A 144,179-nucleotide genomic window follows, 5' to 3' on the forward strand; every position below is an offset into this window, starting at 1 on the left:
GATGTCCCAAACCTGTTTATTATTTCCACTTCCTCTTTCATTCTGACTCTTTAATTTCTCAATTTCAGTCCACTCGCCTTTTGAGCTTTTCAACAACCCCATTTGGGAAAATGAGAGAAAGCTGGAATTAACGCAGGGAACTGGGAATTGGGCAGAAGTATGAGGAGAGGCCACATCAAAGGAAGCTCCCATTCCAACAACAGAGATTCTCAAAACACAAAGGCAGCATGAAAGTTTGAGCTGAATGAACATGGAGATATGTGGGCTGTCATGAGGAAAATGTGACCATGATCACAAATAGTTAAGATCACTGAATCCCTATCGTGCAGAAAGAGGTCATTCAGTGCATCCAGTCTGCACTAGCTCTCTATCCCACTCTACTCCCATAAACCCCACATTTACCGCAGCTAACCCAAACACCAAACCTGCACATTCGGGGACAATTTAGTGTGGCCAATCCACCTCACTTGCATTTTCGGACTGTGGGAGGATCACAGCTTCACTCTAAATTGTGGATTAAGGCTCAAAAAAACCTCTACTCTGAAACAATTTCATGGTTTTTGTTTCCAAAATTAAAATATGGGGAAAGCTGCAGCCACAACTATTTCAGTTTCTCTCTGGAGGAAGTGAATTTAAAACTCTGACCTGGGGGCGCTGTGAGTTGACTGAGGCCTGGGACCAGAAATGTAACAGATTCTGTGCAAGGTGGGGGTGCGACAAGGGCAAAAGGCACATGTCACAGGGGGAAGGCAGGAGAGATTCAATTGCAGAAATGTTATTAGTCCTTCAAGGCTGCAGGGAATGGAGTTAGGGCTGGAAAAGAAACAAATAAACAAAAGATGTGCCTGGAGCCAAGTGTGCAGTGGACCCAGACACAAATTGAAACAAGAAATGTAAACAAATTGGGGCAGAGTTCACAGTCTGAAATTGTTGATCTCAATGATGAGTTCAGAAAGCTGTAAAGCCTGGCTCTTTCTATTCCAGCCAACACACACATGATGGGCCAAGGGTGAATACTGCTGGCCAGCCAACAATACGCACATCACACAAATGAATAAAAAGAAGGCCTTGATCTGCTCTGTAATTTTCTGACAATTTTGTTCTGACATTTGCAGTTTGGTTCTGATGGTTACAACCTTTAAAACTGAACTGGAGTTTAATATCCAAGAGAAATGTAAAATAAATCAGCTTTGCTTCAAACACATCACTGTAGATTGTTACATTTTTCCTGAGGGTTGAACAGCACCTGGAGCTCAAAAACGGCAATCTCAGGGGGAGGCGGTGGTGGGGAGGTGTGGTTTGCGGTTTGGTGGGGAAAATCGTGCGACAGCGACAGAGCTTCAGCTGGGACAAATCCCACGGTCACACTGAGGGTGTCAGATGGCAATTTATCACGTCTCTCTTCACTGATAGGCAATCCACGGCGTGGGTTAATCCTGCTATGTGTAAGAAATATGTCCCAGCTACTATCTTCCATGGCTCACAGCTTCTCGACATGGAACAGAATCTCATTTCCAACTGGGTTTAGTGTCAGGGGATGAACAACGGTGAATGCTGGAAATGTGCTTCAAATCAGAGACTAATGTAAATCAATGATCTGTTCCTGACTGGAAGTGAACCCTCAGGCTCAGGTTTAGGTTTCCTCTACATTGGTAAAGATAAAACAGTATTTCGTAGCCGTACAACACTGAGACCCAGAGCAGTGGGAGCAGGGGTATGAGCAGCCTGCCCCTGCCTCTGCTGTAACCACACAGAATGCACCAGGGTGAAGTGAAAGAAGCGTCTGGGTTAGAAATTACGTTTCACCAACAGTGATAACATGGCGTGTGTTGACAAAATATTAATTTTCATTTTCAATAACGGGTTCGTGATGGCAGTGGAAAGAATTTATTTTTCTGAAGGAGTCTCATCTAAGACTTAATCACTTTCTTGTGATGTCTCCAGGGCATGTCTTTTGTTCCCACTTTGATATCATTTCCCAAACTGACTTCCTTCCTTTCACTTGTCTGATCCAGAGGTAACTGTCAAAAACAAATATTTCACTTTGTGGATAGTTTCATGTGACAATGTCCCAAACTACATCCCTGTACTCCCTTCACCACTGATGCACAGTGGCAACAGACTGTACCATCTGTAAGATGCACTGCAGTGGCTCAGCAAGGCTCCTCCAACAGCACCTTCTAAATCTGCAGTCTTTCCCATCCAGAAGGACAAGGGCAGCAGTCACATGGGAACGCTACCACCTGCTAGACCCCCTCTAGGCCACATACTGTGCTGACCTGGAAATATAACGTGGAGATGCTGGTGTTGGATTGGGGTGGACAAAATCAGAATTCAGGTGACACCAGGTTATAGATCAACAGGTTTATTTGAAATCACAAGCTTTCTGAATACTGCACCTGACTTTATCACTTTCTTATGATGTGTAATCAAGTAGTGTTTCACCTGATGAAGAAGGAACACCCCAAAAGCTTACGATTTCAAATAAACCTGTTGACCTTGAACCTGGTGTTGTGTGACTTCTGACTTTAGCCTGGGAATATATCATTTCCACTTCGTCAAATTCATGAAAGTGTCCCTTAATGGCACTGTGGATCTACTTACAGTATATGGACTACAGCTGGCCCTATCCTCTCCAGGGCGGTTAGCGATGGGCAATAAATCTGGCCCTCCCCAGCGATACCATTGACTCATAAGCAGATAAAATAGTTAGATGAAGGTGGGTGTGTCGGGGAGTATGGAAAATAAAGTAACAAACCACATCAGGATATCAAATAGGTCAACAGGTCAGCAATTGTTCGCATACCAGCATGAATATATGAGATGTCAAATGACACACCAGTAAGTTGGCATGTAACCAAAGAACAGTAGCTAAGCACCAGATTAGAGTAGATTTTAGCTCACTAGGTGCTAAACTGGTACAGAGCAAAGGGTAGTAGTAGCTAGACGTCAGATTAGAGTAGATTAAAGAGCAGACACAGATAAGTGTTCTGATAACCTAGGGAAAGCACCAGGTCAAATTGAGGCCAGCCGGTGGCATTGTTTGAGACAAGTTGCTGTGTGATGTCAATTGTTAACCATATAGTTTCCAACTCGACTGTGAAAATAATTGTAGCGCAATATAACTAGGAGGATAATTAAATCACGTGATCACATAATCATTAATGATGACATAACATAATAGAGTAGGTGATACTAGATGGTACTGAATTAGGTAGTAATAGGTGGTGCCAGAACAATGAGAGCACAGTGTGATTAGAGTAGTAACATCATGGAACATATAAACAAATATTGAAGGCAAGAGTCTTTCTCCTCTCGAAAAGATGTTGTGAAACTTGAAAGTGACCAGAAAAGATTTACAAGGCTGTTTCCAGGATTGAGGCTTTGAGCTATAAGGTGAGTCTGAACAGACTGAAGCTATTTTACCTGGAAGCTGAGGGCCGACCTTATAGACGTTTATAAAATCATGAGGGCATGGGTTGGGTAAAAAGGTGAGGTCTTTTACCCTGGCTGCGGGAGTCCAAAACTAACAAGCATAAGTTTAAGTGATAATGGGAACTGCAGATGCTGGAGAATCCAAGATAATAAAATGTGAGGCTGGATGTACACAGCACGCCCAGCAGCATCTCAGGAGCACAAAACCTGATGTTTCGGGCCTAGACCCTTCATCAGAAAAGGGGGATGGGGTGAGGGTTCTGGAATAAATAGGGAGAGAGGGGGAGGCGGACCGAAGATGGAGAGAACAGAAGATAAGTGGAGAGGAGAGTATAGGTGGGGAGGTAGGGAGGGAATAAGTCAGTCCAGGGAAGACAGACAGGTCAAGGAGGTGGGATGAGGTTAGTAGGTAGGAGATGGAGGTGCGGCTTGGGGTGGGAGGAAGGGATGGGTGAGAGGAAGAACAGGTTAGGGAGGCAGGGACAGGTGGGACTGGTTTTGGGATGCAGTGAGTGGAGGGGAAGAGCTGGGCTGGTTGTGTGGTGCAGTGTGGGGAGGGGACGAACTGGGCTGGTTTTGGGATGCGTTGGGGGAAGGGGAGATTTTGAAGCTGGTGAAGTCCACATTGATACCATTGGGCTGCAGGGTTCCCAAGCAGAATATGAGTTGCTGTTCCTGCAACCTTCGGGTGGCATCATTGTGGCACTGCAGGAGGCCCATGATGGACATGTCATCTGAAGAATGGGAGGGGGAGTGGAAATGGTTTGCAACTGGGAGGTGCAGTTATTTATTGCGAACCGAGTGGAGGTGTTCTGCAAAGCGGTCCCCAAGCCTCCGCTTGGATTCCCCAATGTAGAGGCAGCCACACCGAGTACAGTGGATGCAGTATACCACATTGGCAGATGCGCAGGTGAACCTCTGCTTAATGTGGAAAGTCATCTTGGGGCCTGGGATAGGGGTGAGGGAGGAGATGTGGGGACAGGTGTAGCATTTCCTGCGGTTGCAGGGGAAGGTGCTGGGTGTGGTGGGGTTGGAGGGCAGTGTGCAGCGAACAAGGGAGTCATGGAGAGAGTGGTCTCTCCGGAAAGCAGACAGGGGTGGGGATGGAAAAATGTCTTGGGTGGTGGGGTCGGATTGTAGATGGCGGAAGTGTCGGAGGATGATGTGTTGTATCTGGAGGTTGGTGGGGTAGTGTGTGAGAACGAGGGGGGTCCTCGTTGGGCGGTTGTGGCGGGGGTGGGGTGTGAGGGATTTGTTGCAGGAAATGCGGGAGACGCGGTCAAGGTTGTTCTCGACCACTGTAGGGGGAAAGTTGCGGTCCTGGAAGAACTTGGACATCTGGGATGTGCGGGAGCGGAATGCCTCATCGTGGGAGAAGATGCGGCGGAGGTGGAGGAATTGGGAATAGGGGATGGAATTTTTGCAGGAGGGTGGGTGGGAGGAGGTGTATTCTAGGTAGCTGTGGGAGTCGGTGGGCTTGAAATGGACATCAGTTACGAGCTCGTTGCCTGACATGGAGACTGACAGATCCAGGAAGATGAGGGATGTGCTGGAGATGGCCCAGGTGAACTGAAGGTTGGGGTGGAAGGTGTAGATGAAGTGGATGAACTGTTCGAGCTCCTCTGAGGAGCAAGAGGCGGTGCCGATACAGTCATCAATGTAACGGAGGAAGAGGTGGGGTTTGGGGCCTGTGTAGGTGCGGAAGAGGGACTGTTCCACGTAACCTACAAAGAGGTAGGCATAGTTGGGGCCCATGCGGGTGCCCATGGCCACCCCCTCAGTCTGTACGAAGTGGGAGGAATCAAAAGAGAAGTTGTTGAGGGTGAGGACGAGTTCGGCTAGGCGGATGAGGGTGTTGGTGGAGGAGGACTGGTCGGGCCTGCGGGACAGGAAGAAGCGGAAGGCATTGAAGCCATCTGCATGCGGAATGCAGGTGTATCGGGACTGGACGTCCGTGGTGAAAATGAGGTGTTGGGGGCCAGGGAATTGGACGTCCTGGAGGAGGTGGAGGATGAGAGGGGAAAGATTTAAAAGGGATCTAAGGAGTACCTTATTCACACGGAAGGATTATGGAATGTATTGAATGAGTTGCCAGAGGAAGTGATGGAAGCTGGTACAATCACAATATATAAAAGCTACTTGAATGGGTAGATGAAGGGTACAGGAATAAATGGCAAATGCTGGCATGTGGGACTAAGTTTATTTTGGAATTCTGGACGGCATGGACAAGTTGGACTGAAGTGCCTGTGTCCGTGCTGTATATCTGTATGACTTGATTTTGACAACAACCTTGCTGTTATATGTGACCGAAGATCGGTTTCTGATTGTATCTCACACTGTCCAGAGTCCCAAAGACTATGTTGCCACATGGTGCCTGTGTTCAAGATATCTCTTCCTTCTCCAGAGTGGGGATAGGAATGATTGTGTTGTTGACATGGATAGAAAAGAGGAGCAAGATTCTTCTGAAGCAAGATGTGCAAGTTGGAGGGAAATTAAAGAATAAAACCAAAAAGATATTTATGTCTGGATTAATGCCCGATCCATAAGCAGACAGGAACAGCATCAGCAGGAGTAAAGAGTTAAATACCTGACTGAGATTGGTAGGGGAGACATGGGTTCCAATTAATTGAATGTTGATGTCAGTACTGGGGAATGATGGAGCTGTCCTGATGGACAGGGCCCACCTGAATCAGGCAGGGACCGAAGCCCTTGGAAATGACATAACCAGGGCCTGTGGATAGGACATTAAAATAACATCACGGTGGCAGAGGCTCAGTTGCATGGAAAATTGTGGAAAGTGTGAAAGTGGATGGGCTCAACTCAGACTTAAGTTTCTACAACATGTAATAGGACAGAACGAATGGAAAGGTTCAGGAAGCTAATTTCTGGCAGAGCAGATAAAGGGACAATGGTGAGAAGAAGGTCAGGCAATGTAGCGCCAACCGTGTGGTATTCAAATGCACACAGTGTATGAAGTAAGGTAAGTGAGCTTGTAGCACAAATTGAAATTGACAGGCACAATGTTGTGGGTTTCACAGAGACGTGGCTGCCAGGGCATCGAGGTTGGGAACTAAATATCCAAGAATACACATCCTATAAAAAGATGGACCAATGTGCAGAGGGTGTGATATTGCCTTTTTAATGAAGAAATGAAATTAAATTGAGAACAAGAAAGGAGATGGAGTCACATGGCATAGAATCCATGTGGACAGAGTTAAGGAACCACAAAGCAAAAGACAGCATGATAGATCTTATGCACAGGCCTTCCGGGAGTCTTCAGGATGTGGGGAAGAATGGAAAGGAGAGAGAAAAGGCATGTAAAAATGGCACGATTGCAGTAATTATGGGGGACTTCAATATGCAGGTTGACTAAGAAAATCAGTTCGGCAGTGGGCCTAAAGAAAGGGATTTGTGAAATCTGTATGAGATTTTAATGGAGCAGCTTAAAATCGAGCCCAATAAGGAGAAGGCAGTTTTGGATTTGGAAACGTGTAATGCGGCAGACTTGATTAGAGAGCTCAAGGTGCAGTAACCCCCGAGAAGGCAGTGACCATAATGTGATAGAGTTCACCCTGCAGTTTGATGCGGAGGAGATGGAATGGGATGTAACAGTAGTACAACTGAGTAAGACTAACTAAAAAGACATGAGGGAGGATTTGGCCAGAGTTGAAGGAAGAAGGAGCCAATGAAGACAGGGAAGCAGCAATGACAGAGTTTTCAGGGATATTTCAGGCGGCAATGCAAAATTGTGAGTCCGAATTCAGGAATTGTCTTAAGGTTAGCATTATTGTTGAGTTGACAGTTCGGAAATCAAGCACCATTTTAACACTTATTTCATGGAGCCTAGAGTACAAGAGCTGGGATGTACTGCTGAGGCTGTAACAGCTCTGCGCAGACCGCATTTGGAATATTGTGGCCAGTTTTGGGTCCTGTATTGAGGAAGGATGTGTTGGCGTTGGAGGGGGTCAATTGTAGGTTTACAAGAATGGTCTCAGGATGAAAGGTTTGCCATAAAGGTAGCAGCGAGAACTCGGTCAACATTTGATGGAGTTTAGAAGCATGAGTGGGATGTAGGAGGGATAGAAAGGGAAGCACAAGAGGTGGAAGAGTGGCGTTTTACATGAAGGAAAACATGAGTTTCTTGAGCTTTAACTCAAGAAAATATTTCTAAAAAAATTATCCAGTTAAAATATGGGATGAAGTTAGAAAAAGGAAGGAGGCAATGATCACCTTGATGGGATTGTATTGTTGCCACACCCCCGCTCACACCCCAGTAGTAAGAATGAAATAGAGGAACAAATATGTAGAGAGATCTCAGATATATGTAAGAATAATAAGGTTGTAAAAGTAGGTGATTTTAATTTTTCAAACATTGACTAGTATGTACATAGTGTTAAATGTTTGGAGAGCGAAAAAATTGTCAACATGTTTAATTTTATGTGGACTGGAGGCTTGTCACCAGGGGTGTTCAGCATCTGTTCTGGGCCCTCTTTTGCCTGTCATTCATATGAATGATTTAGATGAGAATATAAAAGGCATGGCTAGTAATTTTGTAGACGATACCAAAATTGGTGGCATAGCAGACACTGAAGAAGTTTTTCTATGATTCCAAAGGGATCTTGATTAAATCAGTCAATGAGCTGACAAATGGCAGATGCAGTTCAATATCGATAAATGCCAGGTATGAGTTCAACAACAAAGATAGAGCTGATATAATTAATGGTAAGGCCTTGGGTAGTATTGTAGAACAGAGGGACACAGGGATTCAGGTATATAATTCTTTGTGGTTTGTGTCACATTCGGACAGGGTGGTTAAAAACGAAATTTGGCACACTTGTTTTCATTGCTCAGTTCTTCGGATGTAGGAGTTGGGATGTTATGTTGAGGATGTTGCCAGATAAGGAAGGCTTGAGTTACAAAGAAAGGCTGGGTAGGCTCGACCTTCTTTAACTGGAGTGTCGGAGCTTGAGAGGCGAACTGATCGAAGTTTATAAAAAATGAGGATATAGATAGGGTTAATACTATTGTCATTTCCCTAAGATGCGGGATTTCAAGACGAGGAGACACATTTTTTAAGGTGAGGGGAGACACATTTTAAAAGTAAATGAGGGGCTTTTTCTCACAAATGTGGTGGTTTGCGTGTAGTATGAACATCCTGAGGAAGTGGGAAATATGGGCACAATTACAACACATAAAAGACATTCGGTTAAGTACATGAATTGGAAAGGTTTGAAGAGATATAGGCCAGGAGCAGGCAGATGGGACTAATTTTGTTTGGGATTATGTTTGGCATGGGCTCATTGGACAGTTTCCATGCTGTATGACTATGCACATATTCGTACTAGAGAAGGAGCAAATTTTGACCTTTTCTTGGATAATAAGGCTGAGCAATTGGCATTATGGAAACACGTAGGAGTTGGAATAAACTATGGAGATGAGGCTCAACATTATCTGGAATTAATAAATAAGGATGGAGACTGTCAAAAGCACAGTGCAGAAGAAAGTATTAAAAGAGAAAAACAAATCAATACAACTTATTTAAAAATCTTGGGCCTAAATACAAGCACCATTTGGGATAATTTGATGAGCTAATAGCACAAAGAGAGATGAATAGGTCTGACCTGGTGAGTATTACTGAAAAAAATGGTCGGAGGAAGATGGAGGTTGTGAAGTTAAATGCGCTTGCGTACTCAGTATTCCGACATGATAGACAACAAGGAGCAGGAGGTGGAGTTGCTCTATTGCTTAATGATGATATCAAGGCTGTATTAGGAAATGATATTGGCATGAGGGGTGAGAATGATAAATCAGTCTGCGTGAAATTGAAAAGTAAGGAAAGAAATATCTTGGTAGGACTAGTTTATGATGATTCGGCTTCTACGTGCCATCATTGACTCCTATCTATTGTGAACTAAAACTTGACTCTGGTGGGACGCAAATGCACAATGTTTGAATAAAACGGTTAATAAGCCCTTAGAAGGCCAACATGTTCTCCATTGCTCCATAACTGCTGAAGTCTAACAGTACAGAAAGTTATCTTTGGCACATTCTCTTTGTGTCTTTCATCAAGTATCTGTTTTATCCCTCAGAAGGAAGGGTCACCAGACCCAAACGCTGATATTTCTTCACAGATGCTGCTAGACCTGCTGAGCTTTCCAGCTTTTTGTATGAGTTTGTCCCTGCTTTCCAGTCCGTGGTTCCTACCTTTGTGTGATCTGGCACTTCAAGTAATCATTGAAACATTCCTAAAATAATCTGATGATTCTTAGTTTAACCATACGCCCAGGCAGTGAATTCCAGAAACCTAGAACTCTCTGGAGGAGAAAGACATCTTCCTTAAATTTTCTCTAAGTCCTCCATCCCTGACTTTTAATCGATATCAATGGTTATTCATCCTTTTCAATTAGATGAAGTTTATTACAATGTCCTATGTCTATCCCTTTATAATGTTGTGCACGTCAATAAGTTCCCCTCAAACTTTCTCTGTTCTCAGAAAAAAGACAACTTCATCCTAGACTGTCTACCTTCACAGAGGAAATGGTCCAGCCCAGGCAATAACCTGGTTAATTTGATGTGTACGCCCCCTAGGACAATTGCATCTTTCTTGCAGCCCAGCATTCAGACCGAACAAAGTTCTCCAAACAAAAGCAGCAATTTCTGGAGAAATGCAGCATGACTGGCATCATCTGTGAACATAATTGACTGGTTTCCAAGTGTACCAGAGAACAGTGTAAAGCTTTGTTTACAAGCAGGATAAGCAGATCATTGCACGAAAGGATGTAGTGATCGAAGGTTGGAAAAAAGCTCAGGCAGAGGCATCCTGGGTACATTGCACAGGGCACGCACGAAGCAGCACCAATGTTAGCAAGATCAGCATGATTTGCTGCCCTGGGTCGGTGAGTCAAGCACGGTCAGTACCTGGATCTGTACAACTACAATATCCTTAAACCTGAAACTAGATTTGAAAGAACATTATTAGTGATTCTTTGAGGCTTAAATTGAAATTTAAAAGTGTAGGATGGTAAGAACAAATGTTAGGGTTAGATCTGCTCTGGGGATGTCATAAGAAGTTGCACGATGTCAGTGCCATCTTGAAAGCAGAGTTAATGTTTCAAGTCCAGCGACTCTCCTTCAGAACTGATAGTACTGATGAAAAGGTGATATAGAAAACGTGCTCACCTAAACAATGTGACCTGTGTGCATATGTCTGAATAGCAATATATTTTGTGGAACTCTTATTTCAACTTCATCTTATCTTTACATTCCTTCCCTAGATGTGGTTGGTGCTTCATTCTCTTCAACTCTTCCTGACTGGAATGTAGCTTTTTCGCGTCTGAATTACCTCCTCAAATATCTACCATTACAAGTCTACCGGCCCCGCTCTTAACTTAATTTTCCACTTCATTTCAGCCAGCCCTAACTTTGTACTGTTATCATTTCCCTCAATTTGCTTTCAAGCGCTCATCATAGCTCAAACCTTCCCTTTCTCAAAGTAAATATAAAATTCAGTGACAATGTGATCACTGCTACCCAGGAGCGTCTTCACTGTGAGGTAAATATTGAATCCTGTGCCATTGCATATTACCAGATATCCTGCTCTCTGGTTGCTTCTGGAAAATATTATTCTAATAAATGGCCCCAATGACACCTCATCAACTCACCATTCAAACTACATTCGTTAATCTGGCATGGCCAATTTATATCAACATTAGAATCACCAAAGATTATTGCTGTACCGTGACTTAAAAGAGAAAGGTGCTTTAAATGGGGCAGCAGTGGAATGACATGGGTACAGAGTCCAACAGTTGGTGAGCACACACACTTTAGCTCAGCGAATGACAATTAATGATGAGTAGAATCGGGGATTGAAATAATCATTTCCCATTTGTGAGACCAGTGTCTTTCCACAAGCCACCACATCCTTGCAGTGCCCTGGTGCTGCTAAACTACTGCATTCTATCAGTTTGAAACACACAAGTCGGATTGTCTGAAATATTTGGAACTGTGTGTTCAGACAAATTTGATTGTCATTGTATACGGTAAAGTACAGGCAACCACACACAGACAAACAACACAGAGAAATGCAGCTTTTAGGTTCACCTTTGCTAGAATCAGATTGTAAAAGCTGAATGTGAAAGTCTTGCTGCAATTGTCTTGGGTGTAATGAACATATAAATGCCCGTTGTCCCAGTTATGATCTCCCTCAGCCAGAGAAGGAATGACTTGCCTTCGAGGTCACATCAGGAACGTCGAGTCAATTCATCACAGGGATGAGAGGACTGTATTCTAGGCACATACAAGTAATATCAGTTTGTGCTCCAGAGAGTTTGGAATAATGAGAGATGAGAGAAATGTCATAATTAATATATTAATCATTCGGTCAAATTCAATTCAGGGACACACAAAGTGATGAACTAAGGGAACACGAATATGGAGAGGCGATACACAACAAGTAGGGCAGTTCTTCTTGAAACTTTGAGATTTCAGGTCCACGATTAGCTTTGGTGAAGATATTTACTGTGCTTAACTAGTCGGCCCTGGAAGTGACTGTAGCCCCACAGTGAGGTTGTTGAGATCGCAGTATAACCGTAACATCCGTAGTTGAGCCTCACTTGGAACACTGTGTGTAATCCGTATCTGCACTGTTCATCACAAATATGCAAACAGTTGGAATGGAGGCAGATGCGGCCTACTGGGATATAAAGTCATTAGAATTGGCACAGGCAGTTTTTATCGGGGTGATGGAAAAGTTGCAGATTATATTCACCAAATATTGGGAAAATCAGAAATGCTGTAACTGACACAGAGCAAATGGAAATGGAAACAAGTGGAGATTTGCCAGATGATGCGAGGTTTGGAGTTTCTAAATAAGATGAAAGTTCCCTCCTTCAAGTGAATCAAAGTCAGAGAGGTCAGAAATTCAAAAGTGTCGGTGAATAATAAAGGAAACATTGGAGCAGAGTTTCATTCAGTCAGAGAACTATTAAAATCTACAAAAAAATCTCAGAAACAAAGGCAGCAGGTGATTCCAGTACATTTTAAAGGGCATATGAGCAAGCGTACAAGGAGTGTATTTAACAAGGGGGAAGAATCTATAGCCAGGGCTGGGTGGGGAAAGCGGTGGGATGTCGAGTTGTGTGGGTCAATAATCAATTTGAATTTGAATGATTTCAGATGTGAAGAAACTTCATTAACGGCTGATTAAAACTGTTTATAAAATATTAATAGCTTTGGAAGGTGTGACTTATTATTTGATGTGAAGCAATACAAATTGTGAAACAACTGAGCATGATTTGAAAAAGTACAGAAAGGAAATTTAGATATCAATAAATTTCGTGAACCCATGCAGTTGAATAGTATCGACTATAAAAATTCTCATGGTTTTGAAACGTATGGCATATGATTTCCTGTGAAGCTTTAGAAATGGAACGAAGCTCTTTTATTAATTGGCAAGTAACATGACACTATCAAAATCAGTAAGTGAACTGTCGCTCGGTGATGGAATTCCTGATTTTATCTTGTACCTTACAGATATAACCGTATTTATTTTGATTTTGCATCCATTCATACTTACTAGTGCCTGCTAAAGAAATCCACCAACTGGGCTCTGCCTTTTTGTATTTTCAAGCCTCTGTTCTTCTCAGCAGCACTTGAATTCAATGAACTCTGACAAAAGTTGAATGCACCAGTCAAACGGTGCAATGAGATAAATCTAATTCCTTTTTGTAAAATTATTGTCATAGATACTGCCAGTTAGCAGCAAACTGAGTAATATGAAACAGTATAATTTTTTTTATCCGAGACTGTATCCAATGCAGGGTCAGCCACATGAGAAAAGTTATTGAGCTGAAACATCACATTTGGTTTTCTCTCCAGAAATGTTTCCACACGCATTATGTGTTGGATATTTGTTGATAACTGAGATACTTCCCACCGAAAAAAAAAATGTTTCTCAATCCACAGAAACCGACACTTTCCAATAAGGTGTCGAATTCGCTCAACATGGCCCTGATTCTTCGCGTACTGTCCCCATGTCAGTAAAAGCTAATCCACGTGAAGCTGGAACTCATACCGGGTATTGCACAGGCCTCTACACTGTCATATAACTATCACACACTGACCGATTGCGCCACTGGTCACATGTTTTCCACATTACGTTCATCGTTTAGAATGTACATAATGAATTTTCCATGACAGGAATACTCACCAAAAAACAGACGGAGATGTGGGAAGGTCACAGTGGGGTGAAACTTTAAACTTTGGTGGCCCAGACCTTTTGGCAGGGTCAGTCACTGAGTCTGTTCCAGGCTGAAATTTCAAAACATAACATGCTTCGGGAATAGTGCAGGAAAATATTGAAAATGCATTTTTCAAAAAGAAATGCAGTTTAACATCGGTTACTTTACAAGTTCCCTCACACAAGGAAGTAACCACTGCTGCAAATGACCATATAATCCCAGTTCTCACGTCCAGAACCAGAGAAGCATCGTGGACTAGTCGCAAAGATGGGGAAATGGGGATGTCAATGAGTGCATGGAGCATCTTTAATTGACATGGACCAAAGGCTACTGGGACATCAGGATTTGGGAAAGCAATTTTAATCTAAAGAAAATAGTATTTTGGCAGCACAGATGTCGGTGGATTCAGGGAGTATGTGTCCTTGAGAATGTTTCAATTATGAAAAAAATGCGACAAATATTCACATGGCAAAGAGAGATTTCTGTGCAGGGAGAAATAGAGGTAATATTTTCACTCTCTGAACTCCCTTATTTCGTTGTCTCTGCACTGGATTAAATTGCAGGAAGGGCTTTTTCGCTCGTTTCATATTATTCAATTTTCTGCAAACGCACACAGGCCATTAAAGTAATGTAAACTTGCGAAAAATAACACGAATCATAGTCGGAACTGCCGATGCTGGAGAATCTGAGATAACACAGTGTAAAGCTGGATGAACACAGCAGGGCAAGCAGCATCAGAGGAGCAGGAAATTGATTTTTTGGGTCGAGATTGGGCTTGAGCTTTCCTCATGTTATGGAGAAAAAAGCAGGAAGATGAAGCTGAGATTTATTAGAACAGTAGTGATCTCATTGAATGGCTGAGCTGGGTCGGGTGAATGGCAGTTCTCTGAGGACAAACGTGTTTTTTTTCTCAGTGAAACTCGTTGCATCACAAAGTCTGGGCCAGTGAACTGAAGCAGTGACAGTGATGAACTTTGCTTGTAGTTCATGCTGTGAATGTTACCATTGCTAACCATGTTCGCATTAACACCATAACTGCAGTGTATAAAACCAAACACTGGAGTGGGCCAGTGGTGCAATGGATAACACACCTCACGACGGATTAGGAAATTGTAGGTTTGACTCCTCCCTGGCTCAAGAGCAGTATAACTAGTTGTTACATTTCCCATGTAATTTTTCTCTCTGCTTTGAAGCCGCAGTGACGTTTGAATTTCTGCAGAAATAAGAACCCTTTCGCTCTTTCCCATCAGTGAATGTCACAAATATCACAGCCTCTTCAGAGAAGGGAAAGCTGAAATTGTCCCAAAAGCTGCTCATGCCTTCCTTTTATTTTCCCGAACCCACTGACCCAATCACTGCAGCTACTGGGAACATCAAGGACACAAGCCCAATCACACGGCTTCAGCTTCAAGAAACTTTAGAATCTCTTTGGGAAGTGGAATCAGAGGAGGATGAAGAGTGAACTGTCTGAATGAACAGAAAGAGTTCAGGCACCATTCCCATCTTTAAGAGGCTGGGGCATTGATTCTCATGTTCTTGGGGACGTGGACTAACCCAAGACATTGAAGGAATTCCCTTCAGAACTGCTTTACGTTTGTTATTGTCCCTGTCAGGGATAATCAATCCTGATTCCCTGACCCGCAATCACACTCAGGCTACGGAGGTGAAAGTACCAAATCCGAACCACTAGGCCACCAGAGCTGAGGGCAGAAGCACGTGAATTGTTTCCTAATGATGCAGCTTTTGATTTCTTTTCTCTTGCAAAATGACCGAATCATTAAGTTTTTTCTTCATACGTCCATCAATTCTGGTTTCCAGCACTTGGCCTGCAACCTTGTATGCTCTGACGTTTCAAGTGTTCATCTCAATATTATTTTCCCAAGATTCAATAAATGGGACTGAAGTTAGAGTAGTGGCAGAGTCCTCAGGACAGACCAACCCCCAGAGAGCAAGGATGACACACACCTAGCTTATATTAGTAAAATTCATATTTCAAAATCAGAGTCTGTTTACTGCAAAGAAGAACATCGTTCCACCGCTCCTCTGTCCGTGTTAGTGCCCCATTGTTTCCTCATCACTCTGCAATTTATACTGCTCCACCTCATTCTTCCTGCCAAACTGGAGCATTCCTCTCATCAGCTGCTTTGCAAATACCTTTCTCAAATACCTGGAAGGACAAACAGGAATGTGGTATTTTAAACACATTTCTGGCTGATGGGGGGAATGACATGGTGGTGTTAACACTGTTGTATCAGAAATAAATTGAAATGACATTTAAAGAGCTCCTTTGGATGTTGGATGCAGCAGGAGGTGAAAATTCTCGCAGACCCCAGAAAGAAATGAACTCAGGCCCACTTGGCAAATCGCCAAACTACAGACCCAACACTGCAGGCATCGGTGTCCTCTGATAGAGGACCTCATGCATTAGAAACTGCATTGCAATAGATGGCTGGATAGCCTGTGCATAATAGAGAAAGACAGTGTAAAAAACTAGGGCCAGTCGGCCCCTATGTTACTGCGGTGTAGCGGTCATTACATTCGCTTCACAGCACTGCTCCCTCATTATCCTAACAAGTTGTGCTTTTCCTATTTTTTGGTAAATGTGAACAGAGTTCGTTTTTATATCACTGTTCTCATCACAAAATCTTGCCTCTTTTAATGCTTTTGTCTTTATCATTATTATATATCGTAAACAGCTGTGGTCCCAGCACCGAACCTTGTGGAACCCCAGTGGTCACTGCCTGCCATTCCAAAAGGGAACCGGTTACCACTACTCTTCGCTTCCTGTCAGACAGCCAATTTTCAATCCAAGTCAGTATTTTTCCCCCAATACCATGTGCCCTAATTTGGTTCACAATCTCCTCTGTGGGACTTGATCAAAGGCTTTCTGAAAGCCCAAGTGCACTACATCGACTGGTTAACCCATTTCTATCTTCATAGATGCATCCTCAAAAAAATCCAGAAGATTAGTCAAGCACGATTTCCCTTTCGTAAATCCATGCTGACTCTGACCTATTCTGTTACTGCTATCCAAATGAGTTGTAATTTCATCTTTTATAATTGACTCCAGCATCTTTCCCACCACTGACGTCAGGCTAACCGGTCTGTAATTTCCTTTTTTCTCTCTTCCTCCTTTCTTGAAAAGTGGGACAACATTTTCCACCCTCCAATCCACAGGAACTGATCCAGAATCTATACAACTTTGGAAAATAATTACCAATGCATCCACAATTTCTAGAGCCACCTCCTTAAGAACCCTGGGATGCAGACCATCAAGTCCAGGGGACTTATCGCCCTTCAGTCCCAACAGTCTATCCCGCACCATTTCCTGCCAAATATAAATACCCTTCAGTTCATCCATTACCGTCGGTCCTTCAGCCACTATTGCATCTGGGAGATTGCTTGTGTCTTCTCTAGTGAGGACAGATCGAAAGTACCTATTCAACTCTTTTGCCATTTCCTTGTTCGCCATAATAAATTCACCCGTTTCTGACTTCAAGGGCCCAATTTTAGTCTTAGCCAGTTTTTTTTCTTTTCACACACCAGAACAGCTTTTACTATTTCATTTTATAAGTAATTCAGACCTTACTATTTGTGACTTCAGCTGCAATTATTTCAAGAACTCGCTGACTACAGTGATGCGTTTGAATATCTCACTCTGTCCTCAAATAAACTGGTACATTTGGTTCCAGGCTGATGTATACTTTATTTAGTTTCCTTCCTCACAGTTAACGTAGTGACGATTTACGTCCTGCTTTGTAAAGATTGTGGATTGTCTTCATGTGTCAGACGTTATCTGGGGGCCATGGCAGTGGTGGATCTACTGGTCATTATCGTCGACCTGATATTGAGACACATTCCCATTGTTTACAACGAACAGTTTCATTTCCTGTGGTCCATCCCCGTGTGTAATATCCACGCCGTCTGCTTTATGCAGCCACTGACTGTTCTGTCTGGTTCACCGTCACTTTCAACTTTGATTGATTTGTGGCCATTTGTTGCCAGAAGCTGAAAAGTAAATATTGCAGTGAGAAAACGGCGGCTGTGGTTCTGGGAACAGTGACTGTGCTGGGCTGTTTAAAGAACATTTTCTGGTATTTTATGCTCACAGCTCGGTATTGGCTGAGGAACCAACCCTAGTTTTGTGTGGTAACAGCCAATGTTTATTTTAATCCTGTCTGGATCACAATCGAGTTCCTCGACCACATTCAAACCCCGGCTCTCCCATTTCTCCTGATTCTGCTGCTCAATGTCAGACACATTTTAGTGACCAGCAGAGCCCGCAGGAGACTCTGGACTCACACCAATGGGGACGGTCAGTGTGACACAGAAATGGAAAATCAAAAAAAATCCAACATTTTACTGTTTGTGATCTCGGCCAATTTCATCCTGTTATGGTCAACATTCATGGTGTATTCTATATGGGGCCGAATGTACGATTTTGGGTATCAGTCTGTGTATCTACATGACTTTGTGCAGGAATTGGGCTTCATGCTGCAGCTCCTCAGTTGCTGCACAAACACCGTGATTTATGCCGTGACCCAGACTAAGTTCAGGCAGCAGCTGAAGAATGTGCTGAAATATCCCTTTACCCAAATTCATCAATCACTCAAATTCACTCATTAATCAATCCATCCAGGATTTTCTCATTTCAGTTCAATGTTTCAGCAATGAAGCAGCCTGTCGCTATGGTAACAGACTGAGGGTAGTGCGGGTTTATCCAACCTTATCCCACAGAGGGTTACAGGGAAACATGTCAATGTTTCTCTCAACTCACAGGCCAAAGAGAAAAGGCCCCATTCCACTGACTGCATCCATAACTTCAATCTGTAATTAACGTTCATTAAAAAGTGCCAAGCAGCTCAGCAAACTATATTGTTGTTTGTCTCTGTGTTGAAGAAGCTCAGCTGGAGAGAGACAGGCTCAGTCCCAGGGGAATGGGAGGCTTTCGGGACTGAGCTCAGGAGTTGGGTTTAAGACACTCTGTCCTTGCATTCACCTCTGGTATTTCTCTGTCTCTTTCTCTCTCTCCTGCCCTTCCCCACTCAGTCTCTCCCTCTCTGATCCACATTTCTCTGTACCGCCCCCGCTCCCCACCCCTCTCTCCATTCCCTTCCTTCTCTCTTTCCACCCACCCTCTACAAACCACTCCCTCCCTCTCTCCCTGCAGCCTGTCTCTCTATCCCTCCTTGAATGTCCACACCCCATTCTCTCACCGTCTGCCTGCGTGAACCCCATCTCCCACTCTGTATTTTTCCCTCTGACCCCATCTCTCCCTAATCCCCTATCACAAACTTTCCCTCTCTCCATCCCCCTCCCCCTCTCCATCTCTTTCCACATCCCGGCAGTACGGTGTCTCAGTGGTTAGCACTACAGCCTCACAGCGCCAGCGACCCGGGTTCGATTCCAGTTTCGGGCGACTGTCTGTGAGGAGTTTGCACATTCTCCCCATGTCTGTGTGGGTTTCCTCCGGATGCTCCGGTTTCCTCCCACAACCCTAAGGTGTGCAGGTTATGTGGATTGGCCATGTTAAGTTGCATATAGTGTTTAGGGGTGTGTGGGTTGTCAGGGAATGGGTCGGAGTGGGATGCTTCAAGGGACGGTGTGGACTTGTTGGGCCGAATGGCCTGTTTCCACACTGTCGGGAATCTAATCTAATCTAATCCCTCTCTGTACCTTTGTCTCTCTCTCCTTCCCCCCTCACTCTCACCTCTCTGCTTCTGTTTCCTTCACTCTGTCTCTGACCCTCTCTCTCTCTCTCTCTCTCTTTCTTGTCCTCCTCTCGCCCTTCAAGTCCCTCATTTATCTCTGGAATCCCTGGCCACTTGTATCTGGCTCCCTGGGCCATGTCCCCCTGCCCCTGTCGCTCTCTCCCTCCTCCTCCTTGTCATTCCCTCCCTGTCACTCCATCGCTCCTTCCCCATCCCTCACTCACACCACTTCCCTCCCCGTCCCTCGCTCCCTCACTTCCTCCCCATCACTCACTGCCCATCCCTCGCTCACTCCCTATCCCTCCCAGTCCGTGTCCGTCACTCACCCCACCCTGTTGCAATCCCTGTCCCTCGCTCCCACCTTGTCCCTCACTCCATCCCTCGGTCCCTCCCATCCCTTGCACCCTTCCTGTCCCTCGATCCTTTGCCGTCCTAAGCTCCCTCACTCCATCCTGCCCTACTTCCCGTCCATCCCTCCCTATCCCTCTCTTCCTCTCCGTTAGTCCCTTCTGGTCCCTCGTACACTCCCTATCCCGTGAACCCTCCTTCACTCCCTCCTTCCCTGTCCCTCGCTCTCCAACTCAACCTCCAGGTCCCTTGCACTCTCCCCATCCCACAACCCTCCCCGTCCCTCACTCGCTCCCTCACAAACTCGCTCCTTCCCTGTCCTTCACTGTCCCTTGCTCTCTCCCAGTCCTGCCCTGTCGCTTGCTCCCTCCCTGTCCCTCGCTCCCTCCATGCCCACTCCCAGTCACTCACTCCTTCACTGTCTCTCCCTCCCTCCCAGTCTATGCCCCTGCACCTCGCTCTTTCCCTGATCTTCCCTCCTTTATTTTTGCTCCCTCCTTGTCCCTCCCCCTCCTTGACCATCCCTGTCCCTCGCTCTGTCCCTGCATCCATTCATATCCTTTGCTGCTTCCACCTCCCTCCCTGTCCCTCTCCCTGTCCCTCCTGATCCCTTGCTCCCTCCCTGGTCCCTCTCTACCTCACTTGCTCCCTTCCCATCCCTCCCTCCATCCCTGTCCCTCATTCTCTCCCTGTCTCTCTGTCCCTCACTCCCTCCCTCTCTCTTCCTAACCATCCCTCGCTCACTCGCTCCCTTTCTCTCTCTCCATCCCTCACTCCCGTCCTCCCTCCCCATCCCTTGCTCACTCGTTTGCTCCCTCCCCATTTTTCCCTCCCTCCCTGCCTCACTGTGACCCAGTCTCTCGATCCATCGCTGTGCCTCACTTCCTCACTCTCACGTCAGCCCTCGCTCACTCCCCAACCCTCACTCCCTCAGCGTCACTCGCCCCGTCCCTGTTCCTCATTCCCTCACCACCCCTCGCTCCCTTTCACTGTCCCTCGCTCTCTCACTGCGTTCCTCACTCCCTCGTGCTGTCCCTCGCTCACTCGCTCTCTCCTCATCACTCGCCCCTCCCCATTCTTCCCTCCCTACCTTCCCGTCCCTTGCTGCATGACCCATTCCAGTCTCTCACTCCCGCGCCGGCCCTTGCTCCCCCATCCCTCACTCCCTCCCTGTCCCTCATTCTCACCCCGTCCCTTGCTCCCTCCCCGTCTTCCCCGTTCCTCAGTCCTTCAATCCCTCACCCTCCCTTACTCCGTTGCTCTGTCCCTCACTCTCTTGCTCCGTTCCTCACTCCCTCGCTCTGTCCTTCGCTCTGCTGCTCCCCTCTGATCCATCGCTAACTCCCTCCCTCTCCATCCCTCGCTCCCACCCCATCCCTCCTTTGCTCCCTGATTCCTTCCCTCCTTGTCCCTCGCTCCATCCCTCCCTGTCCATTGCTCCCTCCCTCCCCCATCCCTCACTCCCTAGTTCCTCTCCCTGTTGCTCCCTCCCTCCCTTTCGGTCCTTTGCTCCCTCCCCATCCCTCGCTCAGTCGCTGCCTCCCAATGCCTCGCTCCCTCCCTCACTCCCTGTCCTTCGCTCACTTCCTCACCCCCTCTTCTGCCTCCCTATACCTTTCTCACTCCCTCCACATGTTTCCGTCACTCCCTCAGTCCATCTCTCCCTCAATCCTTCCTCCCTACTTCCTTCTCCGTTGCACACTCCCTGGCTGTCTCCCTCCCCATCCATCTTTCCCTTTCCCTCGCTTCTCGACCTCGGTCCCTGACTCTCCCATTCCCGTCCCTCTCCGTCCATTGCTCCTTCCATCCCTGTCCCTCGCTCCCTCCCTCCCTGTTCCTGGCTCTGTCCCTTGCTCCCTCACTCCCTCCCCATCACTGGCGTCATAATCCATGCAATGCCCTCTGTCTCTCCCAGTCCCTTGCTTCCTCACTTCAAGTCTCTCCCTCCCTACCCCGTGCTCCCTCACCATCGCTCCCTCACTCCATCCTTTCCCCGTACCTCGCTCCCTCGCACCCTCCCCATCCATCTCTCCCCTCCCTCGATTCCCCTCCCATCCCTTGTTCCTGTCCTTCCCTCCCCATCCCTTGTGGCCTCCCTCCCTCTCTCCTCATCCCTCGCCCTCTGCCTCCCCATCCATCCATCCCTCCCTACCTGGGCCTTGCTGCCTTGCTACCTTCCTGTCCCTCCTTTCCTGTCGCTCCCTCCCTTGTTCACGCCTGTCCTTTGCTCCGTCCATGTCCCACACTCGTTCACTAGCTCCCTCCCCATCCCACGCTCCTTCACTCACTCCTTCCCCATCTCTTGCTCCTTCGGTCCCTCCCAGTGGCTCTCTTGTGGCCCTAATGCCTTGCTGCCACCCCATCCCTCACTTGCTCTCTCACTCCATCTACATCCCTTGCTCCCTCCCCTTCCCTCGCTCTCTCTCCTTGACCCTTGTTCCCTCGTTCCCCATCCTTCCCTCACCCCTCCCTAGCCCTCCCTCCCTGTCCCTCGTGGCATCCCTCCCTCCCTCCCTATCCCTCCCCACTGCCTCCCATTCCTCCGTCCCTACCCGCCCCTTGTTCTCTTGCTCCCTCTCTGTCGCTCCCTTGCTCTCTCTCCCTCGTTCCCTCTTTGTTATTCCCTCGCTCCCTCCCTGTCCCTCTCCCGCCTTCTGTCCCTTGTTCCCTTCCTGTCCCCCTCCCTGTTCCTATCCCTCGCTGCCTGTCCTTGTCTGTGTCCCTCCCTCCCTCACAGTCCCTCACTCCCTGTCCCTCACACTCTAACTATCCCTCCCTCCCTGTCCTTTGATCTCTCCCTGTCCCTCCCCCTCCTTGTCCATCCTCGTCCCTGTCCCTCAGTCCCTCCCTATCCCTCCCTCCATTTCCCTGTCCCTCACACCCTTCCTATCCCTCCATCCCTGTCCTTTTCCCTCGCTCCCTCTCTCACTGTCCCCGTCCCCCTCTCTGTCGCTTGCTCCCTGTTCCTGTCCCTGGCTCCCTCTCACTCCCTCCCAGCCTGTCCCTGTACATTGCTTCCTGTCACTGTCCCTCGCTCCCTTCCAGTCCATCCCTGTCCCTGTCCCACCTCTATTAGCTTCATCCTCTCCTCCTTGCCCTGTCCTTCTTCCCTCCCACTTACCCGCCCCTCCCTCCTCACTGACCAACCCCCATCCCCACTTCCGAGCTACATTTACCTTTACTGGCTCCATCCCCGCCTCCATGACATGTCCGTCTTCTCACCATCTACTTGCACCACTGTCCACCTTCTATCAACGCCTTTCCGCTCCCTCATTTCTGATGAAGTGTCCAGACCCGGAATACCAGCTTTCCTGCTCTTCCGATGCTGTATTCATCCAGCTCCACAACTTGTTATCCCACACCCTGTTACCCCACACCCTGTTATCCCACACCCTGTTATCCCACACCTTGTTATCCCACACCCTGTTACCCCACACCCTGTTATCCCACACCCTGTTATCCCACACCTTGTTACCCCACACCCTGTTATCCCACACCCTGTTATCCCACACCTTGTTATCCCACACCCTGTTATCCCACACCCTGTTGTCCCACACCCTGTTATCCCACACCTTGTTATCCCACACCCTGTTATCCCACACCTTGTTATCTCAGACCCCAGCATTGGCAGTTCCTACTAACCCCAAAGGGTACCATCTCTCTTTTGTGACCTCTCTCTGGACAGGAAGCTTGTGGAGCCCACCACTGGGCTGGGTACTTCCCATCACAGGTTGGTACCTCAGGGTATACAATGCCACATAGACACCGGGAACAACAACCTGATTTATTCAGGAATATTGCTTTTGCTTTTAGTACTGATTTTCACATCTTTTAGTGTGGTCTTATGTTTTGGGGTGGGTGCAATAAAGGAAGACTGTCCCGCAGGAATTGAATTTGTTTATTCTGAAATTTTACTTTGTCCAGACAGTGATGATATTTGTAATATTAATAGAAAGAAATACATTGAAGCTGGAATAACAGAGTTAATCAGTTTATCAGGACCAGAAGGGAACATGTTTATGTGGTATGTCTGTGGGAAAAGATTTCAAACATCAGTGTGAGTGGGAAAGCGCCAACACCCGCACACTGATACACCTGATTCTGAATGTTCCAGTGAGCTAACTGCAGAAATTATACAACATCATCCAGTTATCATTCTGGGAAATAAAAATCCACAGAGCAGAGAAACTGTGCACACATTGTGTTTATGTACAAGGATTCAACAGGTCATCCAATCTGGAGAGATGCCAGGAGATCAGCATCATGGAATAACCATGGAAATGTGTGGATTGTGCGAAGGCATACAGATACCCAGGCCAGCTGGAAGCTCACCGTCACAGTCACTCCAGGGAGAGACCATTCACCTGCTAAATGTGTGGGAAGGGATTTGCTCAGTCACCCAGCCTCGTGTCACACCAGTGGGTTCACACTGACAAGAGGCTTTTTAAATGCTCTGACTGTGGGAAAAGCTTTAGGAGCTCTAAACTTCTAATTCAATATAGACCCGTTCATATGGGGAAGAACTCTTTAAAAACCCTTTAACTCTTAAGAATGAGCTTTCCAACCAAATCCCTTGCAGATTAGGAACTGTTTCTGCTGCTGATATCACTCAAGGGTCAGGAAAATAAAGGTTCAGTCACAAATCTTACAGGAACACTGGTTGTAATCGCCAAGAAAGACTGAACAGCTTAAAATTCAAGAAAACAGGAGGCTGCAAATTAAGCTGATACAAACGGGAAGTTTTGACCCTGTGCAATCCAATCATTGGACCTTAAAGGAAAAGAAAATCAGCTATGAAGAAGAGTGACTCAACCCAAAACTCTGATTTCTCTCCACAGACAATATCAGACCTGTTGACCTTTTCTGGTAATTTCTAATATACAGTTTCTGCAGTCCTTTCAGTTTCTGTTAACTGAATCCGAAGGATTTTTCGTTGCCCCAAGGCATTTTCTAATGTGCATCTCTCTTTCTGTCTGTCTATGTGAGTTAACAATCAGATGGAGATGATGCCGACTGAGTGTCTTCACGAATTTCCAATTGAACCTGTCTCCCCCACACTCTCAGACACCTCATTACTCACTGGTTCATGGAGAAGCTCTGTCAGAAATGAGAACTTCCTTAGATGCGAACTCTCCGTATGCTTCTGACCACTTCCCAGTTCCCTGCATTACTTTCAGCTGTCCCTAATTTGCCCTCACGGGGTTGTTCAAGAGCTCAAAAGGAGAGGGGGCTGAAACTGAGAAATTCAAGAGTCAAAATGAATGAGGAAGAGGAAAATAAATAAACCTGTTTTGTGGATCACAGGGGAGTGAGACTCCAGGATCCGCCTGTTGTAACAGTTCACACAATAACAAGAGACAACATTCTCTTATGAGACTTAAACCCAGGCAGCAGGAGACACAGCCCTGAATATTAACAGATTTAATTCAAACACAGGAGATTTGTTCAGCCAATAATAGCATGCAGTGTAATATAAATGGATGTGAAGTGAGTAGTGAGGGGAAATAATGCCACAAGCTGAAGATGGACAAGTTTTATTGGAACAAGAGAAGACCATTCAGCCCCTCATGCCTGTTCTGTCATTCAATGAGATCAGTGCCTGATCTGTTGCCCGACTTTCAATTTCCAAAACCCACCAGGCCTCTCAATGAGGCTCCTCTGAAACAGACGAGGTACATTCAATATTCACACAATAATATTGAAAAACCTAAAAAAAACTGCAGATGCAGGGGAATCAGAAATAAAAGCAGAAATTGCTGAAGAAATTCAGCAGGCCTGTAAAAATCTATGCATAGAAACCAGAGTTAACCTTTTGGGTCCAGTAACACTTCACGTGACCAGATGCAGCTGACCATTTTCTCTTTTCTATAAAATGCTCTGTACAGTTTTTGGTGCGAGAACAATGAGATTGTCAATAACAACAGAGAAAACTGCAGGTCATGCTCAATCAAAATAAAACCCATTCTGGTTTTTCACTTTTAAATCAATTGTAATACTTTATTCATTATCATTTCAGGAACAGGGTAAGAGACCAGAAAATCAACTCAGTGCCATTGGGTCTGGGAACCATTGTTAATTCTGACCTGGCCTGACCTACATGTGAATCCATACCACATAAACGAGCTTGATTCTTAGCCATCCTCTAGGCAGTTGGAATGGATGATAAGTGCTTGCTGAGCTCTTGATACCTTGTACCCATGAACAAACAAACAAAAAAACAATTACTGCAGTTACTTGAAAGCCAGCTCGTGTTTCATTAAGCTAAAAGACTGGGGGATTTTTGTTTTCCCACATTCAGAGCAGGTGGATGGCCGCTCCCTAATGTGTATTTATCAATGTACAGTGAGGGTTGATGATGCCCTGAACCCAAGCCCAATGTGAGAGCACCTGAACAGTCTCTCTTCATTGTGATCACGTGGCTGGCACATCAGTCCATTTGAACTTTCATAGCATTTGCCACATTGTGCACATTTAAAGGGTCTCTCTTCAGAGCGAACCTGTTGGTGTTTCAACAGGCTGGATGACAGGGACAAATCCTTCCCACACTCGGAGGAGGTGAATGGTCTCGCCCCAGTGTGGACCCATTGGTGTGTCAGCAGGTGGGATGGCTGAATGAATTCCTTGCCACACCCACAGCAGGGAAACAGCCCCTTTCCAATGTGAAACCGCTGTGAATGCCTTCTCACACACAAAGCAGGTGAACAGTTCCTTCCTGGTGTTATTGTGCCGATGTGTTTGCAGTTTGGATGGGTAATTGTAACTCCTCCCACAGAACCCACAGATCCATAGTTTCGTGTTGGTGTGGCATTGCTTCAGTTTCAAAAAAAGTAAGTTGCCCACCTGAAGTCTTGACCACACACGGAATCTGTGCACAGTTTCTCTTCACTGTGAATGGCTCATCTATCTCCACATTCAAAATCTGATGATATTGCGCATACATTAAAGTGAAGCAATTCTGTCAGATCCTGTCTTTTGACTGCACATCCTCAAATTCCAAAACAATGTGGAATTGACCAGAAATAAAAGAACAGGAGCATAAGATGACACAGAAAAATGAAAGGCAGCTTGTGAAATCCAGGCAAATGATCTGGTAATTTACAGGGCTGGCACAGGGGAATAGTGACCATAGAAGCTACTATCTTGTCATTAAATCATCAACTAATTCACTCGTTCATCAGGGATGGGAATTTGTCATCCAATCAGGACCTATGGAATACTCTGACCTTAAAGGGAAAAAGAGAGCACTGGACAGGGTCTAAGAGCAGTCCATGCCTTCAGAGGGAAAGCCTGTAGCCTCTGTGAAGCGACCTGAAGGGGTTCCTCCCTTGGTCTTTTGTTCAGAGCAATTAAATAAAAGCCTGCTTTAAGGGATCATGCAAATCAGCAGCTTGCTAGCTTCTGTGGTGTGAGTGTTCAGTGCTTGCAGCTCGTAAGTGTGAAGTTGTTGTTTCGAGGCCACAAAGGCAGGAGGAGGCGCTGTTCTCATTCTACCAGTTCTGGTTTTGCGATTCAGTTCAGTGTTTTTGATGCTGTCAGGAAAATGCTCCCCAAATGGAAATCTTATCCAATGTGTAACCACAAAGGCATTTTGATGTTGTTATACTGCCTAATATAAAGACCTACAGATGCCGGGTATCTGAAACAAAAAAAAACAGAAACTGCTGAAGAAACTGAACAGGTTTGGCAGTACCTGTGGGGGAACACAGTTTTGAAGAAGTACTGAAACGTTAATTCTGATTCTCTGCCCACAGATGCTGCCAAATCTGCTGAGGTTTTCTAGCAATTTATGCCATTATTTTTAAATGAATGTGTGTTCCAACTATTTGGATGAAACAACCAGTCCCACCATGCACTGAATTTAACCCTTTGGAAATATGTGAACTGTTGGATTCAAATAAACCCAGTAATGAGTCAGGCTTCCTCAGCTCCGCTTGGAGAGATGAGTGAGTGGGTAGTGCCCTGCTGCGGTCATTGCCAAGTGGTTAAGGAGATGGAGTTTGAAACCCATTGGGCTGTCCCTGGGCAGTTTCAAATCCTGCCGACTGTGGTTGAGCCCTGAAGCCAAATCAGAAGGGAGTTTGCTACCCGCCTCCCTGTTTGCAACAGCAATCACAGGAGGGGTGGGGAACAAAGCATTTCACCCATGTCGTCAATGGTGAGAATATGCAACTCAATGCCTGTCGGAGTGGAACCACATTGGAGTTGAGACACACTTAGATATACATTTGATGCTGTGAGCGAAGTGCTGGGGAATGAGCCGAGAATACTCAGGATCTTCAGTTCCACTGCTGCAGACCTTGAAGTCCTTGAGATGTCAGTTTGTGAAGTGACAGGACTGTGTTTGCAAAATACACTCCTGCCTTTGAAGCACATTATTTATTGAGACTGGGGGTAACGGTCACTGTGCATATTCCTGGAATCAGTATCTGGGAGAATCTGGAAAATGTGATACTGGTGTATCTTTACCCAAACTCACTGCTTCTCAATGTCCTGTCTGACAATCCCTGGCCCTGCCTTCCAGGTCAAGATTGGCTTCATGATCCGCCTGCATTTGTTTCAAGCAGCTCATTGAGCTGGGAGCTGGAAGTGAGGCAGGGACTGAAACAGAAAGATGTGACATGAAAGTGTTTATAATTTGCCTTATGCTATGAATTTGGATACAGTAATTGTGAAGTGGAAGGCAGAAAGCTAAAATGTATGGTCCCTTTGAGATTTATGCTTTGTCTGTACTCAGAAACTTAAACAAAAGTCTGTCTGTGAGGAGCAGCTGAATTTGCCAGGACAGGGAACCTCAAAAGGTGAAGCAAATGTACCAAAATCCTCACAGGTCTCAGGCAAAACATGCGTCTTGTTTGCATTTGGCCAATTAATGTAAACGAGGCCCCTCGATACAGGAAGACAATTGGATTTGAATCTGATGGTGTTTACAACCTGAAACCAATCACATGGTAAGAATGTGATGATGTCATAATGGGTAGAGAAGGCGAGTGCATTTGGACAATCGGAAAAAGTCGACTGTCATCTGCCAGAGTTGGCACCATTCAGCTCCCAGAGAAAGCACATCATATTCATCAAAAGTACCACAGCCTTTTAGCTCAAAGTCCTCACTGAAGAGATTATCGAGGTAAAACATTCCTGACAGCAGAAATAATGGAAGAAAAGCTGCGAAGAGAGCGGAGACAACAGAATATTCCAGAAGACAGTCTGCTAATTTGGAGAGATTATTTTATAGTTTATTGCTTCATATGAATTGAGTAAAGATTAGTGGGGCTTGTTTTCACTTAAAAAGCATTCCAGAAAAAAAATAAACCATTTGGGGAGTAGTTAGCATTGGAAGGGTGAATTGTTGGTTTGTTTGTAATTTTGTTAATTTATTTATTGTTTTCTAAGTAAATAAATTTTCTTTATTACTGGTGAAGTGGAGATCAAGGATTTTTTCTTCTATTAAACACCTTTTCATTCGATTACATGGGGAAGGGCGAGCTTCTCTGGATGTTTAGGGGGTAATTATTAGACAAGAACCCCTAGTCCTGTCATAAGAGGTGGGGGCTTGTGTTTTAGTTTAATTATCAGAGGGGTTTGCCCATTCTCTCTCGTAACACTTTATGTCAGTTGTCTTTGAGGGTTGCCTGCCGGGCGCTGTCCTGTCTGATTCCCAGGAGCTGCAGTGATTGGGACAGTGAACCGTCGAAATTGAAATTTGAACATAAGCAGCTTGTGGGTCTATTTCAGCCCAAATGTCCATTTCATGTCCCAGCTCACAGTAACGCTTGTCGTTGCCTGAAGAATTCGCTTGTGATCCAACTAAAGCTGCCTTTGGTAGATCAACTTGTGTGTGGGGACAGAGAGCAGATGTGAGGCGCACGGAACGGGTACAATCCTGAGACCTCTGTTATTCTCGGAGATGTGTCTGGTATCTCCGTCTGTGGATGGAAATCACGAGGAGTTCCCCAAGCGGGTATTAACACAGTTTTACAGCCTCAAACTTCAGTCCCATTTGTGGTCATTTGAGGTTCCAGGGATAAGGTCATTGCCATTTGCCCTCGAAACGTCAACACGCAAGGCTATGGGCCAAATGCTAAAAACTGGGAATAGATTAGATGGAGGTTTGATAATCTGCACTGACACAATGGGCCGAATGGTCGTCTTCCATGCTGTACAAATTCGAGGATGGACAAACTGATCTGCAGTGAAAATAGTCATGAATGAAAATGCAAAACAGTGTCAATGTGAAAATGTACCACACATTCTATCCCTTTCACAGGTTTTCTAGTGGCTAAGATTTGGCCCTCTCCCCTCCCCAGCCCAGCTTTGATTCCTTGTCAGGGAATAGACTCTTGGTTGTGTTATTTTATCGTGGTGACAGCACTTCTAACTGGTCCTTCAGGGGATGGAACGTGAACTGTATAGTTCTATACGTTATTCAGATTAAAATAAAACAAAGAGCTGTGGAAATATGACACAAAAAAGGAGTTAATATGGAAGCTCAGCAGGTCTGGCAGCATCTGTGGAGAGAAAGAGAGTTACCGTATCAGGTCCTGTGACTGTTCTTCAGAACCAGGTTAGTTACGCATTTCTGTATTATAATGCCGGGGAAATTATCGGCTTTGTCTGTCAAATCAGCGTATTAATCAAAATTGCTCGCTATCATCAGCTGACAACTGTCAAGTTTACAGCTCTAAAGGGATTTCATCAGCCCTGACGCTGCTTCCGTTCCCATCAGTGATGAAAGTCTCTGCTTAAATTGTTCCTTTTTCTTTTCCTTGTGTCAATTAGCAGCCATATCGAATGGAAAGTGATTATTTCAGTGTCTACCTCAATTTCTGTCTCCTGTTTTTCTCTCTGTGTATCCACTTCATCCCCTTTCACATTCTCAGTCTCTCCTTCTCCCAATATCGCTCATTTCCTATTCCTGCTCTGTGCAAAGTCAGGAATTTGAAGATAATTTGAGAGCGGACGTGCTGGAAGGCTTTTTCCTCCTGGCTGGAGTGTTCAGAACAGCGCTCACATTCCCTAGTTATTGTGTCTGTCACTTAGGACGAAATGACAGGACATTTCATCTTTTAAAAGATTGTGAATCTTTAGAATTCTAAATAAAATTCTGAATCTGCCAGGCAAACAAAAAGTCCACCACAATGATAGGATTATAGTGATGTATTTCCTGTTGGTGTAAACTGAATGGTGACAGCAGAGAATGAGGGCGATCAGCTCGTTCTGTCTGTGCCATTGCCACAAAATTCCCCGCTAAATCTGCAGATTATCCCGTCTCACCTCGTTATTCCTGCCAAACTGGGTATTAAGGGATGAGAAGAGAAGAAAAGGTGAAGCAGACGTGCTTGTGGAACAGTGGAACGGAACTTCATGATGAATCCAGCAGGAAAAGAGGAGACACTATAGCAGCCTCCTGACGATAAATGCATTTTCTTTGCCGGTAAAATTCACCGGTTCACTCAGCGCAAGCATTGAACTGAATCAATGACCGTGATTATTTTTGTTGTTTGTTCATCTTGTGCCCATCAGACTATTACTGCTCATGCCCCTGTCAGCGCCACAACCCTGCCACATGTAAGCATTGTGCTTAAATGGGCCCAGAGTCACAATGGATAACGTCTGACTATGAATCAGGTGATTGTAAGTTTGACTCCTACTTAACTTGTGTCATTCACAAGTCCTTTACACTCCCAAATTAATCTTCCTCATTACCCTGGAAATTGAGATTCGTTTTGAATTCCTACCTGCAGGAAGGAGAATCCTCTCTGTGTCTCACATCAGAAAATGTGACCATTAGAGGAGGGGAAGCTGAAGCCATCACCCAAGCATCAGTTCAATTTCCCACACCCATTGACCCAATCACTGCATTTCCCAGGAATAGGAATGAAACCAGTCTCTGCTTTGTGACTCTTTGGGAAGCGCAATTAGAGGAGAATCAAGGTGTTTTTTTTTCCAATCAGCAGAGACAGCAGACGAAGCTTCCCCTTCTTTAAGAGGCTGGGACATTGACTCTGATGTTCTCAGGCACATTAAGTGACATGAGAAACTGAAAGGATTCCCATCAGAGACTGCTCTGTGTTTGATTTTGTTCCTGTCAAGAACAATAAACCCTGATTCCCTGACCGGAAACTGAGCCCGGGCCACAGCAATGAGAGCGCTAAGCCACAAGTACTAGATCACCAGGAATGACAGTGGAAAAACATGCTTATGTTCTTACTGACACAGCTTTTGGCCTTTTCTTGTTCACTGAAGATAAGCTTCTCCTTCAAAATAATCGAGTTACTGAGTTTGTACAGAATGGAAAGAGGCCTGACATCCCAGTTTCCAGCACTTAGCCTGTAGCCCTGTGTGCTCTGATGTTTTAAGCGTTCATCTCAAACATATTTTCCCTGTGATGGTTTAATCTCAAGCGACACAAAAAATGGGACTGAAGCCTGAGATGGTAAAACCGTGTCCACGCCCACTCAGGAGACTGCACCTCATTCTCACTCACAGAGAGAAACACACAGACACATTGACCCACGAGTGATAGCGACTTCAGGAGAGAACAACCCCCAGAAAGCAAATATTTCACACATCTAGCTTAGATTGCCCTAATTTATACTTCAAAACCATTGTCTGGTTACAGCAAAGAAAGAAAAAAAATCGACCCCTCCGCTGTCCATATTACTCCCCAATTGTTTCCCCGTAACTCTGCAGTTTATTCTGCCGAACTGGAACATTGCTCACATCAGCTGCTTTCCGTCCTTCAGAAAGATCGTTCTCAAGTACCTGATAGGACAAACAGAAATGTGGTGTTTCAAATGCATTTCTGGCTGGGTGAGGAAATGACGTGGTGGTGTTAATACTATTTAATGAGAAGTAATTTCAAACGACTTTAAAGACCTCCTTCGGATGTTGCTTGCAGAATGTGATGAAAATTCTCTCACTCCCCAGTAAGAATGCAACTCAAGAGCACTCGGTGAACCACTAAACTGCAAAGTCATTCATTGGAAACTGCAATGCAATAGGTTACGGAATAGCCTGTGCATCATACACGAAGACATTGTGACAAATCCGATACAGAGCCGAGGCTATCATGTGCAGAAGAATGGGAGGTTGTAATGCCAAATCAAACAGTGTCCATGGTGATATGAACAGAGCTCTACTCTGGTCGTCTAGTGATGAGGATTCAGTGCCTTCACTGGCATGGCCTTTTAATGTTTAACATTTACATCAATAAATACAAAATACTGACGAATCTTTAGAAACAGAATTATGCCACGGACTAGTTAGAATCACTTCACTGCATATCACAGGTTCATATCAGCAAAGCCAGATGCAATTGTCTGAAGTGCAAATGGATGAAAACAATCCATTGTGGGGACGTCAGGGCAAGTGATGGTTTGTGAGAGCTGACCGTAGGTCTAATGCAGCCAGGCCCAATGTAGGTTCTGAGGGCAGGAAAGCTGATGCTTCAGGTTCCAGAATGGAAACATTAGCTTTCCTGCTCGCCTGATGCTGTTTGGCCTGTTGTGTTCATCCAACTCTGCACCTTGTTATCTCAGATTCCCAGCATCGGCAGTTCCTACTATCTTGGGATTCTGAAGGCTGGTTTTCACTCTTTACCCTGATATATCATCACTCTGGATCGATCACCCACTATGACTCTCCTTTGCGTGCTGTCCTTTGCACGTCTCACATTGGTTCAGAGCCCAGAGGGCATCCATACATGTTAACTTGGCAAATTTCACTCAGCTCAGCCTAACAGTCTCGTATTAAGACCATAAACTTTAGAAGTAGAAAGGAACCATCCAAACGATTCAGCCTGCTCCACCATTTACTGATATTGTGTCTGATATGATAATCCTGAACTGCACTTTCTTGCCTTTCCTCATAACCCGTGATACCTTCACTGAATAAAAATCTGTCGAACTCACCGTTGAATACACTTAATGACCAAGATGTGACAACTCTCTGCTGTAAAGAATTCCATGGATTCACGACCATCTGAGAGAATAAATGTTTCCCCACCTGTCTTAAATGTGCAAGACCCCATTCTGATATTAGGCACTCTGGTGCAAGATTGCCCAGAAGGAAAACCATTTTTTGTGTCCAACATATGAAATCTCCAAGGAACCGGTAAGCTTTAATAAGGACGACGTGTTGTTATTGTAGTACTGTGTCTGAGCACGTGGAGTCATAGAACATAGAACAGTACAGCACAGAACAGGCCCTTCAGCCCACAATGTTGTGCCGATCATTGATCCTCATGTATGCACCCTCAAATTTCTGTGACCATATGCATGTCCAGCAGTCTCTTAAATGACCCCAATGACCTTGCTTCCACAAGTGCTGCTGGCAACGCATTCCATGCTCTCACAATTCTCTGCGTAAAGAACCCGCCTCTGACATCCCCTCTATACTTTCCACCAACCAGCTTAAAACTATGACTCCTCATTGGGTTTCATGACTTCCTCCTCTTTGGTTTCATGCCTGATGTAAAACTTTCACTGACACTTACAGAGCCATCCCCTTTTTGTCTTTTAATGTCAGGAATTTGTGTTCATTTTAAGAGTTTTGACAGGAGCAATAAAATCTTCATTCCTATTTCAGAATCAAACCGAGAACACAGCAGTTGTAATGGTGAATCCCAAAAAGGAAGGTGCGCACAATAGTTGCAACTTTTTGTCTTGACACTGCTTTTGGCCTTTCGTTTCATTTGCAAAATGTTTGAGATTTGGGAAGTCAGCCAGTGATGGGATCTCATTTGTTTCTCTGCTGTATTGCGGTTGGGTGTGGAAGCCTCAGAGTGTGGAAGGCAGTGTGTGGTGGGATCTTGCTCTGTTGCTGGGTGAACGTGTCGGATTCCAGAAATATTCAGCCCTTCGAGCCTGCTCCACCATTCATCGTGATCCTGGCTGATCATCCAACTCAAGAACTTTATCCTACTTTCTCCCCATCACCTTTAACCCCATTCACCCCACGTGCTGTATCTGGTCGCCTCTTGAACACATTCAATGTTTTGCCACCAACTCCTTCCTGTGGTAATGAATCCCACATCCTCAACACTATATGGGTGAAGAAATGTCTCCGCACCTCCATCCTAAATGGCCTACCCCGAACCCTCAGACTGTGACCGCTGGCTCTGGACACACTCACCATCGGGAACATCTTCCCTGCATCTACCCTGTCCAGTCTTATCAGAATTTTATGTGTCTATGCGATCCCTCCTCGTTTATCTGAACTCTATGGAAAACAATCCTAACCTGTTCAATCTCTCCCCATATGCCAGTCCTGCCATCCCTGGAACTAGCCTGGTAAACCCTCGCTGAACTCCCTCGAGAGCAAGAGCATCCTTCCTCAGAAAAGGAGACCAAAACTGCACACAGTATTCTGGGTGTAGCCTCACCAAGGCCCTGTCTAACCCTGTACTCAAAACCTCTCACAATGAAGGACAACGTACCGTTTGCCTTCTTTACCACCTGCTGCAGCTGCATGTTTACCTTCAGCATCTGGTGCACAGGGGCACCCAGGTCCCACTGCACACTCCCCCCTCCCAATTTACAGCCATTCAGGTAGTAATCTGCCTTTTGTTTTTGCTTCCAAACTGAATAACCTCACTTTTACCCAAATTAGACTGCATCTGGATGTGCGTTTGCTCGCTGAGCTGGAAGGTTAGTTTTCAGACGTTTCGTCAACCTCAACCTGAGCTACAAATCTTCTCAGAACTCGCTAGACTGCATCTGCCATAAATTTGCGCACCCACACAAACTGTCCAAATATTCTGCATCCATCTCTGCATCCTCATCACAGCTCACCCTCTCATCCAAATGGGTTCGTCTGCAAACTTTGAGGTGTTCCACTGTTCTGGAGTGAGGTGGGATCTTGCTGTCGGGGGGGACAGGTTGTCAGATTGTGAAATGTAGCCAGGGTTGGGATCTTGCTGTGCTTTTGATGCTTTTTGTACAGTTTTATTCAAATTTTATTTCAGTCTCCGTCTTTATCACACCCGCCATCCCTGAGGAGATTTAATCCAGGAGCTGAAACTCGGGACGGTACAGAGACAGAGAAAGAATCAAATTGTTCTGCCATGACGAATCCTCAGACGGGAGCTGGAACCAGAGAGAGAGATTGATAGAGAGCGACAATAAACCATTCCATCTTCTTGTGGTTCATTTCCAAACTCGTGCTCACGAGGGAAACTAACTGTGGGGTTCCGGCTGTCTCAGGGGTTTGTACCACATCGGGATGAGCTCTGGGCTGGGGACTGGTGTGGCAGAAAGGCAAAGGGGGGTTGCTGAACAGTCCGATCCCATCGTCTCCCTCTCTCTCCATATTCCCAGCCGCCGGCCGCTCCCACATTCTTCACATCAACCCCCCCATTCACTCTCCCCACACGCCATTCACTCTCCCCATCGCTCCCCCCGTTCACTCTCCCCCTCCCGCCTCATTCACCCTCCCCTCCTCACCCCATTCACTCTCCCCACACCCCGTTCATTCTCCCCCTCCATTCCCCCCGCTCACTACCCCCTCCCTTCACCCCCGCTCACTCTCCCCCTCCTGCTCATTCTCCTCTTCCCTTCCCCCAATCACTCCCCCACTACTTCCCACCCCGCTCACTCTCGCCCTCCCTTCCCTCCGCTCACTCTCCCCCTCCCTTTCCCCCGCTCACTATCCCCCTCCCTTCCTCTCGCTCACTCTCCCACTTCCTTCCCCCCCCCGCTCACTCTCCCCTTCACTTCCCCCCGGCTCACTCTCCCGCTTATCTTTCTTTGTCAGTCCTACACTAACTTTCTCTCTCTTTATCCCTCTGTCTCTCTCCCTGGGGGTGTCACTCTGCCTGCCTGTGTCTTTCTATCACTGTCCCTTTCTCTGGGAGCAGGGTTTGGACTCAATGTCGGAATTGCGGGTGCTGAATAGTTATTGGAGTGCCTTCCTCACTCTCTCCCTCTCTCCCGGTGGCTTTTCTCTCCACAGTCAATGCCCCTTTTTATCCTCTCAAATTCTCTTTCTGTCTGCCTGCCTGCCTTTCTCTCTCCCTCCCTCTCCAGCTGTCAGTCTCCCTCTCTCCCTGCCTCCCTCTTTCTGTTCCTCTCCCTCTGTCGGTCCCTGTCCCTCTGTCCTATCCCTGTCTCCCTCTCTTTCTGTTTGTTCCTGGCTCTGTCTGTCCCTCTGCCTCTGTCAGGCCCAAACCTGTGTTGGGGGGAGGGGGAGAGCAACATTTGTGAGGGCACAAAGTGGGGGCGGGGGCAGTTCCAAAATAGGGATGGAGGGCACACTTAAGGGGCAATATCTGCAGTGAATAAAAACCGGAAGAACGGCGGATGCTGTAAATCAGGAACAGAAACAAAGTTACTGGAAAAGCCCACAGGTCTGGCAGCATCTGTGAAGGAGAAAACAGAGGTAACGTTTCGGGTGCTTCCTCAGAACTGGGTCCCGGGACCCGAAACGTTTTCCTTCTCAGATGCTGCCAGGCCGGTTGGGCTTTTCCAGCAACTTTGTTATTGTTCGGTATTTGGAGGGAACGGAAATGTGGGAAATGCAATATTCGGAGCGCAATTTTGGCAGGTGGGGGCTAAATATTTGTGCGGGGGCAGTGCAGTATCTAAGGGGGCAATAGAGTTTTGGTGGGCACAAAATGTGTAGATGGGGTACAATACTGTGAAGGGGTGGCAACATTTGAAGATGCACCTCGGAGGGTCGCGAGAGGGGCAAAACCAGGAGTCAATGAAACGTGTTGAGGGAAATATCGGGGGAAATGGAGGAGGGGAGAATGTGAAATGAAAAGAGTATCGGGGCTCAAAACTGGAATACACAAAAATCTAAACGTCACGTTTTGGGGTGGGAGGTGGGGAAAGAGAGAGGCAGAGAAAAATGCAGAAAAAAAATGCAGAGAGAAAAGACAAATAAAAGTGGAGGGAAAAGACATGGGAATGGAAGGGACAAAGCGTGAGGGAGGGGCCCAAAAGAGAAGTTGCCAGTGAGAGAGGGGGAGAATGAAATAAAGAGTTGACTCTGTGAGAGACAGAGACACAGGCAAGAGTAAGAGACAGAGAGAGAAAGAGCGAAAGGGAGACAAGAGGAGAGACTTTGAGAGAAAGAGACAGGAATTCAAAGAGAAAGAAAAAGAGAGTGAGATACACGGACACATACACACACACACACACACAAACACACACACACACACACACACACACACACACACACACACACACACACACTCGCCTCAGACCTGAAATACACACAGAGACAAAGCTGGAGGTTCAAACCAGCTGCAAAACACTTTTATTCAGACATGGGAACAGAATCTTCTACAACCAGGGAACACAGATTTATCCCACAGCGAAACATAGTATTTTCACACAAACCAACACGAGGTGTGAATGGTGTTGAACGTGATCAGTAAAGTCCGTGAGTTTACTTTTAATGAGCTTCTGGGAATGAACGTAAATCCACTTCAGCGACGTACATCAAATGGTGACATGGATCTGTTGTACGAGTGGACATTTGTTCATTGCACAAATTATCCCTAGTTTATTTCTCTCGGTCTGTGTATATTTGTGACTGTGTATGAATATGTCCGTGTGTCTCTGTAACTGTGTGCATGAGTGTGAGTTAGTGTTTATGAGTGTGCATTAGTGTCTGTCTCTCTGTTTGTGTGTGTCTCTGTGCCTGTGTCTCGGTGCAGTGGGGTCTCTCTTGTCTTGGTGGTGAATCCATTGAAATGTGTTTTACCTCCTCTCCTCTTTCATTCTGTCTCTACCTCTTTTGTTTAAAGTGATACACCTGTCCTGTTAATGTGTGTCTCCATATGTGTGTCTCTGTGTGTATGTATCTGTATTTCAATCTCTGGCTGCAGGGGTACTCCCTGGAGGGATGTTTGAATGAGTGAATCATGAATGAATTAAAAAGTTAGGAATTAAAAACTCATTTTCTCGCTCCCTCTTGTATTTAAAGTGATACTTTATCGTCGGCCTCCCGACGACTCTACACAAACCGCTGATTTTTTTGTTCCTTGGAAGGCATCGCAGTGTTTTAACATCTCCGGACACACAGTTGCTTCGCTCTTGAAACAATGTCTTTGGAGACACAGAGAAGTTTTGTCCAATAGATGTTGTCCCTGAGATATTAGCAGAACGAGACATGAACAAGCCCACTGCTGATCTCACTCCCTTCACATTTGATTTCTTTTCCAGCTTAGGATCTGGGAGAGTAGATTCCAAAACATGACAAATTGCAGAAAGTGTAATAAGATTCCCCATGCCTCCTCACAAAACGGTTTACTCGAAGGTACCTGAGTACATTCGCAAAGCGAATACTCTATTAAATGTATATAATGTCAGGAAAATGCCCAAAGGCAAACCATTTCCACATTTGCAGGGGGAACACAACATTTCTGAACATGAACATATTTACTCTGACGAGCATCAGTACATTTTCAATCCTCTCTGTACCAGCACATTTTGTGTGTGTGTTGCTGTTGCTGTGATCGAGCCCCTCTCTCTTTCTCTCTGATTGAACCCCTGATGCTTTTCACCCTTCACCATCCCCTGTGCAGTGGCAGGGGAGGCCAGCAGATAGTGGCGTGTTACCACTTTAACATAAGGGACAAGTCAGTGGTGAGACAGGGGAGCCTTTCTCTTTCCTTCTCTCTTACCCTGCGCTCGCACATTCTCTCTCTCCCCTCTCTGTCCCTCCCTCCTTCTCTATGTCCCTTTCGCTCCTTCTTTCTCACCCCCTCCGTTTATCTCCAACCATCTCCCCCCTCGAACAATCTCTCACCATCTCTCCCATTTCTTCCTTCCTCTCTCTCTCTACATTTTCTCTCTTGCTCTCTCTCTCTGGCCCACCATTCGGAAAGCTCATGTTTGATGTGATTCTGTTTGAATGCCACCTCCCTGCCAGAAAGAAGGTGTCTAAAATCTAAAACGACAAGCAAATTGAGACTATGAACAAAGACAGCGAACATTAGAAGATATAGAGTGTCAGTGAGAAGCTAATTGTTGAGAATGTGATGCTTGCGAGTCCTGTCCACTTCCCTTCCATCACTTCATTGAACATTGGGAGATAACTGATTGGCTGCCAATCAACTCAATTTTTTTTCTGCCTTTTGCGCTCAGGAAATTGCTGGGCAATTGCCCGTATTTCTGGGTAGATGCCAGTGCTGTGAATATACTGGCACAGATTGGCTTGGGTCCATGCCAGTTCTGGAACATGACCCTTCAGTGTTATTGCTGAAAGTCTGTCAGTGCCTACAGCTTTTGTAATGTCCAGTTCCTTCAGCTGTTTCCCGATATTCCATGGAGGGAGTCAATTAGTTCAAGATTGACATCAGGGACATTGACGTTCTCAGGAGGGGCAACAATAAGAAGATACAAAAGGCATACCTGTGTGATATGGCTGTACTGCATGCAAAACAAAACTTCTCACTGTATCTCGGTACATGTGACAGTAATAACTCAAACCAAATCGAACCGAGGGGTCATCAGCTCGACACTTCTTATTGAAGATGGAAGCAAACAGTTCTGCCGTGTCAGTGGAACGATGCCCTGTGTTCCCTCAGCATTGACTCTGGGAATATTTACGGAGATGTATCTTCCTGTTATGGCTCGAGTTGCCCACCTCCATTCACAGCTCCCCTCGGCAGGTCTGCACAGCTCAGACCTGATCTGCTGTTTAGGTGGTCCCTTAGCTGTGTCAATCACAAGCTGCTTTCACTGTTTGTCCTTCAGTTACGCCTATGTTTAATAGCACCAGATTGACACACTCAGTCCTGGCCCATGGCAATGGCATGTGGGCCCACACCTAGATGTTTCCCACAGCAGTGTCCATTGTTCCCAACACACACAGGGATGACCTTCAGCCCCACCACAACACTGTTCCCCTGAAAAATGCCAGGGATCCTACACCCACTTTGTTCCCCTCCCACTGACCTGCTGCACCCCCACTACACTAATCCTTTAACAACAGGCGTGGCCTTCACCCATACGATGGTCCCGAGCACCATCCTATTCCCCAATCCACACTGTTCCCCCAGCCATGGGAGGTGAGAGAGGATGAGATGAAGTGAGCCATGGGGGCTGTCAAAAACCAGAAAGAGACGGAGGTTGGAAAGTCGAGAGTGTGAAGGAGAATGTGGGAGAGAGGGTCTGCAAATAAAAGAGGGGAGTAAAAAGAATGAGGAGAGAGAGGGACATGATGAGATTTGGAGGGAGATATGGAGGGAGATGTAACGGAGGTAGAGATGAATTCTGTCGAGGCCGGGTCAGAATGGGTGACACACAGGTGACTGCAAGGACAGACGGACTTAAACCCATATCCTGTGCTTGTCCCCAGTCCCCTCCCCTTCCCTGAGGACAGGACATGGGGCCGGGTCTGTCTCTCCCCACTCAGCTTCTTCAGCACAAAGACAGACGACAACATTTTTGCTCTGCAGCCTGGCTCCTGTTTATTTAATTACACAGTGAAGTAGTAGTTACAGTCAGTGGAATGGTGCCTTTTCTCTTTGGCCTGTGAGTTGAGAGAAACATTGACATGTTTCCCTGTAACCCCCTGTGGGATAAGGTTGGATAAACCAGCACTACCCTCAGTCTGTTACCATAGCGACAGGCTGCTTAATTGCTGAAACATTGAACTGAAATGAGAAAATCCTGGATGGATTGATTAATGAGTGAATTTGATTGATTGATGAATTTGGGTAAAGGGATATTTCAGCACATTCTTCAGCTGCTGCCTGAACTGAGTCTGGGTCACGGCATAAATCGCGGTGTTTGTGCAGCAACTGAGGAGCTGCAGCATGAAGCCCAATTCCTGCACAAAGCGAGCTAGATGCACAGACTGATACCCAAACCACCACATCCGGAACCATATGGAATACACCATTAACATTGACCATAACAGGATGAAATTGGCCGAGATCGCAAACAGTAAAATGATGGATTTTTTTCGATTTCTCATTTCTGTGTCACACTGACCGTCCCCATTGGTGTGAGCCCGGAGTCTCCTGCGGGCTCTGCTGGTCACTAAAATGTGTCTGATGGTGAAAACATTGAGCAGCAGAATCAGGAGAAATGGGAGAGTCGGGGTTAGAATGTGGTGGAGGAACTCGATTGTGACCCAGACACGAGATGATTCAACATCGTCTGTTACATCACAAAACCAGGGGTCGTTCTTTAGCCGATAGCGAGCTTTGAACATAAAGTACCAGAAAATGTTCTTTAAACAGCTCAGCACAGTCACTGTTCCCAGAACCACAGCCGCCGTTTTCTCACTGCAATATTTACTTTTCAGCTTCTGGCAACAAATGGCCACAAATCGATCAAAGGTGAAAGTGACGGTGAAACAGACAGAACAGTCAGTGGCTGCATAAAGCAGGACGGCGTGGATATTACACACGGGGATGGAATACAGGAATAAAAACTGTTCCAGATAAACAGTGGGAATGTGTCTCAATATCAGGTCGAGGATAATGACCAGTAGATCCGCCACTGCCATGGCCCCCAGGTAACGTCTGACATATGGAGACAATCGACAATCTTTATAAAGCAGGACGTAGATCGTCACTACGTTAACTGTGAGGAAGGAAAATAAATAAAATATATATCAGCCTGGAGGCAAAGTTACCAGTTTGATTGAGGACCCAGTGGCATTTTCAAATTTATCGCTGATTTACTGAAAAGAAAAGCTGAAACAACCCGTAGTAATGTCTCAATTTGTTTTATTTTACAAAAAAGCTAACATAAAATACAAGAAACTCTCCCTCCTGAAAGACACAAACACACATCCAGAAGGACAGATGGCTTCTAGAACATTCCCACAGACTCGATCACTCGAGAGCAGGCACAGGTCATTTCCTTACAGTTCCTGATATAGAGGGTGAAGACGTTGCTCTCCTGAAGGATTCTCTCCCAGTTCCCTGAAGACAAACGGAGGATGGAAATTTCAGTCTTTTGGTCCACATTGTGGTCAATTTTTGTTTGTGAAGAAACATGAACACAGGGAAAATGTATTCACCCCATTAACCGCCTGAGGGGAAATTGAAACAGAGTCTCCTTCTCTCTGGAATGGGATCTTTTCCCTCGGGATCTTATCTTTTATTCAATTAACTAGCATCCAACTGTTCACAAATAATGTCGGATACAGAATGTTCCGGGGAATGTCGGTTACAGAATGTTCCGGGGAATGTCGGATACAGAATGTGATGGAGTCATAAAAGATCCACATCACAAAGGCCCTTCTGTCCTTCAGTTTTGGTGAGACCCACTCAGCCTCGCGGTGGAAATCTCTCCCCAAACTCAACACAACTGGCAAACACAAATTAAAGGCATTGCCAGATCAGCTGAAGTGGTCAGTTATCTCACATTCTCAATCCACCTCACAGAATCAGCCCAGACACCACAAACCCAGATGGAATATCTGTTCAGCATGGAGCACTGTGCAGACCAGGCTAGTGTCCTGCTCAATACAACCCAGCAATCTGTCCAGAGTGGGACACTGTGCAGGCCTCACCAGCCAAATAGATATCAGTCCAGCACGGGGAGCTGTGCAGACCACACCAGTGCATTAATATATAAATCCGGACCAGGTATCTCTCCAGCACGGGGGGGTGGGGGGGCAGTGAGGTGAACACCACTGAACTGATCTGCAAACCTGGAGCAGTTACCCTCCCAGCGTGTAGATCTGTACAGACCACCCCAGTGCAGTGCTCGGTAACGCTGTGTTAAATCACCTCCCAGCCTGGGGAAACTTGCAGCCCATGCTGGAAGTGACAGGATGTGAGGCTCCCATCCATTTACAGCTCCATATCTCCAATGTGCCATGACAAGGGGTGCCATGGGTGTGAAAATCACTGCCAGAGAGAGATGGTGGGGAATCAGTTTAAATACGAACAAATGGGATGGGTTGGATATACAGACAGAGAGGGGGAGATTGAGAGACTGTGTCATGGAAGGATGTGTTCACAACTTTAGAATGCTGACATGTAGACATACTCCCCAACACTGAAGACACTGCATTGATCCAACATTGTCGACTGATTCAATCCGGACACCTCACCACTTCCCCCTCACCTACACCATCACTAACAGCAGGGCCATGCGCATTCACGTTCATTCCCTTCCTCCCTTTCCCTCATTCCAGGAGGAACAGCCTGGAATAGGACAGAAAAGGCCAAGCAGGGCGGTGGTGTTCCCCACATCAGTTCCCGAACCCACCTTCCCCCGCCGCATGGGGAGGGCCCTGGAATGAGCTGGAGAGAACCAGGACGACCTGTGTGGAGATTCCAAAATATACACATCCCACCGACTGAGTAAGGAGTAATGTTCAGTGAAGAGTAATTCTCACTTTAACCCCACTGTCAGTTCCATTCCCACCTGGCATAGCTTAGAAACCATGCCCCTGATGCCATCTCCCTTTTATATCGAGACGGTACAAATGGAATCCCCACGGTCTCGGTGGGCAGGAGGGTGGGCTCACAACACATCGTCTCCACCAGCTCCCAGGAAGGGAGCACGGAGTCTCCCTCCTACACCTCCTCCTTCAGACAGCTCAGATACTGAAACTAACCTGTAATATTTACTTGTCTCCCAACATCTTCAATAATCAAGCATTGAAAATCTCACAGAGTCACAGTCCCCATGGAACAACTGAAATACTGACACACTCACTGGAGAGAGCAAATACTGCTGTACTCGCATGGAGTGACTCAAATAAGGAAATGCTGTCCATGGAATAACAGAAATCCTGACACACACCAGATGGAATGAATGAAATATTGACAAACCACAGAGACAGAGACATTCTGATAGGCTCCCCTTATTTGTGTAAGTATCGGTGTATTTGTGTGTGTATCTGTGTGTCTCTGTGTGGGGCAGGTCTGACAGTCTCTGAGATAATGGGAACTGCAGATGCTGGAGAATCCAAGATAATAAAGTGTGGAGCTGGATGAACACAGCAGACCAAGCAGCATCTCAGGAGCACAAAAGCTGACGTTTCGGGCCTAGACCCTTCATCAGAGACGGGGATGGGGAGAGGGTTCTGGAATAAATAGGGAGAGAGGGGGAGGCGGACCGAAGATGGAGAGAAAAGAAGATAGGTGGAGAGGAGAGTATAGGTGGGGAGGTAGGGAGGGGATAGGTCAGTCCAGGGAAGATGGCCAGGTCAAGAAGGTGGGATGAGGTTAGTAGTTCGGAGATGGAGGTGCGGCTTGAGGTGGGAGGAAGGGATGGGTGAGAGAAGAACAGGTTAGGGACGCAGAGACAGGTTGGACTGGTTTTGGGATGCAGTCGGGGGACGGGACGAACTGGGCTGGTTGTGTGATGCAGTGGCGGGAGGGGACGAACTGGGCTGGTTTTGGGATGCGGTGGGGGAAGGGGAGATTTTGAAGCTGGTGAAGTCCACATTGATACCATTGGGCTGCAGGGTTCCCAAGCGGAATATGAGTTGCTGTTCCTGCAACCTGCGGGTGGCATCATTGTGGCACTGCAGGAGGCCCATGATGGACATGTCATCTAAACAATGGGAGGGGGAGTGGAAATCGTTTGCGACTGGGAGGTGCAGTTGTTTGTTGCGAACCGAGCCGGAGGTGTTCTGCAAAGCGGTCACCAAGCCTCCGCTTGGTTTCCCCAATGTAGAGGAAGCCACACTGGGTACAGCGGATGCAGTATACCACATTGGCAGATGTGCAGGTGAACCTCTGCTGAATATGGAAAGTCATCTTGGGGCCTGGGATGGGGGTGAGGGAGGAGGTGTGGGGGCAAGTGTAGCATTTCCTGCAGTTGCAGGGGAAGGTGCCGGGTGTGGTGGGGTTGGTGGGGAGTGTGGAGTGAACAAGGGAGTCACGGAGAGAGTGGTCTCTCCGGAAAGCAGACAAGGGTGGGGATGGAAAAATGCTTTGGGTGGTGGGGTCGGATTGTAGATGGTGGAAGTGTCAGAGGATGATGTGGTGTATCCGGAGGTTGGTGGGGTGGGGGGTGAGAACGAGGGGGATCCTCGTTGGGCAGTTGTGGCGGGGGCGGGGTGTGAGGGATGTGTTGCGGGAAATGCGGGAGACGCGGTCAAGGGCGTTCTCGACCACTGTGGGGGGAAAGTTGTGGTCCTTGAAGAACTTGGACATCTGGGATGTGCGGGAGTGGAATGCCTTATTGTGGGAGCAGATGCAGCGGAGGCGGAGGAATTGTGAATAGGGGATGGAATTTTTGCAGGAGGGTGGGTGGGATGAGGTGTATTCTAGGTAGCTGTGGGAGTCGGGGGGATTGAAATGGACATCAGTTACAAGCTGGTTGCCTGAGATGGAGACTGAGAGTTCCAGGAAGGTGAGGGATGTGCTGGAGATGGCCCAGGTAAACTGAAGGTCGGGGTGGAAGGTGTAGGTGAAGTGGATGAACTGTTCGAGCTCCTCTGAGGAGCAAGAGGTGGCGCCGATACAGTCATCAATGTAACGGAGGAAGAGGTGGGGTTTGGGGCCTGTGTAGGTGCGGAAGAGGGATTGTTCCACGTAACCTACAAAGAGGCAGGCATAGCTGGGTCCCATGCGGGTGCCCATGGTCACCCTCTTTGTCTGTAGGAAGCGGGAGGAATCGAAAGAGAAGTTGTTGAGGGTGAGGACGAGTTCGGCGAGGCGGATGAGGGTGTTGGTGGAGGGGGACTGGTGGGGCCTGCAGGACAGGAAGAAGCGGAGGGCCTTGAGGCCATCTACATGCGGAATACAAGTGTATAGGGACTGGACATCCATGATGAAAATGAGGTGTTGGGGGCCAGGGAATTGTAAGTTCTGAAGGAGGTGGAGGGCGTGGGTGGTGTCACGGATGTAGGTACGGAGCTCCTGGACAAAAGGGGAGAAAATGGAGTCCAGATGGGTGGAGATGAGTTCGATGGGGTAGGAACAGGCTGAGACAATGGGTCGACCAGGGCAGGCAGGTTTGTGGATTTTGGGAAGGAGACAGAAATGGCCCATGTGGGGTTGGGGAATAATAAGTTTGGAGGCTGTGGGTGGGAGGTCCCCTGAGGTGATGAGGTCATGAATGGTGTTGGAGATGATGGTTTGGTGCTCGGTGGTGGGGTCATGATGAAGGGGGCAGTAGCACGAGGTGTTGGAGAGTTGGCGTTTGGCCTTGGCGATCTAGAGGTCAGTGTGCCACACTACCACTGCGCTACCTTTGTCTGCGGGTTTGATGGTGAGGTTGGGGTTGGAGCGGAGGGAACGGAGGGCTGCCCGTTCTGTAGGGGAGAGGTTGGAGTATGTGAGAAGGGTGGAGAGGTTGAGGCGGTTAATGTCTCGACGGCAGTTGGAGATGAAGAGGTCAAGGGAGTGTAGGAGGCCTGGGGGTGGTGTCCAGGAGGAGGACTTGTGTTGGAAGCGGGTGAAGGGAATCAGTGGAGGGAGGGTTAGGTTCCCGGTTGAAGAAGTAAGCATGGAGGCGAAGGCGGCGGAAAAACTGCTCTATGTCCAAATGATCCACAAACCTGCCTGCCCTGGTCGACCCATTGTCTCAGCCTGTTCCTACCCCATCAAACTCATCTCTACCTATCTGGACTCCATTTTCTCCCGTTTGGTCCAGGAACTCCCTACCTACGTCCGTGACACCACCCGCGCCCTCCACCTCCTCCAGAACTTCCAATTCCCTGGCACCAAACACCTCATTTTCACCATGGATGTCCAGTCCCCATACACCTGTATTCCGCATGCAGATGGCTTCAAGGTTCTCCGCTTCTTCCTGTCCTGCAGGCCCAACCAGTCCCCCTCCACCGACACCCTCATCCGCCTCGCCGAACTCGTCCTCACCCTCAACAATTTCTCTTTCGATTCCTCCCACTTCCTACAGACAAACGGGGTGGCCATGGGCACCCGCATGGGCCCCAGCTATGCCTGCCTCTTTGTAGGTTACGTGGAACAGTCCCTCTTCCGCACCTACACAGGCCCCAAACCCCACCTCTTCCTCCGGTGTTACATTGATGACTGCATCAGTGCCACCTCTTGCTCCCCAGAGGAGCTCGAACAGTTCATCCACTTCACCTACACCTTCCACCCCAACCTTCAGTTCACCTGGGCCATCTCCAGCACATCCCTCACCTTCCTGGAACTCTCAGTCTCCATCTCAGGCAACCAGCTTGTAACTGATGTCCATTTCAAGCCCACCGACTCCAACAGCTACCTAGAATACACCTCCAACCACCCGCCCTCCTGCAAAAATTCCATCCGCTATTCCCAATTCCTCCGCCTCCGCCGCATCTGGTCCCACGATGAGGCATTCCACTCCCGCACATCCCAGATGTCCAAGTTCTTCAAGGACCGCAACTTTCCCCCCACAGTGGTCGAGAACGCCCTTGACCGCGTCTCCTGCATTTCCCTCAACACATCCCTCACACCCCACCCCAGACACAACCGCCCAAAAAGGATCCCCCTCGTTCTCTCACACCACCCCACCAACCTCCGGATACAACGCATCATCCTCCAACACTTCCGCCATCTGCAATCCAACCCCACCACCCAAGACATTTTTCCATCCCCACCCTTGTCTGCTTTCCGGAGAGACCACTCTCTCCATGACTCCCTTTTTCGCTCCACACTGCCCTCCAACCCCACCACACCCCGCACCTTCACCTGCAACCGCAGGAAATGCTACACTTGCCCCCACACCTCCTCCCTCAACCCTATCCCAGGCCCCAAGATGACTTTCCATATTAAGCAGAGGTTCACTTGCACATCTGCCAATGTGGTATACTGTATCCATTGTACTTGGTGTGGCTTCCTCTACATTGGGGAAACCAAGCGGAGGCTTGGTGACCGCTTTGCAGAACACCTCCGCTCGGTTCGCAGTAAACAACTGGACCTCCCAGTCGCCAACCATTTCAACTCCCCCTCCCATTCTTTAGATGACATGTCCATCATGGGCCTCCTGCAGTACTACAACGATGCCACCCAAAGGTTGCAGGAACAGCAACTCACATTCCGCTTGGGAACCCTGCAGCCCAATGGTATCAATGTGGATTTCAACAGCTTCAAAATCTCCCCTCCCCCCAACTGCATCCCAAAACCAGCCCAGTTCGTCCCGTCCCGCCAATGCATCGCACAACCAGCTCAGCTCTTCCCCGCTCCCCACTGCATCCCAAAACCAGACCAGCCTGTCTCTGCCTCCCCAACAGGTTCTTCCTCTCACCCATCCCTTCCTCCCACCTCAAGCCGCACCTCCGTCTCCGACCTACTAATCTCATCCCACTTCGTTGACCTGTCCATCTTCCCTGGACTGACCTATCCCCTCCCTACCTCCCCACCTATACTCTCCTCTCCACCTATCTTCTTTTCTCTCCATCTTCGTTCCGCCTCCCCCTCTCTCCCTATTTATTCCAGAACCCTCACCCCATCCCCCTCTCTGATGAAGGGTCTAGGCCCGAAACACCAGCTCCTGTGCTCCCGAGATGCTGCTTGGCCTGCTGTGTTCATCCAGCCTCACATTTTATTATCTCTGACAGTCTCTGTGCTGTTTGATGTGCTGCAATGCCTCCCTCTGCTGGTCTCCACACGCCACTGCACAGGCAGCAAGAGGGGATGGGAACCATCAGGGATTTGTTCAGAGAGGGTCTGGGACGGCAGCAGCTCACAACACCATCCAAACTGATTTCTTCCCCATGTACTTATCTAAATGTCTTTTAAATGTTGTAACTGTACTCACTTCCACCATTTCATCTGGAATTTTATTCCATACACGAACCACTCTCTGTATAATAATTGCCCCTCATGTCTCTTTTAAAATGTTTGATCCTCAAAATTTGAAACATCCCCACAGCCTTGAAATCCTCCATCCCCAAGAAAAGATAACCGACATTCAATTTATTTGTGCACCTCATCATTTAAAAGCCTCAATCAGGTCACCCCTCATCCTCCTGTGCACAAGTCAGTAAAGTCCCAGCCTATCCAGCCTCTGAAAACACTCTGAAGTGGTGATGTATCCGGATTGAATCAGGCGACAGTGTTGGACCCATGCAGTGTTCTCGGTGTAAGGGAGTATGTCTACATGTCAGCATTCTGAAACTTGCGAACACATCCTTCCGTGGCACTGTCTCTCTATCTCCCACTCTCTATCTATATATCCAACCCATCCCATTTGTTCATATTTAAACAGATTCCAGACCATCTCTCTCTGGCACCCATGGCACCCCTTGTCCTGGCACAGGCAGCACAGTGGCTCAGTGATTAGCACTGCAGCCTCACAGCACCAGGGACCTGGGTTCAATTCCAGCCTCGGGCAACTGTCTGTGTGGAGTTTGCACGTTCTCCACGTGTCTGCATGGGTTTCCTCCGGGTGCTTCGGTTTCCTCCCACAGTCCAAAGATGTGTAGGCTCGTTGGAATGGCCATGCTAAATTGCCCGTAGTGTTCAGGAGGGTGTGGGCTATAGGGGGATGGGTCAGGGTGGGATGCTTCAAGGGGTGGTGTGGACTTGTTGTGCCAAAGGGCCTGTTTCCACACCGTAGGGAATCTAACCTAATCCTTATATCTCAAACCATCCATTCCCACCGACACCCTGGTAAATCTCTGCTGTTCCCTCTCCAGATTAATATTATCCTTACAATAACAGTGCGACCAGAACTGGACACAGTACTTCAGAAGATGCCTCACCTACATCCTGCACAACATGAAAATGACATCCCAACTCCCAAACTCAAAGGTCTGAGCAAAGAAGGTAACGAATTAAATGCCTCCTTAACCAGCCTGTCTGTATGTGACTCAGACTTCGAAGGATTATACCTGATGGCCGAGTCTCTGTTCTGCAACACTACCAAAGGCCCTAATTTAAATTGTAGAAGTCCTGCCCTTGTTTGTTTTGCCAAAAGCAATGTCTTGCATTTATGCAAATCAAACACAATCTGCCACACCACAGCCCAGTGAGTGATATTCCCACCCCGCCACACAACCCTGACATGTTTTGAAAGACCCTCCCAGCTCCAGAAGGCCTACAAACTCCGGTCTTTATTTTCACAAAGACTCCCTCCATCCCATTCTCTCAGTTCCTCTGTTTCCAGCACATATGTTCAGATGAGGCGAACTTCAACAAGAGAGTCTCCGACATGTCCACCTTCCTCCTCAACCAAGGATTCCCCAGCTCCTTTGTTGACAGGGCGCTCAACCAGGTCCAATCCATCTCCCACACTTCTGCCCTCACTTCTTCCCCTTCCTCCCGCAACAGCGATAGGGTTCCCCTTAGCCTCACCAACCATCCCAACAGCATCCACATCCAGAAGATCATCAGACGCCATTTCTGCCACTTTCAGTGAGATGCCACCACCAGACCACCTCTCCCTTGATAACAAAGTGTGAAGCTGGATGAACACAGTAGGCCAAGCAGCATCACAGGCCTGCCTTCCGCAGGGACCGTTCTCTCTGGGACACCATGGTACACACTTCCTTCACCCCCAACAATTCCCCACAGCCCTACGGCCCGTCCCCTGTAACCGGTGAAGGTGCAACACCTGCACATTTACCCCCTCCCTCCCCAGTATCGCCAAACATACCTCCCAGGTGAAGCAACACTTCACCTGAACTTCCCAGAATCTAGGCTACTGCATTCGCTGCACACAATGTGGTCTCCTCTGCATTGGGAAATGAAGTGAAGACTTGGTGAACGCGAGGTAGAACATCTATGCTCGGCTTGTAAAAAAAGTCTCTGAGCTGCCTGTTGCCTGCCACTTTAATGCACCACCCTGCTCCTGGCCAACATCTCTGTCTCTGGCTTGCTGCAGTGTTACAGTGAAGCCCAAAGCAAGCTGGAGGAACAACACCTCATTTTCCACTTGGGGACTCTGCAGCCCTCCGGACTCAATATTGAGTTCAATAATTTTAGGGCCTAAACTCTCCCATGTCCCAGCACCTCACCCCACACACCAGGCCTTGTTACCACACAGCCTGCCATTACACACTCCCTGTTGTTAGTCACTAACAGTCCCTATTAGCAACTACTCACCCTTCCAGTCTGATCGTTATAAACTCCTTTGTCTGTCCAACTTCTTTCTCTCTCTTTGGGCCCTAGCATCTCGGTTACTCTCTACCCCATCCACCTCCCTATTCTCAGCATATGAACTGACATTTTCTCAGCCACCATCAATTCTGAGGAAGGGTCACTGAACCCCAAACATTGACTCTGTTTTTTTTCCTTCAAAGATGCTGCCAGATCTGCTGAGCTTTTCCAGCAACTTTGTTTTTGATTCGAGAATATAATTTGTTGCTGTGTCACATTTAAGGCTTTTAGGAGGAGGGCAGTCACACCTTAGAGGTGGGAAATAGTGATCTGCAATATGATCTTTTGGGGTTGGAAATTATGCTCTTTTGTCGTGTCTGGTGTTCAGTAATGTCTACTCGAGATTCTTCATAGTGCAGAACATGTCTGCAGAATTTCTTTCCCTCACATTGCAGTCTCCAGATATAGTAGGAACTGCTGCTGCTGGAGAATCTGAGATAACAGAGTATCGAGCCGGATGAACACAGCAGGCCAAGCACCATCAGAGGAGCAGGAAAGCTGACATTTTGGGTCTGGACCATTCTTCAGAAATGGGGGATGGCAAGGGGATTCTGGAATAAATAGAGAGAGAGAGGGGGAGGTGGATGGAAGATGGATAAACGAACAGATAGGTGGAGAGGAGACAGACAGGTCAAGGAGGCTGGGATGGAGCCAGTAAATGTGAGTGTAGGTGGGGAGTTAGGGTGGAGGTTGGTCAGTCAAGGGAAGACGGACAGGTCAAGGAGACAGGGATGAGACTGGTTGGTAGGAGGTAGGGGCGGGGGTTGAGGTGGGAGGAGTGGATCAGTGGGAGAAAGGATGGACAGGTCAGGGAGGCAGGGACAAGCTGGGCTGGTTTTGGGATGCAGGTGGGGGTCGGGAGATTTTGAAGTTTGTGAAGTCCACATTGATACCATTAGGCTGCAGGGTTCACAAGCAAAATATGAGGTCCTGTTCCTGCAGCCTTCGGGTGGTATCGTTGTGGCATTGGATGAGGTCCAGAATGGACATGTCATCCAGGGTGTGGAGCGTAGATGTTCCACAAAGCAGTCTCGAAGGCTCCGCTTGTTTTCCCCAATGAAGAGGAGGCCACATTAGGAACAGGGGATACAATATACATCAGCAGATGTGCAGGTGAACATCTGTTTGATGTGGAAAGGTTTCCTGCGGCCTGGGATGGAGGGTACGGAGTGGTGTGGTCGGGGCAGGTTCCGCACTTCTCGCAGTTGCAGGGAAAAGAGCCGGGTGACGTGGAGCTGGAGGGGAGTGTGGAGCGGACAAGAGATTCATGGAGAAAGTGGTCCCTCCGGAAAGCAGGGAAGAGTGGCGAGGGAAAAATGTCTTTGGTGGTGGGGTCAGATTGCAGAAGGCGCAGGTGCTGGAGGATGATCTGTTGGATCCGGAGGTTGGTGGGGGTGGTCGGGGCAGGTGGGGTACCTCAGGCCGAGAAGATTCTGTTTTGGTTTTATTGAGGGGAGGGGGTGTGAGGGATGAGTTGCGGAAAACATGAGAGATGCGTTCGAGGGTATTTTCAAACACTGTGGAGGGGGTGTTGCAACCCTTGAAAAACGAAGACATCTGGGATGACTGGTAGTGGAATTCCTCATCTCAGGAACAGATGCAGAGGAGGCGGAGGAATTGGGAATAGAGGATGACATTTTTGCAGGAAGGTGGGTGGGAAGAAGTGTATTCTAGGTAGCTGTGGGAGTTGGTAGGCTTGAAATGGATATTGGTTTCCAGGTGGTTTCCAGAGATGGAAACACAGAGGCCCAGGAAGGAGAGAGATGTATCACAAATGGTCCGGAGAAACTTAAGGATGGGATGGATGGCGTTGGTGAAGTGGATGAACTGTTTGCGCTCCTTGTGGGAGCACGAGGCGGCACCAATACAGTTATCAATATAACGGAGGAAGAGGTGGGGTTTAAGGCAGCGTAGCTTCGGAAAAGGGATTGTTCAAAGTAACCTACAAAGAGGCAGGCATAACTTGGGCCCATGCGGGTCCTACGGCCAACCCCTTTGTCTGTAGGAAGTGGAAGGACTTGAAGGAGAAGTTATTAATGATGAAGACGAGTTCAGCTGAGCGGACAAGGGTGTCAGTGAAGGGGGACCGGTCGGGCCTGGGGGACAGGAAGAAGCAGAGGTCCTTTAGGTCATCTGTATGGCCATTACAAGTATACAGGGATTGGAGGTCCATGGTGACGATGAGGTGTTAGGGACCAGGAAATTGAAAGTTCTGGAGGAGTTGGAGGGCGTGGGTGGAATCATGGACATGGGTGGGGAGTTAACCAGCAGTCTCGAGGGTCCAATTGGCCGACGGCAGCTCGTATCCTGTTTGTTGTTGTCTCACTCCACCCTTCAAAGCTGTTACAGAGGAAAAGGATGTCCCCATTCAAACAGTCATGGTTGCTCTCATAGAGACACTGAGATATACAGCATGGAAACAGACCCTTCGGTCCAACTCATCCACACCATCCAGATATCCGAAATAAATCTGGGTCCATTTGCCAGCATTTGGTCCATTCCTCTCTAAACCATTCCGAAACATATACCCATCCTGATGCCATTTAAATGTTGTAATTGTACCAGCCTCCACCACTTCCTCTGGCAGCTCATTCCATAAACACACCACCCTCTGCATGAAAATGTTGCCCCTTAAGTCCCTTTTAAACCTTCCCCCTCTCCCCTTAAAGCTGTGACCTCTCGTTTTGGACTCCCCCACCCTGGGGAAAAGACCTTGGCTGTTTACAGTTGGCTGTGTCCCTTATGACTTTGCAAATGTCTGTAAGGTCACTCGTCAACGAAATTTTATTTTATTGTGTACCAATACTGACAATTTTTCCACACAACACCCACAGCCAAAAATGAAATTAACATTAAGCTCATCTATATTTGTGATGTTCTTAAAGGGACAGATGTTAACCAGACTGATAGGAAACCTCCCCTTCTCCTCGATACATTTCCGGTGAAAATTGAACACCTGATTGAGAGGGCAGACTAGATTTATTGCTGCATCTAAAAGACAGCATTTCTGACCTTACAGCATTCTACTCAAATGTCAGTCTATATTCTGTGCTTGTTTTTTAAACACTCAAGGATCAGAATCATTGACAGTACAACCTCTACCTGATGATCTGACAACAAATGGCCCTAATGGTGTGTTGCTGAGCTCAGATACTTCTCGACAACCAGCTACGCACCACAGGAGAGGCCCTGCAACCTTTCCCAGCTGCTTCACAGCGAGTCCTGGTTCACCAACAAGAAATGCAGAGTATAGATAATTATTTAGTTTCAGGTTGGAAAGCAGCGACTAATGGAATTCCTCAAGAAATGTTGTGAGTTCATCAACAGTTTACAATCCAGATTAATGATGTTGATGAAGGGCTGATAGGATTGGAGCTCAATGTGCTAGTACAACATTATAGTCACCCAATAAGATGACAAGTGGAGGGAGGCGATCTACACTGGTGTGTAGACAGTGGGTGTTTGGGAGCAAACTTCCGGCAATGCAAATAAAACAGTACAGTGTGGGTTATGGGACATTTGTGTTTTGGGGAAAGGATAAAACAGCAATAAATTATATGACTGGAGAAGTAACACAGAGATCGGTGCTACTGAGTGATTTGTGTGTCCTGGTACAGAAATCATACAAAGTTAGTCTGAAGATGTCGCAAGTGATTTGGAAAGTAAATGGAATAGTGCTGTTTCTTGAAAAGGGTGCTGGGTATGATGTTAGGCATGTTTCCCTGCTTCTGTACAGGGCGTTGCTGAGAATCCATCTCATGTTCTGTCTGTAGGTATGATGCCCAAAACTGAAAAAAATCACAATGGCCTTTGACACTTTTCAAAGATGGTTCTCTATACACTGTCCTGTGATGAAGGCATTATGTTATGGAGGATTAACAGTTTAGTTCTGAGAACCAAAAATATTCTTGACTATATAAGAACTTGAGGAGAGTGTAAATGGTGAATACCTGACGGATAATTTGTCTTGATTGGGAGAATACAACTGGGGAAATAATTTTAAAAATAAAACAGATTCTGAGGAAGGTTCACTTAACCTGAAACATTAATTCTAATTTCTCTTCATAGATGCTGCCAGACTGCTGACCTTTTCCACTATTTTCTCTATTTCTTTATGAGTAAGACACAATCATTTTAATATAGATGTTGTGAAGACATCAAGGCTTGTTATTTTTAAATTATGCAGGCACATATAAACATGTCTTTAAATCAAGTAGGCCCTTTCGTTGCTCAGGAAATGACTCTGTGTATGTCAGCAGCAATGATGCATCAACATGGAGCAGGGAATGTGATGGAAACAAATAGCTCGGGCAATGTTCAAGAGGACCTCACATGTTCATGTTTGGGGGTTGGATAGCATTATTGCGTGATTCAACTCAGAGAGGGGAAAAGAAACGCAACGTGCCTGAAAAGCAACAGCGTATCTCTCCCTCTCTATTTCCTTGTTCCTCATCGCATCAATGTATGAGAGCTGAAAGCGCACCAATCATCTTTACCACTCATGGAGGATTCATGATGAGGATTAATTGGAATCTCCCACTGCCTGTAGCAAAGGGAATTCAGCCAAATCTAATAGTTCCAGGAAATAATCCCATTGCCAACAACTTGTGCGAGCAGAATAAATTTGGAAGCAGAATAACATTTGGGACAATCTCTCACATTTTTCCTTTTATCATGAGTTCAACTGTTACGTGGACAAAGTTCTTTCAAATTAATATTTCAGCTTGTCACAAATATACGTATGTGTGTGTGTGTGTGTGTGTGCGCGCGCGCGCGCGCGCGTGCGTGTGTGTGTTTCTTCTTTGCATCATAGTTTGAGTAAAATTGGTTTGGTCATAAATGTGTCATTTTAGCAGATTAAAGAAAACTGTCTGACTCTTTCCTTACACTGACCCTGACCCAGTCTGAGACCTATATTATAAGCCAGGCCAAGGAACCATAGACCAGTGAGCCTGACATGAGTGCTGGGGAAAGTGTTGTGGGTGGGGGGATTCTGAGCTATCGGATTTACATGCATTTGGAAAGGCAAGAAGTGAATAGGGACAGTAAACGTTGCTTTTTGCAGTGTAAATCATGTCTCACTAACTTGATTATTTTGAAGAGGTGATAAAGAAGGTTGATGAAGGCAGTGCGGCAGACATTTTCCAAATCGGCTTCAGAAAGGTGTTGCATAACGTTCTGAATGGGAGACAGATTAGTAATGGGTAATCACATGGGATCCAGGGGGAGCTAGTCAAATGACTTCAAACTTGGCTTGAAGGCAGAGGATTGTTTTACAGACCGGAGACAAGTGACCAGCGGTGTGCCACAATTATCAGTGCTGAGTTGCCTGCTTTCCATCATTAATATAAAGGGTTTGGATGTGAATATCAGAGACATGATTAGTAAGTTTACAGATGATATTAAAAAGTGGTGCGGTGGACAGTGGTGAAGTTTATCTCAGAGTGCAAAGCGACATTGATCAGACGAGCCAATGGGCCAAGGTGTGGCTGATGGAGTTTAATTTAGATAAATGAGAGGTTTTGCGTTTGGTAGAGTAGAGCAGGACAGGACTTTGGGCCCCACACCTCAGGAAGAACATACTCGCCCTGGAGCGTGTCCAGCGGAGATTCACACGGATGATCCCTGGAATGGTAGGTTTAACGTATGATGAACGGCTAAGGATCCTGGGATTGTACTCATTAGAGTTTAGAAGGTTGAGGGGAGACCCAATAGAAACTTACAAAATAATGGATGGTTAAGAAGGGGTGGACGCTAGGAAGTTGTTTCTGTTAGGCGGGAGACTAGGAGAGACTAAGTTGTTTCTGTTAGGCAGGAGGAGAGCGAGAGCCAGACAGAGAGAGCGCCAGGGGGCTGCCGGGAAGGTAACGTTTTTTATTCCCACTTTAAAAAGCTTACCTCGAGCGGGGGCCGTCTTCATCTATCTGGGCAGAAAAAAGAGTGGAAGGGCGATAGTCACTGGAGATTCAATTGTAAGGGGAATAGATAGGCGGTTCTGCGGTTGAAAACGGGACTCCTGAATGGTATGTTGCCTCCCAGGTGCATGGGCCAGGGATGTCTCCGATCGGCTGCAGAACATTCTGAAGAGGAAGGGCGAACAGCCAGTTGTCGTGGTGCGTATAGGCACCAACGATATAGGCAGAAAACGGGATGAGGTCCTACAAGCAGAATTTAGGGAGTGAGGAGCCAAGTTAAAAAGTAGGACCTCAAAGGTAGTAATCTCAGGATTGCTACCAGTGCCACGTGCTAGTCAGTGCAGAAATGAAAGAATAGCTAGGATGGATGCGTGGCTTGAGAGATGCTGTAGGAGGGAGGGGTTCAGATTTTTGGGACTTTGGAACCGGTTCTGGGGAACGTGGGACAATTACAAATTGGATGGTCTACACCTGAGCTGGACTGGAACCAATGTCTTTGGGGGTACTTTTGCTAATGCTGTGGGGGAGGGTTTAAACTGATGTGGCAGGGGGATGGGAACCAAATATTGGACAGAAAAGAGGTAGAAATGAAAGCCAGTAGGGAACTAGTTAATGGAGTCAGTGTGGCTAAAGGGAATATTAGTCGAGAAGCAGATGATGAACACAAAGGGACAGGTGGTCTGAGATGCATTTGTTTTAATGCGAGAAGTGTAGTTGATAAGGCAGATGAGCTTAGGGCTTGGATCAGTACCTGAAAGTATGATGTTATTGCTATTACTGAGGCTTGGTTGAGGGAAGAGTATGATTGGCAACTAGTTGTCCCAGGATATCAATGCTTCAGTGGGGTTAGAGAGGGAGGTAAAAGAGGTGGAGGAGTTGCAGTACTTGTCAAAGATGATAACACAGCCGTACTGAAGGAGGGGCCCATGGAGGACTCAAGCAATGAAGCAATATGGGTAGAACTCAGAAATAGGAGGGAGGCAGTAACAATGTTGGGGCTGTACTACAGGTCTCCCAACATCGAGCGTGAGATAGAGGTACAAATATGTAAACAGATAATGGAAACGTGTTGGAGAAACAGGGTGGTGGTGATGGGAGATTTTAATTTTCCCAACATTGACTGGGATTCACTCAGTGTTCGGGTTCAAGATGGAGCAGAATTTGTAAGGTGTATCCAGGAAGGTTTTCTAAAGCAGTACGTATGTAGTCCAACTCGGGAAGGTGCCATACCGGACCTGGTGCTGGGGAATGAACCTGGCCAGGTGGTTGATATTACAGTGGGGGACTACATTGGAAATAGCGACCACAATTCTGTAAGTTTTACACTACTCATGGACAAGGATGGGAGTGGTCCTAAAGGAAGAGTACTAAACTGGGGGAAGGCTGACTATACCAAGATTCGGCAATATCTGAGGAATGTAGATTGGGAGAAACTGTTTGAAGGGAAATCCACATTTGATATGTGGAGGCTTTTAAGGAGAGGTTGATTAATGTGCAGGAGAGACATGTTCCTGTGAAAATGAGGAATAGAAATGGCAAGATGAAGGAACCATGGATGACAGTTGAAATTGTGAGACTAACGAAGAGCAAAAAGGAAGCATACATGAGGTCAAGGCGACTGAAGACAGACGAAGCTTTGCAAGAATATCGGGAATGCAGAGCGAAACTGAAATGAAGGATTAAGAGGGCTAAGAGAGGACATGAGATATTGCTGGCAAACATGGTTAAGGAAAATCCCAAAGCCTTTTATTCATAAATAAAGAGCAAGAGGGTAACTAGAGAAAGGATTAGCCCACTTAAGGACAAAGAAGGAAAGTTACGTGCTGATTCAGTGAAAATGGGTGACATTCTTAATGAGTATTTTGCATCAGTATTCACCAAGGAGAGGGACATGACAGATGTTGAGGTTAGGGATAGATGTTTGCTTACTCTCGGTCGAGTTGACATAAGAAAGGAGGAAGTGTTGGGTATCCTAAAAGTCATTAAGGTGGACAAGTCCCCTGGCCTGGATGGTATCTATCCCAGGTTGCTGAGGAAAGCGAGAGAGGAAATAGCCGGGGCCTTAACAGATATCTTTGCAGCATCCTTAGACACGGGTGAGGTCCCGGAGGACTTGAGACGTGGTAATGTTGTCCCCTTGTTTAAGAAGGGCAGCAAGGATAATCCAGGTAATTATCGACCGGTGAGCCTGACTTCAGTGGTAGGGAAGCTACTGGAGAAGATTCTGAGGGATAGGATCTATTCCCATTTGGAAGAAAATGGGCATATCAGTGACAGGCAACATGGTTTTGTGCAGGGAACGTCATGTCTTACTAACTGAATAGTATTCTTTGAGGACGTGACAAAGTTGATTGATGAGGGAAAGGCAGTAGATATCATCTACATGGACTTCAGTCAGGTGTTTGATAAGGTTCCCCATGGCAGGCTGATGGAGAATGTGAAGTCACATGGGGTCCAGGGTGTGCTAGCTAGATGGATAAAAAACAGGCTAGGCAACAGGAGACAGAGAGTTGTAGTGGAAGGGAGTTTCTCAAATTGGAGACCTGCGACCAGTAGTGTTCCACAGGGATCTGTGCTGGGACCACTGTTGTTTGTGATATATGTAAATGATTTGGAGGAAGGTGTAGGTAGTCTGATCAGCAAGTTTTCAGATGACACTAAGGTTGGTGGAGTAGCAGATAGTGAAGGGAACTGTCAAAGATTACAGCAGAATATAGATAGATTGGAGAGTTGGGCAGATAAATGACAGATGGAGTTCAATCCGGGCAAATGCGAGGTGATGCATTTTGGAAGATCGAATTCAAGTGTGAACTATACAGTAAATGGAAAAGTCCGAGGGAAAATTGATGAACAGAGAGACCTGGGTTTCAGGTCCATTGTTCCCTGAAGGTGACAACGCAGGTCAGTAGGGTGGTCAAGAAGGCAAATGGCATGCTTTCCTTCATTGGATGGGGTATTGAGTACAAGAGTTGGCAGGTCATGTTGCAGTTGTATAGGACTTTGGTTTGGCCACATTTGGAGTACTGTGTACAGCTCTGTTCGCCATATTACCAAAAGGATGTAGATGCTTTGGAGAGGGTGCAGAGTAGGTTCACCAGGATGTTGCCTGGTATGGAGAATGCTGTGAAGAGAGGTTGAATAGATTAGGATTATTTTCATTAGAAAGACAGAGATTGAGGGGGGACCTGATTGAGGTCTACAAAATCATGAGGGGTATAGACAGGGTGGATAGCAAAAAGCTTTTTCCCAGAGTGGGAGATTCAATTATGAAGGGTCATGAGTTCAAAGTGAGAGGAGGAAGGTTTAAGGGAGATATGCGTGGAAAGTTCTTTACACAGAGGGTGGTGGGTGCTTGGAACGCGTTGCCAGTGGAGGTGGTAGATGCAGACAAGTTAGCATCCTTTAAGATATATTTGGACAGGTATATGGATGGGCAGGGAGAAAATGGACCCAGATCGTTAGAAAATAGATGACAGGTTAGACAGAGGATCTTCTGGATGTGAGTTTGCTCGCTGAGCTGGAAGGTTAGTTTTCAGACGTTTCATCACAATTCTAGGTAACATCATCAGTGAGCCTCTGGTGAAGCGCTGGTGTTATGTCCCACTTTCTATTGATCTGTTTAGGTTTCTTTGGGTTGGTGATGTCATTTCCTGTGTTGGTGATGTCATTTCCTGTTCTTTTTCTCAGAGGATGGTAGTTTGGCTCCAAATCAATGTGTTTGTTGATGGAGTTCCGGTTGGAATGTCATGCTTCGAGGAATTCTCGTGCGTGTCTCTGTTTGGCTTGTCCCAGGATGGATGTGTTGTCCCAATCAAACAGGACAAATAGGCAGGCAATCAAATGGACAAACAGGCAGAAATCTAGCCACCAGGATACATGAACATCAACTAGCCACAAAACAACATGACCCACTATCACTCGTATCCTTACATACAGATGAGGAAGGGCACCACTTTGATTGGGACAACACATCCATCCTAGGACAAGCCAAACAGAGACACGCACGAGAATTCCTAGAAGCATGGCATTCCATCAACAAACACATTGATTTGGAGCCCATCTACCATCCTCTGAGAAAAAGAACAGGAAATGACATCACCAACCCAAGGAAACCTAAACAGATAAATATAAAGCGGGCCATAACACCAGCGCTTCATCGGAGGCTCACTGATGATGTTACCTCAAATGGTGACGAAATGTCTGAAAACTAACCTTCCAGCTCAGCGAGCAAACTCACATCCAGAAACTCAACTTGAGCTACAAATCTTCTCAAAACTCACTGACAGAGGATCTTGATTGGCGTAGGCTTGGAGGGCCGAAGGGCCTGTTCCTGTGCTGTAATTTTCTTCGCTCTTTGTTCTTTGCCCGTGGCACTGCCTTAAAATTAGAGGCGATAAATTTAAAACTGAAATGAGACGAACTTTCTTCCGCCAGAGAGTGGTGGGCTTGTGGAATTCATTGCAACGGAGTGCAGTGGAGGCCAGGACGTTGGATGCCTTCAAGGCAGAGATCGACAAATTCTTGATCTCACAAGGAATCAAGGGCTACAGGGAGAGTGCAGGGAAGTGGAGTTGAAATGCCCATCAGCCATGATTTAAAAGGCAGAGTGGACTTGATGGGCCGAATGGCCTTACTTACACTCCTATGTCTTATCGTCTTATGGTCTTATACAGTTATTGCTGGGGCGCTGGGGAAAGTTGCTGCATAAAGAGACCTTGGGTGCACACACATAGTTCCTTGAAAGTGGAGGAGCATGTGAGACAGGGTAGGGAAGGACACATTTGTCATGATTGCCCTAATCAGTCAGAGCATTGGGTATAGGGGTTGGGATGGCATGTTGCTCCTGTACAGGACATTGATGAGGCCACTTTAAGAATACTGCGCACATATCGGTTGGCTCTGCTAAAGGAAGAAAGTTGTTATTTTTGAGAGGGTGCAGAAAAAAGATTGACAAGGATGTTCCTCGACTGGAGGGTTTGAACTGTAGGGAGAGGCCGAAGAGTTTGAAAGGTTTTCCCCTGGAGTGTCAGAGGCTGAGGGGTGACATGACAGAGGTTTATAAAATTTCAATTCCATGAATATTCTGAAGAACCAAGGTCCATTTCTCAGGGGGAGGGGAGGCCAAAAGTCAAGAGCTAAGTTCAAAGCTGAGAGGGGAACAACTTAGAAGGGAACTTACAAAGATCAAAGAACAAAGAAAATTCGGCCCTCCAAGCCTGGTCAAGCCCAGGCAGGTGTGACTAGGATAGTTTGGGATTATGTTTGACATGGACTGGTTGGACTGACGAGCTGACTGACCCTGTAACTCTTTCACTCGCTCTATTCCCACCTCCATGTATTCGCTGGGACGTACCAGAGCAAAGTACCAAACTTCAGGCAGCACAAATGACATTGAACATATTGCAGCTCAAAACTGGGCATTCATGTGGTGGTGTAAACCACAGCAGCAGCAGAAGCAGAATTGTGTTCAACCACAATCTGTATCTTTTTGTCCCAGAGAATCCCTCAGTCTATGGTTACCATGAAGCTGATCAATGTTCAGTGACGAGCGCAGGCAAACACGCTGGGGTCAGAACCATCTGAACCAAAAACTGATGCCAGCCCATTATAAATGCCAGATTTGGCTGCTTGCATTCCAAACTGCAGAACTAACACATTACAGACAGGGCAAAGTGATTGCAAGACCAACAGACCAGAAGTCCTGCCACAACCAGTCATAAACGGTGATTGATAGTTAAACAACACACTGGAGGAGAGGGCTCCACAAATATCCCCAACCGAAACAACGGAACAGCCCTCCACATCAGTACAAAAGTCAAGGATGTAGTATCTGCGCCATCCTCAGCCAGAAGTATTGAGTGGATGACTTAGCTCACCCTCGTCATGATCTCCTACAAAATCACAGATGCCAGTCTTCAACAAATTCAATTCACTGCACATGATACCAAGAAAAAGATGATAAACTAAAGACACGAAGAAGATAACTGGCCCTGTCATGATCCCCTACAAAATCACAGATGCCAGTCTAAAACAAATTCAATTCACTGTACATGATACCAAGAAAAAGATGATAAACTAAAGACACGAAGAAGATAACTGGCCCTGTCGCCATTCCTGCAATGGGACTGAAGGCTTGTGCTGCACAACAAGCCGTGCCCCTGGGGAAGCTGTTTCATTCCAGCCACAACTGTGACACCTACCTGGCAATGTGGACAATTACTCAGCTGTGCCCAGTCCCTTAAGAGGAGAATAGTTACAATCTGACCAACTGACACACCCTCAGTCTCATCAAGATCGTCGAATTGTTGGAAGTTGTTTTTGACAGAGCTGTCAGGCAGCTTAGAAATAACCTGCTCAGTGTGGTTTCTGATGGGTCCCCATGTGGAGATGGTGCTGTTGTGGATATATCATTAGATTACTAATCCAGACCAGGCCTATGGTTTGGCAGCCAAGGAATGTTCAGACAATTTACAAAATACCAAAATTTCAAATCTGGTGTCAGTAAAAGTGGGCCTTGAAACCAATATCAATTGTAAACACCAATGTGCTTCAACAATGTACTGTCAGGATGCAAATCTACTGTGCTTTCCCGGTATGTCCTAAAAGTGACTCCAGACCCGTGTTGAACTCTTCAATGGTCTCTGAGACAGGACAGGCTGCAACATTACCTGCCATTTTTTATACTCAATGCCCAGGCCAATGAAGGTCGGCATGCCATATGCCTTGTTGACTACCTTTTTCACCTGCGTAGCCACTTTCAGTGACCTGTGTACCTGGACACCCAGATCCCACTGCCTATGAGTGCTCTTCAGGGTTCTGCCATTTACTGGATATTTTCCAGCTGGATTAGACCTTCCAAAATGCATTCTCACATGTTTCCAGATTGAACTCCATCTGCCATCTCTCTGCCCAAGTCACCAACCTATCGATATTCAGCTTTGTCCTTTGCTGGTCCTCATCGCTGTCTGCAATTCCAACAACCTTTGTGTCATCACCAAACTTACTAATCAGACCAGTTACATTCTCCTCCAAATCATCTACAAATATAACAGATAACAAAGGTCCCAACACTGATTCCTGAGGAACGCCACACTTTTGATCTCAATATGACCCAAACTATCTCCACACCCTTCCCCAGACTCATCATCCACCACGTCCTTCTCTATGGTAAATACTGACACAAAGTGCTCATTTAATACCTCGCCATATTCCTCTGGCTCCACATATAAATTTCCTTCCCTGTCCTTGAGTGGGCCATCCCTCTGCCTGGCTACCCTCTTGGTCTTTGTATGTATATATGGGATTTTCCTTAATCTTGTTGGTCAATGACTTTTCATGACCCCTTTATAGCCGCCCTGGCTCCTCGTTTAAATTTCTTTCATCTTTCCTTATATTCCACCTCTGCTTCGTATATTCCCAGCCTCCTGGCCTTAATAAATTCTTCCTTTTTCTTTTTAATTAGGCTCACAATATCTCCCATTATCCAAGGTTTCCTAAACTTGCTGTACTTTTCCTCATCCTTACAGTAACGTACTTGTCCTGAGTTCCCAGCAACTTACACTTGAAAGCCTCCCACATACCATATATGAATTTGCCCTCAAACATCTGTCCCAATCTACATTCTTCAGTTCCTGCCTAATATTGTTATAATTAGCCTTTCCCCAATTTAACACCTTCATTCGATAACTACAACTATCATTATCCATCAGGACCCGAAGCTTACTGAATTGTGATCACAGTCTTTGAGCTATTCCCTTATTGAGACATCAACCACCTGGGCGGGTTCATTCCCCAATACTAGGTCCAGTACGGCCCCCTTCCAAGATGGACTGTCTACATCGTGATTTAAAAAGCCCTCCTGGATGGTCTTTACAAACTCTGTCCCATCCGAGCCCCAAGCACCAAGTGAGTCCCAGTCAACGTATGGGAAGTTAAAATCACCCACAACAACAAACTTGTTACTTTTACATTTTGCCAAAGTCTGGCTACAAACCTGTTCTTCTATCTCCTGCTGACTGTATGGAGGCCTATAGTAAACCCCAAACATTGTGACTGCACCCTTCCTGTTCCTGAGTTCTACCCATATTGCCTCGCTGTGTGAGCCATCCGAGGTGTCCTCCCATGGTACAGCTGCGATATTCACCTTAGCAAGTAGTGCAACTCCCCCACCCATTATCTACCTGCCTCAATCCTGCCTGAAACACCTGTATCCTAGAACGTTAAGCGATCAATCCTGTCCCTCCCTTAACCAAGTCTCTGTAATAGCAACAACATCGTAGCTCTAAGTACTAATCCAAGTTCCAAGTTCTTCTGCCCTACCTGTCCTACACTTCTTGCATTGAAACAGGTGAACTTCAGTCTACTAGATCCGCTTTGATCAGCAACCATTCCCAGACTGTTCTTTCTCTGAGTCTTACTGGCCCTATTCTCCAGTTCCCTTTCAGTCCATTCACTTTGCATTGATTCCCACACCCCTGCCAAGCTAATTTCAATCCTCCTGAGTGACACCAGCAAACCTCCCAGCCAGAATATACACCTAACATTTTCAAATCCCGAAACATCAGCTTTCCTGAACCTCTGATGCTGCCTGGCCTGTTGTGATCATCCAACTCTCCACCTTGTTATCTCAGATTCCAGCATCGGCTGTTCCTACTATCTCTGAGGAAGTTCTGGAATGAAACCAGTTCACTTGATGACCATTGTCAGTACTGCCCTCTCCCTGGTGCATACATGGCGCACTCTCTCAGTGTTGAAAATGCCTTCCTCTCCTTAGTTGATTTTCCTGGCTGATAAACCGTTATATCTCTGCGCGGTCACAATGAACTGAAATTTTAATGTGCCCACATTGAATAGAAGCAGTTGACATTGTAATTGCACAATTTTCTGTACCACAGTCACAGTAACAGCAACACCACTATTGCTGCTGGAGTTGACAGGGGATGTTGGGGATGAGATGGCCTTGTGGAATTATTTCTAGACTATTAATCCAAAGACCAAGGTAATGACCCACACCACAATTCAAATCCCGCCGTGGCAGATTGTGGAATTTGAATTCATTGAAATACCTGGAATGATGAAACTATGACGCCATCATTGATCATTGGGGAAAAAAAAACACCTGGCACACTAATGGCCTTCAGGGAAGGAAATCTGCTGTCCTTACCTGGCCTGGCCTACATGTGACTCCAGAAAAACAGCAATGTGGTTGACTCTCAACTGCCATTTGGAATGACCAAACCAGCCACTCAGTTATATCAATCACCACAAAGTCTCACAGAAATGACACAGGACAGACCTATTGACAGCAATATACAGCATGTGTACGGTAGACATGCAAGAAAAAAGCTCATAAACACCTTCTCAAGGGCAACGAGGAAAGGGAAGTAAATGCTGGCCCAGCCAGTCACACCCACAAACCATTAATGCATAAAGAAGATGCCCACATTCAGGAAAGACAGACTGAGGTGACACAGCTTACTTTAAGCAGGGACTTAGAAGTATATCTACATGGGCATAATATTCAGGAATATGGGAAAAGGCAAACAAAAGTAATTAATTTCACATTTTATTTCCATCCCACCTGATCATCAACAATCCCTTTTTTTGCTAATATTTTTCTCTCGCTGTCTCTTTCTCAATTTATTCAACTCATTTCTTCCCCCTTCAAAACAAATATCCCTGTCACCACCATAAATCACAATATTTGCCAGCAGATTTCAGTTCTGATGTTTGTTCAGTCGACTTGAAATGTTAACTTCGCTTTTATTTCATCAGAGCCTGCCAAACTGTTCACTTTCCTCAGCACTTTGATTTATTTTTGTTTCAGATCTCTAACATATTTCTTTCTTTGGTTTTACTTTTTTTTAAATAAATTTCACGGGATGACGAAATCATGGTCATCAAATGCTTCTTTTGCCAATCATTAATTACCTTTAGCTGTGACCATTCTACACGACAGTTTGAAGCCAGAAACATTTTGTGGGTCTGAATTCACCCTTAATCCAGCCCGGGTAGTAACGTTAGATTTCTTTACCAGAGGAGATCAGTGAAATGAGATAGGTTTTTTTGACAAATTGCTGCTGGTTTTATGGTTGCTATTAGTGAATTTGGCCTTGGTTACAATTCTTATCATTAGAATGAAAGTCCTACCACCAATTGTGGTAGGATTTGAAACAGTATCTATCATGTAATAACCAGTGTCTCTGCATTACCTGCTGAGTGATTTAACTACTCTAACATGGTGTCCCTATCGCTAGTTACTTTGAAAACAAGAACAAGGGTGTGATCAAATTATTTGTAACTTGGAAGACTGGTCAGAAGACAGCTGGAACCATAAAGTCTTAATTTTACCAAGGCATAGATAACGTTTTATCCAGCCACAGCGCAGAGGCAGAGGGGGAGAGTGCAGATATTATGGAGCTGGTGTTTGACAAATTTGTTGATGGATACAATAGTAAAACATAAATCAAAAAACGCCCTCAATGTTGTGAACAAGCCTTGTTCTCAGATGCTTGTGAAGGATGAGTCGAAAATTCATGGACAATAAAGCGAGGTTTTAATTGAAACTGAAGATAGTTGTTGGCAGCTTTTCCAAATACAGGTAACAGAAACGGCAACAAAGTTGTATATGCCTTTCAGCAGTAGTGACAGGACAGAGATAGAAAGGCTTACCAGGAACACCAACAACAGCGAGAATGGGATAGTAACCAGCCTGAATAATCATCAGTACACCTAGTATTCGAAGTGGTAAAGTTGACCAAGATGCGGTAAGATAATAAAGACCCGAGGATAAACCCCTGCCCATTGTTGTAACATTCCAGTCTATTGTTCTCAGATTCTGATCCATTGTTGTAACATTCCAATCTATTGCTCTCAGATTCTGATCCATTGTTGTAACATTCCAGTCTATTGCTCTCAGATTCTGATCCATTGTTGTAACATTCCAGTCTATTGTTCTCAGATTCTGATCCATTGTTGTAACATTCCAGTCTATTGTTCTCAGATTCTGATCCATTGTTGTAACATTCCAGTCTATTGTCCTCAGATTCTGATCTCTCCACCCCCTCTCTCTGCAGCTGCCGATCCCTGTTAGTGCTGTCGCTGATGCTCCCGCTTATACTATGGGATAAGTCATTGAATAGAGCGCCTTAGTTATAGGAGAGGGAAAGCTTCCTGTGACGCAGTTAGAATCCATAGAGACTGACATCAATCATAGTCACTGAACAAATAGTTCCAGTTAACCCCTTTCAATACACCTTCAGTGAACCTTTGGTTCACAATTGAAACTGGGCTGGATCGGATGTTAACATCATTGGCTATTTGTCGTATATTCCATCACCAATTGCTCTAAAGATGTAGTGGTGAGGGAGAATGATGGATGTTTTCATTTTGCAGGTTAAGTGGCTCTGCCTTGCTGTCCACGTGCAATGCTGTAACCACCTGCATCAATACACTACCTGCCCACAAAAAAAATGTCATTACTGTGCTGATTGTACAAAAAAAATGCTGAGCAAAATTGGGTTGGCCTTGCAGAGAAAGTGTGGATTTTTCACTGCTGTAATAAAACAACATTGTATTGTTGAAGATACAAAGTTCTTCATTGCAGTTTATGTGCTTCAAAGCAGTAACATTTACATTTCTTGATTCAATTGACCAAAACTAAAATCAAATGTGGTGTGTACAATGATGCTGTTCATTAAAGCCCATGGACTAAAGAGCCAGGGACAGAATGAATGTGACATTGGTTCGGAGACAGAGAGGAATGGGGGCAGTGGCTGTAGAGACTGGAGAGGAGGACAGTGATATCGCAATGTCACCAGTATTTAGCTAGCACTTATTCTGACAGATGGAATGAAATGTAATGCAGAGCAAGAAAACAGATTATATTTGAGAGATGGAATGCCAAACAACAATCTGAACACACCATGATAATTTTAAATGTAATAGGAAACTATATTTTTTGTAAACACTGTTTAATCATGGTGTATGCAGAATGATAAAATTGTTCATATACGCACAGGATATTCAGAAATAAAAGCCGACAAAGATTTCAAAATAACAAGGTTTCGAGCTGGATGAACACAACAGGCCAAGCAGCATCTTAGGAGCAGAAAAGCTGACATTTTGGGACTTCAAAATGTTAGGTGTATCGGGATTTTACAGGATAATTATAGTAGAGATATAGTTCACCCCCAGCTGGTGCAGAGATGATGGGCTGAGTGACCTCCATCTTTGCTGTAATTATTCTGAGATTTGTATGAAAAGTTTTCAGAGCCTGAGGGGAAACACTTTCAGTGAAGGGCACGGATTGTGCCGTCATGAATAATCTATTTCTGTTATCTCATGAAGTGCAGCTGCCTTGGAAATTTATTTTCAATCAAAATCGATTTCCTGAAATTGCTGCATTGAGGACGACATTCACAGAATGTTTTTAATAAAGAAACAGACACTGGTGTAATACACCTGTAGCCAGTCCAATGGCTCTCTCAGAATCAGGGATGGACGATATTGTCCAAATATAACCAAGTTCAACATCTGGACCTATCATCAAGAAAAGCAACATTCCGGAGATTCAGGAAACCTGAAAGAGAAGTTAGTGGAGAAATGCAATATATGAGGCAACATCTGGAGACAGATTTTGAGTTAACAGATCTGGTCTGTTATGAATCTGTTCTGAAAAAGTCATATTGCAGATGCTGCTAGACATGATAATTTTTATTCCAGCATTTCTTTTCTTTCTTTTGGACTGTCACAATTTGTCTGATCTGAATCAGAACAGTGAAGCCGCCATTTGAGTTGACCTTCAAGTATTTGTGAAAGGTCATTAAAGGAGACATTGCAAAGTTTCTTTAATAATGTTCCCAAGTATCGATGGCATGTTACATTGAGATAAATTGCCATGAAAAGTTTGAACTCAGTGGCACTGATATCGCACAATCAGTCTTCTTATTGGAAACGATGAGGATCCTGAACTCAATGTCATACCATGCTCCTGATGTCGCTGGGGTTACACTCAAACAGAAAAGTCTTTCCTTTCTGAGACTTTGGGCTCAACTTTGAAAACATAACAAACCTTGATATTTTTAATAGGACACACTCAACCATGGGTTTTAACAGGCACTAGCAAAGGCTGAGTTTATTTGTCGTCACCAATAGCTCTGGAGAAAGTAACAGCAAGCTACCTTCCTGAAACACTTCCAATCCAAATGCTGCAGCCGTGCACACAGAGCTGTTTGTTAGGGATTCCAGGATTTTTTTTTCAATACATTACAGTCAAGGAACAGCAATTTAGTGCCTATCCAGGATGACAAGTGGCTTGAATGACAACTTTCAGAGATTGATTTTCCCATTGTCCAGTCGAGGACATTACCAGTGCAGGATTGTCTCCAATTTACATTGATCACATTTTTGTTCAGGGTCCTTGATGCCACAATGAGTGAAGTAACATGGTTGGCATGGTAAGTTACTCTGATCTCACTTCAACTGATGTTGGAATGCACTGCTTAGGAGGGTGATTGAGGCAGGTAACATCCCAAACTTTCAAAGCATTTGGATCAGCACCTGGTGGTGCAGTCTCAATGGGCCTTTTCTCAATTAAATGATTCTATGCGGGAGCAGCCATGAAAGGTCTGATATATTCCAAAGTACGAGCCAATGGCACTTGTTTGTCTGTTCCATCAACTGTGTTCAGAAAGTTTTTCAAAATAGCATCACTCACACAGTATGAGCACTTACTCAGCGTTGGACAGCCCAGCTGTCTCTGAAAACATCCAGGATTTTTCACATGGTCAGTGCAAGATTATTCCAGCTGTTTATCGCCATTATTTTAACAAAACCAATAAAATGGATACAGCTTTCTCTTCATTAGAATAAAGTATTTTAGCTGTTATGGTGTCATTCCTCAAAAGAAGAATAAACTCCTTCTTCCCATGTACACACTTTGAGAATGTATTTGTTTTCCTGCCAGTTCTTAATCCCCACTCCCCTCCAATGCTGTTTCCATGATCTGGTTCCATGTTTGTGCCACTCGAATATGCATTTCCAAAGAGAATGTTTCTGTTTGAACCAGGATTGTGAATGCTCACAAACAATCAGGCCATATTGACAGGGGGCTAAAATATTACTGATCCAACTGTACTGAAACCGATTCCTCAGCACCGTTTCACAGTCCTCAGTTCGTGCAAAAGTCTATGTCGTTAATCCAAAATGTGGCACCATTCAGGTTTAGATGATGAATGGCTAACAAGAATAGTTCTTCAACGTTGTCCGGCAGGAGTTATCTCCAACAGGAGGAAATCCAAAAGCACCACCTTGATATTCAATGAGACAATCAACTTCCAGTGACAAATATCCTGTGTGTAACTATTCATCAGAAATTCATCAAATCATAGAGTCAGAAAGTTGTGAAGAATGGAAAGAGGCGTCAGCTCACTTCATCCATACCAATTACATATCCCCAATAAATCTTGTCCCATTTGCTAACTTTTGACGTGTATCCTTCTAAACATTTCCTAATCATATATCCATCTTTTCAAACGTTGTAATTGTACCAAACTCCATTACTTCCACTTGCAGCTCATTCCAAACACTCACCTCCCTCTGTGAGAAAAAGTTACCCCTCATGTTCCTTCTAAATCTTTTCCAGCTCACCTTAAACATGCACTCTCTAATTTTGGACTCCCCCACCCCGCTGAAAACACCTTGTCTAGATACCCTATCTATTCTCCTCCTGATTTTATAAATCTCAGTAACGTCACCCCTCAGCCTCCGAATCTCCAGGCAAAAGCCTATTCAGTTTCTCCCTGCAGCTCAAACTTTCCAACCCTGGCAACATTCTTATAAATCTTTTCTGAACCTTTTCAAGTTTCACAACATCCTTCCGATAGCAGGGAGACGAGAATTGCATGCAATATTCCAAAAGTGGCCTAACCAGTGTACAGCCGCAACAGGACCTCCCAACAACTACACGCAATGCACTGGCCAAGAAAGGCAAGTTGTACCAAATGCAACAGGAGTAGACTCCCAACTTTAAGGGCATTTAAATGGTCATTGGATAAACATGTGGATGATAATGGAATAGTGTAGTTTAGATGGACTTCAGATTGTTTCACATTTCAGCTCAACAACGAGGGCCGAAGGGCCTGTACTGCACTGTAATATTCCATGTTCTATGTTAAATGCTTTCTTTACTATCCTATCTATCTCTGAATCCACTTTCAAGGAACCAAGCACCTGCACACCAGGACTCATTGCTCAGCAATACTCCCCAGGGCCTTACCATTGAGAGTACAAATTCTGCCCTAATTTGATTTCCAAAATGCAACACCTCAGATTCATTCAAATTAAAGCTACCTACCATTCCTTGGTCCATTGTCCCATATGATCAAGATCCCATTGTATTCTGAAGTAACCTTTTTCAGTGTCCACTACATTTCCCATTTGGTGAACTTCGAGCTGCAAGTTTTCAAGGTCAAATAACGCCGGTCCAGCTACACTAAAATCCCAAACAAATTAAAAAGAAAGTCTGATTTACCAGAAAAAAATATTGATCTATAGAGCTAATTGCTGTCTTTGATGCTGTGGGATATATTTGCAAAATGCAGTTCATGCATAATGTGAAAGAAAAAGACAAATCACAGCTCACATCACAGATAATTAAAGATAACGCAGCATTTTTTGAAGCAGCTGGAGGAGCACTCAAAATGCCATGCCTGGTGGGTGTCGACTTCAAGGTAAGTGTGATTAATGTAGTTTTGTTTTTTTGATTGGAATAGACATGTTGAGCTGAAGGTCCTGTTTTTATGCTGAATGGCTCTCTCACCTTAATTTTTGAAAACAGAAAAAGCAGTCTCACAATTTCCATAACATGTCAGCTTTTGTGCTCCTGAGATGCTGTTTGGCCTGATGTGTTCATCCAGCTTCACACTTTGTTATCTTGGATTCTCCAGCATCTGCAGTTCCCATTATCTCTGATCACAATTTCCATATGTTGTGAGCATCAAGTGATGAGGATTACAATCTCCAAGACCACACAGCATCCTGGCTTGAATCTATATCATTGTCCATTCACTGACACTTCTTCAGAATCCTGAACATCTCCATGAAACATATGTTAGTGTCCCTGGGTTTCACCATCATATTCTGAATGGAAATTAGACAGAGGCAATAAATGCTGGTCTTGCCAACAAAAGTCATCTCAACAGTACAAATAAAAGTAATCTATACTATTAAAGACATATATTCAGCCCAATCTGTTTACTAAAGCAGTTTTATTGAGATTTTAGCTTTGTTCTATGTCTCTGATCTTTCTGAAAAACCATGAAGCTTTCCTGAGCATTTTCATAGTGTCGTTTAAAAACCGTATTTGGAAGTTCTACCCATCGTTCTGAAAGGCAGAGCCTTCGTGGCCATGTGAAAACTTGGATCAGGAGTAAGTGATTAGAAAAATCAAACCAAGTCCGCCATGCGGTGAGCTCTTGAATGATGTGGCCTCAAATAAACGTTCCTCTCCACCCCTTATAACATTGGTATGTTATTCTTAGTCAAGAATCTGTCTGCCTCTCCCTTAAGAATATTCAATGATTTATCCTCCATCTCTCTCTGGAAAGACTTCCATAAGCACACAATCCTTTGAAAGGGTAAAAGAAATCAGTCACCATTGTCTAACTGAGATATTCTCCAGTTTATAGTCCATCCACTGGTGGTAATCTCTTGCACAAATAGAAATAACGTTTCAGCATTCAACTTGAAAAGACTGCTCGGAATATTTTGCATTTAAACAAGATCATGTTTCATTCGCCGAAAGTTCAATAAATCCAGGGACAGTCTGGTCATGATTTCCTCTGAAGATAAATACTTCTCAAAGGAATCACTTCAGTCAATCATCTCTGGATGGCTTTGGATTTCATCATGCACACAGACTAATACAGTCTCACCATTACCCTGGAAAAGTGTCCAAAAACTGCCCTCTTCAGCCTTGAAACTGCTCGACCATGTCCTGCAGCAAACCAGGTACTCCAGCCACATCACCTTTCTTAGTACATGCCTACGGAACCAGATCATCCCCGATGGACTACAGTCCACATTCAAGCCTTCCCAATTTGGCCCCAAACGTGACAATGTCTACATCCAGAACATTAAGACTCTTCAGAAGTGTTTCTCCCTACGACTCCTGAAACACACACTCGCAGCAATGTGACGGCAACTCCATGCACTGCAATCCAGCCCAACTCAGCTCACAGCCTCCCTCTCTCAGACATGCAAAGGAACTCTCCTGTTTTTTATTCTTTGTGGCATCCAGAACCTGAACTCACAATTCTACTCAGCTTTAGTGGGCACAAAAAACCATAAGTACAGTGAACTTACTGGTGCCTACCATCCAAAACGGGCAACCTACATCTCCCAAAACCCCAACCCTGCCCAGGAACTCCCCCACAATGTGCCCGCCAACATTGGCCATGTGGCCACTCTCAGAGCAACCAGGGATGACGTCACATCCTCCGCCGTCGGATACACGGTTTCCGGGACAGCGAATGCCACCGCCGCCATTTCCGAATCCAACACCACAGACACTGAGGATACTCCTACCGTCACTGCTGCTGCCGCCTCCTCCTACGCCGCTCCTCCCACCACCAACGCAAACGGTGCTCCACCCACCACCGATGCAACTCCGCCCATGCCAATGCAACTCTGCCCACTGCCGACGCAACTCCACACACAACCATCTCCAACGTCACTCCACTCACAGGCAGCAGCTCCAGAGGAGACAGAAACACTGAGCCCTGTCGAGTCTTCACCATCCCCACAGACCTCCCCCGTACTTAGGGCAAACGATCAGTCCCCAGTAAAGGGCTCACCCTTGTCCCCCTCCACCCACACATCAATCAATTAGGTCACGCTTGGACATTGAGTAGTTTTTCCGCTGCCACTGCCTCCATGCTTACTTCTCTAACCGTGAGCCTAACCCTCCCTCTGCTGATCCCTTCATTCACCTCCAATGCACCCCCTCCTCCTGGGCACCATCCCAAGGTCCCCTACCCTCCCTCGACCTCTTCATCGCCAACTGCCATCGTGACATCAAACGCCTCAACCTCTCCATCCCTCACACTCACTCCAACCTCTTCCCTGCAGAACGTGCAGCCCTCTGCTCCAATACCAACCTCACCATAAAACCCATGGACAAGGGAGGCGAAGTTGTAGTATGGCACACTGACCTCTACATCGCTGAACTTACACGCCAACTCTCCAACACCACCTCCTACTGACCCCTTAATCATGACCCCACGCCCAACCACCAAACCATCATCGCCCAAACCATCCACAACCTCATCACCTCAGGTGACCTCCCACCCACAGCCTCCAACCTCATCATTCCCCAACCCTGCAACGGCCGCTTCTATCTCCTTCCCAAAATCCACAAACCTGCCTGCCCTGCTCGACCCATTATCTCTGCCTGCTCCTGCCCCACCGAACGTATCTCCATCTAACTGGAATTCATTTTATCACCCTTAGCCGAGGAACTCCCTACCTACGTCTGTGACACCACCCACGCTCTCCGTCTCCTACAAAACTTACAATTCCCCAATCCCCAACACCTCATCTTTACCATGGACATCCAGTCCCTATACACCCGCATTCCCCATACAGATGGCCGAACGGCCATCCGCTTCTTTCTATCCCGCAGACCCAACCAGTGACCCTCCGCTGACACCCTCATCCGCCTTGCCAAACTCATCCTCACCCTCAACAACTTCTCTTTCAATTCCTCCCACTACCTACAGACAAAGGGGGTGGCCATGGGTACCTGCAAGGACCCAAGCTGTGCCTGCCTCTTTGCAGGTTATGTGGAACAATCTCTCTTCCATACTTACAAAGGCCCTAAACTCTACCTCTTCCTCCATTACAAAGATGACTATATCGACGCCACCTCATGCATCCACGAGGAGCTCAAACAGTTCATATACTTCACTGACACCTTCCATCCCACGTTTAAGTTCACCTGGACCATCTCTAATGCCTCTCCCTCCTTCCTGAATCTCTCTGTCTCCATCTCCGGCACGCACCCAGAAACCAATATCGATTTGAAGTCCACTGGCTCCCACAGCTACCTGGGATACACATCCTCCCACCCACCTTCCTACAAAAATGCCATCCCCTCTTCCCAATTCCGCCGCATCTGCTCCCAGGATGAGGAATTCCACCCCCTGTGCATCTCAGATGTCCTCGTTTTTCAAGGACCGCAACCTCCCCCCACTCAGTGGTCAAAAACTCCCTCAACCGTGTCTCCCACATTTTGCACAACTCATCCCTCACACCCCGTCCCCACCCTTATCTGCTTTCCGGATGGACTACTCTCTCTGTGACTCTCTTGTCTGTTCCACACGCTCCTCGAGCCCCACCACACGCGGCACTTTTCCCTGGAACTGCAGAACGTGCTCCAGCTGCCCCCCCCTCACCTCGATCCCAGGCTGCACATCTGCTAATGTGGTAGACTGCATCCGCTGTTCCCGTTGTGGCTCTGCTACATCGGAGAAACCAAGCGGAGGGTTGGGGACAGCTTTGCAGATCACCCATGCTCGGTTCACACTCAACAACTTCACCTCCCATTCTGCAAATGACATGTCCATCGTGGGCCCCCTGAAGGTTGCAGGAACAGCAACTCATATTCTGCTTGGGAACCCTGCAGCTCAATGGTATCAATGTGGATTTCACAAGCTTCAAAATCTCCCCTTCCCCACTGCATCCCAAAACCAGACCAGCTTGTCCCCACCTCCCTAACCTGTTCTTCCACTCACCCGTCCCCTCCTCCCACCTCAAGCTACACCCCCATTTCTTAACTACTAACCTCATCCTGACCGCTTGACCAGTCCATCCTTCCCGACTGACCTATCCCCTACCTGCCCCCCCACCTACACTCACCTTAACAGGCTCCATCCCTGCCTCCTCCCCACGTATCTTCTTCTCCGCAGTAGCAGCTACGCACTGATGATGACTTCTCGACTGGAGACGAAACGTTTGCAATTCTTTTGCCAAACTCGGCGAACAAACCAACAGCCAACTACCTTCTCCTCTCTCTATCTTCAGTCCGCCTCCCCCTTCTGACGGAGTAAACACAGTTGACGTTTCGGGTCCGGTGATCCTACTTCGAAATGGGCCCCGCCCTTGTCCTCTGATTGGTTGGAGAAGCATTTCCGGTGCCTTTTCTGTCCCGCCTCTTGCTTGCTATTGGTCGTTCGATGTCAAACCGGCGGATTCAGCTATGGAGCATGCGTACTGGGAGGGATATCCGGAATGAAACGTTCCTCCATGAGAGCCACAAGCGGTGAGTACAGGTTAAAGGGGCGGGCAGCTTCGGTGCTGTATTCCAGTAAGAGGGCTGCGTGATTGCTCAGTTTAGGTCTCAGGTCTCAAACAGGGGTCTTCTGGTGCGCGTGTAGGTTGCAGAGAGCCTCAGGCTTCCTCCCTGAAACAGGCCTAGACTGTCCTGTGAGAGGGAAAGTCCTGTCAGCTTTTACCCTGTCAAGCCACTTCAGAATGTGATTACAGCAATGAGAGGTGTTCTCAGTAAAGCAGAACTGCAATGTGCACTCACTGGTCTTTCCACTGTGTCCTGTGTTAGCCCCCTCGCTGAGTTTTTAAAAATAATTTTTGGCTTGAATCTGAGAGTTGAACGGTGACGTCTGGACTGTGAGCAGCAGTTCTGCTAAAAAAAAATACAAAATCAATTATTGGTTTCTGAGGCCAGGCCTGGAAGTTAATTGCAGGTTGTTCCTTATTCAAAAACTGTGTCAACTCTTTTGGCCATTAATAAGGTCAGCGTCTGAGAACTGGTGCCAGCAAGTTTGGGAGAGCATGTGGTCAAACAGAAGGACTTTAAAACTGGGCCAAATGCACATCTTTGACGCTGAGCTGGCTGCTGGTGTGACAGAGGCTCAGAGAAAGACCACAGAGTGGAGGGAGAGCGCTGAACAGGGTGGGACCGTGCGGTTTGGATATTGGGGTTATTCTTCGCCCATCACCCCACCACAAAATCCAGCCAGTTGTTTCTCTCATTGTCACTCTTCCCCAACACTACCCACTTCTGTACCTCCAGCCCCTATCCCACCCCTCGCTTCCCCGAGTATCAGCAAACTTCCAAAGATATTTCTGACATACTATGTTCCTTTTCTCAGGGCATTCAACAACTTGAAAACTGGATTGAAAATGAGAGACAGAGCAGCCACTGCAGAAGCTTCCAAAATCACTCTGCACCTTCTTGAACTGCTGCAATCTGCATAGTGAAGCAGCTCCCATGTTGCAAATTGATAAGGAGTTATAGGATCGTCATCCAGTGGTGATAAGGCCGTGCTGTTTTTTGTGTCTGTTGTCATCATTTTGTTCTTATTCCACCTTCAACAGAATAGAAACATAGAAAATAGGAACAGGTGCAGGCCATTGTAGCTTTCGATCCTTCTCCGCTAGTCACTTTGCTCACGACTGATCATTCTACTCAGCCTCTTCCCACTTTAGAGCCAGACCCTTTGATCCCTTAAGCCCCAACAACTACACATATCATCATCTTCTTGGAAACATCCAGCGTTCGGCCTTAACTGCTTTCTGTGGCAGCAAATTTCACAGGGTCACCAGTCCCCGTATTTTTTTTTTGTTTCCTCATTTCAATCCTTTAACAGCCTAGTCCATGCCCCTAAGCTCCGACTCCCTGGTCATTGACAACATCCTTCCTGTATTTACCTAGAATTTTATTGGTTTCTGTGAAATCTTTCCTTGTTCTTCTAAACTCCAGTGAATGTCATCCTAACCAATCCATCCTATCCTTATATGTAAGTCTTGCCATCCCAGGAATCAGTTTGATCAACTGTTGTGAACAGCCTCCATAGCCAGAAGTTCCTTCCTCAGATAAAAATTCCAAATTTACACATAGCATCCCAGGTGTGGTCTCATTAAGATCCTGTACAATTTCAGTAAGACATCCCTGCTCCAGTACTCAAATGCTCTAACTCTGCAGGTCAAAATACCATTTGCCTTCTTCACCCCCTGCTACACCTGTATCCTTACTGTCAGTGAATTGTGTGTTCCTAGTTTTGTAATCCAACTGGATAATCTCAAACTGAGACACATTCCTCATTTAAATAACTAATTGATTGTATGAATACCTGGGATCCACCATGGGCCACAGTTACACACTGGTCACTGGTTGGTATACAAGAAGTGACTGTTTATTCTGACTGTTTCTGTGTGCCAAACAGTTCTGTATCCCTGTGAATACCCAATCTCTCATGCTTTAAATTGACGTGCTAATCTCTTCTGTTGAATACTTTTTGAATGCCTTCTCAAAGCCAACATAAGCAACATCCACTGCCTTTTCAACTCTAAATGGCGCATTCTTGAAACATTCCGGCAGTTTTGTCCAACATGATTTCCCTTTCTTAAATCCATACCTACTCTAACTCTGTCCCTGTTTTCCAGTGTTAGGCTAAGGTTTATAGTTCTCAGGCTTCTCCCACATCCCTTCTAAAACAAAGGGATAATATCAGCCACTCTCCAGTCATCTCACACCCACCCATATTTATAGATGATACGAATATTTCTGCAATTTCCTCCCTTACTTCCCACAATGTCCTGGAATACACTAGATCAGGTACTGGAGATTTATCCACCTTTATATTTTCTGAGACATTTTGCACTTCATCTCATCTAATATGAACTACTTTCAAAATATCAAAAATTTATTTCTGAGTTCTTTAGCCTCCTTCGTTACAACTTGTCCATGTCGACCAGGCTTCCCAAACTGAACGAGTCCCACTTGCTTGAGTTGGGTCCATATCCCTCTCAGCCTTTCCTATTCACGTACCTGTACAAATGTCTTTTAAATATTGGAAGTATACCTGCATCTTTCACTTCCTTTGGCAGTTCATTCCACATAGAAACGACCCTCTGTTTGAAACAGCTCCCCCTTCCTGCCCTTTAAATCTTTCTCCTCTCCCTTTAAAAAATACCCTCTAGTTTTGAACTCCCCTATCCAAGGGAGAAGACCCTTGCTGTTCACATTATACCCCTCACGATTTTATAAACCTCTCGAAAGTCACTGCTCAACCTCCTATTTTCCAGTGAAGTCCCAGTCTCTCCTCATAACTCATACCCTCCAGTACTGGCAACCTATAGATTGTAAGTGTAGCATGAAGCCACCCAGAGTAGAAAGTTAACCCAGCCACGAGAAGCATCACCTAACCTCCACCTCTTTGGCCCTACGTCAAATAGTCTGGCAATAAGAACCGTCAAGATTCAGACATGGAGAGTGAACATTTCAGCTGGCTTTCTCCAGCCCCGCTAGTCCTGAAATCACCATCCCAAATGAAAAGGGACCTTCCATTCACCTTATCAGTACTCTTCATGATTTTATAAACATATAAATCACCCCTCCATTCTTAGACTGCAGTGGAAAAATGCCTCAACCGATCATGCCTCTCCTCATGATTCTCAACCTCCATTCCTGGCAACTTCCTGCTAAATCTTTGCTGAATCCTCCCCAGGTTGATGATATCCTTCGAAGAACAGGAGATCTGAAGTGGACACATTACTCCTGAAGAGGCCTCACTGATGTTCTGCACGATTTCAACATAACATCCTAACTCCTGTACTCAAAAGGTCTGAGCAGTGAAGGCAAGCAGGCTAAACACCGACTTAACCACCCTTTCTACATGTGACGCCAACCTCACTGAATTAAGGGCCTGAACCCTGAGGTCTCTCTGTTCGACAACACTAACCCCAAGGCCCTACTTTTAATTGTACGAGTACAGATAATGTTTGTTTTACCAAAATGAAATACCTCGCCTTTATCCAAATTAAACGCCACCTGCCATTCATCAGCCTCTTAACCCTATAAATCAAGATCTCCTTGTAATCTTGGACAGCCTACTTCGCTGTCCACTATCCTGCCTATTTTGGTGTCATCTGCAAACTTACTGACCATGTCTCTACTATTCTCATCTAAATCGCTTTTTTATATAAAGTCAAACAAAATTGGAGCGAGCACTGATCCCTGTGGAACACTTCTGGGAACAGGCCTCAGGTCTGATAAACAACCCTCCACCACCAGTCCCTGTGTCCGGTCACGAAGCCATATTTGTATCCAGTTGACAAGCTCCCCCCGAGTCCCATACGATCTAACTTCCTACTTAGTCCACCTTGTGGAACCTTGTCAAAGGCTTTACTCTTGTCAAAATAAACTACATCAACCACTCCGCCCGCAATCATCTTCTTTGCTCCTTCTCCAAAAAACTCAATGAACTAATCATTCCTTGACTCTCCAAATACATAAATCCTACCTTTCACAATTACCTTCAACTACGCACCCAAAACTGAAGTCAGGCTCACAGGTCTGTATTTCCCAGGCTTCTGCTTATATCCCTTAAACGAAGGCACAATTTTAGTCACTCTCCAGTCATCTGGCACCTCACCCGTAATTATAGATGACACAAATATTTCTGCAAAGGGGCCCCATGTTTTCTCTTTAACTTCCCACAACATGGTTTGATGCACTAGAGCAGGACCTGGAGGTTTAAAGTCAGAGTGTAATACAGAATGGAAACAGGCCCTTCGGCCCAAACTGGTCTGTGCTGACTATGGTGCCCACTCAGCAATTTCTAACTGCCTGCATTTGGTCCATGTCCACCTCTAAACACTTTCCATCCATGTACCTACCCAAATGTGTTTTAAACGTTTCTATTGTGCCTGTCTCAACCACTTTCTCTGGCAACCCATTCCCAATATGCACCACTGTCTGTGTGAAGAAGTTGCCCCTCACGTCCTTCTGAAATCTTCCCCCTCTCAATCTATACACTCCAGGTTTCCATTCCCAATCCCTGGGAAAAAGGCTATATGCATTCATCCTATCTATGCCCCTCATGATTTTAATTCACCTCAGTAAGGTCAGCCCTCATTCTCCTCCATTCCAAGGAATGAAGTCCAATCCTGGCCAACCTCTCCTTAGAACTTGCATACTATTCCTAGCAACATCCTTGTAACTCCTCTTTGCACATTTTCCAGTTTAACTATGCCTTTCCTGTAACAGGGTGACCAAAACTGTACACCACACTGCAAGTGTGGCCTCACCAATGACCTGCACATCTTTAACATAACATCCCAACTCTTATATGCAATGCATCGACCGAAGAAGGCCAGCATGCTAAATGCCTTCTTCACCACCCTGTCTACCTGTGATGGTGCTTTCCACCAACTATGTACTTGTGCTTCTTGGTCTCTCTGCTCCACAATATTCCTCAGAACCTTACCATTCACTGTTTAACTCCTACCTTGGCTTAACTTTCCAAAGGCCAACACCTCACGCTTAGCTGTATTGAATTTCATTTGGCAATCCTCAGCCCACTTCCCCATCTGATCACAATCCGCCTGTAATTTTTGATACCTCAGCGATTCCTCTTAAGTTTGCAGATGATACAAAATTACTAATCATGCCATATACGTTCACATCCAGATCATTTATGTTCGGGACAAATAACAAAGATCCCAGTATTGACCCCCGTGGCACACCATTAGCCACAGGCCTCCAGTCCGAGAACCAACCTTCAGCCATCACGCTTTGCTTCCTACCATCGACCCAATTTCGAATCCCATGAGCTAGCTCTCCCTGGATCCCACACAACCGAACCTTCATGACTAGGCTGCCGTATGGGACCTTGTTAAGGGCCTTACTAGAGTCCATATAGACAGCATTCGCTGCCCTAACCTCATCAATCCTCTTGCTTACCTCCTCAAAAAACTTGAACAGATTTGTCAGACATGATTCCTGTGCACAAATCCATGCTGACTATCCCTCATCATATCTTGAATATCCCAGCTTTGGTTGATGGACTCCCTGAATATCATCTTCAATACCTTGTCTACCACTGGTTCACTGGCCTGTAGTTCCCTGGCTGGTCTTTGCTACCTTTCTTAACCAATGGGGCAATATTAGCCACCCTCCAGTCTTCTGGAATTTCAGTCATGAGAAAAGATGAAGGGAAAAATCTCTGCAACGGTCTCTGCAATTTCTTCCCCAGCCTCCCACAGTGTCCAAAGATGGACTTCTTCAGATCCAGTGGACTTATCAACCTTAACGTGCTTTAAGGCTGCAAACGCCACCTCAATGGTCCAAAACATCCCCACTTGCTTCCCTTGTTTCCTTAGCAGCCATGATTCTCTGCTTAGTAAACACTGAGGAGAAATATTCATTAAAAATCTCCCCCATCTCCGTGAACTGTTTTCAAACCAAAATATTTCTACCCCTGACTTGTCCCCCCTCCATTTCTTTCTCAACAGTAAAACCTGATGCAATATATTCCATTCAAATCTCTCTCCTCCCCTGATGCTAAACACAGAGTTGACCTCTTTTATCTTTATGGAGCCCTGCTTGCTCTCTCGGTGCTCTCTTGCTCTTAATGCACTTGCAGAAACTCTTGGAATTATTCTTAAGCTTATCAACCAAGGCAATTTCATGTTGCCTTTTTGCCATCCTGATCTCCTGTTTAAGAATGCCCCTGACACTGTTTACACTTTCAAGAGATTCATTTGAGCCGAGTTTTTATTTATATCTACTAATTTATATATTTTTTATTCGTGACTAAAACCTGAGTATCTTTTTTCACCCATTGTTCTCTAATCCTACCAGCCTTACCTTTCACTCTAACAGGGACATAATGACTCTGAATTGTCACATTTTTGAAAGCCCCCCCACTTATCAGACATCCTTATACCTGCCGTCTACTCATGTCAACTTTTGAAAATTATAAAAACAGAAGCTGCTGGCAAAGCTTAGCAGGTCTGGCAGCATCTGTGAAGGACAAATCAGAGTTAATGTTGTGGGTCTGTTAATCCTTCCTCAGAAGTGTTGAAAGTTCTTTTCTTACAGCATTAAAATTTGCCTTACTCCTGTTAAAGCTTTTTCTTTTTCTGGAAGGCATATCCTGTTCCATAATTGTTTTAAAACTGACAGTAATTCCGTCACAAGACTCAAAGTTTCCCTGTACTGTCACTTCAGTCACTTGCTACGCCTTTTCCTTTCATAGGAACATCGATTTTATGGATAAAGAGAAAATTCTTTAACGCATTTCAGAAAATACTCACCATCTAAACCTTTAACACTATGGCAGCCCCAGTAAATGTTTGGAAACTGAAAATTACCAACTATTATAACCTTATTCTTACACATATCTGAGATCTCTCTGCGTATTTGTTCCTCAATTTCCCTCTGACTATTAGGAAGCATATGGTACCATCCCATCAGATGATTGTTCCTTTCTTATATCTTATTTCTAATTTCAACATATGTTTTCATGGGATGATTTTTCAGAAACATCTCTTCTAGTGATAGCAGCAATGTTTTCCTTATTTAAAAAAATTCCTGCAATTGGCCCATATTCACTCTAAACCATTCAAATTCATGTCCTTATCTGAATGTTTTTCAAACATCATAACTACCCACATCCATCACTTCCTCTGGCAGTTCATTCCACACACTGAACACTCTATAAAACGAAAAGATGCCCGTCATGCCTTTTCTAAAATCTTTCTCCTCTCATTTTAAAAATATGCCCCTGGTTTTGAAATCCCCCACCTGAGAGAGAAGACCTTTGTTATTCCTTATCTGTGTGTCTCATTATTTTATTAAACCTACATAAGGTCATCCCTCAACCTCTTACCTTCCCGTGAAAGAAGTTCCCGCCAATTCAGCGTATTTTTATAACTCACCCCTTCCATTCCTGGCAATATCCTGGTAAGTTTTTCCAAACCCTCTCCAGTTTAACAATATTCTTCCCACAACAGGATGACCAGAGCAGCACACAGTCCTCCAGAAGAGGACTCGCCATCATCACTTCCCAACTCCTGAGCAATGAAGACAAGTGCGCTAAATGCCTTCCGAACCACCCTGTCTACCTGTGATGCAAATTTCAAAGAATGATGTACCTGAAACCCGAGGTTTTTTCCTGATCTGCAACACTACCCAGAGCCCAACCATTAATTGTGCAAGTCCTGCCCTTGTGGAGTGTTGCGTTTTGATAGAACAAACATTTATCCAAATAAAATTCAATCTCCCATTCCTCAGCCCATTGCCCCAATTGATCAAGATCTCTCTGAAATCCAGAAAGCCACTAGGCCATCTCCCTTATTATGACAACAAATAATCATCAATGAAAAGATGTTCAGCTTCATTTGTACAAGGAAGGGGTCCGACCAAATCTCGAATACCACATGCAGGTTTTGGTCTTCTGTTCGTTTATTCAAAGTGGCTCAGAGGAGGTTTACAAGATTGAAACCTGGAATCAGTGGGTTGTCTGAGGAAGATGGATTGGGCAGGAAAGAGGGAAAAGGATTTGTCAGGAGCTGCTGATTAAAACAGGAAACTGATGTGAGCCAGGATATAGGGTGCATTGAAGTAGAGTCTGTTTGGGTTCAGCTGGGAAACACCAATGGACAGAAAATGACCTTAGTGCTGCATATGGACCCCAAGCTGCAGTAATATTAGGGAAGGCATTAGGGTGGAATTGAGAGATATAAGGCATAAAGGTATGGCTTTAATTACAGGTGACTGCAACCTACTTATAAATTGCCCAAATCACAACTGTTGCAGTACAGTGCAGGAGGGATCCTTAGTGTCTATATGGTACAATTTTATGAATCAACATGTTGAAGAAGCAGATGGGTTTTGTACAATGAGGATGGAATAACTGACAATCGAGTTGAGTACGGGCCCTTAAGGATGAGTGACCACAATAGTATAGAATTCTTCACCAAAGCTGAAGGGTGATATTGTTGTTTCTGAGACTTGGGTCATGTAATTAAATGAAAGAAGTTAAAATGGTATGAGGCACCAGCCAGTTGTGATAAAGGGTGAATCAGTGTTTAAAAACCAATAAAATCCTAGGTAAATACAGGAAGGATGTTGTCAATGACCAGGGAGTCGGAGCTTAGGCGCATGGGCTAGGCTGTTAAGGATTGAAATGAGGAAATAAAAAAAAATAGTCTGTGACCCTGTGAAATTTGCTGCCACAGAAAGCAGTTAAGGCCGAACACTGGATGTTTCCAAGAAGATGATGATATGTATAGTTGTCAGGGCTTAAGGGATCAAAGGGTCTGGCTCTAAAGTGGGAAGAGGCTGAACAGAATGATCAACAATGATCAAAGTGACTAGCGGAGAAGGATCAAAAGCTACAAAGGCCTGCGCCTGTTTCTATTCTGTTGAAGGTGGAATAAGAACAAAATGATGACAACAGACACAAAAAACAGCACGGCCTTATCACCACTGGATGACGATCCTATAACTCCTTACCAATTTGCAACATGGGAGCTGCTTCACTATGCAGATTGCAGCAGTTCAAGAAGGTGCAGAGTGATTTTGGAAGCTTCTGCAGTGGCTGCTCTGTCTCTTCCTTTCAATCCAGTTTTCAAGTTGTTAAATGCCCTGAGAAAAGGAACATAGTATGTCAGAAATATCTTTGGAAGTTTGCTGATACTGGGGGAAGCAAGGGCTGGGATAGGGGCTGGAGGTACAGAAGTGGGTAAAGTCGGGGAAGAGTGGCAATGAGAGAAACAACTGGCTGGATTTTGTGGTGGGGTGATGGGCGAAGAATAACCCCAATATCCAAACCACACGGTCCCACCCTGTTCAGCTCTCTCCCTCCACTCTGTGGTCTTTCTCTGAGCCTCTGTCACACCAGCAGCCAGCTCAGCGTCAAAGATGTGCATTTGGCCCAGTTTTAAAGTCTTTCTGTTTGACCACATTCTCTCCCAGACTTGCTGGCACCAGTTCTCAGATGCTGACCTTATTAATGGCCAAAAGAGTTGACACAGTTTTTGAATAAGAAACATCCTGCAATTAACTTCCAGGCCTGGCCTCAGGAACCAATAATTGATTTTGTACTTTTTTTTGCACAACTGCTGCTCACAGCCCAGACGTCACCGTTCAACTCTCAGATTTAAACTAAAATGATTTTTTAAAAACTCAGCGAGGGGGCTAACACAGGACACAGTGGAAAGACCTCTAACCAGTGAGTGCACATTGGAGTACTGCTTTACTGAGAACACCTCTCATCGCTGTAATCACATTCTGAAGTGGCTTGACAGGGTAAAAGCTGACAGGACCTTCCCTCTCACAGGACAGTCTAGGCCTGTTTCAGGGAGGGAGCCTGAGGCTCTCTGCAACCGACACGCAGCACCAGAAAACCCCTGTTTGGGACCTGAGACCTAAACTGAGCAATCATGCAGCCCTCTTGCTGGAATACAACACCGAAGCTGCCCTCCCCTTTAACCTGGACTCACCGCTTGTGGCTCTCATGGAGGAACGTTTCATTCCGGATATCGCACCCACCACGCATGCTCACAATCACAATGAGCTGTGCGCATGCTCCATAGCAGAATACGCCGGTTTGACATCGAACGACCAATAGCAAGCAAGAGGCGGGACAGAAAAGGCACTGGAAATGCTTCTCCTCCAACCAATCAGAGGACAAGGGCAGGGCCCAGTTCGAAGTAGTTACCAGACCGGAAACGTAAACTCTGTTTACTCCGTCACAGAAGCTGCCGGCCCCGCTGGGCTTTGTTTTTGGTCACGTCATTCGTGCGTCGGGTGGGCGGGGTTATTCTTCCACCAATCAGGGGGAGACAATGGGAACTGCGGATGCTGGAGAGTGTGAGATAACAAGCTGTGGAGCTGGATGGACACAGCAGGACAAGCAGCATCACAGGGGCACAAAAGCTGGTGTTTCGGGCCTAGACCCTTCATCAGAAAAGGGGGATGGGGAGAGGGTTCTGGAATAAATAGGGAGAGAGGGGGAGGCGGACTGAAGATGGATAGAGGAGAAGGTAGTTGGCTGTTGGTTTGTTCCCCGAGTTTGGCAAATGAATTGCAAACGTTTCGTCTCCAGTCGAGAAGACATCATCAGTGCGTAGCTGCTGCTGCGCAGGAGAAGATAGGTGGAGAGGAGGCAGGCAGGTCAAAGAGGCGGGGATGGAGCCAGTAAAGGTGAGTGTAGGTGGGGAGGTAGGGAGGGGATAGGTCAGTCGGGAAGGAGGGACTGGTCAAGCGGTCAGGATGAGGTTAGTAGGTATGAGATGGGGATGTGGTTTGAGGTGGGAGGAGGGGACAGGTGAGAGGAAGAACTGGTTAGGGAGGCGGGGACGAGCTGGGCTGGTTTTGGGATGCAGTGGGGAAGGGGAGATTTTGAAGCTTGTGAAATCCACATTGATACCATTGGGCTGCAGTGTTTCCATGCGGAATATGAGTTGCTGTTCCTGCAACCTTCAGGTGGCATCGTTGTGGCACTGCAAGAGGCCCAGGATGGACATGTCATTTGCAGAATGGGAGGTGGAGTTGTTGAGTGTGAACCGAGCATGGGTGATCTGCAAAGTTGTCCCCAAGCCTCTGCTTGGTTTCTCCGATGTAGCGGAGCCATTAACGGGAACAGCGGATGCAGTATACCACGTTAGCAGATGTACGGCTTGGGATCGAGGTGAGCAGGAAGGTGTAGGGGCAGGTGGAGCACTTTCTGCGGTTGCAGGGAAAAGTGCCGGGTGTGGTGGAGCTGGAGGAGAGTGTGGAGCGGATAAGAGAGTCACGGAGAGAGCAGTCTATCCGGAAAGCAGATAAGGGTGGGGACGGGGTGTGAGGGATGAGTTGTGCAAAATGTGGGAGACACGGTCGAGGGAGTTCTCGACCACTGAGTCGGGGAGGTTGCGGTCCTTGAAAAACGAGGACATCTGAGATGTACAGGGGTTGGAATTCCTCATTCTCAGAGCAGATGTGGCAGAATTGGGAATAGGGGATGGCATTTTTGCAGGAAGGTGGGTGGGAGGAGGTGTATTCCAGATAGCTGTGGGAGTCAGTGAGCTTGAAATGGATATTGGTTTCTCGGTGGTTGCCGGCGATGGAGACAGAGAGGCCCAGGAAGGAGGGAGTGGCATTAGAGATGGTCCAGGTGAACCTAAGGGTGTGGTGGAAGGTGTCAGTGAAGAGGATGAACTGTTTGAGCTCCTCGTGGATGCATGAGGTGGCATCGATGTAGTCATCACTGTAATGGAGGAAGAGGTGGAGTTTAGGGCCCGTGTAAGTATGGAAGAGGGATTGTTCCACATAACCTACAAAGAGGCAGGCACAGCTTGGGTCCATGCAGGTACAGTTTTGGTCCTTGCAGGTACCCATGGCCACGCCCCTTGTGTGTAGGTAGTGGAAGGAATTGAACGAGAAGTTGAGGGTGAGGACGGTTTCAGCAAGGCGGATGAGGGTGTCAGCGGAGGGGAACTGGTTGGGACTGCGGAATAGGAAGAAGCCGATGGCCTTTCGGCCATCTGTATGGGGAGTGCGGGTGTATAGGGACTGGACGTCCATGGCAACAATGAGGTGTTGGGGACTGGGGAATTGTAAGTTTTGTAGGACATGGAGAGTGTGGGTGATGTCACAGACATAGGTAGGGAGTTCCTGGGCTAAGGGTGATAAAATGAATTCCAGGTAGGTGGAGATACGTTCGGTGGGGCAGGAGCAGGCAGAGATAATGGGTCAACCAGGGCAGGCAGGTTTGTGGATTTTGGGAAGGAGATAGAAGCAGCCCTTGCAGGGTTGGGGAATGATGAGGTTGGAGGCTGTGTGTGGGAGGTCACCTGAGGTGATGAGGTTGTGGATGGTTTGGGACATGATTGTTTGGTGGTCGGGTGTGGGGTCATGATTAAGGGGACAGTAGGAGGTGGTGTTGGAGAGTTGGCGTGTAACCTCAGCGATGTAGAGGTCAGTGCGCCATACTACAACTGCGCCTCCCTTGTCCATGCGTTTTATGGTGAGTTTGGGATTGGAGTGGAGGGCTGCACGTTCTGCAGGGAAGAGGTTGGAGTGAGTGTGAGGGATGGAGAGGTTGAGGCGTTTGATGTCACGATGGCAGTTGGCGATGAAGAGATCAAGGGAGGGTAGAGGACCTTCGGATGGTGCCCAGGAGGAGGGGGTGCATAGGAGCTGAATGAAGACATCAGTAGAGGGAGGGTTAGGCTCACGGTTAGAGAAGTAAGCATGGAGGCAGAGGCGGCAGAAAAACTACTCAACATCCAAGCGTGACCGGTACTGATTGATGTGTGGGTGGAGGGGGACAAAGGTGAGCTCCTTACTGAGGACTGACCGTTTGTCCTCAGTAAGGGGGAGGTCTGTGGGGATGGTGAAGACTCGACAGGGCTCAGTGTTTCTGTCTCCTCTGGAGCTGCTGGCTGTGGAGGCTGTGGGCGGAGTGACATCGCAGATGGTTGTGGGTGGAGTTGCGTCGGCTGTGGGCAGAGTTGCATTGGCATGGGCGGAGTTGCATCGGTGGTGGGTGGAGCGCCATTTGCGTTGGTGGTGGGCGGAGCGGCGTAGGAGGAGGCAGCAGTGGTGACGGTCGGAGTGTTGGACTCGGAAGTGGCGGCGGTGGCATTCGCTGTCCCGGAAACGGTGTATCCTGCAGCGGAGGATGTGACGTCATCCCTGGTTGCTACAAGAGTGGCCACATGGCCAATGTTGGCGGGCACATTGTGGGGCAGTTCTTAGGTAGGGTTGGGGTTTTGGGAGGTGGAGGAAGCCCGTTTTGGGTTGTAGGCACCAGGAGGTTTACTGTACTTACGGTTTTTTGTGCCACTAAAGCTGAGTAGAATTGTGAGTTCAGGTTCTGGATGCCACAAAGAATAAAAAACAGGAGAGGTCCTTTGCATGTCTGAGAGAGGGAGGCTGTGAGCTGGGGTAGGCTGGATTGCAGTGCCTGGAGTTGTCGTCACATTCCTGCGAGTGTGTGTTTCAGGAGTCGCAGGGAAAGATGCTTCTGAAGTGTCTTCATGTTCTGGATGTAGACATTGTCACGCTTGGGGACAAATTGGGAAGGCTTGAATGTGGACTGTAGTCCCATGGGGATGATCTACTTCCGTAGGCTGGTACTAAGGAAGGTAATGTGGCTTTAGTACCTGATTTGCTGCAGGACATGGTCAAGCAGTCTCAAGGCCGAAGAGGGCAGTTTCTGGACACATTTTCAGGGTAATTGTGAGACTGCATTAGGCTGTGTGCATGATGAAATCAGAAGCCATCCAGAGATGATTGACTGAAGTGATTCCTGTGAGAATTATTTATCTTCAGAGGAAATCATGACCAGACCGACCCTGGATTTATTGGACTTTAGGCAAATGACACATGACCTTGTTTAAACACAAAATATTCCGAGCAGTCTTTTCAAGTTGAATGCTGAAACAATATTTCCATTTGTCAAGAGATTACCACCAGTGGATGGACTGTAAACTGGAGAATATCTCAGGTAGACAATGGCGACTTATTTCTTTTACCCTTTCAAAGGATTGTGTGTTCATGGAAGTCTTTCCAGAGAGAGATGGAGGATAAATCATTGAATATTCTTAACGGAGAGTCAGACAGATTCTTGACTAAGAATAACACACCAATGTTATAAGGGGTGGAGAGGAACATTTATTTGAGGCCACATCATTCAAGAGCTCACCACATGGCTGGCATGGTTTGATTTTTCTAATCACTTACTCCTGATCCAAGTTTTCAAATGGCCACGAAGGCTCTGCCTTTCAGAACGATGGGTAGAACTTCCAAATACGATTTTTAAACGACACTATGAAAATACTCAGGAAAGTTTCATGGTTTTTCAGCAAGATCAGAGACATAGAACAAAGTTAAAATCTCAATAAAACGACTTTAGTAAACAGATTGGGCTGAATATATGTCTTTAATAGTACAGATTACTTTTACTTGTACTGTTGAGATGACTTTTGTTGGCAAGACCAGCATTTATTGCCTCTGTCTAATTTCCATTCAGAATGTGTTAGTGTCCCTGGGTTTCACCAACATATGTTTCATGGAGATGTTCGGGATTCTGAAGAAGTGTCAGTGAATGGACAATGATATAGATTCAAGCCAGGATGCTGTGTGGTCTTGGAGATTGTAATCCTCATCACTTGACGCTCACAATATATGGAAATTGTGATCAGAGATAATGGGAATTGCAGATGCTGGAGAATCCAAGATAACAAAGTGTGAAGCTGGATGAACACATCAGGCCAAACAGCATCTCAGGAGCACAAAAGCTGACATGGAAATTGTGAGACTGCTTTTTCTGTTTTCAAAAATTAAGGTCAGAGATCCATTCAGCATAAAAACAGGACCTTCAGCTCAACATGTCTATTGCAATCAAAAAAACAAAACTACATTAATCACACTTATCTTGAAGTCTACAGCCACTGAGTATGGCATTTTGAGTGCTCTTCCAGCTGCTTCAAAAAATGCTGCGTTATCTTTAATTATCTGTGATGTGAGCTGTGATTTGTCTTTTTCTTTCATATTATGCATGAACTGCATTTTGCAAATATATCCCACAATATCAATGACAGCAATTAGCTCTATAAATCAATATTTTTTTCTGGAAAATCAGACTTTCTTTTTAATTCGTTTGGGATTTTAGTGTAGCTGGACCGGCATTAATTGACCTTGAAAACTTCCAGCTAGAAGTTCACCAAATTGGAAATGTAGTGGACACTGAAAAAGGTTACAGGGTTGGAGGGGGCGGGAGCAAGAGCAAGGGAAGGGGAGCGATGGACATGGGGGAGGTTCAGAGAGCGTAGAGGGAGGGATGAGAAGCAAGTAAGTGAGGAACCGGGAGTGAGGGATGGGAAGCGAGGGATAGGGAGCGAGGGACAGGGAGACGGAGGGAGTGAGGGACGGGGAGGGAATGATCAACCAACGGGAGGGAGGGACCAAGGCTGGGGAGGGAGGGAGCGATGGACAGGGAGGGACAGAGAGACGGGCAAGGAGGAGGGAGCACAAGACAAGGTGAAGGAGGGAGGAACTGGGCAGTGGGATGTCGGATGGTGAGGTGGGAGGGAGGGAGTGTTGGGGAGGGAGGGAGCGAGCGAGGGAGTGAGGAACGGGGAGGGAGGGTGCGAGGGACTGGGGACCGGAGAGCGCACGGGATGGACCACAAGTCAATTCTCCAGACAATGGACCGAGGAATGGTAGGTAGTTTAATTTGAGTAAATCTGAGGTGTTGCATTTTGGAAATCAAATTAGGGCAGAACTTGTACTCTAAATGGTAAGGCCCTGGGGAGTATTGCTGAGCAATGAGTCCTGGTGTGCAGGCGCTTGGTTCCTTGAAAGTGGATTCAGAGATAGATAGGATAGTAAAGAAAGCATTTAACATAGAACATAGAATATTACAGTGTAGTATAGGCCGTTAGGCCCTCGATGTTGTGCCAAAATGTGAAACAATCTGAAGTCCATCTAAACTACACTATTCCATTATCATCCACATGTTTATCCAATGACCATTTAAATGCCCTTAAAGTTGGGAGCCTACTCCTGTTGCATTTGGTACAACTTGCCTTTATTGGCCAGTGCATTGCATGTAGTTGTTGGGAGGTCCTGTTGCGGCTGTACACTGGTTAGGCCACTTTTGGAATATTGCATGCAATTCTCGTCTCCCTGCTATCGGAAGGATTTTGTGAAACTTGAAAAGGTTCAGAAAAGATTTATAAGAATGTTGGACGGTTTGAGCTGCAGGGAGAAACTGAATAGGCTTTTGACTGGAGATTCGGAGGCTGAAGGGTGACCTTACTGAGATTTATAAAGTCAGGAGGAGAATAGATAGAGACTAAGGGCATGACAATTGGTCAGATTGCAATTATGCTCCTCTTAGGAAACTGCTCATAGCTGCTAAATTGTCCACATTGCCAGGTAGGTGTCAGAGCTGGAGCTGGAACGAAACAGCTTCCCCAGGGGCACAGCTTGTTGTGCAGCACAAGCCTTCAGTCCTATTTTAGGAATGGCATCAGGGCCAGTTATCTTTTTCATATCTGATTTTTGGACGGTGAGGTGAATCATCAACTCGATACTTCTGGCTGAAGATGGTGCGGACACTACATCTTTGAGGTTGCACTGATGTGCAGGGCTGTTCCATTAGTTAGAATGGGGATATTTCTGGAACCCTCTCCTCTCGGGAGCTGTTTAACTGACCATGCAGATGGCCAAAAAGCTCTCCACTTCATCCTCTCCCGAGGGCCGACCTGTTGCCCTCCACTGATACCCTTGTCCACCGAACCAAACTCGGCCTTACCCTTAACAACTTCTTCAACTCCTCACACATCCTACGGACGAAAGGGGTGGCCAGAGGGACCCGCATGGGCCCAAGATATACCTGTCTCTTTGTAGGTTCCGTGGAACAGTACCTCTTCCACAGCTACACTGCAAAATCCGATGCCTCTTCCTGCATTTCATCGATAACTGTATCAGTGCTGCCTTGTGCTCCCACAAGGAGACTGAACAGTTCATCCACTTTACTCACACCTTCCAACTCAAACTTAAGTTCACCTGAACCATCTCTGACCCCTCTCTCTCCTTCGTGGACCTCTCTGTCTCCATCTCTGTTAACCATCTGGAAACTAATATCTATTTAAAGCCCACCGATTCCCCCAGCTACTTCGACGACACCTCCTCTCACTTACCTTCCTGCAAGAATGTGACTCCCTATTCCCAATTCCTTCACCTCTGCCGCATTTGCCCCCAAGAAGAAGCATTCCACTGCCAGACATCCCAGATGTCCTCGTTTTTCAAGAGTAGTAATTTTCCCCCAACAGTAGTCAAAACACCCTCAACTGCATCTCTTGCGTTTCCCGCACCTTGGCCCTCACACTCCATCCCTGCAATAAAAACAAAGACAGAATTCCCATTGTCCTCACGTATCACCAGATCAACCTGCAGATTCAATGCATCATTCTCCACCATTTCCACCGGCTGCAATCTGACTCCACTACCAAGGATATATTAACCACCCCCACCCTTATCCTACTTTTGGAGGGATCAGTCTCTCCATGACTCACTTGTTCGCTCAACACTCTCTACCAGTCGCACCACACCCAGCACTTTTGCCTGAAAGCGCAGAAGGTGCTACACCTGCCCCTACACCTCCCACCTCACCCCCATCCCAGGCCCCAAGAAAACCTTCCACATTAAACTGATGCTCACCTTCACATCCACTAATGTGATATACTGTATCTGCTGTTCCTGATGTGGCCTCCTGGACATTGGAGAAACCAAGCGGAGGTTCAGAGACAGCTTTGTGGAGCATGTACGCTCGGTTCATGACAAACAACAACACCTCCCAGTTGCGAATCACATCAACTCCCTCTCCCACTCCTTGGACGACATGTCCATCCTGGGCCTCCTCCAGTGCCACAACGAAAACTGGAGGAACAGCACCCCGGGAATCCTACTACGCACTGGTATCAATGTGGACTGTGCAAGATTCAGAATCACCCCACCCCAACGTCATCCCAAAACCAGGCCTCCCACTCACCTCCTTGACCTGTCCTTTTTCCTCCCACTCACTCACCCCTCCCTCCTCACTGACCAACCCTCATCACATCTCCCTACCTATACTCACCTTTCCTGGCTTCATCCTAGCATCCTTGGCCTGTCCAAATTCTCTCCACCAGTCTGCTCCACTATCTACCTTCCATCCGCCGCCCCCCCCTATTTATTTCAGTATCCGCTTCCCCTCCCCCATTTCTGAAGAAGAATCCAGACCTGAAAGGTCAGCTTTCCTGCTCCTCCAATGCTGCCTGGCCTCCTGTGTTCCTACAGCTCCACACCTTGTTCTCTCAGAATCCAGCATCGGCAGCTCCTACTGCCCCCATCACCATTTATGACTGGCTCTAGCAGGATAGTTGGGTCTGTTGATCTTGCAACCATTTCACCCTCTCTGTAATGCATTAGTTCTGCTGTTTGGAATGCAAGCAGCCAGATCTGGCATTTATAATGGACTGGCATCAGTTTCAGGTACACATGGTTCTGACCCCGGCGTGTTTGCCTGCACTTGTCACTGAACCATTGACCAGCTTCATGGGAACCATAGACTGAGGGATTATCCGGGACAAAGAGTCACAGATTCTGGTGGAATACAATTCTGCTTCTGCTGCTGCTGCTGTGGTTTACATCACCACATAAATGCCCAGTTTTGAGCTGCAATAAGTGCAATGTAATGTCCCCCGGTTCAGACTGAGTTCCCATCGCCCTGGTACGCAGTGACCTACTCTGATTTCTGATGTGGTAACACTTCCATTTTAATATTCTCATTCATCTGAGGGTCTTTCCATGGTGTCACGCGTCCAATTTGTCACATTCCTCAAAACCCTTTAACATATTTGTGAGGGGTAGGTCATGCCTTACAAACCTTATCGAGTTTTTTGAGGATGTGACTAGTAAGGTTGATGAGGGTCGAGCTGTGGATGTGGTGTATATGGACTTCAGTAAGGCATTTGATAAGGTTCCCCATGGAAGGCTCATTCAGAAGGTCAGGAGGAATGGGATACAGGGGAACTTAGCTGCTTGGATACAGAATTGGCTGGCCAACAGAAGACAGCGAGTGGTAGTAGAAGGAAAATATTCTGCCTGGAAGTCAGTGGTGAGTGGGGTTCCACAGGGCTCTGTCCTTGGGCCTCTACTGTTTGTAATTTTTATTAATGACTTGGACGAGGGAATTGAAGGATGGGTCAGCAAGTTTGCCGACGACACAAAGGTCGGAGGTGTCGTTGACAGTGTAGAGGGCTGTTGTAGGCTGCAGCGGGACATTGACAGGATGCAGAGATGGGCTGAGAGGTGGCAGATGGAGTTCAACCTGGATAAATGCGAGGTGATGCATTTTGGAAGGTCGAATTTGAAAGCTGAGTACAGGATTAAGGATAGGATTCTTGGCAGCGTGGAGGAACAGAGGGATCTTGGTGTGCAGATACATAGATCCCTTAAAATGGCCACCCAAGTGGACAGGGTTGTTAAGAAAGCATATGGTGTTTTGGCTTTCATTAACAGGGGGATTGAGTTTAAGAGTCGTGAGATCTTGTTGCAGCTCTATAAAACTTTGGTTAGACCGCACTTGGAATACTGCGTCCAGTTCTGGGCGCCCTATTATAGGAAAGATGTGGATGCTTTGGAGAGGGTTCAGAGGAGGTTTACCAGGATGCTGCCTGGACTGGAGGGCTTATCTTATGAAGAGAGGTTGACTGAGCTCGGTCTCTTTTCATTGGAGAAAAGGAGGAGGAGAGGGGACCTAATTGAGGTATACAAGATAATGAGAGGCATAGATAGAGTCGATAGCCAGAGACTATTTCCCAGGGCAGAAATGGCTAGCACGAGGGGTCATAGTTTTAAGCTGGTTGGTGGAAAGTATAGAGGGGATGTCAGAGGCAGGTTCTTTACGCAGAGAGTTGTGAGAGCATGGAATGCGTTGCCAGCAGCAGTTGTGGAAGCAAGGTCATTGGGGTCATTTAAGAGACTGCTGGACATGCATATGGTCACAGAAATTTGAGGGTGCATCCATGAGGATCAATGGTCGGCACAACATTGTGGGCTGAAGGGCCTGTTCTGTGCTGTACTGTTCTATGTTCTATGTTCTATGTTCTATATTCACGTGAGCCTTTTCCCTTCCAGTATCTTCGGGTGGCAGGGTGGCTCAGTGGTTAGCACTGCTGCTTCACAGCACCCGGGATGTCGGTTTGAATCCACCCTCAGGCGACTGTCTGTGTGGAGTTTGCATGTTCTCCCCGTGTCTGTGCCGGTTTCCTCCAAGTGGTCTGGTTTCCACCCACAGAATAAAGATGTGCAGGCTAGGTGAATTGGCCATGCCAAATTGCCCATAGTGTTGAGGGATGTGTAGATTAGCTGGGCAATAGGGGGTTGGGTCTGGATAGGATGCTCTGAGGGTCAGTGTGGACTTGTTAGGCTGGAGGACTTGTTTCCACACTGTAGGAAGGTTTTTAAAGAGAATGTTTCTCTCCCTGACCATGATTAAGAGCTCTGCAGTGTCAGTGATGCCAGCGTTATGTCGTTTGGAACCAATGCATTTGTGCACTTTGCACTGCCACTCACCTCTTAGTGAATGGTGGTCCATGTTGGACAGGGTGTTTGAGTAACATTGACACATGTTTTTAGAATTTATTCGAAAACACAAATTGCTGAAGAAACTCAGCAGGTCTGGCAGTGTCCACAGAGTGAAATCAAAGTCAAGCTGTTGGATCCAGTGATGCCTTTTTAAAGCTCTCAGTTTCTCGAGCATTTTTTCTTCTTGTTTCAGATTTCCAACATGCACAGTTCTTTGTTTTGTTGAAAATTCAATGAGCGCTGATTAATTTCTGGAGAAACTCAGCAGGCCTGGATGCATCAGTGGAGACAGAGAAACAGAGCTAAGGTTTCAAGTCCAGCGATATCCTTCTTCAGAACTGAAAACTATTGGAAAATTATCTTTTGAATATCTTGAAAGAAGTGGAGGAGCGGTGACAGAAAACATAGGGTGTGGGGGTGCAGTGCAAAATACAAATGAGCTTTTAATTAATGAGATTTCAACAATCTTACCTATCTGCACACACACACAGATTAAACAGTATATAAAATCATTTCTCCTCCAATCCATTTCAAACTATCGTGTTTAGTTGACATTGTCACTCTCCATTCCTTCAGCCAAAGTTATTCAGTTTCTTTCTCTGCGTTTTGTTTTATTCCGTCTATGAAGAAGAAATTACCTACTGGGCGATATCACATTAGTCCTGTCCAGTCTGCACAGCCACTGTCCCCTCTTCCTTACTGTTCCTTAATCATTCACATAGATATTGTCTCTGACCCTTTACTCCCAATAAACTATTGGGAAATAAGAGGCACAGCCCATTCACACTCTCCTGCCTATTACACAGGAAGACAAGGAGTCTAATCAGCACATCGAGCTGTTAAACAGGTACCGGGGTCATCCAATCAGGTCCTGAAACCTTTTCCGTGGGACCAGGAGTCGGCCATTCCGACCCTCAAGCCACATAAACAGAAACAGAAGGATGTCATTGATGGTCCAACATGACAAACCAATGAAGCAGAGAATGCACAGACAGACTGCTCCATGTGGTTTCTCCTGGTGCCATTGCTAATGGTACACACATGTGACTTTAACGTCAGAACAAAAACAAAGTCACTGGAAAAACTCAGCATCTCTGGCAGCATCTGTGAAGGAGAAAACAGAGTTAATGTTTAGGGTCCGGTGACCATTCCTCAGAACGGTTACTTTAATGTCACTTGCTGATGGTTAGGAGGGACAGTGGATGATAAGGGAATAGTGTAGGTTAGATGGGCTTCAGTTTGGTTTCACAGGTTGGTGCAACATCGAGGACTGAAGGCTCTGAACCGCACTGTAATGTTCTGTGAATGATATCAGATTGCATGGATCAGTTATAGCAGTAGCTGGAGGCAAAGAGGAATTTACATAAACGAGGGAATGTGATGAATATCTGTAGCTCAGGTTGAGGTTCTGGATGTGAGTTTGCTCGCTGAGCTGGAAGGTTAGTTTTTCAGATATTTTGTCACCATTCTAGGTAACATCATCAGTGAGCCTCCGACGAAGCGCTGGTGTTATGTCCCGCTTTCTATTTATGAATATCTGTTCCAGGGGTAGAAAAACTGCAGATACAGTGAGGTTGATGGGTTACTTGTAGGAAATGTAGGATGGGTAGACAGGCAATGCAGGAATCTCCTGTAGCCATCTCCATCTCAAACGATTATGCTGTTTTGGGGAATTCGGGCGTGACAGACTCTCGGAGGAATATAGCACTCAGAGCCAAGTTTCTGGTAGCCATACTGTCTCTACTGTAATGAGGGTTACATCAGGTTCCAAGTGATTGATTTCAGGGAACTGTCAAGGCAGAAACACAGGCAGACGTTTCTGCAGCCAACTGCAAGACAGCAGGATAGTGTGTTGCCTACAGTGTGAGGGTTAAGGATGTCTTGGACAGGGTATATAATATTCTCAATGGCTCGACAGACAAACAGGAGATTGTTGTACACTTTGGAACTAACAACATAGGACGAGAAAATGGATGAGATTTTGAGGGTAGAACATGGGAAATTAGGGAAGGATGTATGAAAGTTGGTTGGTGAGTACAGTAATAACTGGATTACTTCTGGTGCCACGAACTAGTGAGGTTTGGAATAGAGAAGATTGAGCAGATGGACTCGGGGCTGAGGAGTTGATATGGGGGAAAGGATACACATTTCTGGATATTTGGAATCTCTTCCGGGTTGAAGTGAACTTTACAAGGAGGATGGATTGTAGTTGAATGGGAAGTGGCCTAATATTCTAGCAGTGAGAATTGTTATAGCCATCCAGGAGGATTTAAACTGGCAAGATGATGAGGGTGGGATGCAGGGTTGGTGCAGATGGATATGCTGGAGGGATCAAGCGACATTGTGAGAAAAGGGAGCAGTCCGAGTCTGGTGCAGGAGTTTTTTTTAAAAAAAGCAAGTCAAATAGGCAAGGCAGGCTGGAGCAAAGCAGAGAATGAGGTTGGTCTGATAAGTTAAAGTGCATTTATATCAATGCACGTGGTCTGACAGTATTGCAGGTTAACTCAGGGCAAGGTTAGTGACATGAGACTGGGATAACATAGCTATCAGAAATGTGGCTCCTGGATGGACAGTCATGGCAGCTTAATGTTCAAACGGATAGCTGCTATCAGACAGGTAGAAAAGGTTGCAAAGGAGGTGGGGAAGAAGGGCGATGGCATTTTTGATTTGGGATAACATTCTGGCTGTACTTAGGGAGGATATTCCTATGAGTGTGATCAATGAAGTTATTTGGGTGCAATTGAGAAATAAGAAAGTGTTGACCACATTGTTGGAATTGTACTCCCCACCACAAAAATAAACAGTCAGTGGTTCAATTGAGAAGCAAATTTGTAAGGATATGACAGTTGTCTGTAAAAATAATAAGGTGGCCACGGTAGGAGATTTTAACTTTCCAAAAATAGACTGAGCCTGCCATAGTGTGAAAGAATTGGATAGAAAGAGGGTTTTTTGTGTATGTTCATGAAATTTTTTTTGTTCAGCATATGGAGGTACTTCCAAGAGAAGGTTAAAGAAAGAATTAGACGTACTCTTGGAGAATAAGGCAGGGAAAGTAACTGAGTTGTCAGTGGGGTAGCACTCTGGGGCAAAAAAAATCCATAATTTTATTCATTTTAAAATAAGTATGAAAAATAATTGACCTGATCTAAATGCTAAAGTTCTAAACTTCAGCAAGGTCATTTTGAACGATATTAGCCGTGAACTTTCAAAAGTTGGTCTGAGTGATATTCGCAAGTAAAGGGATGGCTTGCAATGGGAAATCGTCACAAATTTATAACGAAATTCCAGAGACAGTACACTTGGTTAGGATGAAAGGCAAGGCTGATAGGTGCAGGGAATGCTGGATGACTCGAGAAATTGAGGTTCGGATCAAGAAAAAGAAGGAGGCATGTATCAGGTATTGACAGCGGGGATTGCATGAATCCCTACAGGAGGCAAAGGACAGTTGGAGTATACTTAAGAAGGGAATCATGAGGGCAAAAAGTGGTCATGAGAGAGTTTCAGTAAATAGGGTTAAGGAGAAGTCAAAGGATTTATGCAAATACATTTTGGAGAAAAGAGTATATAAGGAGAGAATGGGGCCCCTTAAAAATCAGCAAGGTTGCCTCTGTGTGGAACCGCAGGAGATGAGTGAGTTACTAAAATGAACAATTTGTATCTGTGCTTTCTGTTCAAAGCATATGAACCTGAGGGAACTCGGGAATAAACAGTAAGAAGTGTCCACGTTACGGAGGTAGTGGTGCTTGACCCTTAAAATGCATAAAGATGAATAAATCATGAGGATCTGATCAAGTATATCCTCGGCATTTATGGGAACCTAAGGAACTGACTTATGGGCCCCTTGCTGAGATATTTGTATCATCGATAGCCACTGATGAGGTGATGGAAGGCTGAAAGTTGGCTGACAAGGTCCTACTATTTAAGAAAGGTGATCAGGGAAAGCTAGGGAACTGCAGACTGGTGAGGATGACATCAGTGATGGGCACATTGTTGGAGGGGATTTTCAGGACAGGATTTACATGTATTTGGAAAGGGAAGGGCTGATTGAGGACAGTCAACATGGCTTTGCGCCTGGGAAATTGTGTCTCAATAACTTGATTAAATTTGAAGAAATGACGAGAAGGGTTGCTGGAGGCAGAGTGTTAGATGTTGTCTATATCAGTTTCAGTCAAACATTCAACAAGGTTCCACATGGTGGACTGGTTAGCAATGTCACATCACATGGAATACAGGGAGAATGAACAATTTGAATAAAAATTGGCTCAAAAGAAGAAGACAAAGCACAGTGACAGAGTGCTTTTCAAAATGCAAACCTGTGACCAATGGTGTGCTACAAGGACCAGTGCTGGGCCATTGTTTTTGTCATTCTCGAATGATTTCACTTTTAAAACAGGACGTATAGTTGGTAAGTTTGCAGATGACACTAAAATTGGTGATGTAATGAACAATGAAGCAAGTTATCTCAGAGTAAAATTTGATTTGAATTTCCCACAGTTCCTCATTTTCACTATTCACCGTGTTCCCTGCTATTTCTGCAAGTGTTTCTGTTCCTCCCTTCATGGAAACAGAACATCACATTCACTACACCAGGCAGGGCTGGCATTTGTCATGTCGTGAATATATTGGAGGTCGGCACTCTGGCACATGATGGATAAGTCACCCACTGCTGCAAAGAAATTTCTAGAATGAGATAACAATGTGAAGAGCTGGATGAAGTGCCCAGACCCGAAACATCAGCTTCCCTGCTTCTCTGATGCTGCCTGGCCAACTGTGTTCATCCAGCTCTATACCTAATCTCATATTCCAGCATCGGCAGTTCCTACTATCTCTGAGTAAGTTCTAGAATGAAACCAGTTCCCTTGATGCCCTTTGTCAGTACTGCCCTCTCCCTGATGCATACATCGTGTACTCTCTCAGTGTTGGAAATGCCTTCCTCTCCTGAGTTTATTTTCCTGGCTGATAAACGTCATATCTCTACACAGTCGCAGTGGCCTGAAATATTAATGAGTCTGCTCTTAATAGAAGCTGTTGATAATATAATTGCACAATTTTCTGTACCACAGTCGTGATAGCAGCAACACCACTATTGCTGCTGGAGGTGACTGGGGATGTTGGGGATGAGATGACCTTGTGGTATTCTTTCTAGTCTATTAATCCAAGGATCCAGGTAATGACCCACACCCTGATTCAAATCCCACCACAGCAAATTGTGGAATTTGAATTCAATGAACTACATGGAATGATGAAACTATTAAGCCATCATTGATCATTGGGAAAAACCCACCTGGCCTTCAAGGGAGGAAATCTGCCACCCTCAACTGGTCTGGCCTACATGTGACTCAAGACCAACAGCAATGTGGTTACCTCTCAACTGCCTTTTGGAATGGCCAAGCCAGCCACTCACTTGTATCAATCACCACAAAGTCTCAAAGAAATGACACAGGACAGACCTATTTACCAGCAATGTACAGCACGTGCTCTATAGTGATTCAAGAAAGCAGCTCACAGATATCTTTTCAAGGGCAACGAGGAAAGGGAAATAAATGCTGGCGCAGCCAGTCACACCCACATCCCATTAATGAATAAGTGAAAATGACCACACTTAGGGAAGACAGACTGAGGGGACATTAATTATTTCAGACAGGGACTTCGAAGTATATCTACATGGGCACGACATTCAGGAATATGGGAAAAGGTGAAAAATAAATGTAATTTATTTCACATTTTATTTCCATCCCACCTGATCATCAACAATCCCTTTCTTTGTTTCTTGTTTTCCTCTAGCTCTATCTTTCAGCATTTATTCAACTCATTCCTTCTCCCCTTCAAAACAAACATCCCTGTCAACAAAATAAATCACAATAGTTACCAACTGATTTCAGTTCTGATGTCTGTTCAGTGAACTTGAAATGCTAACTCTGTTTACATTTCATCAAAGCCTGTCAAACCTGTTCATTTCTGTCAGCACTTTGGTTCTTTTTGTTTCAGATCTCTGACATCTTTCTTTCTTTGATTTCAACGTTTTTTTTTCATGGGATGTCAGAATCACTGGCAAGAGCAGCGTATGTTAACCATCGTTAATTACCTTTAACTGTGACCATTCCACAAGGCAGTTTGGAGCCAAACACATTGTTGTGGGTTTGAATTCAGACCAAAATTTCTTTATCAGAGGAGATCAGTGGAATGAGATCGGTTTTTTAGTCAAAATGCTGGTGATTTTATGGTTGTTATTACTGAAATTCACTTTCCTTACAATTCTTATCATTAGAATTTAAGTTCTACCACCAACTGTGGTGTGATTTGAAACAGTATCTTTAGAATAATAACCTGTGTCTCTGGAATTACCTGCTGAGTGACTTAACTGCTCTGACATGATGTTCTTATCGTTAATTACTTCAGAAACAAGAACAAAGGGTGTGATCAAATTATTTATAACTTAGAAGACTGGTCAGAAAAGAGCTGGAACTATAAAGTCTGAATTTTACCACGTCATAGATAATGGTTTATTCAGTAACAGTACAGAGGCAGAGGGGGAGAGTGGGGGTTTTATGGAGCTGGTGTTGGACAGGTTTGGCGATGGAGACAATAGCGAAACATAAATCAATAAAGGCCTTCAATGATGCGAACAATTCTTGTTCTCAGATGCTTGTGAAGGATGAGTCTGAAATTCATGGACAATGAAGTGAGGTTTTAATTAAACTGAAGATAATAGATTCCATCTTTTCCAAATGTAGGCAACAGAAACAACAATAAAGTTGAATATACTTTATGGAAGTAATGACTGGACAGAGATAGAGAGACTTACCAGGAACACCAATAATAGCAAGAATGGGATAGTAACCAGCCTGAATAACCCACAGTAGACCTAGTATCCGATATGGTAATGTTGTCCTATAGTTGGTAAGAAAGTAAAGACCCGAGGATAAACTCCTGTCCATTGTTGTAACATCCCAGTCTATTGTTGTCAGATCCTGATCCATTGTTGTAACATTCCAGTCTATTGTTCTCAGATTCTGATCCATTGTTGTAACATTCCAGTCTATTGTTCTCAGATTCTGATCCATTGTTCTAACATCCCAGTCTATTTTTCTCAGATTCTGATCCATTGTTGTCACATTCCAGTCTATTGTTCTCATATTCTGATCCATTGTTGTAACATTCCAGTCTATTGTTCTCAGATTCTGATCCATTGTTGTAACATTCCAGTCCATTGTTCTCAGATTCTGATCCATTGTTCTAACATCCCAGTCTATTTTTCTCAGATTCTGATCCAAGGTTGTAACATTCCCGTCTATTGTTCTCAGATTCTGATCCATTGTTGTAACATTCCAGTCCATTGTTCTCAGATTCTGATCTGTCCGCCCCCTCTCTCTGCAGCTGCTGATCCCTGTTAGTGCTGTCGCTGATGTCTCACTTATACTATGGGATAACACACTGAATGGAGCCCCTGAGTAATAGGAGAGGGAAAGCCTCCTGTGACACAGTTCGAATCCATGGAGACTGACATCAATCACAGTCACCGAACAAACAGTTCTAGTTAACCCCTTTCAATACACCTTCAGTGAGCCTTCAGTTCACAATTAAAACTGGACTGGATTGCATGTTAATATCGTTGGCGATAGGTCTTATATACCATGAGCAATTGCTCTAACGACGTCTGTCGTGAGGGAGAATGATGGATGTTTTCATTTTTTAGGCTAAATGGCTCTGCCCTGTTGTCCATGTGCAATGCTGTAACCACCTGCACCAACACCCTCCCCCTCCAAAAAAAAAACACAATCAAAATGTTATTACTGTGCTGATTACTCTGACACAGCCAACAACAACAAAAAAAATTGCTGGGCATAGTCAGGCTGATCTTGCAGAGTAAGTGTGGTTTTCTCGCTGCTGTAGTAAAACAACAATGTATCTTCAACATGCAAAGTTCTTCATTGCAAGTTATGTGCTTTAAAGCAGTAACACTTACATTTCTTGATTCAATTGACCAAAACTAAAATCAAATGCAGCGTGTACAATGATGTTGTTCATTAAAGAGCATGGACTAAATAGTCAGGGACAGAATGAATGTGACAATGGTTCAGAGACAGAGAGGAATGGGGGCAGTGGCTGTAGAGACTGGAGAGGAGGACAGTGATATCCCAATGTCACCAGTATTTAACTAGCACTTATTCTGACAGACAGAATGAAATGCAAAGCAGAGCAAGTCAATACATTATACTTGGGAGACGGAGTGCCAAACAACAATATGATCATAGTACGATAACTTTAAATGTGATGGAGGAAATTATGTATTATGTGTACACTTTTTAATCATGGGGTATGCCCAGGATATTCAAAATTAAGAGCAGATCAAGATTTCAAAATGTTAGGTGTATCGCGAGATGACATAATAATAATATTAGGAATATAGTTCATCCCCAGCCGGTACAGAGATGATGGGCTGAGTGACCACAGCTTTGCTGTAAATATTCTGAGATTTGTATGAAAAGTTTTCAGAGCCTGAGGGGAGATGCTTTCAGTGAAGGGCACGGATTGTGCCGTCATGAGTAATCTATTTCTCTTGTCTCATGAAGTGCAGCTGCCTCTAAAATTACTTTTAATCAAAATTGATATCCAGATATTCATGCATTTAGGATGATATTCGCAATTTTTTTGGAACTTAAAAGAAGAAACAGACACTGGGGCATGATGAGTGTAATCGGCACAATGACACTAACGGAAACAGAAATGGATGATACTGTCAAAATCTCACCAAGCTGGGCCCCTCCAGAAAAGCAAAATGCTGGAGATTATGGAAATTTGAAACAGAAACAGAAATTGGTGGAGAAACACCACAGATGAGGCAACATCTGGAGACAGGTTTTGAGTTAACATATCTAGTCTGTTATGAAACTGTTCTGAAAAAGTCATATTACAGATGCTGCTGGACTGGATAAGTTACATTCCAGAATTTCTTTTCTTTCTTTTGGACTGTCACAATTTGTCTGATCTGGACCAGAACAACAAAGCTGCCATTTGAGTTGGCCTTCAAGTATTTGTCAATGATCATTAAAGGAGACATTGCAAAGTTTCTATATTAAAGATCCCTAATATTGATGCCATGTCGCATTGAGACAAATTGCCAAGAATGGTTTGACCTCAGTGGCACTGATATCGCATGATCAGTCCTCTGATTGAAAATGATGAGGATCCTTACCTCAATGTCATGCCATGCTTCTGATGTTGCTGGGCTTACACTCATTTGGCAAAGTCTTACCTTCCAAGACTTTAGACTCAACTTTGAAACCATAAAGTATCTTGATATTCTTAATAAGACACACTCATCCATGGATTTTAGCAGGCACGAGCAAAGGCTATGTTTATTTTTCATCACCAGTGGCTCTGGAGAACGTAACATGAAGCTGCCTTCCTGAAACGCTTCCAATCCAAGTGGTGCAGAAGTACACACAGAGCTGTTTATAAGTGGTTCCAAGATTGTGCAGGATTGTCTCCAATTTGCATTGATCACATTTTTGCTTTGGGTCCATGATGCCATAATGAGTGAAGTAGCATGGTCGGCATGGGAAGTTACTCTGATCTCACTTCAAATGATATTGGAACACCTGCTGAAACAATAAAGAGCGAAAGTACAGAACACTGTGCTCACTGTCCTCACAAAATTCCGAAGAATTTTCAGTATGGACTTCCAATTCTGTCAGGAGATATTTGTCCGATTGTGATGAGGCTATTTGGTGTCTGAAATGCACTGCTTAGGAGGATGGCTGAGGCAGGTAACATGCCAAACTATAAAAAGCATTTGGATCAGCACCAGGCGGTGCAGTCTCAATGAGTCTTTTCTCAATTGTCTGATTCGATGTGGTAGCAGCCATTGAAAGGTCTGATATATTCCGAAGTACTAGCCAATGGCACTTGTTTGTCTGTTCCATCAACTGTGTTCAGAAAGTTTTTCAAAACCGCATCTCTCATAAAGTATCAGCACTTACTCAACCTGGGACAGCCCAGCTATCTCGGAAAACATCCAGCTTTTTTCAAATGGTCAGTGCCAGATTATTCCAGCTTTTTATCACCATTATTTTAATGAAACCAATAAAATGGATACAGCTTTCCCTTCATTAGAATAATGTATTTTAGCTGTTATAGTGTCATTCCTCAAAAGAACAATAAACTCCTTCTTCCCTTGTGCATATTTTGATGATGTATTCGTTTTCCTGCCAGTTCTTAACCTCCACTCCCTTCCGGTGCTGTTTCCATGATCCGGTTCCATGTTTGTGTCACTCGAATATGCATTGCCAAAGAAAATGTTTCTGTTTGAGCCAGGATTGTGAATGCTCACAAACTAATAGACCATATTGACAGGAGATTACAACATCTGCATCCCAACTGTACTGAAACGAGTCCTCAGCACCATTTCATGGTCCTCAGTTACTGCAGTCGTCTATGTCGTTATTCCAAAAGATGTGGCACCATTCAGGTTTAGCTGATGAATGGCTAACAAGAACAGTTCTTCAATGTTGCCGGGCAGGAATTATCTCCAACAGGAGGCAATCCAAAAGCCCTCCCTTGATATTCAATGAGATAATCAACTTCCAGCAACAAATATCCTGCATGTAACTATTCATCAGAAATTCACCAAATCATAGAGTCATAAAGTTGTGAAGAACGGAAACACAGGCTTCAGTTTCACTTCGTCCGTGCCAACTACATATCCCAAATAAATCTTGTCCGATTTGCCAGCATTTGGCCCATATCCCTCTAAACCCTTCCGAATCACATACCCATCCTTTCATATCTTGTAATTGTACCAAAATCTAGCACTTCCCCTTGCAACTCATTCCACACACACACACCAGCCTCTGTGTGAAAAAGTTACACCTGAGGTCCCTTCTAAATATTTTCCAGCTCACCTTAAACCCACACCGTCTAATTTTGGACTCCCCGACCCCAGTGAAAACACCTTGTCTGGATGCCCTATCTATTCCCCTCCTGAATTTACAAACATCAGTGAGGTCACCCCTCAGCCTCCGAATCTCCAGGTAAATGTTCATTCAGTTTCACCTTACAGCTAAAAACTTCCAACGCTGGCAACACCCTTAAAAATCTTTTCTGAACCCTTTCAAGTTTCACAACATCCTTCCGATAGCAGGGAGAGAGAATAGCATGCAATATTCCAAAAGTGGCCTAACCAGTGTACAGCTGCAACAGGACCTCCCAACTACGATACACAATGTACTGACCAATAAAGGGAAGTGCACCAAATTCTTTCTTTACTATCCTAGCTGCCTCTGAATCCACTTTCAAGGAACTATGCGCCCACTAACAGGACACATTTTCCAGCAATACTCCCCAAGGGCTTACCATTTAGAGTATAAGTCCTGCCCTGATTTGAATTCCAAAACACAGCACATCACATTTATTCAAATTAAACTCTATCTACCACTTCTTGGCCCAGTGGCCCATCTGATCAAGATCCCATTGTACTCTGAAGTAACCTTTTTCAGTGTCCACGACATTTCCAATTTGGTGAAATTCGGGCTGGAAGGTTTCAAGGTCAATTAGGGCTGATCTAGCTACATTAAAATCCCAAATGGATTCAAAAGAAAGTCTGATTTTCCCGAAGATTATAAAGTAATGTAGACATTTGTAATGATCTATCGAGCTAATCTTTGTCTTTGATGTTGTGGGATATATTTGCAAAACGCAGTTCATGCATTAAAAAAAAACAAAATCTCAGGTCACAGATAATTCAAGATAACTCAGCATTTGAGAAGCAGCTGGAGGAGCATTCAAAATGCCAGAGCCTAGTGGCTGTAGGCTTCAAGGTAAGTGTGATTAATTTAGTTTTGTTTGTTTGACTGGAATTGGCATGCTGAGCTGAAGGTCCTGTTTGTTTACTGAATGACTCTCTGATCTTAATTTTTGAAAACAGAAAATGCAGTGTTACAATTTCCATATGTTGTGAGCATCAAATGTTGAGGATTACGCTGTCCAAGGCCACACAGCATCCTGGTTTGGATATTTATCATTGTCCATTCACTGTCACTTGCTCAGAATCCTGTACTTCTCCATGAAACATATCTGTTAGTGCCCCTGGGTTTCACCATCATATTCTGAATGGGAATTAGACAGAGGCAATAAATGCTGGTCTTGTCAATGAAACTCACCTCACCAGAACAAATAAAACTTCTATCCACCTCCCTCTCTCTCCCTATTTATTTGAGCCCCCTTTCCCTCCCCCATTTCTGATGAAGGGCCTAGGCCCCAAACGTTGGCCTTCCTGCTCCTCTGATGCTGCTTGTCCTGCTGTGTCCATCCAGCTCCACACCTTGTTATCTCAGATCCTCCAACATCTGCAGTTCCTACTATCTCTGTTGGAAAAGCTCCGAGATCATGGGAACTGCATTAAAATTGCCCGAAACACCAGCTTTTGTGCCCCTGAGATGCTGCTTGTCCTGCTGTGTCCATCCAGCCCCACACTTTGTTTTGCTGGAAAAGCTCAGCCTGTCTGCAGCATCTGTGAAGGATCAGGCAGAGTTTAACGTTTCGGGCCCGGTGATCCTCCCTCAGAATTGTGGCCTCGTCCTCTAATTGGTTTGAGAACAAGCATGTCCGGTGCCTTCTTCCTGTTCCGCCTCTTGCTTGCTATTGGTCATTCAACGTCGTTCAGCCACCGAGCATGCGTACTGGGAAGGATATCCGGAATGAAATGGTCCTCCATGAGAGCCACAAGCAGTGAGTACAGGTTAAAGGGGAGGGCAGCTTCATACTCTATTACTTTTCTCACAGCATTCAACAACTTGAAAATTGGATTGAAAATGATAGACAAAGCAGCCACTCCAGAAGCTTTCAAAATTGCGCTGCACCTTCTTGATCTGCTGCAATCCACATGGTGAAGTAGCTCCCATGTTGCTGTTTGGTAAGGAGTTACAGGATTTTCATCCAGTGGTGATAAGGTTGTGCTGATATTTGTGTCAGTTGTAATCATTTTGTTCTTATTCCACCTTCACCATATTAGAAACATAGAAAATAGGAACAGGCGCAGGCCATTGTAGCTTTCGATCCTTCTCTGATAGCCACTTTGATCATGGCTGATCATTCTACTCATATTCTTCCCACTTGAGATTCATACCCTTTGATCCCTTAAGCCCTCACAACTATATATATCATCATCATCATTATCAGTATCAGTGTTTGGCCTTAACTGATTTCTGTGGCAGCAAATTTCACAGGGTCCCCAGTCTCTTTTTTTTTTGAAAAGGTTTCCTCATTTCAGTCCTTAACAGCTTAGCCCATGCCCCTCAGCTCTGACTACCTGGTCACTGACAACATCCTTCCTGTATTTAGGCTTGTTAGAATTTTATTGGCTTCTGTGAAATCTTTCCTCATTCTTCTAAACTCAGGCAGCACGGTGGCTCAGTGGTTAGCACGGCAGCCTCACAGCACCAGGGACCCAGGTTCGATTCCAGCCTCGGGCAACTGTCTGTGTGGAACTTAGAACATAGAACATAGAACAGTACAGCACAGAACAGGCCCTTCAGCCCACAATGTTTTGCCGACCATTGATCCTCATGTATGCACCCTCAAATATCTGTGACCATATGCATGTCCAGCAGTCTCTTAAATGACCCCAATGACCTTGCTTCCACAACTGCTGCTGGCAATGCATTCCATGCTCTCACAACTCTCTGTGTAAAGAACCCACCTCTGACATCCCCTCTATACTTTCCTCCAACCAGCTTAAAACTATGACCCCTCGTGCTAGCCATTTCTGCCCTGGGAAATAGTCTCTGGCTATCAACTCTATCTATGCCTCTCATTATCTTGTATACCTCAATTAGGTCCCTCTCCTCCTCCTTTTCTCCAATGAAAAGAGACCGAGCTCAGTCAACCTCTCTTCATAAGATAAACCCTCCAGTCCAGGCAGCATCCTGGTAAACCTCCTCTGAACCCTCTCCAAAGCATCCACATCTTTCCTATAATAGGGCGACCAGAACTGGACACAGTATTCCAAGTGCGGTCTAACCAAAGTTTTATAGAGCTGCAACAAGATCTCACGACTCTTAAACTCAATCCCCCTGTTAATGAAAGCCAAAACACCATCTGCTTTCTTAACAACCCTGTCCACTTGGGCGGCCATTTTAAGGGATCTATGTATCTGCACACCAAGATCCCTCTGTTCCTCCACACTGCCAAGAATCCTATCCTTAATCCTGTACTCAGCTTTCAAATTCGACCTTCCAAAATGCATCACCTCGCATTTATCCAGGTTGAACTCCATCTGCCACCTCTCAGCCCATCTCTGCATCCTGTCAATGTCCCGCTGCAGCCTACAACAGCCCTTTATACTGTCAACGACACCTCCGACCTTTGTGTCGTCTGCAAACTTGCTGACGCATCCTTCAATCCCCTCATCCAAGTCATTAATAAAAATTACAAACAGTAGAGGCCCAAGGACAGAGCCCTGTGGAACCCCACTCACCACTGACTTCCAGGCAGAATATTTTCCTTCTACTACCACTCGCTGTCTTCTGTTGGCCAGCCAATTCTGTATCCAAGCAGCTAAGTTCCCCTGTATCCCATTCCTCCTGACCTTCTGAATGAGCCTACCATGGGGAACCTTATCAAATGCCTTACTGAAGTCCATATACACCACATCCACAGCTCGACCCTCATCAACTTTTCTAGTCACATCCTCAAAAAACTTGATAAGGTTTGTGAGGCATGACCTACCCCTCACAAAGCCGTGCTGACTGTATTCGATCAAGCCATGCTCTTCCAGACGGTCATAAATCCTATCCCTCAGAATCCTTTCTAACACCTTGCAGACGACAGACGTGAGACTTACTGGTCTGTAATTGCCGGGGATTTCCCTATTTCCTTTCTTGAAGAGAGGAATTACATTTGCCTCTCTCCAGTCCTCAGGTGCAACTCCAGTGGAGAGCGAGGATGCAAAGATCTTCGCAAGTGGCGAAGCAATTGCATTTCTCGCTTCCCAAAGCAGCCGAGGACAAATCTGGTCCGGGCCTGGTGACTTGTCAATCTTAATGTTTGACAAAATTTTCAGCACATCAGCTTCCTCTATCTCTATCCATTCCAGCATGCACACCTGCTCTTCAAAGGTTTCATTCACACAAAGTTTGTTTCTTTCGTAAAGACAGAAGCAAAAACTCATTTAGGGCTTCCCCTACCTCCTCAGACTCCACACACAAGTTCCCTATGCTATCCCTGATCAGCCCTACTCTTTCTTTGACCATTCTCTTATTCCTCACATAAGTGTAAAATGCCTTTGTGTTTTCCCGGATTCCTTCTGCCAAGCCTTTCTCGTGCCCCCTCCTGGCTCTCCTCAGACCATTTTTGAGCTCCTTCCTTGCCTGCGTGTAATCCTCTCTAGCTGAACTTGACCCTAGCTTCCTCCACCTTATGTAAGCTACCTTCTTCCTTTTCACAAGAAGCTCCACCGCTCTCATCATCCAAGGTTCCTTTATCTTACCTCTTCTTGCCTGTCTCAGAGGGACATATTTACTCATCACTCGCAACAACTGTTCCTTAAACAGTCTCCACGTCTACAGTTCCCTTACCATGGAACAATTGCTCCCAGTCCATGCTTCCTAACTCATGCCTAATCGCATCATAGTTTCCTCTTCCCCAATTAAATATCCTCCCATTTTGCCTAATCCTCTCCTTCTCCATAGCTATGTAGAATGTGAGGCAGTTATGGTCACTATCACCAAAATGCTGAACCCACCACAAGATCTGATACCTGCCCCGGCTCGTTTCCGAGCACCAAGTCTAGAATGGCCTCTCCCCTCGTCGGCCTGTCAACGTACTGCGTTAGGAAACTCTCCTGAACACACCTTACAAAAACAGCTCCATTCAAATCTTCTGCTCGAAGGAGGTTCCAATTAATATTAGGAAAATTAAAGTCACCCATTCCAACAACCCTACTGCGTCCACACTTTTCCAAAATCTGTCGACCTATGCTTTCTTCAATCTCCCTGCTGCTATTGGGGGGCCTGTAGTAAACCCCTAACAAGGTGACTGCTCCCTTGCTGTTCCAAATTTCCACCCATACTGACTCAGTAGGCAGATCTTCCTCGACAATGGAAGCTTCTGTAGCTGTGATACCCTCTCTGATTAGTAGTGCTACACCCCCTCCTCTTTTTCCCCCCTCCCTATTCTTTTTAAATGTTCTAAACCCTGGAACATCCAGCAACCATTCCTGCCCATGAGAAACCCATGTCTCTGTTATGGCCACAACATCATAGCACCAGGTACTGATCCATGCTCTAAGTTCATCACTTTTATTCCTGATACTCCTTGCATTAAAGCAAACACACTTTAACCGATCCCTTGGTTCCTTCCCACTAGCTGGTCTACCTCTTGCTACTGCCTCACCTGCATCAACGCTCACCTCTGGTATACAGCTCAGGTTCCCACCCCCCTGCCATACTAGTTTAAACCCTCTCGAACTACTCGAGCAAACCTTCCACCCAGGACATTGGTCCCCTTCCAGTTCAGATGCAACCCGTCCTTCTTGTACAGGTCCCACCTTCCCCAGAAGGCATCCCAATTATCTACATATCTGAAGCCCTCCCTCCTACACCAGCTGCGTAGCCACGTGTTAAGCTGCGCCCGCTCCCTGTTCCTCACCTCGCTATCTCATGGCACCAGTAGTAAGCTAGAGAACACTACTCTGTTCGTCCTGCTTTGCAGCTTCCATCCTAACTCCCTGAAATCACTTTTTATATCCTCAACCCTATTTCTGGCTATATCATTTGTGCCAATATGTAACACGATTTCTGGCTGTTTATCGTCCCCTTTTAGAACCTTATACACCAGATCGGAGACGTCCCAGACCCTGGCACCAGGGAGGCAACATACCTTCCGGGAATCCCGATCCTGACCACAAAATCTCCTATCAATTCCCCTAACTATCGAGTCCCCTACCATGAGTACTTTTCTATTATGCCCCCTTCCCTTCTTTGCCACAGTGTCAGGCTCAGTGCCAGAGAACTGACTACTATGGCTTTCCTCTGGTAGGTCATTCCCCCCCAGCAGTATCCAAAACGGTATACTTATTGCTGAGGGGAATGCCCACAGGGGATCTCTGCACTGTCTGTCTGTCCCCTTTCCTCCCCCTAACTGTAACCCATCTATCCTTGTCCTGAGCCTTAGGAGTGACCAACTCCCGGTAACTCCTCTCAATTACCCCCTCTGCCTCCCGAATGATCCGTAGTTCATCCAGCTCCAGCTCCATTTCCCTAACACGGTTTTCAAGGAGCTGTAGTTGGGTGCACTTCCCGCAGATGTAGCCAGCGGAGACGTGTGCCACGTCTCCCAACTGCCACATTCTGCAGGAGGAGCAAGCAACTGCCCTAGCATCCATACCCCACATTTGTTTACACATTCTCCCCGTGTCTGCGTGTGTTTCCTCTGGGTGCTCCGGTTTCCTCCCACAGTCCAAAGATGTATAGGCTAGGTGGATTGGCCATGCTAAATTGCCCGCAGTGTTCAGGGTATGTGGTTTGGAGGGGGATGGGTCTGTGTGCGATGCTTCAAGGGGTGGTGTGGACTTGTTGGGCTGAAGGGCCTGTTTCCACACTGTAGGGAATCTAAACTAATCTAAACTCCAGTGAATTTCATCCTAACCAATCAGTGCTGTCCTTACACGTAAGCCTTGCCATTCCAGGAATCAGTCTCATCAACTGTGTGAATAGCGTCCATAGCCAGAACATCCTTCCTCAGATAAGAATTCCAAATTTGCACGTACCACCTCAGGTGTGGTCTCACTAAGATCCTGTACAATTTCAGTAAGACATCCCTGCTCCTGTACTCAAATGCTCTAACTCTGCAGATCAAAATACCATTTGCCTTCTTCACCCCCTGCTACACCTGCATGCTTACTGTCAGTGACCTGTGTTTTCCTAGTTTTGTAATCCAACTGGATAGTCTTGAACTTATCCACATTATATTTCATCTGCCTTGCATTTTCGCCCCACTCACTCAACTCCAAGTCACACTGAAGCATATTTGCATCCTCCTCACAGATCACTGTCCTAAACCTGCAAGCTTGCAGATACAATATTCGAGTTTTCTCATTTACATAACTAATAGATGATGTGAGTACCTGGCGTCCATCACTGACCCCTGCAGTACGACACTGGTCACTGGCTGGCACACAAGAAATGACTGGCACACAGACGCAATCAGTTCTGTATCCCCCTGAATACCCAATCTCACATGCTCTAACTTTACTTGCTAATCTCTTCTGTGGGACCTTCTGAACGCCTTCTCAAAGCGCACATTAGCCACATCCACTGGCTTTTCAACTCCAAATGTTGCATTCTTGAAACATTCCAGCAGTTTTGTCCAGCATGATTTCCCTTTCATAAATCCATACTGACTCTACTTCTGTCACTTTTATCCAGTGTTACGTTAAGGTCTATAGTTCTCAGGCTTTTCCCTACATCCCTTCGAAAACAAAGGCAGAAGATGAGCCATTTCTGGCCATCTGGCACCCCACACGTATTTATAGATGATACCAACATTTTTGCAATTTCTTCCCTTACTTCCCATAATGTCTTGGGATACATTAGATCAGGTGCTGGAGATTTATCCATCTTCATATTTCCAAGATATTTAACACTTCCTCTCCTGCAACATGAAATGTTTCCAAAATATCAAAAATTATTTGAGTTCTTTAGCCTCCTTTGTTCCAACTTGTCTATGCCGACCAGTTTCCCAAACTGAACGAGTCCCGCTTGCTTGTGTTGGGTCCATATCCCTCTAAACCTTTCCTATTCATGTACCTGTTCAAGTGTCTTTTTAAATATTGGAAGTGTACCTACATCTGCCACTTCCTTTGGCAGTTCATTCCACATAGAAACAACCTTCTGTTTGAAACAGCTCCCCCTTGTTTACCTTTAAATCTTTCTCCTCTCCATTTAAAAATATACCCTCCAGATTTGGACTCCCCTCTACAAGGGAGAAGACATTTGTTGTACACTTTATACCCCTCATGATTTTATAAACCTCTCTAAAGTCATCCGTCAACCTCCTATTTTCCAGTGAAGTCCCAGTCTCTCCTCATAACTCATACCCTCCAATACTGGTAACCTATAGACTGTCAGTGTAGCATGAAGCCACCCAGAGTAGAAAGCTAATCCAGCCACGAGAAGCATAACCCAGTCTCCATCTCTTTGGCCCTTCGTCAAATAGTCTGGCAAAAGCAACTGTCCAATTTCATACATGGAGAGTGAACGTTTCAGCTGGTTTTCTCCAGCCCCTGAGTCTTGAAATACCTCACCTGCATGAAAAGGGATCTTCCATTCACCTTATCTGTACTCTTCATGATTTTATAAACATATAAGTCCATGCCTCCAATTCTTAGACTGCAGTGGAAAAATATCCCAAACCGATCAAGCCTCTCCTTACGACTCAAAGCCTCCATTCCTGGCAACATCCTGGTAAATCTTTTCTGAACCCTCCCCAGCTTGATGATGTTCTTCGTATAACAGGAGATCTGAAGTAGCCACCCTTTCTACATGTGACACCAACCTCAAAGAATTAAGGGCCTGAACCCTGAGGTCTCTCTGTTCGACAGCACTAACCCCAAGGCCCTACGTTTAATTGTACAAGTACTGATCTTGTTTGTTTTACCAAAATGAAATACCTCGCCTTTATCCAAATTAAACACCACCTGCCATTCCTCAGCCTCTTAACCCTATAAATCAAGATCTCTTTGTAATCTTGGACAGCCTACTTCGCTGTCCACTATCCTGCCTATTTTGGTGTCATCTGCAAACGTGCTAACCATGTCTCCACTATTCTCATCTAAATCACTTTTTTATATAAAGTCAAACAAAATTGGAGCGAGCACTGACCCCTGTGGAACACCTCTGGTAACAGGCCTCCGAACTGAAAAACAACCCTCCACCACCAGTCCCTGTGTCCTGTCACTAAGCCATATAAACGACTTACACCACTCTGCCTCAATTATCTTCTTTGTTACTTCTCCAAAAAAAATCAATCAACTAATCATTCCGACCTCTCCAAACACATAAATCCTACATTTCACGATTACCTTCAACTACATATCCAAAACCGAAGTCAGACTCTCAGCTCGATAGTTCCCAGGCTTCTCCTTACATCCCTTAAATGAAGGCACAATTTTAGCTACTCTCCAGTCATCTGGCACCTCACCCGTAATTATAGATGATACAAATATTTCTGCAAGGGGGCCCCATGTTTTCTCTTTAACTTCCCACAACATGATTTGATGCACGAGAGCAGGACCTGGAGGTTTAAAGTCAGAGTGTAATACAGCATGGAAACAGGCCCTTCGGCCCAAACTGGTCCGTCCTGACTGTGGTGCGCACTTAGCAATTTCTAATTGCCTGCATTTGGTCTCTGTCCCCCTCCAAACACTTTCCATCCGTGTACCTACCCAAATGTGTTTTAAACGTTGTCTGTGTGCCTGTCTCAACCACTTTCTCTGGCAACCCATTCCAAATATGCACCACTGTCTGTGTGAAGAAGTTGCTCCTCACATCCTCCTTAAATCTGTCCTCTCTCACCTTAAATCTGTACACTCCACTTTTCCATTCCCCATCCCTGGGAAAAAGACTACGTGCATTCATCCTATCTATGCCCCTCATGATTTTATTGACCTCAGTAAGTTCACCGCTCATTCTCCTCCATTCCAAGGAATAAAGCCCAATCCTGGCCAACCTCTCCTCAGAACTCAGGCCTACTATTCCGGGCTCTTTGCACATTTTCCAGTTTAACTATGCCTTTCCTGTAACAGGGTGACCAAAACTGTACACCACACTGCAAGTGTGGCCTCACCAATGACTTGTACATCTTTAATGTCCCAACTCCTATATGCACTGCTTCGACTGAAGAACACCAGCATGCTAAATGCTTTGCTCACCACCCTGTCTATCTGTGATGCTGCTTTCAACCAACTATGTACTTGTACTCCTCAGTGTCTCTGTCCCACAATACTCCTCAGAACATACCATTCACTGTATGACTCTGACCTCGGTTGAACTTTCCAAAGGCCAACACCTCACACTTAGCTGTATTGAATTTCATTTGGCAATCCTCAGCCCACTTCCCCATCTGATCACAATTCCCCTGTAATTTTTGATAACTTTCACTGCTATCAGTGATACCTCTTAATGTTGTATCATCCGCAAACTTACTAATCATGCTGTGTACATTCACATCCAGATCGTTTATGTAAGTGAAAAATGACAAAGGTCCCAGTACTGACCCCTGTGGCACACCATGAGCCACAGGACTCCAGTCCAAGAACCAACCTTCGGCCATCACGCTCTGCTTCCTACCATCGATCCCATGAGTAGCTCTCCCTGGATCCCGCACAACCGAACCTTCATGACTAGCCTGCTGTACGGGGCCTTGTTAAAGGCCTTACTAAAGTCCACATAGACAGCATTCTCTGCCTTACTCTCATCAATCCTCTTGCTTACCTCTTCGAAAAGCATGAATAATTTGTCAGACATGATTCTTGTGCACAAAGCCATGATGCCGATCCCAAATCAGACCTTGAATATCCAAACATTTGTGCATCCACTCCCTGAATATCATCTTCAATACCTTGTCTACCACTGGTTCACTGGCCTGCAGTTCCCCATCTGGTCTTTGCTACCTTTCTTAAATAATGAGACAACATTAGTCACCCTCCAGTCTTCCGGAATTTCAGCAGTGGCAAAAGATGAAGCAAAAATCTCTGCAATTTCTTCCCCAGCCTCCCGCAGTGTCTGAAGCTGGATTTCATCAGGTCCAGTGGATTTATCAACCTTAATGTGATTTAAGGCTGTAAACACCTCCGCGATGGTCCAGAACATTCCCACTTGCTTCCCTTTTTATCCTTAGCATCCATGATTCTCTACTTAGTAAACACTGAGAAGAAATTCATTAAAAATCTCCCCCATTTCTGTGAACTGTTTTCAAACCAAAATATTTCTCCTCCTGGTTTGTCTAGCCTCCATTTCTTTCTCAACAGTAAAAACTGATGCAATATATTCCTTTACGATCCCTCTCTGCTCCTCTGGTTCAACACAAAGTTGACCTTTTTCATCTTTATGGAGCCCTGCTTGCTCTCTCGGTGCTCTCTTCCTTTAAATGCACTTGTAAAAACTCTGAATTATTCTTAAGCTTATCTACCACGGCAGTTTCATGTTGCTTTTTTGCCGTCCTGATCTCCTGTTTAAGAATTCCCCTAACACTATTTACACTGTTCAAGATATTCATTTGAGCCAAGTTGTTTTCATCTAATAATTTATTATTATTATTTTTATTCTTGACTAAAACCTGAGTATCTTTTTCACCGTTGCTCTCTAATCCCACCAGCCATACCTGTCACTTGAACAGGGACATAATGACTCTGAATTATCACACTTTTGAAAGCCTCCCACTTATCAGACATCCTTATGCCTGCAGTCTACTCCTGATAACTTTTGAAAGTTACAAAAACAGAAGTTGCTGGAAAAGCTTACCAGGTCTGGCAGCATCTGTGAGGAAAAATCAGTTAACATTTCGGGTCCGTTGATCCTTCCTCAGAACTTTTGAAAGTCCTTGTCTTATAACATTAAAAATTGCCTTCCTCCAATTGAAAACTTTTAATTTTTCTGGAAGAGATATCCTTTTCCACAACTGTTGTAAAACTGATAGAATTACTATCACAAGATTCAAAGTTTCTCTGTTCTGTCACTTCAGTCACTTGCTCTGCCTTATTAACCAAGAAAAGCTTTTTATTTTCTTAGGAACATTGATTTATTGGTAAAGAAAATTTTCTTGAACGCATTTCACAAATTACTCACCATCCAAACTGTTAACACTCTGTTAGTCCAGGTAAATGTTTGGAAACTGAAGATCACCAACTATTATAATCTTATTATTCTTACACCTATCTGAGATCTCTCTGCACATTTGTTCCTCAATTTCCCTCTGACTATTAGGAAGCCTATGGTACAATCCCATTAGATGATCGTTCCTTTTTATTTCTAATTTCAACATATGTTTTCATTGAATGGTGTTTCTAAAATATCTGTTCTGGTGATAGCAGCAATGTTTTCCTTATTAATGAAAGCTACTCCCTCACCTGTTTTGCCTCCCTTTCGATCTTTCCTCTGAAATCTGGAACATTATTACAGGCAAAATATCTTGCAGGAGGTGGATGATGTGGAAAAATTCTTCCTACCAAAATGAATGGAGCACAATATTTGTTAAATGGAATTCTGAAGTGCAGAAGAATTAAAATTAAGACATTGAGTTTCAGAGTTAGTGTGCAGATATAGAATGTTATCAGAGGGTCATACAGCATGGAAACAGGCCCATCGGTACAACTAGTTCATGCCGACCATGTTCCCAAACTAAACTAGTCCCATCTTCCTGCGTTTGGCCCATATTTGCTCTCATCCTTTCAAATTCATGTATTATCTGAATGTTTTTTAAACATTGTAATTGTAACCCACATCCACCACTTCCTCTGGCAGTTCATCCCACACACTGAGCACTCTGTGTAAAACAAAAAAGTTGTCCGTCATGTCCATTTTAAATCTTTCACCCCTCATCTTAAAAAAAAATTCCCCTGGTTTTGAAACCCCCCCCCCCACCTGGGGAAAAGACCTTTACTATTCCTTATCTGTGTGTCTCATTATTTTATTAACCTACATAAGTCCATTTCTCAACCACTTAGCTTCCAGTGAAAGAAGTCCCAGCCTATCCAGCGTATTTTTATAACTCAAACCCCTTCATTCCCAGCAATATCCTGGTAATTTTGTCCAAACCCACTCCAGTTTAATAATAATCTTCCCATAACAGGACGACCAGAGCAGCGCACAGTCCGACAGAAGAGGACTCGCCAACATCACTTCCCAACTCCTGTACTCAAAGGCCTGAGCGATGAAGACAAGTGTGCTAAATGCCTTCCGAACCACCCTGTCTACCTGTGATGCAAATTTCAAAGAATGATGTACCTGAAACCCCAGTTTGTTTTCTGATCTGCAACACTACCCAGAGCCCAACCATTAATTGTGTAAGTCCTGCCCTTGTGAAGTATTGCGTTTTATCCAAATAAAATTCAATCTCCCATTCCTCAGCCCATTGCCCCAATTGATCAAGATCTCTCTGAAATCCAGAAAGCCACTAGGCCATCTCCCTTATTATGACAACAAATAATCATCAATGAAAAGATGTTCAGCTTCATTTGTACAAGGAAGGGGTCCGACCAAATCTCGAATACCACATGCAGGTTTTGGTCTTCTGTTCGTTTATTCAAAGTGGCTCAGAGGAGGTTTACAAGATTGAAACCTGGAATCAGTGGGTTGTCTGAGGAAGATGGATTGGGCAGGAAAGAGGGAAAAGGATTTGTCAGGAGCTGCTGATTAAAACAGGAAACTGATGTGAGCCAGGTTATAGGGTGTATTGAAGTAGAGTCTGTTTGGGTTGAGCTGAGAAACACCAATGGACAGAAAACGACCTTAGTGCTGCATATGGAACCCAAGCTGCAGTAATATTAGGGAAGGCATTAGGGTGGAATTGAGAGATATAAGGCATAAAGGTATGGCTTTAATTACAGGTGACTGCAACCTACTTATAAATTGTCCAAATCACAACTGTAGCAGTACAGTGCAGGAAGGATCCTTAGTGTCTATATGGTACAATTTTATGAATCAACATGTTGAAGAAGCAGATGGGTGTTGTATAATGAGGATGGAATAATTGACAATCGGGTTGAGTACGGGCCCTTAAGGATGAGGGACCACAATAGGATAGAATTCTTCACAAAGCTGGAGAGTGATGAATGTTGTTTCTGAGACTTGGGTCCTATAATGAAATGAAAGAAGTTAAAACGGTATGAGGCACAAGCTAGTTGTGATAAATGGTGAATCAGTGTTTAAATGGATGATGGGAAATGGGTAATGGCAAACATTGAAAAAGGGTGTGGACAAGCTGTGGAAGTTACTCATCGCAGCCTGGCATAAGAACAAAATGGGAAACATGATCAAACCACAGCACAGAAAGGGAAATGAACACGTATTAAATTTAAGGAAGCAGCATACACAATTAGGCCAATAAAACAACTGACAACATGACTGGGAGCAGTTGAGATTTCTGCAAAGGGAAACAACGGGATTTAATCAGAGTGAGAAAACAGAACATGAACGCATGCTGCACGGACCATACACCCAATAAAATTTTGTTTTATATTCATTCACAGGATGTGGACTTTGGTGGCTTGGCCAGAATTTATTGCCCATCTGTGATTGCCCAGAGGGCTATCAAGTGTCAGCTGCATTGCTGTACGGCTGGAGTCACACACAGACCAAACCAGGTAAGGATAACAGATCCTTTCCCTGAAGGATATTTATGAGCCAGATGGCTTTTTCCTGACGGTCAACAACGGTTTCATGATCATCATTAAACTCTTAATTGAAGATTGGTAATGAAAGACTGGTCAAGAAGAATATCGGGTCTCCTGACAAGCAGAAACAGGGAATTTATAATGGGGTACAAAGTGATAGCGGAACAATTAAATATGACTGAGGTTTTCAATAAGGAGGGTACAAATAACCTCCCAAAATTAAGGGGATCACAGGGTCTAATGGGAAGGTGGAATCAGAATTAGTAGGAAAATGATATTGGGACAACTAATGGGATAACGGGCAGATAAATCCCCAGACACTGATAACCTTCATCTCAAAGTACCTTAGGAAGTGGCTATAGAAATAGCAGATTCACAAGTGGTTTTCCTCCAAATTCTATTTACTCAGTTTTTATGGATTGGAGGATCGCTACTGGAACCCCAATATGTAAGAAGGGAGTCAGAAAGAAAACAGGGAATTTGCATAAAATTGTTGGTTGGAAAAATATGTTAGGGTCAGCTATAAAAGATGGAATAACAGAGTACTTGGAAGATAGTGTCAAGATCAGACAGAGTCAGCAGAGCCTTTTTCCGTGCTGTAGACTCTGTGTTGGGTGTGAATTCCCTCCACGCCACTCACCATCCTGACTTGGAAATGTATTGCTGTACCTTCAGTGTTGCTGGATCAAAATCCTTTATTCTCTCCCTAACAGCATTATGCGTCCACCTACCGCTCATGGACTACAGTGGTTCATGGAGACAAATCACTGCCACTTTCTTAATGACAGTTAAACACAGCCAGCAATGCCCACAGGATGTGTTTTTAAAAAGACTATCAAGGCCAAGTGCGAATGTGGAATTGAAGCTGAAATAGATCAACTTTGACCTTTTTGAGGCTTGAGAGGCAGAATGGACAACTGATTCCGAATTTCTGATCTCTTCTCCTATTAAAATGCATCATCTCACCAGGAATGATGTATTCCCTGTAACTTAGAAGGATGACAGCTGATGTGATTAAAACTTTTCAAATGTTAATTGAAGCTGGTCGGGGTGTAGAGAGGAACTAATCCACTGGGTGAGTGAAGTGGGAGCTCAAACACCCTCCTCACCCGCAGTCATCAGACAAGACCTGAGCTTCTTTGTCCTGCGGTTTATTCAAACGTAGGAATGAGGAACAAGTGTGGGTCACTCGGCCCCTCGAGCCTGCTCTGCGACTCAATAAAATCACTGATTTAATTTCAACCTCGGTTCTATGTACCTGCATATCGCAGAATATCTTTCATTGTCTTGGTCAGCAAGAATCTGTCTCTGCCTTTTAAAAAAAATAGATGCTACATCCACTGCCTTTTGCCGAAGGGAGTCACAAAGATTCTCAGCCCTCTGAGAGAAAAGAAATGTTCCTCACTATTTCAAATGGACTCACCCTTACCTTTAAACAATGACCCTCAGTTCTAGATCCTTCCATAAGAGGGACCATGTTTTCACCATGCATCTGGTCAGGTCCCCTCAGGATCTTTCATGTTTCAATTTAGTATCCTCTTTCTTTTCTAAACTCCAGACAATACAGACCTAGCTTGTATTTTCCTCCAGATGTTCCTTTAAGGCAATCCACTCATTCCAGGTATTAGTCCATTGAATCTGCCCTGAAATGTTTCATAACAACCTTCTCTAAGTCGGGTGACCAGAACTGAACACAGTACTCCAAATACAAATCCCACCAGTGCAAAAGGGGGAATTAATTATCGAAAGGAGGACCATGAATTCCCACCTGCTTGCAGGAATGCATTTTCAGCAAGCTTCGGTCATTTACACGTATCCAGTTACAGACTGACACAGGTCATGGTCAGATAGTTGTACGGTTTGTATTGTTACACCGACAGCATTGTTGTGGTCTCACTCAAACCTCCCACTCTGGCTCTGCACAAATAATGATTGGCTCTGTAGCCAGTTCCCACAGCCTGATTTGTTCTGTATTTTTCATCTTCTGTCCTTTCAAAGATATCAAATGATCCAAGTGGAATAGCTCAGCAGGTCTGACAACATCTGTGAAGGAAAGAACAGAGTTAATGTTTTGAGTTCAGTGACCCTTCCACTGAACTTGAGAAAGGATCATCAGACCTGAAACATTAACCTGTTTTTTTCATTCACAGATGTTGCCAGATCTGCTGAGCTTTACCAGCAAATTATTTTTCATTCCTGATTCACAGCATCTGCAGTTTTTAATGATCCAGGTGACAATCTAGCAGCTTTCATTCTACTTTTAACTGTTGTAAATTTATTTTTCCAGGGAATTGGAAATGGAGCATTTACTGACAGGCTGCTCAACTCAAACACTGGATCAAGAACTGTCAGGAACACTTAATTCTCAGGAGCTTTGAATATGGAAGGAACAAGTGTCATTCACAGTGAAGAGAAACCATACATGTGGCCTGTGTGGACAAGCCTTCAGTCAATTGTCTGGCCTGTCAGTAGGTAAATGCAGTCAAAACAGGGTGACAACCATAACATCAAACAGCTCTTACTTTGTAATATCATAGTGATGGATCTCAGTTTGAGTTAATCAAGGGCCACTCATCTCCTCTCCTCCCTACATTCTTAGTGCAAACATGGACCAAACAGCTGAATTCCAAATGTGAGAGGGACTATCCACTATCCTGAGGCTCCATTTGACAGAGCATTGTTTTAAGGAATCATGACAAAGCTAAGTTCAATAGGAACCAGAGAATATTATTCTTCCTTGGATAGCTGGTTTTTGAAAAGATTGCATCTTCAGACCTTAGTAAATCGAAACAAGGTGAATTTATTCAAACTTGTACCACATACATGTGGAAGAGGTCTGTAAGTTTAGCTCGGAGACACTACACCTTTTACAGCTCAAAACAGCATATGAAGGCATTTTCATGTAAGAATGGTTGCATATGACATTGATATAAAATAAATTATGTCACTTACTTACTATAAAAACAGGATGCTGTTCAGTTTCTGACAAAGTTCTGAGTCCTCTAATTTCAACAGGACTTCCACTTCCATACTATCTTCAGAGCTTCTCTATCCGACCGTCAGCTCACAGCTGGGTGAGTAACACTTACGTGACTATCTTAAGCTGCACAGATAGTTTCAGAGCCCTAAGTAACTGTTGATGGTTCACTGTTATGGACCTGCAGTTAAACTGTCTGAGCAACAATAACTCTGACCTGATATGGTTGTATTTGACAGTTACCTTATGCTGCACTGCTTGGGCAAGTTTATTTTCTACTTGTTCTGTGTTTTAATGTTCTGCTCCTTTTCCTTCTCTGTTTCCAATGTACTTTATCCTACCCTCCTTACCCTACTTTACCCTGGTATGATAATACTGAATACAGAAGGGGAGGCTTGTGATTGTAGGATGGCAATCGTCTCAGCTGCAGGAGTTCCTCAGGATCAGGTTCTAGTCCCAGCCACCTTCAGCTGTTTCATCAATGACCTTCCCTGCGCCATAAGGTCAGAAGTGGGAATGTTTGCTGATGCTTGCACAATACTTTAGCACCGTTTGTGGCTCCTTGGATACCGAAGCAGTAGATATCTAAATGCAGTAAGCCTGGACAACATTGAAGTGAGCCTGCCATGTGACAAAGAACATTTGCACCAACAAGTACCAACAAATAATGACCAAATCTGAGAAATGAGAATCTAACCACAGCCAAGTGACATTCACTGGGTGTATCTTTATGGAATTCCCCATTATCATCATCCTGGGGGCTAATATTGATGAGAAGCTGAATTGGAACTATCAGCTGAATAATGTGCATACAAAATATATCAAACCCTCTCAACCACCTGATCTTCCCATCTAACCACATTCAGGGATTTGTGAATGTTCATTCCAAGGTCTGTTTGTCCCTCTACACCACTCACTATTCCTCACTTTTATAGTTCAGTCTCCCTAAATTCATTATCACTCACTCCTGTGGATTCAATTCCTTTCACCATTTTATCTTTCCACTTGATTGACAACTCCCTGCAGTCCACGGTTTTCTTCGTCATGGACAACTACATGCTTATTTATTCTAAATTATGGCTTCTACAACTAGGATTTAATGATGGTTATACATCAGAAAGCAGTGGAACTCCACTGGATTAAAAACTGAAAGGGCTGCAATTGCTGTAAATCAGAAACAAATAAGAAAACAGAAATTACTGGAAAAGGTCAGTAGAACTGGCAGCATCTGTGGAGAGAAATCAGAGATAACACTTCAGGTCGCGTAACCCTCAGAATTCCACTGGAAACCGGTGTCCAGATATGGTTCCTTCTGAGGTGGGGATTCGCAGCAGCTATAACAGCAGAGTATAACTATACGTGAATGGCTCCGGAGTTTATTTTTCTGAATGATCCCTTCCCACACATGGGACTGGTGAACAACCTCTCCCCAGTACACCTGACTAAATGAGTTTCCACCTCAGTGGGTAATTGAATCCTTCCTTCAGTCTGCAATTTCCCTGGTTTCTCTGTGCTGTGGGTGTCCTTGTGTCTGTCCAGATTGGGCGATCAGGTGAATTCAAGTCAATGCAGAGAGAAGGCCTATTTTTTTCTTGTTGTGAATGTGTTTTTGTTCTTCCTTCTTCTCCCATAGGAGGTGGGTATCACTGGTCAGGACAGCATTTGTTGTTCATCCCTAATTTACCTTGAACTGATGTCAGATGGCAGATAGGGATCAACCATGTTGTTGTGGGCCTCAAGTCACTTGTATGCCAGACCAGGCAAGGACTTCCCTTCCAAAGGGACATGAATGACTGGGATTTCAGGAAATTAAAGTCTTGGCCTCTGTTCCTGAAATTCAGGTTTACTTTCCAGATTTTATTCATTGAATTCAAACTCCAGCAGCTGCTGTGTCTCAGTCCCCAGGGATTATCACCACTGCACTGCTATCTCTTCGCTGTATTGCCTTACTGTAGAGGATAACTTTCACTGTTCAGATCATCCCAGAGTGACAGAGACAGGAGAAGGCCATTTGGACCATCACACCGGTGTTGGTTCCTGTGGAGAAAGGGATTGAGTGAAAGGAAAAAGTACCAGCTGGTACATGTTTGTAACATTTACAGTGTGTGTCCATGTCAGGATAAATGTGTTTTAAATGTAGGTTGAAGTGGTTACTGAGAGCAAGAAGCTGATGCAGAGACAATGTGAGCAAAATTAACTTAGCTGCTAACAAACATCAATTTGTTGGTATAAGCAGCAGAGAATGGTTTCAATCCAGTGACCTTCTGGGTAATGGGCCCAGCATGCTCCCTCTACACCACACCCCCCCGCCACGCGCACGTGCACATACACACACACACACACACACACACACACACAAATAAATGTTTGACTAACAGACACACAATGTCAAAGGGACCAAGCAGACCAGCAACCCACACAGGTGGGCAGACTCATGATTTGACCGAACTTTTGGTAAATGCGAAACCAACAGTTACATGCCTCATTCCAAAGAAGGGCCACTGAACTGGGAACAGTAACCCTGCTTTCTCTCCGCAGATGCCGTCAGACTTCAAGAGTTTCACCAGCAATTTCCGTCATTGTTATATTTCTGATTGTTATTTATCAGTGGGTGATAACTTTCCCCGGGTTGTGAACAATGACATTCAAATTCATCTGAAGGCTATCATCGTTCCCCACTCTCTTGATCATCATTTTCTCACCCTTCTGCCTTCCATTGTCACACCCCACAGCTGGTAGGTTTTTTCACTTCCTCTCCATAATGGTGTCGAACACATGAAAATTCAACTGGTTCCAATGAGAAGGTCGTGGATATGAAATTAAAATCAAGTTTTAAAAGACAGAGATAGACATACAAAAAGTGAATTTAACAGGCAGGAGGAGTCTCTCAGGGGATGGGAGAGCAATCTCTAATATGGTTGATAATTGAGACATTTCCCTGGGAAAGTTCAAGAACCAACAAAAGAATCTAGTCTTTTTACAAATTCTGTTTTGACCAACATTGATCTGTGATATTTCCCACAGCCCGATGACCCAATGATCCCTGCTCCATGTCAATAAAAGCATCTCTGGCTGTGGTTCAAGCTCACAGCCTCGGTATTTTACGCACCTCTGTACCGTCATAGAAGGACCGCACGCTCACCGATTGTGTGACAGGAACCACAGAGTAGCCCTGTGCGCTCATTGCAATCCCACATTTCCCGTTGTATCTTCGTGGCTGGGCCACTGACACTCTGATTCCAGGCCTGGGAACTGGGATTATCTGGACTTCTGCAGCAGTACCTTGTGTGAGGGAATTTTGGTGAGGTTGCGGATGTTAAACAGACAACAATAGAAGGACACAGTACGCCCTCACACACTGGCCACACTGTCATGCATCAAGAATATATTGGAAGTGACAACAAGACCCCTCAGACCACTCAGAGTCATGGTGGTGGACACTCCCACAGCTGCTCAATGACAAACACTTACAAGAATTAAAGACCCCATTCCCACAACATGCAGAACCAATGCGGTTTACAAAATACCATGCAATTACGACTGTAAATGTTACATCGGAGAGACAGGAATGAAACTAAACATTGGAATTCAAAAACTTCAACTAGTAGCAAAACGGAATGACAAATGACACTCAGACAATGAAGGCCATCAGTTCAACTGGGACAAGGTAACCATAGTAGCCCAAGCCAAACATAGACATGCACAGGAATTCCTAGAGGCATTGTTCTCCACCTGTCATGCAATCAGCAAACATAAAGAATTGGACCCCTATACAAACCCACACGGATCAAAACCAGAAATGACACTACTCACCATAACAGAGCAAACAGTATAAATTCTAAGCAGAGGAGAAAAACACTGCTTCAACGGAGGCTCTACTGATGATGTCACCTAGCATGGTGATGAACCATCTGAGCAAGAACAAGCCAGCTCGGCGAACAAGTCAACAACTCACCCTCAAACTGAGCTATAGATCTTTGCCAAAACTTTGAGCCGAGCTCAATGTGAGAGCTGAAGACCAGTTTTCCTGTTTACCCTGGTACACAGATCACTCCGGATCAATCACCCACATTGACTATCATTTGTGTGTTGCCCTTTCCATGTCTCACCTTGGTTCAGCTTTCTGAAGGGTTCCATGCAATTTTCATTTTGCACATTTTACTACGGACAGTTTTGCAGCCTCATTTCAAGACCATTGAGTTTACAAACAGAAAGAGACCATTTAGACCATCAACTCTGCTCTGCCATTCAATGAGATCCTGTCTGATCTGCACTTTGTTGCCTTTCCCCATATACCTTGATACCTTTATTGCTTAAAGATCTGTCGATCTCAGCCTTAAATATACTTATTGGTCCAGCCACAACAAACCTCTGCTCTGAAGAATTCCACTGATTCACAACTGTCTGAGAGAATAATTTCTTCCTCATCTCAGGCTTAAATATGAAACCCCTTTCTGATATGAGGTATTCTGGCCCTAGATGGTCCAGAAGGGAACCAACCTTTCTGCAACCAACCCATTAATCCTCCAAAAAACCTGCATGTTTCAACAAGGAGCAAGGGTTTTGTTTTGTAGAACAGTGTTTGAGCAGACGAAGGAAATGAATTTCAGAGCTTCAGTGTTAGAAAAGGATTTGCAGATCAGAAACTTGCTTAGATACAGCAAGATCTAAGCGTGTCACTTGATTTTTTTAATCATTCAGCCCTGGATATTATTGGTCTTTGAATGTCAGTATTGAGTCAAATAAAAGTAACGTTAAGTTCCTTCCTTACATCTCCCAGTAACTATTGCCCAATATCTTAAATCTGTGTTTCTAAGAATGTTACTACAAGTGAAGAGGAACAGCTGCTCATTATCTACCTTATCTAAATCTCTCAGAAACCTAGACACCTTTGTCAAAGATCACCTCAGTCTTGTTTGCTTTGTGCAGAACACCTTCAGTTTCTCCAACCTGACCTTACAACTAATATCCCTCAGTTCCTGAATCATTCTGATCAATCTTTCGATCACTCCACAGACCCTCACATCCTTCATGCACATCACCCGTTTGTGCAGACCCGAATGCCCTGTGTTCAAGTGGGTGATGTTATCACACATGGGCAGTTGCTCAGTGACATCACCCTGATTCCTGAGCATTTCCTGAACTGTGGGTTTCCTCTCACCCCAGTGCTTCTGATATCTTTTGAGCTGCAGACTCCAGCATTTGATTTTAAAGTTGAAGACAATGAAATTATTTCAGTATTTTTAACCAGTAATGTACACATTTTGTATCAGAGATAATGGAAACTGCAGATGCTGGAGAATCCGAGATAACAAAGTGTGGAGCTGGATGAACACAGCAGGCCAAGCAGCAGCTTAGGAGCTGATGTTTCGGGCCTAGTCCCTTCATCAGAAAAAGGGGAATGGTGAGAGGGTTCTGAAATAAAAGGGAGAGGCGGATCAAAGAGGGAGAGAGGAGAAGATAGGTGGAGCGGTGAAGGCAGCCGAAAAACTGCTCGATGTCCAAACATGAGTGGTATTCATTGATGTGTGTGTGGAGGGGGATAAAGGTGAGCCCCTTTTGACCATTTGACCTCAGTCAGGGGGAGGTCTAGGGGTGATGGTGAAAACTCGGCAGGGCTCAGCGTGGCTGTCTCCTCTGGGGCTGCTGGCTGTGGAGGCTGTGGGCTTTTTGGCCTGCCGTGTTCATCCAGCTCCACACTTTGTTAACTCATGTACACATTTTGCTTCATATGCTGTTCCCAGTTATCTGACTCTGGTGTTGGTGTGATGTAAATCAAGTCCCACTAACTTGAGGATTTTGCAGAGGTGACAAAGAAGGTTGATGAAGGCAGAGAGGGTAAACATTGTTTGGATGCACTTCGGAAAGGTGTTTGAAAAGGTTCCTCATGGTAGACTGGTTAGATCACATGGAATCCAGTGGAAGCTACTGATTTGGATCCAAGACTGGCTTGAAGGCAGGAGGCACAGAGTGATGGTAGAGTGTTATATATCAGACTGGAGACCTGTGACCTGTGGTGTGTCACAAGAATCAGTGCTGGGACACTGCTGATCCATAATTTTATATAAATGATTTAGATGGAAGCATAGGAGGGATGGTTAGTAAGTTTGCAGATGGCCCCAAAATTCATGTTGTTGTGGATAGTGAAGAATGTTATCTCAGAGTACAACGGGACCTTGATCAGATGGGCCAATGGGCCAAGGAGTGGGAGATAGAGTCTAGATAAATGTGAGGTGTTGCAATTTGGTAAGGCAAACTCAGGCAGGACTTATAAGTTAATGGTCAGACTTTGTGGGGTGTCACCAAACAGAGACATTGGGGTGCAGATGCATTGTTCATTGAAAGTGGACTCACAGTTAGACAGGGTGGCGAAGAAGGCATTTGGCATACTTGCTTTTATTGTATTGAGTATCGGAGTTTGGGCGTTACGATGCAGATGCACAGAACATTGCCACTTTTAGAATACTGCACTCAGTTATAATATCCCTGCTACAGGAAAGTTGTTAAACTGAAAGGTTTCAGAAAAAAAAGATTTACAAGGATGGTGCTTGGATCGAATGGTTTGAGCTACAGGGAGAGAAGGCTGAATAGGCTGGGGCTGATTCCCTGGAACGTCATAGGCTGAGGAGTGACCTTACAGAGGTTTATAAAATCACGAGGGGCTTGGATGGGGTGAATTGGCAATACCTTTCCCTCAGGGAAAGGAATCCAAACCTGACAGCATGGGTTTAAGTTGAGAGGTGAAAGATTTAAAAGGGACCTGAGGGACAATTTTACATGTAGAGAATGCTGCATGTATGGAGGAGGTGGTACAGTCACAGCTCTTAAACAGCATCAAGATTGGGAAATGCATAGGAAGGGGACAGAGGGATATGGGCCCAATGCTGGGAAATGGGACTAAAATAATTTAGGATATCTGGTTCGAATAGACAAGTTGCAGCATTCAGAGATAATGGGAACTGCAGATGCCGGAGAATCCAAGCTAATAAAGTCTGAAGCTGGATGAACACAACAGGCCGAGCAGCATCTCAGGAGCACAAAAAGCTGACGTTTCGGGCCTAGACCCTTCATCAGAGAGGGGGATGGGGTGAGGGATCTGGAATAAATAGGGAGAGGGGGGAGGCGGACCGAAGATGGAGAGAAAAGAAGATAGGTGGAGAGGAGAGTTTAGGTGGGGAGGTAGGGAGGGGATAGGTCAGGAAGACGGACAGATCAAGGAAGTGGGATGAGGTTAGTAGGTAGGAAATGGAGGTGCGGCTTGGGGTAGGAGGAAGGGATGGGTGAGAGGAAGAACAGGTTAGGAAGGTAGAGACAGGCTGGGCTGGTTTTGGGATGCAGTGGGGGGAAGGGATGAGCCCAGATCATGGAGTGGGATGGGTTTCGAGGGAGGCCGTGGTGATTTGCCTTTTTTGCAACAAAAAGTCATATTTATCGAGGGAGATAGACCCACTGTTATCAGCGAGTGGTTCCTGCTGGCTGCGCACTGCCTGAGAGGGCGCTGGAAGCAGAATCATTCGTGACCCTCAGGAGAGAGTTGAACAATGAGAGATTTACAGGGCATTGGTAAGACCATGATGGGTGGGACTGGTGAACTTACCTGTACAGACAGCTGATGCAGACAGTGACACACTGAAGCACTTCCTCTGTGCTGGGACATCCTCTGAGTGTGCGGTTCTGTACCGATTGTTGCTGCAATGTCACTGACCCTCCGCTAGTCATGGAGCTGGTTGATGAGGCTTGTTAGTGACATGCCCCACTTCATCTGATTGGTACATTTCCAATGATCTACATTCATTGCAAAGAGATTTTTATAGAAAAGATCTTGAAAAAGTACTGGTGTAAACCGACTATCGGTTTTCCCCGGTTAGGAAACCCAGGAGTACGGGAACAACAGTAAAAACTGTCAGCAGTGATTTACAAGTCTTTGCACTCAGTCAGGCTGATGGAAAATATGGAAGGTAACTGGGTCCTGAGGTAGTCCAGTATTACAACATCATTGCTTTTTGGCCTTCTTTGGTTAAAATTGAGGGTGTGTTTGTCCTTGTTAACTGGACCCAGCTGGTGTTTTCCCCAACTGGTTAGGGGGCCAAGGGGGACTGTGCTGGGGTGTTTTCTTTGCATTTTTTTCCCTTTAGTTGGTGTATGTACCCCCTGGGTAACCTGCATGACTGGGTAGGTGTACAAATATGTTTTTTTTGTAGATCTTATGAATAATGTATATTTTCTTTCAAATAAAAAAAAGGTGTGTTTATGCCTGTTCTTATCATTGTGGACTGAGAAGAGGATAGAGCGAGTATTGGAGGTGGAAGGAAGATGTCAGGTTGATTGTGCACCCTTGCAACTGGTGGATCTTAATGCTGGTTTTGGCCTAATGCTGGTTGAGGGGAGCAGCAAACCTGCAAGGATGGCTGTGGCAAGTGCTTATGCCCTGTGTCAGGGGGTCCGGAACACCATCCATGTTTCCGTGAAGAAGGTGGATGAAGGTGCACCTGTGGACCGCGCCTTCTGTGTGAAGAGGGTCATTTTGGACTGTTGTGGGTTTGCTGCTGCTGACATTTACTGCCTGCAGGATTGCCCTGGAGGAGTTTTTTACAACGTAACCATCAGGAACACCAAGCTTTGTGAGCGCTTCCTGGAGTTTTCAAGGAGAAAGGAGGTGAGGGGCCCCCTCTCTGCACTGACTGCTGTCCCACTGTTTGTGATGCCTGTGCCGAGGAGCCGTATGGTGACTGTACACATGTACAACATGCATGTGCGAGCAGCTGATGTCCTGACCTTCCTTGGAAGGGGACCTAACCAACATCCTGGACCCCTTTGGGATCTGGACAAGTAAGAGGCAGGCCAGGGTGATGCTGAGGATGGGCGTGGTCGGGAACATCATGCACCCACCAGGCAGCTTCACGATTGGTGGGAGCAAGGACTACCTGACCTACGCAAGGCAACCCAAAGTCTGCCATGCCTGTGGTATTTCAGGTCACGTGGTGGCCAACTGCAAAGTCACCATCTGATGGAACTGCAAGGAGGAGGGACCCCTTGCAAAGGATTGACAAAAGAAAAAAGCTGCAACCTTTGTAGGGAAGTGAGCTACATCTGCAGGCCATGACTGTGGCAGGGGACCACCTACGCCCAGGTCACTAGCAGTGGCAATGCGGGGCAAGCCCCCCCACCCACCCTCCCCCGTAGGAGAGGCAGGCACCAGGCCCATGCAAGGACCTTTGTCCTACTGTGCAGGAGGGACCAGCCCCGCAGGATGGAACCGAGGCCAGCAAAGCGCCCCTGCAGGCTCCGTTTTCTCCCCCCCTGCCCCCACCCACCCCCTGACAACCCAGAGTCAATGGAGGAGGCTACAGGTGACCCAGGGGAGTGGACAACAGTCCGGAAGCCAAGGAGGAAGGCATGCTGGAGGGCCCCAGTGATACACAGTGAGCGGTTGGCCGTCCTGCAGTGGCTTCCACCCCTGCTGGCTATGTCTAGACCAGTCATTCTAGGTGGAGACTTCAACTGCATCATCGATGCAGATGGAAGATCCAGTGTGGGGACAGTGGGTGGGGAGAGTAAATTGGACGCCACGTCCTGATTCCTGCTGGACACGGTGAAGGACACCAAGTTGCACGACGTCTTCAGCACCCCTGCAGACGGAGCGCAGCGGAGATACACCTGGTCGCAGCCAGACGGGTCTATCCACTCAAGGATAGACTTCCTGTTTGTGTCATGAGCGTTCTCGGTCAGGTCCACTGGCATCGAGCCGGTGTTCTTCTCTGACCACTGCCTCCTGCTGGCCGACTGTCACTTACAGGATGACCAGCAGACTGGCAAGGGGACGTGGAACATCAACACGACTCTGTTGACCACAGAGAACGTCGACAAGCTTAAGAGGGAGTACGCAGGTTGGAGAACTGTGAAACCCCTCTTTGAGTCTCCAGGTGACTGGTGGGAGAAGGTGGAGGAGAACATCAAGAGGTTCTTTTGCTCAAGGGTGTTCGGGAGGAGAGAGGCGGGGAAAGCTGTCGCGACTCCAGAAAAGGACGCAGAATCTGCTCCTTCTGCAGTCAATGGGGGTCGATGTCACGGAGGACATCCGCAAGGTGAGGGGCCAGCAAGCCTCCCCCTTTGCCACGGAGGCCTCCAGGATAATCTTCCGGTCCAGGGTCCGCACAGTGGAGCAGGACAAGACGTGCTCGGGTTTCTTCTTTCAGGAGGTGCACAAAGAGCTCTGTGCTCAGCCGGCTGAAGGAGAACGACGGCTCGGTGACGTCGTCTCAGCCTGACATCTTGAGGATTAGCAGATCCTTCTATGCCAGACTGTATGATGCGAAGCCCACGGCCAGCATGACCTCCGAGTTGCTCCTGTCGTCTATCACGGAGGTCTTAGGTGGCGGCACGAGGGAGTGGCTGGACCGGCAGATATCCCTGGACGAGCTGACTAGAGCCCTCATGTCCTTTGAGAGGAATAAGACTCCTGGGAGCGACGGCTTACCGGTCGAGCTGTATTCCGCTCTGTGGGACCTGGTCAGCCAGAACCTGCTGGAGGTGTACGATCGTGTGCTTCAGAGAGGGGAAATGTGCAAGTCCATGAGGAAGGGCATCATCACCCTCATTTACAAGAGGAAGGGAGAGAGGGAAGAAATTACGCATTGGCGTCCCATTTCACTATTGAACATGGACTACAAAATCCTGGCTAAGGTCATAGCCAACCGGGTCAGGACTGTCCTGGAGTTGATGAATCACCCTGACAAAAACTGTGCTGTGCCGGGCAGGAAGATCGCTGAGAGCTTCGCGTTCATCAGTATGATCGCCTACGTGCAGGACAGGCGGGTGGACACCTGCCTCGTCAGCCTGGACCAGGAGAAGGCCTTCGACAGGGTCTCTCCAAATTGGGGTTCGGGGAGGGCATCAGCAATTGGATCTGGCTGCTCTACACCAACATCGTTAGCGCAGTCTCGATCAATGGGTGGGAATCGGACAGTTCTCCCGTCAGATCTGGAGTCAGGCAGGGGTGCCCGCGCTCTCCTGCCTTGTTCGTGTGCTGTGTGGAGCCCTTCGCCGCATCCGTCAGGAAGGACGTGAGCCTGAAGGGCGTGACTATCCCAGGCAGCGGAGGCCTTCAGGTCAAGACCTCCTGTACATGGACCATGTCGCCGTCTTCTGCACCGATCGTCAGTCGGTGAGTGTGCGTAGACATCGGTGAGTAGACATCTGCGGCCAAAGTCAATAGGGGTAAGAACGATGACATATTCTTCAGGAACTGGGACAACCGCTCCTTCATCCCCTTCACCGTCAGCACAGACTACCTGAAGGTGCTGGGTGTTTGGTTTGTTGGAGCTGGGACATGCACTCAGAATTGGGAGGAGCATATCACCAAACTGAAGCAGAAGTTGGGCACGTGGACGTTCTGGTCCCTCTCCATCATGGGTAAGAACCTGGTTGTCAGGTGCGAGGGGCTTTCGGTACTGTTGTATGTGGCGCAGCCCTGGCCTATTTCCTGGACCTGCGCCGCTGTGGTCACCCGGGCCATCTTCCACTTCATTTGGGGGTGGAGGATGGACCGGGTCCGCAGGGACACCATGTACAAAGACCTGTAAAATGGGGAGAAAGTGCGTACCGAACTCCAGCCTCGCCCTGACGGCTAGCTTTGTGTGCGGCTGCATCAAGCTGTGCATAGATCCTCAGTACGCAAACACCAAGTGTCACTACTGACTGAGGTTCTGCCTGTCCCCTGTGTTGTGAAAGATGGGCCTGGCCTCATTGCCGCAGAACGCCCCGAGTAGTTGGACCGTCCTGTACCACCTGTCGTTTGTGGAGAAATTTTTGAAAGGAAACACCTTCGACCACAAGGCCATCTGGCAGTGGTCAGCACATAGTATCCTCGAGACCCTTTGGGAAAAAGCGAGGGTGGATCGCGTCCTGTGGTTCCCCGTGCAGACTGCCAAAGTTATTTGGCAGAATGCCTCATCGCCAGAACTTTCAAACAAGCACAAAGACATTGCTTGGCTGGTCGTGACAGGGGCTCTGCCAGTGAGATCCTTCATGCACGCCCTGAATCTCTGTGCCACTGCGTGCTGCCCTTGAGGCGGCTGCGTGAGGGGGAACAAGACTGTCTATCACCTCCTTCTGGACAGTGCCTATGCACAGGAGGTCTGGAGGGGGATGCAGTGGTATTTGTCGAGGTTCATCCCGAGTAGATCCGTGATGCGGGACTCCATGCTCTATGGGCTGTTTCCCGGGATGCACACCGAGACCAACATCAACTGTGCCTGGAGGACCATCAATGCGGTGAAAGACGCTCTTTGATCTGCCCACAACTTGCTGGTCTGTCAGCTGAAAGAACTGACCCCGACCGAATGTTACAGACTGGCGCACTCCAAGGTCCAGGACTACGTGCTGAGTGACGCGCTAAAGCTTGGGGCAGCCGCCGCCAAGGCGCGGTGGGGAAAGACCACCGTATGAAACCCCTCGTCCAGAATAGAAAAAAGGGCCCTATCTGGTAACTGGGCCCAGCTGGCACCTTCCCCAACTGGTCAGGGGGCCAACAGGGACTGTGCGGGGTGAAGACTGCCGGTGTATTTTCTTTGCTTTGTTTTTTTTCTTCATTGTTTTGTTTTTTTTCCCCTTTCGTTGGTGTACGTACGCCCTGGGTAACCCAGAGCAGCTTGCATGACTGGGTAGGTGTATGAATGTGTTTTTTTTGTACATCTTATGAATAAAGTATATTTTTTCAAATTAAAAAAAATGTTCTTATCGGCTTTTAATATCTGATATGTTCTTTACTTAAGGACCCTATATTAAACCGATTTTTTGGAACAGCAGCTTGCTCTGTCCTCTCCATGCATCATCCTAGTATTGCAGTATTCCTAGGAATGGTGCAGTCTCATTAAACCAATTTTAAAAACAGCCTTATCAAAAACTGAAGAAGGGTGTCTAGGCCTGAGGCATCGGACTTCCTGCTCCTTTGCTGCTTGGCCTGCTGTGTTCATCCAGCTCTGGACCTTGTAATCTCCAGCAGCTCAGCACTCTGGAACCGTAACAGCCCTTAGCCCAACAAGTCCACATCAAACCTCAGAGTATCCCAGCCAGACCTATACCCCACCTAATCGACCTCTCCCTTCACACTACAGGCAATTTAACATGGCTAATCTACCTAGCCTGCACATCTTTGGACTGTGAGAGCACTCTGAGGAAACCCACACAGACACAGAGAGAATGTGCAAACTCCACAAAGGCAGTCACCTAAGGCTGGATTCAAACACGTGTCCTGGTGCTGTGAGGCCGCAGTGCTAAATACTGAGCCACCATGCCGCCAAAGTGCTTTCTCTCAGCACTCTCACCCAACTTTCTCCAAATATGCTTTTTCCAAGGTAACCGTTAATCTCTCCTTTTCTGCATGCTCAGCACTTGTTCCAATGTTCGTGCCTCATGTGTGGTGCATGTCGCATCTTCCCACCAACACCATCCCTGAATATTCACACATGGCAACAGAAGTAAAAGAAAATTGCCTGCCAATACTACCTCATTACAAATAGCATTTCAGAAAAAAAAACAAAAGATGAAGCGATCGAAGTACTCACTAGTTTTGACTTTGATGGTGACGACCTGGGATGTATTGAACTAGAGATTTTGGAAACACTGAGCCACGAAAGGATATGGCATATACACTGCACGTTTTTCATTTGAGTGCAACAGCAACCAATCAAATATGTGCTTTATTTTTCTCAAGTCAAGGCCTGTGAGTTTAATCAGATTACCAATTCACTGACATGGGACACAACTGCAAATGACCAAGCCAATTCTCACATTAGCCAGGCCAGGAGATATTTGCAAATCTACCAAAATGAGCCAGAAGTTAGATAAAAATGCTACATCAAGATGCAGAATTGCCTGTCTGCAAAGTACATGCTTTCTGTAAGAACTCTGCAAGCTTTTCAGCACCTGAGACGTGTTCTGCCACAATATCTCTGCCTTTCTCTGGTATTTTTGCACTTTGATGTCTCAACTAGAACTTAATGTTTCACAGTGCTCCTGTCTTGCCTGGTTGTTTATCACAGGCATGAGCCAGGCAGCTTAGCATCGTTATTACCAGCAGTCAGTCAAGGGCTGGTCAGCAGCTGTGGCAACAAACACATGTTTCGACCAAATGGTCACGTCGCAAAGTCTCAGGGAAACAGTTCTCAGTCAGGGCAAGGGAGACAGGATTCAGTCAGGAGATCCTGACACAGCATGTCCAAGGAATTATTCAATATCAGCCATGTGGGGCAAGCACGATCAGAGGATCTGTATCACTATAGTACAGAGAGGTGGCCACACTCACTACTAATTGCATTCTCAAAATGCTCCAGGAGATTGGTTGAGCCTGAATTATGAGCATCAATCCAAGCTGACCCTCTCCATTCTTGCCATTGGGGGTCAGTTTGATGAAATTCTCAAAGGTGTTCAGGAGATTGGGAGTTTCATAGCTCCCTGAAATAGCAACACAAGTGGATAAGACGGTGAAGAATTTCACTTTCACGGTCCACAGCATCAGGATCTGGTCAGCTTTGATATCTGGCTCATAAGTGAGATGAGGCTTTTTTTCAAACATGTCAGAGCATGCATTGTTCCTACGAGAACAACTATGGTTCCATTCATGCACTTTTTTTTGTTTCAACCATGAAATGGCCACAACTTGATCAAAAGTGAAAGTAGCCATCAACCAGTTTGAACTGTCAGTTGTCAAATAAATTAAGACAGAGATAAATGTATTTGCGGGAGATTTTTTTTTTAAAATCATTCATGGGATCTTGATATTACTGGATAAGAATGGCAGTTTCCTTCCCTAAAGGACATAGGTTTTTCCAACAATGACAATGGATTCACGGTCATCATTAGATTCTTATTTCCAGATTTTTTTTTAAAAACTCAAATTCCACCATCTGGAATGGTGGGATTCAAACCTAGGTCCCCAGACCATTATCTCGGTCTCTGTGGAGTAAAGTACAGCAGACTAAATAGAAAATAAACCAAGACATTGTATGCTATCTGGTGCATACGTATTCATCATGAAATCCATCACTGCTATGGACAACAGGTAAAGATTTGAAGAGACTGCATTCCGCCCCCGGCCCCAATGCGAACAGAGTCACAATGGACACCAGGTTTCATAGCCGATTGGGAAAATGCAATCGGGTATATAGTACTGGACACCTCCCAATCTTTTGTTTAGACTTAAAACTTTCATTTTGTGGGCAAAAATCAAAAGGAAACATTACGACTGTTTACAAATCGACAAATACCTATTAAAAGTCGAAATGTGTCTGTGGAGAGCAATAGGATCAGTAATTGTAAAAGGTGTGCAGACATAACTAATAAATAAAGGGCCATCGAGATCATCATAGAATTCCTACAGTGTGGAAGATGGCCATTCAGTCCATTGAGTCCACACGAACCCTGCAAAGAGCATCCCATCCAGTCTCACACCCTACTCTGTCCTTGCATTTTGCACACAAGACACTAAGGGTAATTTAGCATAGTCAATCGACCTATTTTGCACATTTATGGACTGTGGGAGGAAACCAGCGCAGACAGGGTCTGGGTAAGACACTCTTCATAGGTTCAGTGTGGACTTGATGGGCCAAGTCATCTGCTTCCACACTGGAGGGATTCTACGATCTCCAGAAACAAGCCCAAAAATACCTGGTTTGGAGACAGCTAACAGCAGAATTTAAAAAAAAGTTACTCAAATTTGCTGCTAGTTAACCAGTCCTGATGGACCAGGAAATCCCTTTTCACATACTGTGCTGGTGGATAGTCTTTAGTCAGTGTGAATGTGTCGTGATGTGACTATTTCCAAGCTCCACCTGACAAATATACAACTGTTATTAACATTTTATTCACAACATCAGCACCTTTAATTGAGCAGGGATTAGTAACATCAGTACAAACAGCCAAAAACTATGGTTCATTTGATCGTGAGCGTGATAGCAAAATCCTTCAACTGTGGTTCTTTGTGACAGTTTGGATGACTGAGTGAATGCTTTCCCACACTCAGAGCTCACGAATGGTCTCTCCCCAGAGTGAAATCGCTGGTGTGTCAGAGGGGAATTCGAGTCAGAAAAACTTTCCCACACATAGAACAGGCCAATGGTCTCTCTCCAGTGTGAATTTGCTGGTGTATCAGCAGGTGAGTTGTCTGAGTGAATGCTTTCCCACATTCCAAGCAAGTGAATGGTTTCTCTCCAGTGTGAACTCCCTGGTGTTTAAACAGGTTAGATGACTGAGTGAATCCCATACCACAATCAGAGCGGGTGAATGGTTTCTCTCCAGTGTGACTCTGGTGGTCAGTTTCCAGCTAGGATGGATGAAGAAATTCCTTCTTGCAATCTGCCCATTTCCACAGTGTCTCCCAAGTGTCACTGCGATGGTGTTAGGACATTTCAGATGAATCTTCAGACTCTTATACACAAACCATTTGCATTTGTCCAAAGTGTGAGTGCTGCTTTCTCCTTCAACGTTCAAAATCCTGAGATAATTGGGTTGTGAACTAAATAGGGAGACAGATCGAAGATGGAGAGAGAAGATATGTGGAGAGGAGACGGACAAGTCAAAGATGCCAGCATGGAGCAGGTAAAGGTGAGTATAGGTGGGGAGGTAGTGAGGTGATAGGTCAGTTTAGGGAGGACAGACAGGTCAGGGGGGTGGGATGAGGTTAGTAGGCAGTAAATGGGGGTGCAGCTTGAGGTGGGAGGAGGGGATAGGAGAAAGGAAGAACAGGTTAGAGAGGCAGGGACAACCTGGGCAAGTTTTGGGATGCAGTTGGGGGAGGGGAGATCTTGAAGCTTGTGAAATCCACATTGACACCATTGGGTTGCAGGGTTGCCAGGCAGAATACAAGTTGCTGTTTCTGCAACCCTTGGGTGGCATCGTTGCAACACTGCAGGTGGCCCAGGATGGGCATTTCGTCTGAGGAATGGGACGGGGAGTTGAAATGGTTCACGACTGGGAGGTGCAGTTGTTTATTGTGAACCGAGTGTAGGTGTTCTGCAAAGCAGTCCCCAAGCCTCCGCTTGGTTTCCCCAATGTAGAGGAGGCCACAACGGGTACAGGGGATGCGGTATACCACATTAGCAGATGTGCAGGTGAACATTTGCTTGATGTAGAAAGTTTTCTTAGGGCCTGGGATGGGGGTGAGGGAGGTGGTGTGGGGGCAAGTGTAGCACTTTCTGCGGTTGCAGGGAAGAGTGCCAGGTGTGGTGGGGCTGGAGGGGAGTGTGGA

General features: G+C 45.7%; 1 protein-coding gene, 1 long non-coding RNA gene and 1 pseudogene across 4 annotated transcripts; 1 reads left to right on the forward strand and 2 right to left on the reverse strand.

The window, feature by feature from the left end:
- Positions 1–28,697: 28,697 nt before the first annotated feature.
- Positions 28,698–106,052, reverse strand: LOC132210203 (uncharacterized). Its single transcript, XM_059649628.1, has 5 exons — positions 105,373–106,052; positions 42,097–42,276; positions 38,703–38,909; positions 35,913–35,972; positions 28,698–28,894 (listed from the first exon to the last, which is right to left on the reverse strand). The coding sequence occupies exons 1-5, from the start codon at positions 105,902–105,904 to the stop codon at positions 28,698–28,700; spliced, it is 1,176 nt and encodes a 391-aa protein (XP_059505611.1). The 5' UTR covers positions 105,905–106,052.
- LOC132210188 (uncharacterized) lies at positions 68,586–88,012 on the reverse strand. 3 transcript variants are annotated; one of them, XR_009446438.1, is made up of 6 exons: positions 87,944–88,012; positions 86,955–87,086; positions 78,222–78,332; positions 77,549–78,113; positions 72,987–73,771; positions 68,586–71,940 (listed from the first exon to the last, which is right to left on the reverse strand). It is a non-coding gene; the product is annotated as an uncharacterized LOC132210188 (long non-coding RNA). The 3 variants fall into 3 exon arrangements; XR_009446437.1 differs by having other exon boundaries at positions 68,586–73,771; positions 78,222–78,329; XR_009446436.1 differs by having other exon boundaries at positions 68,586–73,771.
- Positions 106,053–139,641: 33,589 nt separating the features above from the next.
- LOC132210280 (U2 spliceosomal RNA) lies at positions 139,642–139,805 on the forward strand (annotated as a pseudogene).
- Positions 139,806–144,179: the final 4,374 nt, after the last annotated feature.

This window comes from Stegostoma tigrinum, chromosome 11 (genome assembly GCF_030684315.1).
Source record: "Stegostoma tigrinum isolate sSteTig4 chromosome 11, sSteTig4.hap1, whole genome shotgun sequence".
NCBI lineage: Eukaryota > Metazoa > Chordata > Chondrichthyes > Orectolobiformes > Stegostomatidae > Stegostoma > Stegostoma tigrinum.

What these genes read in the sequence shown, in the direction of transcription:
- LOC132210203 (XM_059649628.1), bottom strand. Translation starts at nt 105,904, where the DNA reads ATGGACTGGAATGTTACAACAATGGATCAGAATCTGAGAACAATAGAC. An exon ending in AAGGAACAAAAAAATCAGCG is followed by an intron (nt 35,973 to 38,702) that starts GTTTGTGTAGAG and finishes CTGCCACACCAG; the next exon opens with TCCCCAGCCCAGAGCTCATC. An exon ending in GAGACAGCCGGAACCCCACA is followed by an intron (nt 28,895 to 35,912) that starts GTTAGTTTCCCT and finishes CTCTCTTCGCAG; the next exon opens with CTTTTCTTCCATTATTTCTG.